At 37.0% G+C, this 144,179-nt stretch overlaps 2 protein-coding genes and 1 pseudogene across 8 annotated transcripts; 2 read left to right on the top strand and 1 right to left on the bottom strand.

Annotated features, from left to right (window-relative positions):
- Positions 1-32,987: 32,987 nt before the first annotated feature.
- On the bottom strand, positions 32,988-44,027 carry LOC121481899 (WAS/WASL-interacting protein family member 3-like). The gene is made up of 4 exons (XM_041739490.1): positions 43,922-44,027; positions 43,094-43,519; positions 39,815-39,875; positions 32,988-33,444 (listed from the first exon to the last, which is right to left on the bottom strand). Exons 1-4 carry the CDS (start codon positions 44,025-44,027, stop codon positions 33,360-33,362), a joined length of 678 nt encoding a protein of 225 aa, XP_041595424.1. The 3' UTR covers positions 32,988-33,359.
- On the top strand, positions 42,885-132,932 carry DSEL (dermatan sulfate epimerase like). Of its 7 annotated transcripts, none has more exons than XR_005985462.1 (3): positions 42,885-43,083; positions 43,841-53,299; positions 130,239-132,932. XR_005985462.1 is itself a non-coding variant. In XM_041739665.1 (3 exons), the coding sequence occupies exon 2, from the start codon at positions 44,739-44,741 to the stop codon at positions 48,375-48,377; it is 3,639 nt and encodes a 1,212-aa protein (XP_041595599.1). In that variant the 5' UTR covers positions 42,885-43,083; positions 43,841-44,738; the 3' UTR covers positions 48,378-48,386; positions 76,492-77,362. The 7 variants fall into 7 exon arrangements, 4 of the variants coding, with proteins under 4 accessions (XP_041595599.1, XP_041595598.1, XP_041595597.1 ...); XR_005985461.1 differs by lacking the exon at positions 130,239-132,932 and adding an exon at positions 76,492-77,361; XR_005985460.1 differs by lacking the exon at positions 130,239-132,932 and adding an exon at positions 54,076-55,305.
- LOC121481961 lies at positions 72,416-75,516 on the top strand (annotated as a pseudogene).
- Positions 132,933-144,179: the final 11,247 nt, after the last annotated feature.

Genomic DNA, 144,179 nt, shown 5'->3' with positions numbered 1-144,179 from the left:
GAAGTGTTTAAGAACACTTGTAATAAAGAAGGTTCTAAGAATAATTTTAAAAAGTAAATTGTCAATGATTTTTTTTGAGGCTGCCTGCTGTTAACTACAAAGAAATCACTGAAAGAAAAAGGAAAGAGAGCAGAGAGAGAGAGAGAGAGAGAGAGGGAGAGAGGAGGAAAGAGAGAGAGAAAGAAAAAAAAGAAAGAAAGAAAGAAAGAAAGAAGAAAGAAAAAAGAAAGAAAGAAAAAGAGAGAAAGAAAGAAAGAAAGACAGAGAGAAAGAAAGAAAGAAGCTACCAATATTCAAAACTGTAGCATAAATTATGAAGCACTAAAAGTATCAAAAGGAAAAATAAAATATAATACTAGGGTTTCTGTATTAAAATTTATAACCTTAGGACAAAAGCTGTAATTTTATAATTTGAACTCTAATCTCGAACTGTGATCACAGATTTTGTGATAATTATAATAATCACTATGTCCTTTCATAATTTTAAAAATATTATTTTTTTAATGAATTTAATTTTATTGGTGTCCAATTTGCCAACATACAGAATAACACCCAGTGCTCATCCCGTCAAGTGCCCCCCTCAGTGCCCATCACCCATTCACCCCTACCCCCCACCCTCCTCCCCTTCCACCACCCCTAGTTTGTTTCCCAGAGTTAGGAGTCTCTATGTTCTGACTCCCTTTCTGATATTTCCCAACATTTCTTCTCCCTTCCCTTATATTCCCTTTCACTATTATTTATATTCCCCAAATGAATGAGAACATATAATGTTTGTCCTTCTCCGATTGACTTACTTCACTCAGCATAATACCCTCCAGTTCCATCCACGTTGAAGCAAATGGTGGGTATTTGTCGTTTCTAATTGCTGAGTAATATTCCATTGTATACATAGACCACATCTTCTTTATCCATTCATCTTTCGATGGACACCGAGGCTCCTTCCACAGTTTGGCTATTGTGGCCATTGCTGCTAGAAACATCGGGGTGCAGGTGTCCCGACGTTTCATTGCATCCTGAATCTTTGGGGTAAATCCCCAACAGTGCAATTGCTGGGTCGTAGGGCAGGTCTATTTTTACCTCTTTGAGGAACCTCCACACAGTTTTCCAGAGTGGCTGCGCCAGTTCACATTCCCACCAACAGTGTAAGAGGGTTCCCCGATCTCCACATCCTCTCCAACATTTGTTTTTTCCTGTCTTGTTAATTTTCCCCATTCTCACTGGTGTGAGGTGGTCTCTCATTGTGGTTTTGATTTGTATTTCCCTGATGGCAAGTGATGCAGAGCATTTTCTCATGTGCATGTTGGCCATGTCCATGTCTTCCTCTGTGAGATTTCTCTTCATGTCTTTTGCCCATTTCATGATTGGATTGTTTGTTTCTTTGGTGTTGAGTTTAAGAAGTTCTTTATAGATTTTGGATACTAGCCCTTTATCTGATACGTCATTTGCAAATATCTTCTCCCATTCTGTAGGTTGTCTTTGAGTTTTGTTGACTGTATCCTTTGCTGTGCAAAAGCTTCTTATCTTGATGAAGTCCCAATAGTTCATTTTTGCTTTTGTTTCTTTTGCCTTCGTGGATGTATCTTGAAGAAGTTACTGTGGCCGAGTTGAAAAAGGGTGTTGCCTGTGTTCTCCTCTAGGATTTTGATGGAATCTTGTCTCACATTTAGATTTTTCATCCATTTTGAGTTTATCTTTGTGTATGGTGAAAGAGAGTGGTCCAGTTTCATTCTTCTGCATGTGGATGTCCAATTTTCCCAGCACCATTTATTGAAGAGACTGTTTTTCTTCCAATAGATAGTCTTTCCTCCTCAGTCTCCCTGGGACACTAACAGGCACCTGCGCCCCAGGAGAGCGCACCGAGCTCCCTAAGGGCTGCAGCGCGCACGGCTGGACCCGGAGCAGCTCGGAGGAGCTCAGGCGGCGGCTCCGCGGAGGGGGCTGCGCCACCGGGAGCGCGAATCCAACAGCGCAGGCCCAGGAGCACAAAAATATTAATTTTTATGGTGAAAAAATTATGGTACTTTAATGTTTATGTTTCTAAGATTATTAATGTATAAACCAGATGTAAAGAATAAAAATTAAAAATAGATGAGAAGTAAATATATTAAATTAGTAAAAATGAAAAAAAATCATTTTGTATACTTATGTTTGATTTTTAATGAAAGGCCCAAAGTTGGTTAGCTAGTGCATGGAGTTGCTATTTCTTGTATAAGCTCATCTACAGAGGATGCATATTATAAATGACATGTACACACAGAGTTGCAACTTAAGTTTTAAAGCCAGTACATTTTGACAAGAAAACTGTACACATCAAAGTTGATAACATATACTCCCTATTAGGTCGAAAAAGTTCTGTTAACCTGAAGAGGTTTATCCTTAGAGAAGAAAAATGCAATTTAATAATAATTAAAAAGAAGAAATCATTTTTATAAGATATTCATTCAACATAATGTATATAAAAAGACACCCTCCAATAAAGCTGTCAAATGAAGCAGGTTTGAAAGACCTGTGATCTCTAACTATATGTTTAACGTCCTCATAATAACTATATAGCAAGATCTGTACTAAATGTAATAAATGTAAGCGCTAAAAGTGGGTTTGATTTTAGAATTTTATCATAAACTTGGCTCGGTAGCACTTAATTTTATTCTTATGTAAGTCTGGCCTTGACAATCTCTTTTTCTCTGTATGTGTATATATATATATATATATATAGCAGCTGTGTATATATATGTAAATGTATATATACATATACAGAAAGAGGGAGAGGGTTTGCAGGGTTTCAAGTGTTATGAATTATAAAGTTTGGAAGTTTGTCTAGATTGTAAGATAAAAATCTGTATTGATAATTATTTGTTAAGAGACAAGAAGCTTTTTTTTTTTTTTGATGTGAATCTTCCCAGTCTTTATTATGATTTAAGAAAAAATTTTAAAGCAGGGTTTGGAGGGGGTGGAGAGGAAAACAAAGAAATGATGAACATATGGTTCAGGATGATGGTTTCTTTGGTGGGAGAGTTAGGAGCACAGAATGCAAGAGTGGAACCTACAGGTAGGGTACTACTAATGTTCTCTAGGATGCTTTTTCGTTATTAAAAATAACTTCAAAATAAAGAAAGTGAAGGTGGTCAAAAGGTACAAACTTCTAGTTACAAAATAAGTCATCAGATGTAATGTACAACATGGGGACTCTATAGTTAATAATATGTATTGTATATTTGAAAGTTGTTAAAAGAGTTGATTTTACAAGTTCTCATCACAAGAAAACAAATTTATAACCATGTATGGTGATGGATCTAAACTTATTGTGATCATTTCACAATACATACAAATATCAACCATTTTGTTGTGCATCTGAAACTAATATGATGTTAGATGTCAGTCTATCTCAATAAAAAAGTAAAAATATCTTCAGACAATGCAAGAGAATCAACGAACAATGGAAGTAATTTAAATAATAAAAGAATTCAGTAAAACATCAGCATATATAATTAGCATACAAAAATCAATAGCTTTCATAAACACAAATAATAATCAGCTAGAGGACATAATGGTAAAGAAAGCCTCAATAATAGCAACAAAGGTAATTAAATACTTAGGAAAAAAACTTAACAACATACAAATCTTGGAATTTCCTATAACATAGGTCATATATTTATTCCTGCTATAGTATGTAATATTTTTGTAATTTTTACTTCACCTCTCTCCTACTATTTTGTGGGTCCTTTATGAGGAGTAAATGTCTGTCTCCCAGAGCTAAGCACAAAGCCTGGCATATGTTAGGTGCATTAAAATGTGTATTATATCAAATCAAATCAAATCGAGTTGAATTAGAAGTACTGGAAACTTTAAAGTTTTATCCTAACAGAAAACTTTAAGGAGACCTAGGACTAGGATCCAACAATGGACATGAAAAGCAGTTGGGTATCAGAACTAGCATACAACCTGGGAAACTGTGTGTGGGAGTTCTGTTGGTTAGGAGAAGACTTGTTTCAGAAACATGAAAGAAACAAAAATGAAGTTGAAATTGAACTAGGACTTGACACAGAAGTGAGTTTCCTTAATTTTAAAGTAGACTACTTCAATCCCTAAACCCTAGACAGAATCAATACCAGACTCTGTAGATCCATTGAGCCTGAGTTAAAATTTGTACGGTTCCATTTTGATAAGGGACATAAAGTGGGATTAAAAAAAAATCAGATGGACATTTGAGGAAACATATATTTCTCATGAAGGATAGTTGGGAGGAAGGCAAGTAGGGACAAGAGTCTCTCCAACTGCCCTAAAAGGAAATCATCCTTTTTTTTTTTCTTTTAAAGATCTTATTTATTTATTCATGAGAGACACAGGGAGAGGCAGAGACATAGGCAGAGGGAGAAGCAGACTCCCTGTGGTGAGCCTGATGTGGAACTCGATCCCAGGACCCTAGAGCCACAACCTGAGCCAAAGGCAGTTGCTCAACCACTGAGCCACCCAGGTGCCCCCAAAAGAAAATCACCCTTAAGAAGATTTTACAAGGAGTCTTCCACCCTTTCTTACATGATTGGTAGATGACAAAATCTTGATTGAATGACAGGACAAGGAGGGTTAATCAAATTAAAACAGCCTGCCAACAAGCCCATAAAAACCCCTAGACTTAGAAACTCCAGTGGCAATCCCTAGCAGGTCCCCTCCCTCTTTGGGAGCTTTGTACTATCTCCAATAACTTTACTGTGGCTCAATAAACTTTGCTTTGCTGCCCACCACTCTTCATTGGGTGTACCTCTTCATTCCTTCAAGCAGTGTGACCAAGAGCCACGGCACTAAAGGAGAAGAAATCCTGTAACATTTCTTGCTTTGCCCTTTGATTTCACTTCTGGTAGGTCAGAGTGCTCGGGGAATAAACAAGAGAAGACAACTACTCTAAATTTTCAAGCAGAAGGATTTTAATACAAGGTATTGCTTAGATACATCGTGGAAGAGCTAAAACTCCAAATTAAGGACAAGGAAGTGACCTCAAGATTAACAAAAGCAAAAAGTTGTGGCTGTGTTTGGGCTGAAAAGCTATTACTGGAACTAAGGGAGTAGTTTCAGTGCTACCACAACCAAGAGGTTGGAATCAGAGCACTTCTGTTCATCAAGACCTGAAACATAAAAAAGATGGAACAGCTGCCAGAGATGCTTCCCAGGAGTGAGTAGGAGCTGGTTCTTTCCTGCCATCCTATGGTCTTCTGTTGTTGACCTTGACTATACCTAGCCATGGAAGTCTGGGAGGCACAGCTACTAAGCCTTAGTCCAGTTGCAGTACGAAATAAATAAATAAATAAATAAATAAATAAATAAATAAATAAATAAAGAATGAAAATAAAAAATAATAGGGAAGAGGAAAGGATTGGATCTTGGAAGAAAAAAAGCCAAGACTGCACAGCCATTTTACCTTTTCTACTTAGCTTCTATTCTCATTATCCTCTACATGTAAACTCTTGTAGAAGAGCCTTAAACTTCATCTATCATGAAGCAATTATCAATTCAATAAGGAATGTGAACAGCCTTTTAACAAAATGGTGCTGAGATAATGGGATAATCACAAGCAAAAGAGTCAAGATGGATCCCTATTGCATATGTATATGAAAATTAACTCAAAATGGATCACCGATTTAAAGATATGTACATGAAAATTAACTCAAAATGGATCACCGATTTAAAGATAAGGTCTGAAGTTGTACGATTCTCAGTAAAGAACAGAGGAGTGTATCTTTGTGGCTTTGAGTTAGACATTGATTTCACAGAAACAATACCAAAAGGCAGAGGCAACAAAAGAAAAAAGGTAATTTGGCTTCATCAGAAACAAAAACTTTGGTTTCAAAGAATACCAACAAGAAAGCACAGTGACAGCATACAGAATGAGAAAATTTTTGCAATCCTGTATCTGATAAGAGATTTATAGCTAGGATATATAAAGGACTCTTACAACTCAGTAACAGAAAGATAAAAAAAAAAACCTAAAAAAAGGGCAAAACATTTGAAGATATAGTCATCTGAAGAAGTTATACAAATAAGCACAATACACAAGAAGCACATGGAAAGATGCTCAATATCATTAGTCATTAGGGAAATCAAATTCAAATCAGGAGAAGTAACTACTTCATACCCACTAGGATGGCTAAAATCCAAGACAGTCAATGACTAGTGTTAGTGAGACTGTGGAGAAATTGAAACCCTCCTATATTGCTGGTGAAAATGTAGAACAGTGCAGAGGCTTTTGAAATGAAGTGGCATTTTCTCAAACTTTTAAACTAGAGTTACCTTAAGATCCAGCACTTCTACTCCTAGCTATATATTCAAGACAATTTGAAAGGTATATCTACACAAAAGCTTGTACACTAATATTCATAGAGTACTATTCATAATAGCCAAAACTGTCCATCTGCTAAGGAATAAATAAAATTTAGTGTATTCATACAAGGGAGTATTATTCCACCATAAAAATAAGTGAGGCATTGATACATGCCAGAACATGGATAAACCTTAAAAAATATGCCGAGTAAAAGAAATTAGTCAAAAAGAGCAATATTGTATGATTCCACTTATATGCAATATCTAAAATAGGCAAGTCTGTAGAACAGAAAGTATAGGGTTGCTTCTCTAAAACTGGGAGAGAAGTATTGAATGGGTAAGGGGGCATGAGAAGTAGCTACTAATGCATACAAGGTTTCTTATGGGGTGTTGGAATGACAGACAGTAATGATGGTGCATAATGCTGTGGATATAAAACCACTAAAAAAATACTGAATCGGACACTTTACAGAGTAGAATTTATGATATATGACTTATGTCTCAATAAAGCTTTCAAAAAGAGGGCATTTAAGGGGCACCTGGTGGCTCAGTCAGTTGAGCATCAGCCACTTGATTTCAGCTCAGGTCACAATCCCAGGGTTGGGAGATTGAGCCCCACCTTGTGCTCCATGCTTAGTCTTGTTTGCTTGAGATCCTTTCTCTTTCTTCCTCTGCCCCGCCCCCTGCTTGCATGCTCTCAAGTGCAAGTGCACTCTCACTCTCTCTCGCTCTCTCTTTCTTTAAAATAAGCAAATAACTCTTAAAAAGTGACAAAATAATAAGGGCATTTGACTTTTCCTCGTAAACAAAACAAATATCTTTTGAATCCCTTCCATCAGAAAGGTATTGTTAATGCTTTAGTAACCGAAAATAGCTAAGATCATAGTTTGAAAACTGTAAGCAGATTAAAACAAAAATCGGATTTTTGCAATATATGTTGCCCATGATGATGGACACAATCAAGAGAGGTTTGTTTAACTTGTTGCCTGTGATGTTGCTATGAAAATCAGCCAAGTGTATGGGGGCGGGGGGGGGGGATGAATGTTTATTTGTGTCTGACTCAACATATTGCTCTGCACCGTCCCTTAATCAGATGCCTATCTCCATTTATTTTTATAACCCTTCTCTTCATTTTCTTCATGGTTAAATTGTATGATATGTGTTGTTCTGCTTCAGGAGGAACCATCTGTTGTGTAATTATCACCAGGGGCTAACCATTATCTCAAGGTGCAGAAATTCAGCATTATAGTTAATATGAATGCATAATTTATTATGCCTATGTACCTAATTGAAAACTCGAATGTATCCAGTAAGAACGATATTTGATCAAGAACTCACTGCCTTGAGAAATGCCATGCTTCTCTCAAACTTGTGAACAAAATAACTTTTAAACCTCAAAATTTCCTGAGCAATTTTTTTAATGGGGGATTTTTTTGGCTTTGAAACAACTGCACTCCATTCAGAATAATTAACAACAGAAAAATAATGTCCATGAAAAGAGAGGAAATATTATTTTCATTGGCAAACAATCATATGTGACTTTGAAGCTTCATTACTATTTAGGAAGCAGGAAGGGCAATTATAATAATGTCTGACAATGCCAATCAAAACGTAGCCAGCAATCCTCACCATAATGGGTCATTTTCCTCTTTCTGAACTGCATAAACTAGAGGGGGAAAATAATAAAGATAATAGTTAACTACTATTCTGTTATATAATAATCCTCATTTTAGTCCCTAGACACAGATTTATGTGTCTATTAGGCAGATTATGTATCAATAGAAATGTTTCAATTTCATTAGAGAATCTCAGATAGATATATGAGCTTTTATCTACAAAATATAAAAATGAAAATAGAGCATATTCATTTCTATCTGGTGCATTGTGGGTTTTTTATATTATTTATTTTTAGAGAGACAGCTTGAGTGGAAGGGGCAGAGAGAGAGGAAGAGAGAATCTCAAGCAGACTTCAGACTTTATGCCGAGTGTGGAGCCAGATGTGGGGTTTGATCTCACAACCATGAGATCATGAGCCGAGCTGGAACCAAGAGTCGCATGCTTAACTGACTGTACCACCCAGGCACCCCTGGTGGTACAGTCACAATAACATGGTTTCCAAAATTCATAAGATCTGTAAAATTAACACTTGGGTCTGCTGGCTCCAATTTCTCTCCTGAGTTATGAAAACCTCCCCTTAAAAAAATAAAATAAATAAAATAAAATAAAATAAAATAAAATAAAATAAAATAATAAAATAAAAAATAAATAAGAAAACCTCCCTGAAATAACAAATTATTTTAAAGTTTCATATTATGAAATTTAATGTACCCAATAGAAATATGTACCTGGTCTACTTTTGTTATACTTTTTGAATTCTGAAAGCTGCTGGCAGATTAGACACATCTGGTGCAGATACATACCTTTAGCATTCCTTGAAAGACTTCTTTCAGCAGTTGAGCCACCTGGGCTGAGCCACCTGGGCTGCCCAGTAACAGGTTTAATTGAAAAGTCATATATGATCCACATCATGCCATCCAGGAAATGCAAATTAACACAGCTAGGAGATTTCTCTGTACACCTGGAATGGCCAAAATCTGGGACACCGACAACCCCAAATGCTGACAAGCATTTGACAAGGATGTGGCACTCTCATTCATGCTGGTGGGAATGCAAAATGTTATAGCCACTTTTGAGGACATTTTACTGCTTTCTTACAAAACTAAACATATTCTTATCATATGAGCCAACAATCATATTCCTTGGCATTTACTCAAAGGTGAAAACATGTCCACATGAAAACCTGCACATGGATATTTATTGCAGTTTTATTCATAATTGTCAAAACTAAAACGTCTTTCAGTAGGTGAATAGATAAATAAACTGTGATACATCCAGATAGTGGAATATTATTCAGCATCCCAAAAAATGAGCTGTTAAGCCATGAAAAGATATGGAGAAAGCTTAAATGCATGTTATTGAGCATAAATAAGTCAATCTGTAAAGGGTACATACTATATGATTCTTATATGACATTCTGGAAACGGTAAAAAGATCATTGTTGTGATAGGGATAGGAAAAGAATAAACAGGTGGATCACAGGGGATGTTTAGGGTGGTGAAACTACAATGTATGATACTATAATGATGGACTTGTCATAACCCTAGAATATGCAACACCAAGAATGAACCCTAAGGTAAAATAATGACTTTGGGTGATAGTGATGTATCAATGAAAGTTTATCCACCATAATAAATGTGCCACTCTGGCGACCGATGGTGCTAATGTGGGAGGCTGTGTGCGTGGAGACAATGGGAGCTAGGAATTCTCTACACTTTTCTCCCAACTTCGCTGTGAACCTAGAACTACTCTAAAAAAACTCTTGAAAAAATGCACACTCTAAAGTATCTTGATTTAAAAATATAAAATTACCAATAACTCATATTTTCTTTTACTACTGGCTTTTAATTCAACATTAAGACTGAATTTGCACAAATGTTAACCAGGTATTACTGAAGGAAATATTTATGATCTGGAAGTCCAGTGGTTCTCAGAATATAGCCTTAGGATTATCATTATCAAGGTATCTGGGAGTCTGTTACAACTGCAGAACATCCCATCCTATGCCAGGCCTCTGAAGCAGAAACTGGGCTGCGGCTGAGCAATCGGTACTTTAACAAGCCCTCCAGGTGATTTCCATGCATGTGAAAGTCTGAGGACCGCTATTTTAGTTTATGTTGACTTCTCTCATTGTTCACATCTAGGTTGACTTCTAGCCACTTGGTGCACCTTTCACAGGAATGATCGTTTCCTGTGTTAGGAGCAAGGTAGCCATAATTTATTCTTGACTGACCAGCATTTGTTGAACCTTCCCTTAAAACAATTGTTTCATACATTGTATGTCCCACCCTCTCAAAGTGAATATCTAAATACCGAATTTGCTCACTTCCTTGCAGTGAGAAGGCATGTTGCCAGTGTTACACGGATTAGATGCACTCAACTGTGAACTGGGTATGAGAGGTATAAAGGATGATCACAATAGGTCAGTTGGTATGTGAGCAAGCACAGTGGTGCAATGTCTGGTTCTTTGGGAGTGGTGTGTAGCCTTGTCAATGCCAAGTGATGGTGATGGTGTCTAATTTTCTTACAAAGCTAAACAGTCAATTTTGTTCTTCCCAAGAAAGTATACTAAATGAGGAAAATATTTGCTATTATTTATAGAAAATTCTATCTTTGGCTGTAATTGGCAGATACACTTGACAGTTGGCATCAGCTGTATCTTTCTCTTGAAGTGTAGTTGACACATTATATTAGTTTCAGGTCTACAACATAGGGATTCAACACCAGCTGTATTTTTAAGTTCTAAGTGCCTCTCTTCTGTAAAGCACAATATAAGTGGAATCCTTACTCTGGAGTGATTGCTGCCAGTTACTTCTGACCAAGGAGTAGCTTCTGTGTACTTGGAGTGTGCTTGGGATTTCTGCTCTATATCTTTCTCAGCAGTCTGTCATCTCCCTGAACACCTCGATTTGTTTCTTCGCATTGTTTATTGTCCTCGCTTCAGTTACCTCAAAATTGTCCTTGAGTGGTTCTTTGTTGGTGGGATGATTTTATGGCTCTTGGTTTTTTGTCAGGAACAGCTTCTAAAACGAGCCTGACCTTGACTCTGCACCAAGCAGAAGTCCACACATGCTGGATTATTTCCTACATATCCAAATGGCTCATTCCCCCTCCATCCTTGCCTGAAGCTACTGGGAATTTATTGTTTAATCGTTTTATATGCATTTCGTGCTAGTGTAATTCTTGGATTGATTCTATTTTACTGAAAAACTGGAAAGATGTGGCAGTTGGTAGGATGTATTATGAATTAAATTTTAGAAACGTTACATTGTATGTTAGAAAATAATTGGTTAGTCTTCTCTTTGACCCTGATTTTGAGAACAAGAGGGAGTAAATATGCCAACATCAAGAAATCAAAAAGTAATAGGAAGATAGGGCAAAATCAGCTAGAGATTATTTCACATTACCCAAGAAAGACAGAAGAATTTAAATGACTTAATTTAATACAACAGAACCATTTTACAAGACTGTTGGAAGATAAATTTATATTTCAAAGGCTTACTTGCATGGATGGGGAAAAATAGTCAGTGGATATAGAACACTAACTTTAAAAATTTGTGTGTGTGTGTTATATGTGTGAAGGAATAAGTAGCGATAAAATGATGATTCTAAGACATTTGAATAAAATGCAAGACCTGAAAATCCAAATATACATCTGACATTGAAATAGCTATTAATGTTATAAAAGATATACCTTCAAAATAAGTTAAAATTATTCTTTGCAACAGAACTACTAATAAGATCATAATTTATTTGTCTGTTAGTTAATCTTCTGATGAAAACCAGCCATTTTTTGTCTTCACTACTATATACTAAGAGTTACAAAAGCATATTTTGTTAACAGATAAATAGTCTGTTTATTAAATAGTAATTATTTATTTATTTAATCAAATGAAAAATAAAAATAATATAAATATTGCTAGTTCTAAGAGCAGATTGCATTAAAATGTTTGGAAGCAAAGTGTCTCCCTAATGAAGAGTACTATCATATCATCCATGTTTGCCTCCTGGTTTACCTAATAAACAATTAAGATGGGATGATTTCCAGTACTGGAATCTGCCATCATATTTCTTTTTTCAAAATTGCCAAATAATAGAAGGTCATCAAATCTTGTAATATAATGTGGTAACTTCTTAATTATAAATTAAATCTACATCATTGTACATGCATATGGCCATATCTTCATTTTCTTATGACTCTTTTTTACTTAATTATGTATTTCTTTAGAATAAAATTGCACTTCTATTTCAAAGCAGCCTCTTGGCCTAGACTAGGTGAGAGATAATAAAAGTATGAGTTAGAGGAGTGACATAGAGAGGAGAGGATTTGTTTTAGAAATGGGCGGTAAAATCAGTAGGACTCCACAGTAGACTGGGTGACGCCAGTAAATGTAAATTCTTTGTGGATGGGAATAAAAGGAACAACTTAAGGCAGTGTCCAAATGAAAAAGGAAAAGCAAAGTGATATTTTTATGATGGAAGAGACTACAAGCTTGCAAGTTCAGGTTACAAATCTGGTAGAGAAGGACAGGTCAGGGATAGAATGGTAGCCAATATTTACTGAGATCTCCTTCTAAGTACTTTAGAAGTTCCTCATTTAATGCTCACCAAAAGCTGTATCAGAGAAGTTATATTTTTATCATATTTTACAGCTGAGGAAACAGAATTCTAAATAATATGCCCAAGTTCGTGCAGCTAGTAGTAGAGACTGACTTTGAAGCTTGGTTCTTTTTTTTTTCTTTTTTTTTTCTTTTATTTATTTATTTATGAGAGAAACAGAGAGAAACAGAGACATAGGCAGAGGGTTTCCTGTGGGAGCCCCATGAGGGACTCGAACCCAGGACCCAGGGATCATGACCTCAGCCAAAGGCAAATGCTCAACCAGTGAGCTACCCAGGTGCACTGGATCTGGGTTCTTAACAAGCTCACCACTGGGTCCTACTAGAGAAAGAGGAAATAACAAATGAAATCCCAGAGATGTGATTGAGCTAGAGCACAGATAATGATTTGTCCTGACAGGAAGGTGCTCTGGGATCAGAGGAAGCAACACAAAGATAGGACAGATGCAGATAGGATTTTAAAAGCGGTTAGACAAGAAGTTAAAGTACTTTGCTGCTAGATTTCTTTTGCTTTATAAAGAGGAAAGCAAAGCTGTCCCCCCTCCCTAGTTCTGAAGCAGGGTAAATATTGAAGAGTTACTCTTAAAAAATGTGCTCAAAGAGTATGCTACTTGATTTCTGAGGACAGAACAGAAATTATCATATTTCTATTGATTTCATTATGTAAGAAACTTAAGGAGATCATTAACAAATAACCATATGATGGCCTTACTCTATATAAAGAGTAGGAAAAATGAAGACTCTTCTTTTTTTTAATTTAGGCTAGCTCTGAATAACACAGAATAGATGAAATACCATGTCTGGGTTACATTATATAAATTTTGTAAAACAAAAATCAGGTTTTAAAGAATACAAAACAAACATAAGAATTAAATTATACCTTCGTATTCTAAGAAGCAAATTCAAGTAACTATAGAGAAATGTATATTTATCATTAATAAATATAATTCTGTGAAGCTGAAGGAGACTTTGGAATCAGATGACCCAAATGGTTCACTTCTCAGAAGAGGAATCCAAGATCCTATGAAATATATGACTTATCAAAAATTGATACCGTTCACTAGGAAAATCAAGATTTCATATTCAGTATCCCTTTTGTATTCAGGATAGAATGCAGTCAGAAGAAATGTTATCTCATGTTCTCTTTTACCCATATATTCTTTACATTGTTCTGTCATTCATGCCAATTAATCTACTGCAGTAGATGTATAAACTATTAATTGACCCTTAGGGATATGAAAAGAGATGAACATTTACAGAATGCACACCATTTGCCATGATCGTTGGTAAGCATTTCTATTTGTACTTTACCATACATAATTACCTTAAGTATTTATTGATAGATCCATTTATTTTCACGGTTGAAAGAAGTGTGGCTAAGGGAAGTTAAATAACTCACTTGGGGTCACCTGTGGTCATTTCTTTCCCTCCCATTGCACCATGAAATACCATGATGTTTGCATCTGTTAAATATCTCAATGTTATTTTTCCCTGTGCAACCTCGGATTTTTTTTCACTTTTAAATAATATCGGCATGGTTCCAGAAAGTTTGATCTTCGATTTCAGTAGGATGGACTACACGGAAGAGTTAGAATGCAAGTGATAAAAAGAAATTAAGCTTAACTGCTCTTAAGCGTTGAGTGCTTCTGGAAGAGACCATGGAAGCACAGTTTAATGGGAATGAAGCACACAGTGGAATGCGGTGCTTGCACCTTCTCACAGGAGCTTGCTGCCCCTGAAACCACTCACACCAGAAGGATGCCACATGTTCTATTTCCTCATAAACATGCTAGTGAATCTAACTTTCCCAGGGAATGCTAGTATGGCACTTCCTAAGTCACATGTGTAAACCTCTAGTGGCAAGGGAAACTGAGAAATGGGTTATCAAGTTCTCTGCAGACATGTATGGGAACCTCAAAACACAAGGAAAGATTTCAACATAATTTAGGCAGCCCAAACTTAAAAATGTTTTCTATAATTCACCCATAAATTTCCCAATAAAAGCAGACACCTTATTTTAGAACTAATCAATAGAGGGGCATCTGGCTGGCTCAGTTGGTTGATCACCTAACTTTTGATTTTGGCGTAGGTCATGATCTCAGGGGCTGGGATTGAGTCCTAGGTCAGACTCCACACTGGGTGAGGAGCCTGCTTAAGATTCTTTCTCGCTCTCCCTCTGCCCCTCCCCCACTCAAGCGTGTGCACACACTATCTCAAAATAATAAATAATAATAATTATACTTAAACAATAGAAATAAGAGGTCTAGTCCCCCAACCTAGGAAAATATAATTTCACTTTCAAGAATGAAAACAAGTGCATTTTCTTAACAAAATGAAGAGTCTCACATCACATCAGCCATGGATCTGCACCCAGTTCAGATTTCTGATGATTATTTCTTCCTCATCTAGTTCAGTCATATTAGCATTTTGATATTCTGTAACATGAAGGAAATTTGAAAATTCAACCACTCCACAAATGCCCTACATATAATAATTAGGGGAAGAGAGTGGGTAGGATATTAGTCAACGTGCATATGTACAGATAACACATAACAAAGAAAAGAGAAAAAATGGGCAGGAATTGTCATGGTTTTTTCTTTAATGGGTTTATCAGAAAATCAGAGTTGTTATTGGTGATTTAATTCTTCCAACAGCCATTCCATGTTTTCGCTTCCTGGATTCTTTATCCCTAGCATATCTGAAAGTACATAGTTGTCCTGCCTTGCAATGGTTGCTGAACTCTTGCATTACCTATTACCATTCAATATGTTGCAAAAATAAGAGGCATTCCCATGATTCTCTGCTTTTAAGACATAATCTTTTCTAGCCCTAGTGTGTGTAGCAGCAAACCTATTACTTTATCACAGGTTCCACATAGCATGCTGAGCAGCTGCAGATACCTCGAGAAACATTGGGTCTGCTGGTGTAAAGGGACCCAGTATCCAAACTGCTTGCATTGCAGCCTGCACTGGCTAAAGAGCCTTCTATTTCTCTTACTTTCATTCATAGATGAGCCTTTCTAAATGCCTTGATAAATGGCTTGAAGTACTACATCCAAATGGTGATATAATGTTTCTCCAAGATTTAGTGTGATGTACCAATCTTCATGCATCATTATAAATGGTAAGAATTATAAGAATTTGCATCCAGTCTTTAACTTTGGAGGCTAGACACTGACAAGTTCCTGAAATTTCAGATTTTATGCACTCCAGGTCAAGATGATATACTATAGTGGATCAGTATAAGATTCTGTAGGGTGCTGGGAACACCAGAATCCCTGCAGACTCAATTATGACAGAGCCAGTGAGGCACATCCATTTTCCACAGGAACAAAATTGCTACCAAACTGACATAAGGAACATGTTATTTCCTTACTCATAACCTCAGAGTATCAACAAGCATATTGAAACTAATAATCAATCTTAGCTATTAGGTTTTCATATTTTCAAAATTCATTCTTTATTTTCCAGATTATGAATATGGCAGATCAAAAGAGTTGTAAAAAAAGTGTTTTCATCAAAAATATTTTAGATCATTGCCTTCAATATTCTTGGGGTATGCAGGATTAATTTTTTGCAAACTCTATCTTCCATTCAAATTCTATAAAGTATATATTGTGTTTAAGTAATCCATACTCTTCTTAATTTTGATATTCATAATTTAACAATTATGATTGAAATAGTAAAGTGTCATTTAAAGTACAGTTGATTAACGAAATAATTCCATATACAATAAAAGTATGTATTTTAAATATAAAACTGGCTAATCTGATTTACAAAGATAGATTTCAAATTAAATATGTTATCTAATTTGAAATTGGCCATCTTTTTTTTACTCAACTCATTTAATTCTTGTTTAAATATTGCTAAACCAATATAAAAGCCATTTGGCAACATTGAAACATCAGAAAATAATCAGTAATGCAACGTTCTGGTTGGGTAGTGTTATAATGGGCATTCCAATAATAAGTATAAGTAGTAACATATGATATAAAATATACATTTTACATATATAGTAAATATAACCTAATTTATATTGTTTGGTATACATGACTGAATGATTAGAACTAGTCCAAAGTCTGTTCCATTCAACAGTGAAAAATATTCAGTCAGATTGTTAGTTTAAATTAATGAGTCAATTTAGTCAAAGTTAGTGAGCCTTATCTGGAATAAAATTAGGATATTCAGTTTCCCATCAAATTTTATAGGTGTTTTTTATCAAGTGATTCTGCACTTCACGTCCTATAACTTTAAATATGGGTCATTTTATAATTCAGCCTGACAAGAAGCACATAGCATATATTCAAAATAGATACTGATAGAAATAATGGCTAATAAATTTACCTCTTACTTTAATTTCCAGAGACAAAAGAAATTTCTCAGAACATCCAATAGCCTTTGGTTGTATGTTTTATGGGTAGAGAAAATAAATATTTTGCAAAAGATTATCGAACTCTTAAACAGAGGGTGCCTGGGTGGCTCCGCAGTTGAGCATCTGCCCTTGGCTCAGGTCATGATCCCAGGTCCTGGGATCAAGTCCTGCATCAGGCTCCCTGGAGAGAGCCTGCTTCTGGTTATGTCTCTGCTTCCCTCTGTGTCTCATCAATAAGTAAATAAAAACAACAACAACAACAACAACAAACAAACTCCTAAACAGATATAAGAAGGATTCTCTAGGAAAACCTGCTTCTCTAATACATGCATTAGTCTCCTCTTAGACATCCTCAATGACAATGAACCTCAAAGACTTATGTACAAACACACTTAAGAGTTATTTTGAAGATGTAGATTAAGAAAAAATATTAAAAGTTTAATATTTCCTTCTATTTAAATTTCTGTGATCATTCTATGCAGAAAAACACTCTGCCAGGGAAATTAAAATTGTAAACGGTGTTGTAGTTAAAGAGAGACAAGGTAGAAATTTTATCTAGGGAGAGCAGCTGGCTGTGATCCCGAGTCTTGTTCTCGGCTTTGCAGATCCAGGGAACCAATGTACTGGAAGAGAGAATTCAGGAAAATTGAATCACACTCTTTCAGGAATCTTTTGGGTTAGACACATGCGCGCACATGCACACACACACACACACACACACACACACACACACACACACCTGGAATGTACTCCACCCCAACAATTTATGCAGCAATAGTTACACAAATTTAATTTTTAAAGGTCAGATATTTAAGATATACAGAAACTAATTGTTAACATTTTTATAATCAATGATGTTAAATATATATTTTTAAATACCTTAGAATCTATAACTTCTCTTCCTTTAGCATACAATAGGAGAGAGAGAGGTTGAGGCCCTGGAAAGAAAAAGGCGCAGAGAGACAGAGGAACAGATTCCTGAACAAAAATCTTTCTTTTTGCCAATGTCAACAGGGGAACGATGCCCTTCGTGTTTCCACAGCTTGATGCATTTTGTAGGGAACAAGTAACAGAGCGGCTGCCCAATAACTGAGTAAATAAAAGAACCGAAGCAACTTTTGGCAGTATTTGTCTCCCAGCCTTTACCATACTGCTTAGATCCACTTTGGGGGAGTTGCCAGGAAGCTAGCACTGATGGACATAAATCCACAGACCAACTGGATCAAATCAGTCTCCCTTATCATGTGCTTTTTGTCCCCCAGACTTCTACCTTGGGGTTCCACAGAGTTCCTGGGTTCAATAAAGTGCATCCTCTTCAAGGATGCATTTTATCTATTTTTATTATCTTACAAACATGCTCAAAATGTCAAAAAAATACTTTTTTCAAAGTAAAAAATAAGGAGTATTAGTGCTTTTTTCTTATAAATATAGACAGTAAATTTAGATAGTTTATTCATTCTTTGAAGTTACAGAAATATTAGAATGAGCACGGTATATATGTATATATATATATATAATCTTTTCACTGTTATCACTGAAGTTTTATTATTTCCCAGAAACCAACTCTTCCTCTATCATTAAATTTTTCACTTAGTATGCAAATGTTTTGCCTTCATATCTTTGTCAGAGTCCTCAGATTTTGATTTGTATCATCCCTTTCCCTGAGGGAGAATCTCACATCTTAATTTTTTTATTGAATATATGCTGTCCTCCTCACTCCTCACGACAAGATACTAGCTCTCCTTATGTATCTTGGACCTCCTAAAATTCCCTATTCAGTACATTCTTTTTCTCATTCATACTGATCTCCATCCTGAAGCCAGAAAGAAATATCTAAGTATTAACAGGATTAAAATCATTCAAAGTCCAGCATCCTGAATGTAGCAATAGTTCTCAAAGTGTGTTTCTGATATCAGCAGGATCAGGATCACCTGTGAACTCGTTAGCAATGCAAATTATCCAGCCCTGACCCAGATGGGACAGGAACCCTGGGAGTTGGGCCCAACAATATGTGTTTTAAGAAGCCCACAGGCCATTGTGATATGTGTCAAGTTTGAGAACACTGATCTATGGGACAAAGTCTCTGTAGTGTTGCCCATGGAAAGGGAGTTTTGGGTCTCCTGGGAGCTTGTAAGAAGTGACAATTCTTGGTCCCTTCTGGACCAACCCAGAGACAACCAGTAGTGTGCCTATCTGGAATGGCATGCATTCTGGGGAAGTTGGGCCTGTGTTCTAGCAAGCTCTTCAAGTGATAGCAATGCATACTTAAGTTTGAGAAGCACAGGTGGGAAGATCCTGCATGGCTCTGCCGATTTCCACCATTTTTGCCTTCTGACTTGCTCTTCTTGCATTTGGAAATCCAGCCTGAGCAAACAACCTGTGTTTCCTCAAAAGTACAAGTAGCTTCAGGGCTCAGTAGCATTGCCCATAGGAATGCTTCTGTCTGCATTGCCCTCACCAATTCCCCTGGCTAAACCCTGTGCATTTCTTCAGACTCAGTGGCCCTCTCACCTCCTCCAGGAGGCCGCCTCTGACTTCCCCATACTATCTCCAGGGCTCCACAGCAATCGCTATGTTGGGTGTGCATCTCCTCACCAAAATCTAAGCATAAGGAGCAAATTTTAAAGATTTCTCTAAAGATAGTATACTTTCCATATGTTGAGAGAAAATGCGACATTCAACACGCTAACGGTTATATAAAAAGGTAGTGCTAAGTCGTATAAAGATCGCCGGGTACTGGTGCTGTTCTGCACTGTGGGTGTGATTTTGTCACTCAGTCCTGGAGTCTCAGCTTCAACATCTGTGAAATGGGAAGAAAAATTCCTGCCCTTTTTACCTTCGGGGGCACTGGCATATGAATCCAACAAGATACTTGATGTCAAAGTGCTTGCTAGATACAAAATTTTACACAAATATGCAGAAGACATTTTCACATAGTGTTTTGATTAAACAAAACCAGCCTTTATCTTCCTCTTGAAGTAGCAAATTTCAAGTGAACCATACAATGAATTGATATTAGATAAATAAAATTTCAGAATCTTAGTGTCTTTATCTTCAAAATTAAAACACAATACAAGCACCCAGGTGTCCCATGAAAATAGAATGCCTACTGAATGCTCAAGTTACGTCTAATTTACTCCTACATTGTGTTTTGTGATAAAGTACTGGAATAGATATCACCTCTCTACATAAACTGCACAGATAGAATGTACAAATATGACTTCAGCTTTGTTTGGGTTCCTGACTGTCTACAGAGGGCGAAACCCTGATCTGGGATCCAAAAGCCTTCTCATTCATAAGCCAACCCGTCTCTGCATGCGTGCAAAGGAAATTTAGCCATGATCCAGTTATTAATATATGCAGAATTGTTGAAACTTTCACAAATTATAAAAGTGACTTATAATACTTTTAGAAAAGTGTGTGGGAGGGACTATTAAAGTTCAAAATATTTTTAATTTAAATGTCATTAGTTGTTTTGTCTTCACTGGAGCCAAAGATCAGTCCGATTCCCTGTAGAACTGAATTAAGTGGGCTTTGTGCTGTTTTGGAGAGGTGTCTTATTCCAAATGCAAATTCCTCCTTGGGTAAGGTAATTTGCTGAACGCAGTTTCAACTAACCTTTTCTTAAACATCTAACCAACACTTCAACAAGTACTCCTTCTGTTGACTCGCTTACTTACAACCTTCAGATACCTGTGCCTGGGATTTGTGATATTTTTAGGATCTGGTCATGGAAACACTACATGTTCTCAGCTCTTCCACTGACAATCAAGTGATTGTTTTCTCAGATATGCTAAGTCACCTACCTCTCTATTTTCTGCACTTCAAAACTGTATTTTTCTTATCTTCTCTTTAGTTCCTTTGATCTTGTGTTTTTAAAAATTCTCATTTCTAAACCTTAATAAAGCATCAAGAGGCAGTGAGTTGGACATTTGTACTTCATCTCATACCCTTACTGTGATATTTTTCAACACACAATCTGACACCATCGTAAACATGCACACGAACACTTCAGATTTTCACTTTTTCTAAAATTCCAATATAATGCCTTCTCTTTGTTTATTATCATTAATGGAGCAAGTAAAATCTTTGCATATGACCTTTTGTTAGATTTCCTTTTTCATATCATTTATATTATTTAACCTTCTAAATTATGTATCAGAGGATAAAAATTGCCTACCCACTGTGAAAGATTGCCTGTTGTCCTTGGCCAGCAGACTATTTGCAAAGGAACACGATTTTACAGAGTATGTGTTCCTATCATTTAGAACACTTAATGATTTGACCCCTGTAAGTATGTGAGTTCTGTAAAGTACTTTATCAACATTAAATGAATGATAAAAGAACAAATAAGTTAATGTCATGCTTCTTCAATTTCTTTCTGTTCCAAAATAATACTTTTTCATTATTTTTTTCTTTATCTATATATTTCTTTGGCTGATCCATAGTTTGTTCTTAAGAATGATTTTCAATTTAGGGTTGTGTTTTTTTTTTTTTTTTAATTCTCTGGCAGCAATTACAGATTTTATCTATGAACTTGTCATTTGGTAAACAGTATTATTGTGCTTATAAATGCTGCAAAGCTGCTCCTAATGTGTTTGGAATTACTGCCTTTGCCTCCTTCTTTTTCATGTATAATATTCAATCCCAAAGCATAATGGTTAGCTCAGTACTTTGGGTCTAGCTTAGTAACAGACACTATTTCCACATACTGTATTTATTTGATTATATTTATTTTTCTTGAGTAAGCTGTAACTTTTTCAAAAACCGTAACCATGACTTACACATTTTGGGAATGTCTAATTCTATTGATAACAAATTTACTACATTGTTTGCAACATCTTAGCCAAGCAATAAATATTTGTTAAATTAACTCAGCCACTGTTTTCTTACCACCACTTCAGACCTCTGCATGGACTGTAGTTTGTTTGAACTGATCTGACTAGAATACAAATTGCTATATAGACAATTTCTCTAGAATACAAAAACCAAACCAAACCAAAACAAAACAAAAAACCACACACACACATACTAAAACAAAAACATCTGGTCAGTTTGGTGGGGGAAAAAAGTGAAACAAAACAACCAAACTCACAAGTTAACACTGTTGATGCAAAATTGTCCATATGTTCTTCATTCTTTTTCTTCTTTCAAGTGGTTGTTCTGGCATTATTTTAAAAATAAAAGAAAGAAAGAAAGGAATAGCACATATGTAAATCAGTTGGCAACTCATCTCTTCCCTTCCATTCCTTCTTCAGTCTCACTCAGCAAATTGATATGCCTTGCTAAGAAATGGATCTGCTGTAAAAAATATTACCATCTGCATAATGAATCTAGAATCTCATAAATCGTAATAATTAGCATGACCTCCCCTTCTAATTCAATTAGCTCCAAAAGAACAATTTCCTATAATAGATTCACCTCTATTATCCCTAACAGCATTAATCGGGCAAAGCTATACATAGCATCATGAGGAGTCCAGTGCTTTGTCCAGAAGCACACTTGCCTTAAGCTGAATCTGCTGGTTTCCAAGGGTTTGAGTCCTTCCTTCCTTTGCGGCTACTCTTACTGAATGCCAACTGTGATGTAATGTTTACATGTGTATGTACTGATTCTTCGTAATCTCTTAAAACTGCTTAGTTAAAAGCCTACTGTTGCTGTTATTCCTAAAGTTTTTTATATTTCATGGTCTTTTTAAAAATTGTTTACATTTTTTGTAAGGGTTGTATTTGCAAGGGTTGTATTTCAAATAATAATAGTTCAGAATTGTGGAATTCTCTAAAATAGTACGACAAGCAAGGGGAACAATAATCATTTTGTCTAGTACAAAAAAAATAAGGGGTTAGTTTATATTATCATAAAGGCCACTTCCTGTTCAACAATTTTAGGATCGAGACTCGGGAAAAGTGCTAGAACTAGCGTAGGACACACAACTTGCAAGACCTTGTGTATCCAGGCCCTTTCCAAGAAGGCTTTCAAACAAGCCATGGTTTTCACCACACAACTCTGCCCACTTGGTCGCAGCAGACTGGCCAGCAACATCCCAATAGGACTTTGAGAGCACTGGCTATAGTGGTCCCCATACAGATTAAGTCAGTGAAATCCAATGATTGGGAAGTTCATTTAGTGTGCGCCACTGTAGAGGGACTGATTAAGTTTCTGGTGTCAAGAGCCATAGAAGCAGACTAACACTGTCAGAAAACCAGTAAATGGAGGTCAGAATTGTCAATATACTTAAGTTCTTGATCTTCAAGGTGCTGTGAACAAAAGTTCAATTTCCTGTGGAGCTTATAAAATACTTCTTTTTTTAAAAAAATAATAAAATACATTCTCTACTTTTGTAGTTTTGTATCTCCTACAACTAAGCCCTTAGCATTAGAGGAAACTTGAATATGTCAATCTTTTTTTATAAAGCAAAAGATTCTAAATGAGAGTGATACAAAACTATTTATTTTAAAAAATATCCTTATATTATATAACCATAGGTTAAATAAGAAATATTTATAGGTATTTAATTTTATTTTTGATCAGGTAAAATATAACATCTAAATGATTTCTATTTTGTAAATTTTATTTATTTATTTTTAAAAGATTTTATTTATTTATTCATGAGAGATACACATCGAGCGAGAGGCAGAGACAGGCAGAGAGAAAAGCAGGCTCCATCCTGGGAGCCCGATGTGGGATTTGATCCCGTGTCTCTAGGATCTCACCCTGGGCTGAAGGTGGCACTAAAACACTGAGCCACCCAGGGATACCCTGTAAATTTTATTTTAAACTATTTTCTTTTTAAGTTCATTATGCATACAAAGTGGAGGACAATAGTCATATAATACCAGCCAAGCGGTAGAGTTATATGGAAGCACTTTTTTAAAACTAAATCTGTTTACATGAAGTTCTTTCCTTTAGCTTCCAAATAATCTATATGGTTTCAGCATAAGCCGATAATCTTAAAAGTGAAGAGTTTAATTTTAGAAAGAAAATATGTATGGGTGAAGTTTTCTTCAATGGTCTCTGAAGAATTATTTGATTTGTTGCCAATATATTTGGCTTTTTTTCAATTTATTTAATTCCACTGATATTCAAAACTCTTGGGTCCTCACAAAAGCAGTTTGTAATTAATTCAACAATATATAGATCATGTGATTCAGTTAGATTACTAATTAACAATATTTTATATAGAAAAGCAAAAGCGCTTGCTTCAGCAGCACATATACTATATAGAAAACCAAGAATATATTTTAGAAAATGAGGAAATTACGGGTTTTTTTTTTGTTACTTCAGTCTTTTTTTTTTTTTTTCCAAACTTTTGATTATACAATACAATAGGCTTTAAAAATTTAAACAGTAATGGGCACCTCGGTGATTCAGTCAGTTAAGCAGCTGACTCCTGATTGGCTCAGGTCATGATCTCAGGGTCATGAGATCTTGTCCCTCTCTGGCTTGCATGGAGCCTGCTTAAGTTTCTCTCTCTCTTCCTCTATCCATCTCTGCCTTGTGCACATGTGCTGTCTCTCTCTCTCTCTGAGGGGAAAAAAATGAACAGTAACTTAAAAAACTCGGATGGAGTATTGGAAGCTATTGAAGTATACTGAGTTTAGGGATGCATGGGTGATATAGCATTTGAGTGTCTGCCTTTGGCTCAGGGTGTGATCTTAGGATCCAGGATCCAGTCCCATATCGGGGTCCTTGCAGGAAGCCTGCTTCTCCCTTTGCCTGTGTCTCTGCCTCTCTCTATATATCTCTCATGAATAAATAAATATTTTAAAAAATGAAGTGTACTGAGTTCCAAGTTTTAAAAAAATAATACATACTTAAGAAGCAAATTAAATGTACATTAAGTAATACTATTCATTGCACAAGTGTGAAATGCAAAGGTAATGGAATCTGGAAACAGTAATAGAAATTACATTAATTAAATCAATTAATAAAAGGTAACTGTTTGGATCTATTTTTGAAATTCTTGAAGACTTGCATATTTTTTTAAAAGTGGGTTCTACAGCCAGCATGGACCCAAGCCAGAGCTTGAACTCATGACTCTGAGATCAAGAGCCTATTGCCTAGCCAACTGAGCAACTCAGGTGCCCCAAGACTTGCATTTTAAATTATACATTTAAGAAACTTTTAAAACCTAATTTTAAATTACCTTATAAGACAGAAGAACAGTTCAAATATAGAAGGAGAAGACATATCTTCAGTTCAAGAAGTGCATTGCTTTTCATGAGAAATAGGAAGTCTGTAACTAACAGCATAGTTCAAAAGAAATGGTTCCCTGTTAGTGTAAAGTTCTTGCCATGGTAAATGTTATTTGTACTTCCACAAAAAATACAAACAAGAGATATGTGAAAAATAATTTCAAAATGTAGAGTTTACACATGACCTTTTGTTCCATCCTGTCGACCTCAGCACAGAGAAACTCTCATTAGCATGCTCTCTAAATCAGGATCTTGATGGGCTTTCAGAACATGAGTTACTAGGTTCTGGCAGTGACTGTAATAATTTACTGTGGAGCAAGGAGATTTCCTTTACACAAGTTAAGAAAACTTTGGTGGTAGTCAAATCTTTACATTAAATTGGTATTTCTATCCCTTTACATGGTATACTAATTAATGGTGGAAGAGTAAATAGTACATGCACAAAGAGTATAAATGCTGACTTTAAATAATGTTAAAGATGGTATTAAAATTGACTTTAAGGGAAATAATAAAAGCTAATCTACATGAAATTGAACTTCATCTTTTATAAGTAGCATTGTTTAGAGAACAAAAGTAATTACTAAACCTAAATGTTTATCTCATCTTTAGAGAAAACAGAGTTGAATTAATTCTTTGATGTTCTAAGTCTAATATTTTGCTAATATTTGCAACATCCTTCATCAAGGATTCTTCTATATGAGGATTAGTTTTTTTTTCCTTTATAAAGAAAAAAACCCTAACATTTAATCTAATTTAATTATACTACTTGATGTAAAAATTTAGCAAATTCACTTAATAAAGCAGTATCATAACTAGAATTATTTTTAACCTGTGACTCAGCTCTCAGCATCTAAATAAATGATCCCAACTATGTCTCTCCTTCCTCCCCAGGAAATCGATGTTCTAAGGAGGCAGTGCTCCTCATATTTCAACATTGCTCATCTTTAAATCTCTCCTCATTTTTTTTTTCAATTCGGAAATGCCATTGCTGAGTATGCCTCTGATCTCTTGGCACGACTTCACATAAAACCTATCATTGGCTCTATGATTATACCTCCTGTTCTTGAACAACACCTTTTCCTGGGAAATCGTGCTATTCAGTGCTATCACATTGTACTCAAGGACCTCAAGGTGACTCTTCATCATCTGCGGAATATTCAAACCCAGTTCTTGCACACAGTCATGTGGATGAAGCTTCCATGGCCTTTTTGCTCCTGGAATACCACATTCCAATGAACTTCTCTTCTGATCTTCCGTACTTATCATCATGCTTGGGACCTTTCCATCACGCAGAGTTATTGATTTCTACATGCTGCTCTGGTTTTCCTGGGGTCCAGTTTTGTTTCACCCTAGTTTATTCTCTGTCAGAGAAATTCTTTGGAAACCCGGTTCAGGACTTTCCAGTTCTTGATCAAAAAACCCTCATCGCTTCCCATCACACCGAGGATACAATCCTGTGACCTTCCCTGCAGCCACAGGCCGTGCTCTGTGTAATGCTTGGCTATGTCTTCAAGTCCCCGTGCCCTACATCTTCCATATGCATATGCACCATAGTCACACTGGCTTCCTTGCTGTTTCTCGGGCCACTCAGCATTTCTCCGACTCTGTGTCAGTGCAGCAGCTAGCTGATTCTTAGGCCTGAAATTCTTTTTTTTTTTTTTTATGATAAGCACACAGTGAGAGAGAGAGAGGCAGAGACACAGGCAGAGGGAGAAGCAGGCTCCATGCACCGGGAGCCCGACATGGGATTTGATCCCAGGTCTCCAGGATCGCGCCCTGGGCCAAAGGCAGGCGCTAAACCGCTGCGCCACCCAGGGATCCCAAGGCCTGAAATTCTTTTACTGTGTTTTATAACTTCTTTTCGTCTCTGCTCAAATATCACCCCTTGGAGAGGTCTCCAAATTAGCATTCCAGGGCTTCTGTTGCTCCTTCATTGGCTTTATTTTCCTAGCATTTCTTACTAGGTAACATTATATGCTTAGTTGTATGTGTGTTTATTGGACCATTCGAAGATACAGTAAACTCCCATGAGAATAGGGGCTTTCTTTGTTTGGTCCCCTTGCCCACCTTGAGCACTGGACCTCACTAGAATTGATATTAAAAAAAAAAAAGTCAATGCAAAAAGAAAAAAAAGGAGGAAGAAGAAGCAGGAAGAGAGAAAAGAAAAGAATCTTGTTTTCTGGAAACATTCCTCTTCTTCCAGCTCACGTATGCAGCTATTTCTCTAAGGCCATTTTTATCTACACAAGAACGTCAGTAGACAAGTGTGCCATATTCATAGTTCCTTCTGTGTGCAGCTCGGTTAGTGATGTATGTATCACTGCTGCAAATACTGCCGTCTCCTTGTACTGTGTTCAGGGCACGATCTAATCTTAGATTGACTTTATGATCTGCTCTGTCCATGATTGTACCCACGGAACTTATTACTTCTGTAGACAACAAGAAAATAAGACAAAAACCATTATGTTAAATATTCAGGGAATAGAACTGACAGAAATTGGTGCCAGATGAGCTACAGGAGATAGAGCCATGAAAGATAAGTGGCACTCTGACATATGTGGCTACATGTTGGGCCACTGTCTAACATATGAGTGATGGAAGATGACCAAGTGAGGGTGGGAAGCAATCACAGATTTGGACTTAGCTTTGTGAATTTTGATTTGCTTTCAAGACAATCAGTTGGTACTATTAAGAAATCATTTGGTTACCTTGACCTGGCTATGTAAATGTGGGAAATTAATAATCTATGGATGGTCATTAAAGACATAATCAAGGGCAGCCCGGGTGCCTCAGTGGTTTAGCATCGACTTTGGCCCAGGGTGTGATCCTGGAGACCTGGGATTGAGTCCCATGTCGGGCTCCCTGCATGGAGCCTGCTTCTCCCTCTGCCTGTGTCTCTGCTTCTCTCTCTCTTTCTGTTTCTCAGGATAAATAAATAAATTCTTAAAAAAAAGACATAATCATGTACAAGATTGGATAGATAGAGAGGATAGAGTAAAAGAACAGATGGTCCAGGATCTTGGAGGACCTCAGCATGTAATGGCTGCTAAAGAAGTAGAGGGGATAGGTGGAAAGTTGCCTGTGTTAGTGACTGTTCCAAGAAGAGAGAGTGCACAACAACATCAAATGCCACTGAGAGGTCAGGTAAAATGTGACCTGGAGAAGATCTATTGGGTTTAAAGACATAGTGTGATTGATGTCCTCAGAGGGAGCCTTTCAGGAAATGGCAAGAGAAGAAACCAGAAAGGATCGGAATAACAAGTGAGTGAGAGATGAGAAAAGCTGACATTAAGAGCTACGCCAGGAGAGAGGATGATTCTCAGGACCCCAATCAAAAGTGGATACCTCTCACACTGTAATCTGAGAAGATGGGCTTTGTGCAGCTGCAGGTGGATTGCAAATCTTATCACTAACCAATGAAGGAGTTCCAGTTTATTGGCTTTCACTTTCAAGGAAGAGGGAATAACTTTTGCCGAGGGTAAGGAGGAAGATGTCTAGAAGGGGGAGTGGGGTCCCAGTCTAGGAAAGAATGAAAAGGGCTTATTATTAGTCATAGGAGGGGATCCCTGGGTAGCTCAGTGGTTTGGCACCTGCCTTCAGCTCAGAGCGTGATCCTGGAGTCCCCGGATCGAGTCCCATGTCGAGCTCTTTGCATGGGGCCTGCCCTCTGCCTGTGTCTCTCTTTCTCTCTCTCTCTATGTGTCTCATGAATAAATGAATAAAATCTTTAAAAAAATTTATTAGTCATAGGAAAAGAAAAGGACAGTTGACCAGATATTCAAGAATGGCCTGCAAGGCAGAGGTGACAGCCTGGCTACCACTGGTCTAGCTCAAGCTACCATGTGTACTAAGAACTACAGCAACAGACTCACTCTCTCCCTGCAAACTCTACGACCCCGTGCTAATTTGTTCTACTAGGTATGGTCAGAGAAATATGTGCAAAACACAAATCTGATATTCATGTTACTCTATGTTTGAAAGTCTCAATGACTTCCTAACATTATTAAGATAAAGACAAAAATCTTTAACACAGATAGTGTGACCACAAAATGTTTCATCTGGGGCACCTGGGTGGCTCAGGTGGTTAAGTGTCAGCTTAGGGCATGATCCCGGGGTCCTAGGATCGAGTCCTGCATTGGGCTCTGTATTCAATGGGGAGTTTGTCTCTCTGTCCCTCTCCCCAGTTGTGCTCTCTCTCAAATAAATAATTAAAATCTTTAAATAAAATAAAATAAAATAAATTGTTCCATGAGGAGTCTTTCGAGGTTGATAAACAATTTTGTGTATATTTATACAGAAGTTCGTGTAAAGCAGGACAGCCCTGGGTATAATGGGACTGATTATTATTACCCTACACATTAGACCTTACTTGTTTTTTCTGCTTTATACATCTCCATACTTCCTTCCACATCACACTGTCCTAAGCTTTTCTCCTACACAGATAAACAATTCTTTCAGTTTTTCTTATATGCATGCTTCCTTCTACTGCAGGCATTAGCACTTGCTATTTCATCCACAAGAAATACATCCTTTTTCCCATTCACTGCTATGAAACAGATTCAGTGTTTTCAAAAAAAGCCCTTATCACGTACAGTAGTGCAGTGCAAGGAAGGAACAGGTGAGTTCACCTGTACAGGGACTGGGCTGCCAGTCCTAAGTACACTAGCCTATAGAAGTGACAGATTTTCATGAACATGTAAGTACCAAGATTCCTCATATCTTCCTTGTGGCCAACGGGGAAGGACACACTCCATAATATTCAGGAAGCAAAGGTGAGAAATTTTGATAGTATATTGAAAAAAGCCATGGTATTTGTCACCTAAAACCTTTAGATTTATAAAAAAGTTATAACTGGGATGAGGGAGGGATGCCTGGGTTGCTCAGTGGTTGGGTGTCTGCCTCTGGCTCAGGGCATGATCCTGGAGTCCCAGGATCGAGTCCCACATCAGGATCTCTGCATGGAGCCTGCTTCTCCCTCTGCCTGTGTCTCTGCCTCTCTGTGTCTCTCATGAATACATAGATAAAATCTTTAAAAACAAAAATTAAAAAAATAAATGGGATGAGGGAGTAAAATATTGAAGATCTTCTGAAGAATAATATTATTTGTCTGAGATAGTAAACCACTGAGGATCTCTTGGTTAGTTGAGATTACTTACTTTTTAAAATATATGATGTCAAGTTCAATCGATTATGGAGGGTCTGATTTCCTCACTGCCTTCACAGCCCATTGTTCAGATTCCAGCTCAAAGAGTAATTGCCATTTTCTCTAAAAAGACTTCTGTAACTATTGTTCTGTATTCTTTGTCCACTTTCACAGTACCATGCAAATGTCTCATTATAATTCAGTTTTAAGTTTTATACACATTTGTCCTATTATTTTATTACTTTTTCTCCTACACTAGAATTTAACTCAATGACAATTAGGACCACATCTCTCTTTTTCCTATTATGTACCAATGCTTACCACAGGGCTTGGCATATGACAAGAACCCTATTAGTACTTGTTGAATAAATAAATGACTAAACATGAAAATGTACTTGGGAAAATCATTTTACGTATATTTTTGAATGACTGTTTTGATATAATGTCAAGCCATAGTGTTCTTCTAGAGTTTACTTTTGACCACATAACAAAACTATGGGAAAAAATGACCTTTATTTCTGCAACCATGACTTTAATAATACTAAAGAAAAAAAAACCCTAAAAACAAACACAAAAAATCAATGGAATAGTAATACTGACCAAACACATAATTCCTTTCTCCTCTCACTCTTGACTCACTCTTGACTTGAGCTGCCATGTTGCTAAGTAAATCAAGTCACCTTGTGGAGAAGTCCATGTGATGAGGAACGAAGACTTCCTACCTTCCACCAGTGAGGGACTGAAACTTCACGCCAATGGCCATGTGGATGAGCCTTCTTGAAAGCATCCCCTTAAGCCTTATTCAAGTCTTCAAAAGACTGCCAACCCTGACCCACTGTAATATTTTAAAAAATGCTTTCCTGAGTCAGTTTTGAGGTCCTAGCTAGAGGCCAATCAGTCCCTTTCTTGAGTGGCTATGTCTACACCCCAACTGCCCCTCTTATTGGGATCTCAATACTCTGAAACATCATACACCCACCTGAATCACACCAAGGCCAAGTACCAGACAAACAGGGACAGCTCCAATGCCCAGAACCCAATGAAATGATTTAAACTGGCCAATCTTAAACTTGCTAACCCTGCATCACTCATTTTTTTTCTCTCCAAAAGCACAGGGAAGGCCCTTGCCCTCAGTTCTGTCTCTGTCTACCCTGTGACTCACCTGGTGCCTTCCCTGAGTGGCCCTGCATGGCATACTGTGTTCTCCCCCAGGAAGCCAGGACTGACAAAAGTCTACAACACTTTCTAGCTCTTCTCTCTTGATCTCAGTGAGGCCTCACCATACCTCACTCAGTGTAATGTGGTCAAAACACAGACATCTTGACCCCAGCCTCTTGAGAAACCCTGGCTAGAACCATCTTGTTAAACTGTTCCCAGTTGTTAATTCTCAAAAATTGTCTGAGGTAAGGAATGTTTGTTTGTTTTCAACTGCCAAGTTTTGGGATAATTTGTTATGCAGTAATGGATACCAATTTCCAAGCTAACGTTCTTCAAAATTGGCCTGATATTTGGGTTTCAACCCCTCTCTGTTAAACTAGGTTCCATTTGTCTCAAGGCTAATTTTCTCTTATCTCTCTCTCTCTCATATATATATTCTCCAGAAAGAGGAATATATCTGGCAAGAGAACTATGTTTCTAATTCAGATAAAATTTTATAAATGATATCTTTGGAAATGATTCATCCATACATGTGCTTCACAGATTTTTATATAATCAAAACATTTTGCCATAATTTGATTTCACCACAGTTCAATTCAATAAGAGTTAACTGAGTGAAAAGTGCCTGCCTAAAATTCTGGCTGGAACAGATGGGAATACAAAAAAAAAAAAAAAAAAGAGAGAGAGAGAGAGAGAGAGAGAGAGAGAGAAAAGAAAAAATGCACAATTTCTGATCTCAAGGACATAATAGTTTAATCAGCTAGTTCTCAAACGTTATTGGTAAACCTGATAAAAATGCAAATTCTTATGCCTCACTAAGATTCTGATTCCAAAAGGATCTCTAACAGACACAGAAATTTAGGTTTTTAAAAGGTTTCTGAAAGAATTTGGTACAAATGCAGACCAGATAATTCCTGAAATACCACTTTATCTTAAGAAGCATATAGAGATAGTTTTTAAGAGTTAATTTAATATCAGCAGAAACAAATCTAACATATGTATCATTGGATTTATTTAAAGATAAATCACACCTTCAACAATGCAATGGCAAGGCTACAGATTTGCATTAAAAAACCTGAGTCTTTGTGAGTCTGTCTTTCTCTCACATTGAACAAATTATTTTATTTCACTGGGCCTCAGATTCTTTACCTGTAAAATGAGGGAAATGGATTAGCTATGTCCTTAAAATACTCTTAATCTTTAAAATTAAATAAATTGGGAAAGCAAGTGGCTAGATATCAGTGTACTATTTTGGTCACATTATCCTAAAGGATGATATTTTATATCCTGAATTTTTCTTCCTCAGTTTTTTAATACAGGCAGACGACAGAGAAATTGAAGGTTTGGGTCCAGACCACCCCAATAAAATGAATCAAGTGGATTTTGTGATTTCCCAGTGGATATAAAAGGTTTTTTTTTTTTTTTACATTATACTGTAGTCTATTAAGTGTGCAATAGCATGATGTCTAAAAAATGCACATGCCTTAATTAAAAAATACTTTATTACTAAAAAATTGCTGAACATCATCTGAGCTTTCAGCATGTCATAATCTTTTCAGTGATGGACGGTCCTCCTTGATGCTCATGACTGCTGGCTGATTAGGGTGGTGGCTGCTGAAGTTTGGGATGGCGGTAGCAGTTTCTTAAAATAACACAGCAATGAAGTTTGGCACATCAATTAACTCTTCCTTTCACAAACAATTTCTCGGCAGCATGCAATGCTGCTTGATGGCATTTTATCCACAGGAGGTTTTCAAAATTGGGGTCAATCCTCTCAAACCCTGACTCTGCTTTATCAACTAAGTTTACAGAACATTCTAAATCCTTTGTTGTCATTTCAACAGTCTTAAGAGCATCTTCATCATGAGTAGATTCTACCTCAAGAAACCATTTTCTTTGCACATCCATAAGAAGCAACTCCTCATCTTTTCAAGTTTTGTCACATCATTGGGCTAGCTCCACTTCTGATTCCAGTTCTCTTGCTATTCCTGCCCCATCCATGGTGATTGCCTCCACTGAAGTCTTGAACCTCCAATTTGAAAAAAAAAAAAAAAGCATATTTGTGAAGCACAATAAAGCAAAGGGTAATAAAAACAGGAGTACCTGTATACAAAATTGAGTGAATCAGACATCATTCGCATGATTGTTAAAAGAATTAAATGAGACAAATTATGTAAAGTTGCTTCTTAACCCTAGAGAGCTTTCCTTAAGTAATCCCCTAAGCTCTGCACTGAGGACTGCCTGCCTCTTCTCACTTACCTGTCACAACTGTCCTTTGCCGTTAGTGATTTTCCAAACCCATTTTTACAGATGAGGACATCTGTATTCAGAAAAGTCATATAACTAGCCCAATTCCTCACAACAATTTACAATATAGCCTCAGAGCAGGACTCAAACCCAGGACTACCTCACTCAAAAGTCTAGGCTATTACAGGAAGATAATCATTTTTTATCCTACCTCTTTGGTGATTAACAATCACTTGATGTGCTAAGAACATCAAATTTCTGATTTCAGACACTTGGGTGGCTCAGTGGTTGAGTGTCTGGCTTGAGCTCAGGTCGTGATCCCGGGTTTCTGGGATCGAGTCCCACATCAGGCTCCCTGCTATGAGCCTGCTTCTCCCTCTGCCTATGTCTCTGCCTCTTTCTCTGTGTCTCTCATGAATAAATAAATACCATCTTTAAAAAAAATTCTGATTTCATCTCAGTTCCTGAATCTGCATTTCCAGCACAGGGAATTACCAAATGCCTTGGTGGCTCTTATCACCAAGGACATAGGAGAACAACACTTCTGTCCACCTCTTTTTTTATTTTTTATGTTTAAAATGATCACTAACAAGAAAGATGATTTTCATCTTGCTTTTGGGTTTGCCTGAATCCTCTGATAAAAAGCTCTGGCCCAGGGTGAGGCATGTGTCAGCAGGATGGCCCTGTTCTTTCCTCCTGAGCCTTCTCGATGGCCTGCGTGGCGGCCAGCTGCTGGGAAATGGCTCAGTCTCATCCCCAGCGGTCCCTAGATAAATAGCTGAACTACCACATTCGTTGTTTTTGAATTCCCTCATTGTCTATAGGAAATCTCTGGCTAGCTGTGCTGGAAAGTCTGGAAACAGGTCAGCAAGAGAGGATCCAGGATTCCTTTCTGCGGTAGTCAGCCAGCTTGCTTGGTGCCTGGCTGGCCTCCAGGTTTTATAACACAAGGGGTGCAGTTCTGAAAAAGTGCAAACATCCTAGAGATTTCTCACAACGTTTCGATTTTTATCCATTTTCCCAGTTCCTGAGTCATTACTAATCTCTCCATCCTCATCAATTTAAATCTGCTTTTGAAAATAATGGGCAGCGAGCGAGATATAGAGGATCCTTCAAAGACATTTAAACCCTATGAAGTAATGATTAAAATACAGAAAACAACTGAAGTAATAATTCCTAACTATTATGCCTCTTCATTATGACTTTTCTGTGCATAAGATTAGATAAGCTCCATTTGTCTGGTAATTTTTTTTCCCATAGAGGATCCCCCAAACAGTGCCTGGCACAGTGCATTATCATGTGCTTAGTGAATATTTACTCAACAAGTGAAGGAAATAAAGTTTAACACATTTCTGCAGATATAAATACTCTTTTAATATATCATCAATCGTTGATAGTTCCAGACTGAGAGGGGTCATAGTAGTAGGTCACTTAAGAGAAAGAACAGCACCTTTCTCTCCCACATTAAAATGAAAGTTGGTATCCTGGGACAGAATTGGTCTAACAAAGATAAAATTAGGAAATTAATTTTCACTGCATCCAGCTTCTAAACCAAAAGTCACAACTTTCCCTTGTATGATCTGAATCCATCTCGCATTCATATTTTATTTAGTCTTTTTTCACGATGTTTTCAAAAATAAATAAGCCATTAAAAAATCAGGTTATTTCACATATAAATTCAGATTTCTGGCTTTCTTTGCAAAAATCAGACTAGCTGCCTACTTGAGGCCTATATTCCACATGATGACAATTATCTTGCTGACTTGGCCCCCCTGCATTATCCGGTAAGACAGTGTGGAGCAATGGTTAGTGTTTGGCTTGTTTGAAGGATCACACAATCTCTGCTCAGTAAGTGTCTCTGTTACCACTGGCATTAGTGCATCAACATCACCTTCAATATTATGATCAATATGTACTAACTCTGGATAGGACTATGGCTGGGGACTTCTGCTATAAATATTATAACATCTTTCTCCCTCCTCACTCCTTTCTCTGTAGGGCTCTAATCAGTGCTACTCAACATCCTAGCTACTAATCACAAGTGGTATTGAATGTCCGAAATGTGGACAGTGTCCTTAAGGGACCAAATTTTTAACTTTATTTAATTTTAGCAGATTTTAATTTAAGTAACCACACGCAGTGACAGACTGCTGTGGACAACACAGCTCTCGAACTTCACTCACAGGGACCTTTTTTTCCCTCCATCAAACAGCTCTCTGGATCTGAAACAAATTTACGTTCTATTGTAAGTGGCTGGCAATATTTTTAAAAGGTTATCTCTCTAAGGGTAATTTGCCAGTTTTGCATGATCAAAATGGCATTTAAAAATATGAATCCCTTGCATCCCCTTCCCCACCCATCATTCTGAGGTAGGATTTCATACTGTGTATTTTTAATAAGCTCTTCTAGGTGATTTTTATAACAAGGCAGATTTAATAAATCCTACCAAAGAAATAATTTTCCAAGGGGGATAAGGAAGAGGAGTCAGCTTGCATTATTCAAGCTGTGGACATTTTTGAACAACATATGCCGACCTCCCACCCTACCTCCTGCCATCCCACCCACCTCAACCTCTATCGCCTCTACTACCCACCTTCAAATCCACTGCTTTCTCTATGCCTCTCAGGGGAAGCATGACCCTCTGATATGTCATTTTACAGTAGATACTTTTTAAGATATGAGCCTGCTCTGTTCTCTGATGATGATTGATACCCCAAACCCACAAATGTCAGCCCCTGTAGCAAAGTTTGGACTACTTAACCCTGAACTTCTTTCCATCACTGTGTGAGTCATGATGTAACTCTGACCATGCTGTGCAATCATTTTTTCTTTCCTGAGACTTTGATTGGGAGTTCAAAAAGGATAATTTATTCTTGTCTGATGGTAGAATTGAGGCGATATAAGCTTGTGCTGAGGGATAGCCATATTAAGTCCTATCCCCATGACAGATCTGGTAAAGCTGATCCTCCAAAATTGAAGGATGAAGCAAAGGCTCAAAAGCAGAGAGAGAAGTCTCCTGGCCTTGAATGTGTGGAGAGAGGAACCTGACTTCATAGTGGCTTTCCAGTGAGGACGTCTACTGTGGGGAATGGCAGCTGGATCTGACCAGGTGATAGCTAAGAGGGAAGGTTACTGGCTAATATTATACAAGAACAGCCTGTCCCTTCTGCTCACCACTAAACTGTTTTCTCAGGAATCTGAGAGAATTGCAAGTTGGCCACTCACAGATCCAGGACAAACTTCTCTGCTACCTTGCATTTCATCAGTTTGCCCCCAAAACATACAAAACAAGTTCTACCCTTCCCACATTGTCTTAATTTTTCTCTCTTCCCCATCTCATACATTCTATTTACCTCATCGTCTCACATGTGAATAAACAGCATGTAAAATAGTCAAGCCAGCCTCCGAAGAAGCTACTTACGTGTCTCTGGGCTATTACACAACACCAACTCTTACTCCAGGTGGGCACTGAGCTCCTGTTAGCCTGGGGATGTGGCAGTCCCATATTCAAATAAACCCTCAGAGACATTCGCCAGGTGTGTGGGCAAGAAAAAGATGAGAATGCATGCTTTAGAACAGTGACTCTTGGGATCCCTGGGTGGCGCAGCGGTTTGGCGCCTGCCTTTGGCCCAGGGCGCGATCCTGGAGACCCGGGATCGAATCCCACATCGGGCTCCCGGTGCATGGAGCCTGCTTCTCCCTCTGCCTGTGTCTCTGCCTCTCTCTCTCTCTCTGTGACTATCATAAATAAATAAAAAAAAAAAAAAAAAAAAAAAAGAACAGTGACTCTCAAAATTCGGTGTCCACCTCAGCAGCAATTGAAAAGTACAGATTACAGGGCCATACACACAGAGATTCTTAATCCATAGGGCTAGGACAGATTTGAAAAACTGGAATTTTAAACAGCACCCTGGGGGTGCCTGGGTAGCTCAGTGGTTGAGCGTCTGCCTTTGGCTCAGGTCATGATCCCAGGGTCCTGGGATTGAGTCCTGCATCAGGTTCCCCACAGGGAGTCTGCTTCTCCCTCTGCCTATGTCTCTGCTTCTCTCTCTCTCTGTCTCTCACGAATAAATAAATAAAATCTTTTAAAAAAGATAAACAGCACCCTGGTCTTTCTGATCTACAGGGGTTTAAGAATTTTAATTTAAAAAGCACTGTCCTAGAGGAAACATTTCAGATAATAATAAAGGTGCTTGGAGTGTGCATGTATGCGTGTGTATGTGTCTGTGTGATGTGAAGGGATATGGTTTTTTAACATCAGAGGGGGGTTTCTCACAACCCTAAAGCCATATTTCCCTCTTATTGTATTGTAGTAATTGACTTACTGCCACTTGTGTCTGGAAGTCCAGCCCAGGCTCTTATTTGAGGGGAGAAAGCTGGGCTTAGGGATGTCTTGGGTCAAGCAAAGAGAAACAGATCCAGTACCTGGTAAACAGAAAGCCACATGTGAACTAAGTGGGTAACGACTGGCTCCAGAACTAACTGCCAAGTGGTGACAGAAAGTCCAGGGGATACTTTAAGTCTCGGTTTGAACAACTACTAATAATATGCACATGCTTTTTGGAGTCCATGAACCAGGATGAGGTTTCTCACACTCAGTAGTATGAACATTCTGGGTTGGATAATGCTTTATTTGGGGTGAGGAACAGGTTATTCTGTGCACTGTAAGATGTCTAAAGCATCCCTGGCCAGTCTACGCACTGGATGCCAGCAGCCCTTCATCCTCCAGGGGATCAAAAATTTCTCTGGATGTCCATTGTCAAATTTGCCCCAGGTTGAGAACCACCAGTATGAGACAGGGGGCAGGGAGAGGGGAATAGCCCCATTCGGGGCTCCCCTTGAAACGTTCACCTTGCCTAAAATTTTCTTTCACAGTAAAAGCAAAGGCATATGTATGCAGATGTGGTAGCAAGGAAGCCTCCCGTTTATGAACACAGGGTTTTAGTGGGTTTATGGGGAAGCTTCTTTCCTCAGAATTTGTCTGCGGTATTTTTAAATTTGTATAAATCCAGTTACAGCCATACAGACTCTTGTACAGCCAGATAAACAAACTCAGGGCAGACACAGCCACATCTTCATTAGCAACTCTGCAGGCAAATTCCCTGTCATTTTGAGATGTTTTGTATTCAAAGCAATTGCAGAAAGAGTATTTCTAGATTCTACTGCCTGCCTTAAATCTGTGGTTTTGTCTTTATTATTGGTGTGGCCTATTACTGCTGGCCAATTGTGCAATAAAATTTGCAGCTTAAGTTTGGTGTCGGTTTCTGTACAATCACAGCTGCTATCTCTCCAAACTCTGGGGAAAACACTAGTTCTAACAGTACTCATGGATCAATATAATATACATCCGGCCTTGGTGTTCAAGAAATCTGCATCTGAGCTCTCAGAGCCAAAACCATCTCCAGGAAGGGCTATGCTAGAGAAGAATAACTAAGTCACCCCCAGATTCAAATGTCTGCTTTCTGAGCAAGCTTGTGGATTGGGGTTCTGTGTGTGGTCAGTTTCTGAAAGCACAGCAATTGCTTCTCACATATCTTTTCCCCAATTACTAAGAGTCCACCACAATAATAAATCATAGACAAACAAGATTTCAGTAGAGGGGCTTTAGGTAGCACCTTGGCTTGTTTTGCTGCCTGTGTTTTATCTTTCTGTAAGGCCAAGTAGTATTTACCTTATGTTCTAAGGCTCAGAACTTGGAATTTACCTATCTTTAAGCATAAAATTCTTGCAGAAATTCTCCTTAAAATGTTGGCCAACTTCCCAGTCTTAGTTTTCATTTGAATTAAGTCACCCCCAGAAAGTTCCAACTACTGATTGTGCGGTAACAAGCTTCTCAGCACAGTTGGAGAAAGTGTTTCTGATTCTGCTCAGAACTCAGCAACCCACTTTAGACATTTATGACTTTTTCCTCTTCTGCCATAAAATGAGGGTGATAATTCATGTTCAACATTCTACACACCCTCAAGACAAAGTGCTGGGCTCTGGGTTAGGTGATGAGAAAAAAAAAGAAAGAGAAAGAAAGAAAGAAAGAAAGAAAGAAAGAAAGAAAGAAAGAAAGAAAGAAAGAAGGAAGGAAGGAAGGAAGGAAGGAAGGAAGGAAGGAAGGAAGGAAGGAAAGAAAGAAAGAAGAAAGACAGGCAGGCAGCTCCTACCTTTGGGAATCTAGTCCAGAAAGCATCATCTCCTTTCTAAGTAGGGTGGCTGGGGATAGGGCTGGAAGATATTCAAATAAAGAAAACAAATTTTCATAAATTCTTTGAAATCACAAGCAAAAGCTCATGTAGATTTAAGAACATTTTATATAGTGGGAAATTCCCGGAGTGATAGACTGTACTATTCTCCACTTATATTAAAATAAGATACTGCTCCAGGATTCTGAATTTAGCAGCTGTTGGCATATGTGTCTCTTGCCACACTCATAAAGATTTTTAATGTGCAATAAAGTAACATATAGCTCATCCCTTCTATGGTTGGATGCATTATTTATAATTAACTAACTTTGTACCATCTTCATGTGTGGAAGAAGCAATAATAGGAGCTATCCATTTTTAGTTCACAGGAAACAAGACTCTATTTATTTTTCATAGTGCCATTTACCTACCACCCTTTCTGCCAATGATCTGAATTGTTTAGCTATAGTTCTTATTTATTTCAACACACTCACAACTGAGAGATGATGCCTGTTCAAAGTGAATTAGCCTGAAAGCTAACCTGAAAATACTGAGAAGTTAGATGTATCTTGCTTCAGTGCAGGTGCATGGGGTAAAACTGAAAGACCACCATGTCTGTACCTGATTCGTTCATAGGTAAAATGAAAATGATCATACTGATGAGAATAAATCTGAAATAAACATTGGATGGGAGTTAAGATATTGGCCTGGCAGACGTTAGAGGTCATAATAATTCTCCATGATTCACTTTGCCCTAGCATCATGAAGAACTCTGGATCTAGAGAATGAAAGAACTCCCATCCACATGTTTTGTTCTGAGAAATGGTCTGCATATTTACTCACTGTATTTACTAACACTAATTCCTAGACAGCTTCCAAAGCTCTCTTTCGGAAAAAAAAAAAAAATTACAGGAATCTCTGCATTTGGGCTCCTCTTTCCCTGAGCTCTACTCTCTCCCATTAAGGAGGCTGGAAGCCACTCTGGGTCACAGAAGGGACAGTCCAGACATTTGCAGGAAGTTCTGTCTTTGGGGTTCAGAGGAGAGCCCTTGTTTCAGAATGCACCTCTGTGACCCTGCTCTATGGGAGCCCAACTGTTAAAGGTACAACTCATTTCAAACACAGATGCAGAACTTACAGAGAGGATTGAGAGATTGCTAATGACCTGAAGGAACTTTGACTATAGTACAGGAGTAAGCACAAAACAAAGGACCTAAGGGCTGGATATAGATACAAATCATAAAGTGCTCGAGTAATTCATTCTAACTTGAAAACCTAAGAGGTATTTTTAGAGGAATTTAAGCATCTGAGCAGAGATGAGGATGATAAAAAAGAACTTCAGTAGTCAGAAAAATCGCAACTGGTCACTGGGGTTGCTACTGGGCAGAGGAGCCATAGGGAAAAAAGTGAGATATCTTATATCTAAGATAAATTATTTGAAATTTTTTCTGCTAGTAATGGTCTACCATGTAGTCATAAAAAGAAATGATCTAAGCAAGGCACTCAGTTTTTAATGGACGAACCTGTCCATTTTAGCAAAATGGAATGGAATTGGAGGGGTATGAAGGTATCACCAATCCCCAACTGGGGATAGGCTTGTTTGTTGCTGAGGCTTGATATTTTACTGGGTTGCTATGATTCCTAAGTTACTATAATAGTGGAGATCAGACCTTGGGTTGGCTCAGATATCTGTGAGAAATTCCATATGTCGAATACAACGGGATTCACAACTGCTCCAGCGTTTCTGAGCCGCGGAGTTGCATGCAGGTGTCATAGTAACTGAGACACACTGTCTCCTGCTTGTGGGTCTTTACCGAATTCCCGTTTTCATTTCTTTAATGAGGAAGAGATCCTTCCCCTTGTTTGTCCCACACCGCCTCATATTATACTGCCGGATAAATTATTTCAATCAATAAAACTGATTAGCCTTTTTGTTTTCCTCTGATCTTTAGCATCTGTGCTCCCGAAGTCATTCTCATATTAATCTGGAATATTGATTTTGCCTTTCTAAATGACAGCGCCCTCGGCCAAGCTGCCTCTCATCCCTTCTTCCCCATCCACTGCTCCTCCTAACCTGACGTCCTCAGCTTTATCCCGCCTGTCGCCGCTTCTGTCATTTGCAATCACGCCCGGGGACTCCTGTCTCTCTCCCACCCCCAGCCCGCCAGTCCTCTCCCCCGATAACCAAAGGGAAGGAGGATCATCGGTAGGACACGGTCACTAGGGCGAGGGCTTCAGACAACTGCACTTCTGCACTGCCCCGTCTCCAGGTCCGATTCCCCACCGCAGCCCGGAACTCGCCAGACACCCGCCAACTCAACTCGCTTTAGGATCCAGGGATGGGGCGTTCAGCCCCGCCCCGGCCCCGCCCTTGACCCCGCCCCCGCCCCGCCCCCTGCCCGGCTGCCCGCGTCGCCTTCTCTCTCTGTCTCCAGGACCCCCGGCCCTAAACCCCGCCCCCGTCTCGCTCCCGCCCCGCCTACGGCCCGCATCGCAGTCTCTCTCCCTGTCCCGTGTCCTGATGCCCCGCCCCTGGCCCCGCCCCTCCCCGCCCCGCCCATCGTTCGCGTTCCCCCGCCCACGTTCTTCCCGGGCCTGAGGCCCCGCCCCCGGCCCCGCCCCCGGCCCGCTCCCGCCCCGCCCCCCGCCCCCGGCCCGCGTCGGAGTCTCCCTCCCTCCCATGTCCCGAGGCCCCGCCCCCGGCCCCGCCCCCGGCCCGTTCCCGCCCCGCCCATCGCTCGCATTCCCCCTCCCACGTCCTTCCCGGGCCTGAGGCCCCGCCCCGGCCCCGCCCCGGCCCCGCCCCCGTCTCGCTCCCGCCCCGCCCCCGGCCCGCGTCGCCGTCTCTCGCCCTCCCCGGGCCGCGCGGCCGGAGCTGGCACCGAGGAGCGGCGGCCGCGGCGGCATCGCGGCCTGGGGACGCCCTCGCTCCGCCGGGCTCGGCGCGCGGGAGAGCGCGGGTGGCGCGCGGATCTGCGTCCCGCGGCGCGGGGCTGCCCGGAGCGTCCGGCGGTCCCCGAGGGCGGGCGTGTCCGCGCGGCGCGGGGCGCGGGGCGCGGGGCGCGGGGCGGGGGCGGGGGCGGCGCGGGGCCGCAGCCCGTGGGAGCGCGGGGGGCGCCGAGCGCGGGGCGCGGGGAGCCCTGCGGGGCCGGCGCGGCCCGGCTCCCGGCCGGAGCAGTTTTCTCGAACTCTCCGCCTCGTCCTCCGCGGGGCCCGGCGCTGCCGGGAGACCCCGTCCACAGCGGCGCAAGGTAAGCGGACCTGGCGGCTGAGGGCTCGCTCGTCCCGGACCGCGGCCGGAGGTCGGGGGCGGGGAGCGGAGCACGGGGCGGCACGACCGTAGGAAGCGAGCGGGGAGGAAGCAAAGCATGCAACAGGCGGGCGGCGCAGGGACGTCTGGCGTTACCGCTGCCTGCGGAGGAGACTTGTCCTGGGCTGAAACTTGGTCGGGCTCTTCGGCGCCGCGGACGGGCAGAGGCGGCCCGCGCCGTGGCCGGGGTCTCAGCTCCCCCTGGCGGCCGCTGGTCGGGCTGGACGGCGGGGCTAGGCTGCAGGTGAGGCTGCGGCGTCGGAGCTCGGCGCTCGCCGCAAGCCCACACGGCCCTTCCGGCTTCTGCCTTCTGCCCCCGAGCCCTCTGCGGCCAGAGCAGCCAGTGACAGCAGGACTCGTCTTTCGTGTTAACTGCGCTTGAATAAACAAACAAACAAACAAAAGGCACGCTGAGTGGGTAAAGCAAGCCCCAGCTAGCACAGGTGCTGCGGCAAAGTTGCCTCTAGCAGCGGCTGGTCATCCGCCACCTTCCCGGGTCGTCCCCGCTGTGCATCTGCAAGCCTGAGGGTCGAAGAGAGCCCCGCGAGCTAACTTAGATTGTATTCGGTGACGGGTGCTGTCGGGGCCCTGCAGCTCCTGTCAGCGCAGAGCATGTAAGTCCCCCGTTCGTGCCCACTCCCAGGGTATCTGTAGCCTCAGAGAATTTTTTCTTTTTGTTTTTCTTTTTTTTCCTCCAGAAAGGAGGTCATGCGAAAGGAACAGGAAAGAGCCGTCAGTCTTGGTGAAAGGGGAAGTTTTCTTTCCCAGGCGGTGGTTACTTCGTGATTGGAAAAGAAGTACGTAGGTGGCCGAAGAGATCAGAGTTTTGTAGTTGTACAGATGAAGCTGATAAGGGACGACGTGAAGAGACTTGCCCTGGGTCATCGTGGGGGATGATGATGAGTAAGTAAGCCTGAACAAGACAGATTGGCAAGGAGGGCAGAGATTTTGAGTTTTTGAAATCAAGTAGGACTTTGAAACACTTGTGGAGGATGCTCTTTTCCCAAAAATGGAAGAAGAAAAAATTTTCAAAGCAGAAGTGTAAAAAGTGGAGAGGGGATAAGGACCAAGTCAACTTCAAGAATTTCAGTACTTCATCAGCTCCTTTGGGCAGACGCAGGCACCAGCATCATCTGTGTGGGTGATTTTTTATCACCAGACATGGTTTCCTATCCTAGGAATGGTTTCTTAATTTGGATTTTTAGAGTACTTACTTTTTTTTTTTTTTTTTTTGACAATGTGTGTTTTGACTCTTCATGTTAGATTTATGTAAAGGAAGTAAATCCCGAATTCCTAGTATCTTTGACTCTACCACTGTTTGCTGTGCGATACAGAAACATTAGAGGTTTTAACATTCCTTGAAATTTTATTGGAAGCAAAACTGTGTCAGGGACACAGATAGATGCTGTAAGTTTCTCTTTTTGGCGACCCTGCTTGCTTTGAATGAACCGAATGTCAGCTGGATTTCACAGCATGTATGATTTACAGTCTGTTTTATCAAGGCCTTAAATGTATGTCTTATCCTAGGCAGATGGGAAATACGCGGAGCACTGTGTTTGACATGTATGCCTAAGGAAGGGAACTCCCCGATGGATCATGGCGTTAATGTTTACAGGACATTTCTTATTTTTAGCTTTAGTGGTGTTTGCTTTCTCTACTTTTGAGGAATCTGTGAGCAATTACTCTGACTGGGCAGTTTTCACAGATGATATAGATCAGTTTAAGACGCAGAAAGTGCAAGATTTCAAACCCAATCACAAGCTGAAGAAAAGTATGCTTCATCCAAGTTTATATTTCGATGCTGGAGAAATCCAGGCAATGAGACAGAAGTCTCGTACAAGCCATTTGCATCTCTTTCGAGCTATCAGAAGTGCAGTAACAGTTATGCTGTCCAACCCCACATACTACCTACCTCCACCCAAGCATGCTGATTTTGCTGCCAAGTGGAATGAAATTTATGGTAACAATCTGCCTCCTTTAGCACTGTACTGTTTGTTAAGCCCAGAAGACAAAGTCGCCTTTGAGTTTATCTTGGAATATATGGACAGGATGGTTGGCTACAAAGACTGGCTAGTTGAGAATGCACCAGGGGATGAGGTTCCAGTTGGCCATTCCTTAACAGGTTTTGCCACTGCCTTTGACTTTTTATATAACTTACTAGATGGTCATCGAAGACAAAAATACCTGGAAAAAATATGGGCTGTTACTGAGGAGATGTATGAGTATTCCAAGGTCCGTTCGTGGGGCAAACAACTTCTCCATAATCACCAGGCGACTAACATGGTAGCATTACTCACCGGGGCTTTGGTGACTGGGGCAGATAAAGGATCCAAAGCAAATATATGGAAACAAGTTGTAGTAGATGTGATGGAAAAGACCATGTTTCTGTTGAATCACATTGTTGATGGTTCTCTGGATGAAGGTGTGGCCTATGGAAGCTACACAGCTAAATCAGTCACACAGTATGTTTTTCTAGCCCAGCGCCATTTTAATATCAACAACTTGGATAATAACTGGTTAAAAATGCACTTTTGGTTCTATTATGCCACCCTTTTACCAGGCTTCCAAAGAACTGTGGGTATAGCAGATTCCAATTATAATTGGTTTTATGGTCCAGAGAGCCAGTTGGTGTTTTTGGATAAGTTTATCTTAAAGAATGGAGCTGGGAATTGGTTAGCTCAGCAAATTAGAAGGCACCGACCTAAGGATGGACCGATGGTCCCCTCCACTGCCCAGAGGTGGAGTACTCTTCACACTGAATTCATCTGGTATGATCCCCAGCTCACCCCACAGCCTCCTGCTGAATACGGTACTGCAAAAATGCACATATTCCCTAACTGGGGTGTTGTCACTTACGGAGCTGGGTTACCAAATACGCAGACCAATACATTTGTGTCTTTTAAATCTGGGAAGCTAGGGGGGCGAGCTGTGTATGACATAGTTCACTTTCAGCCATACTCCTGGATTGATGGGTGGAGAAGCTTTAACCCAGGACATGAACATCCAGATCAGAACTCATTTACTTTTGCCCCCAATGGGCAAGTATTTGTTTCTGAAGCTCTCTATGGACCCAAGCTGAGCCACCTAAACAATGTACTGGTGTTTGCTCCATCACCCACAAGCCAGTGTAATAAGCCCTGGGAAGGTCAACTGGGAGAATGTGCACAGTGGCTCAAGTGGACCGGTGAGGAGGCTGGTGATGCAGCAGGGGAAGTCATTACTGCCTCTCAACACGGAGAAATGATATTTGTGAGTGGGGAAGCAGTGTCTGCTTACTCTTCAGCAATGAAGCTGAAAAGTGTGTATCGTGCTTTGCTTCTCTTAAATTCTCAAACGTTGCTGGTTGTTGATCACGTTGAGCGGCAAGACAATTCCCCAATAAAATCTGTCAGTGCCTTCTTTCATAATCTGGACATCGATTTTAAGTACATCCCATATAGGTTTATGAACAGGTACAATGGCGCCATGATGGATGTGTGGGATGCACACTACAGAATGTTCTGGTTTGATCATCGTGGCAATAGTCCCATTGCTAGTATACAAGAGGCAGAGCAAGCTGCTGAATTTAAGAAACGGTGGACTCAATTCGTTAATGTTACATTTCAGATGGAATCCACGATCACAAGAATTGCATATGTCTTTTATGGGCCATATGTCAATGTTTCCAGCTGCAGATTTATCGATAATTCCAATTCTGGACTTCAGATTTCTCTCAGTGTCAATAATACTGAACATGTCGTTTCCATTGTAACTGACTACCATAACCTGAAGACAAGGTTCAATTACCTGGGTTTTGGTGGCTTTGCCAATGTGGCTGACCAGGGCCAGATAACCCGATTTGGTTTGGGCACTCAAGCAATAGCAAAGCCCATAAGACATGATAGGGTTATTTTCCCCTTTGGATTTAAATTTAATATAGCAGTCGGATTGATTTTGTGCATTAGCTTGGTGATTTTAACCTTTCAGTGGCGGTTTTACCTTTCTTTTAGAAAGCTAATGCGGTGGATCCTAATCCTTGTTATTGCCTTGTGGTTTATTGAGCTGCTGGATGTGTGGAGCACTTGCACTCAGCCCATCTGTGCAAAATGGGCAAGGACGGAGGCCGAGGCAAGCCTGAAGTCTTTGTCTTCCGAAGGGCACCACATCGATCTTCCCAACGTCGTCATTACCTCACTTCCTGGTTCGGGGGCTGAAATTCTCAAACAACTTTTTTTCAACAGTAGTGATTTTCTCTATATCAGAGTTCCTACAACCTACATCGATATTCCTGAAACTGAATTTGAAATTGACTCATTTGTAGACGCCTGTGAATGGAAGGCATCTGATATCCACAGTGTGCATTTCCGTTTGCTCCGAGGCTGGTTGCAGTCCTTAGTTCAAGACACGAAACTACATTTGCAAAACATCCATCTGCATGAACCCAGTAGGGGTAAACTGGCCCAATATTTTACAGCGAATAAGGACAAAAAAAGAAAATTGAAAAGGAGAGAGTCTTTGCCAGAACAAAGAAGTAGAATGAAAGGCACCTTTGATAGAGATGCTGAATATATTAGGGCTTTGAGGAGACACCTGGTCTATTACCCAACCGCACGTCCTGTGCTCAGCTTAAGCAGCGGGAGCTGGACCTTAAAGCTTCATTTTTTTCAGGAAGTTTTAGGAGCTTCTATGAGGGCATTGTACATAGTAAGGGACCCTCGGGCATGGATTTATTCAATGCTGTACAGTAGTAAACCAAGTCTCTACTCTTTGAAAAATGTACCAGAGCACTTAGCTAAATTGTTTAAAATAGAAGGAGGTAAAGGAAAATGTAACTTAAATTCAGGTTATGCTTTCGAATATGAATCGTTGAGGAAAGAATTATCAAAATCCAAGTCAAATGCAGTCTCCCTGTTGTCTCATTTGTGGCTGGCAAACACAGCAGCAGCCCTGAGAATAAATACAGATTTGCTGCCTACCAGCTACCAGCTGATCAAGTTTGAAGATATTGTACATTTTCCTCAGAAAACCACTGAAAGGATTTTTGCCTTTCTTGGAATACCTTTGTCTCCTGCTAGTTTAAACCAAATACTGTTTGCCACCTCCACAAACCTTTTCTATCTTCCCTACGAAGGGGAGATATCACCAACTAATACTAATGTTTGGAAACAAAACCTGCCTAGAGATGAAATTAAATTGATTGAGAACATCTGCTGGACACTGATGGAGCATCTAGGATATCCAAAGTTTATGGACTAAATGCTGCAGGTCAGCAGAGATTTGCACTAATACTTTGCAACCCGGTTTGTGGATGTGAATTAACGAGAGTTTGTTTATTCTTGTACTATGTGCGTGTGTGTGCGTGTGCGCGTGTGTTCAGTTTGTTACTTGCACAGAGATTATTTTAAAAATAGGCACCATATTTGGTCTAGCAGGATTTATTTTTACATCACTGCTATCCCTGCCTTTGTTTCTGAATTTTTTTTTTTTTTTCCTGCCGAAATGTTCCTACTACAGAGGCATAGATGAAGTTATGTGATGGTGGTCGGGGGAGGTAGGAAGATTTTACAGGTTTTCGTCTAGCCGTCTCCCTCGTCTGTAACTGTGCTGATCTATCTTGGAACCTCAAACACTGCTAAAGGCCTTTCAATTGCTGCTTTGCCCAAGCATCTCTTCCTTTCAAGATGGACTACAAAAGTTCCTTATCTTTTTTAAAGGATCTTCTAACACATTTATCTTGCACCAAAAAAAAAAAAAAAAAAAATGTTTTTTTTTTTTTGTATTTTTTTTTTTAACTGTATATAATGTTCAGTGTTATCACTGGGGAAATGGTGAAAGCTCCTATCGGAACTATAGGATTCCTTCTGGAAAAAATACAGATGGAAACACAGAATGAACATTTTTTTTGAGGTCAGCAACAGTGATCTCAAAAGCCTCCTTAAAGTTTTTTACTTAGAAGTAATAAAGAGTCAGTCTTTGAACAATCTGGGTGCCAAGGGCTGGTAGAGTATTTTAGACTTGCCTGTCTGTTTAAAACTCTCCTTTCTCTTTCTTGCCTCCTTGAAGCTACAGCTGTTCCCATCACACCACTTGCACCGCACCATGTCCTTTCTGTCACTGTCATGCAGAACAGTCCGTTGTTACTAATTGTTGAAGTCCCGACATTGGTGGGGATTTTTTTTTTCCCTGATGATTAATTTTGCATTAAAGCCTGACACTTAGAATCAAATTTCTTTTTGTGGAATTATCACTGCATGACTCAGAGAAAGCAATGCCACTGCTGCCAGTGTTTTTTTAGACTGGAAACAGAGTTGGAAAACTGCCTGACTTATCCTGCATCCCTTTGAATGAGTTTACAGACTGCCAGTGTCTGCAAAAGTTGAAGGCAAATGGGAGATGATGTCAGAGGCATCTGTTTCCTTTACCATCTGCATCTTATTATAAATGTAGTCGTCATAAAATGTGGTTCATTTTATTTTGGTAAGCTCTGAAATCAAAATGCCGTGCCATTATAAGCCAGTGCAGTAATTACAATGCATTGGATAGATACCATTACGCAGTGTCGAGACCTGATGAAAATCTCTGTACAGATTGCAGTCTTCCTGACGTTTCAGACTAGTTTCCTCAAGCTCTCGAACACTTGGGAGTCTGTCATTCTGACCTAGATAAAAGTGGTTCTTTCTCAGTAGTTTGTTATGTCAAAATGTGCCTCCAGAGTGATAAAGCTGTGGATATGTTACATTCCAGCTAAACCTAACGTGGCTGTCATTTCTCTTCCACTATAGCATGAATGCAGACCACTCCTGTTCCCCTACATCTCCTTCCTTCCCACTGCTCTCCCTTTCTCTTCACAATGTCAAAATTAATGCAATCATATTGTATTAATATAGGTTGAGAGGGCAGCTGAAGACCTGAATCTACAGTTATTCTCAAGGAAGGTTATTCTACCTATCTCAGGGTTATCAACAACCATGTAAAAATTGCTCCATGGATGAGAACACTGTTTCCATTATTGGGCATAGTGTCAGTGTTTGCTTTCAATTCCCAGGATGTGTGATCTCAAATCAGATCAAATAAGGCTTTGGGTTGGCAGTAATAGCAGATCTGCTCAAGGTAAGAATTACAAATGTGTGCAGAACCTGTACCACTGCCTTTTAACTTTGCAGAAACACCCCCACGGGGAAGGAGGGAACCAGCTTGAGTATGGGGAGGAATCCGAGGAGAGGTGGGGAAAACAATAAAGAATAGCTGTGTGAATGATACGGGGGCATGTTATTGATAGCTAAGGAAAGGGACAGATTTACCAAAATGTTCTTCACTGTGTGTCCTTTCACCCCCACACAGCAATGCTAAGGTGAGTCTCCCTGGCACTGTCCTCGCCCACTTGCACCCCAAGGGAAAGTTTGCTGGAAGAGACCTCTATTTACAGATTTCCCACGTGAGGAATGTGATGGGTGAGGGATGACCCAGCCATTGGATCTGCACGCAAATGTTCATGCTTGGGACCCCTTGCCTTATACTAATGCCTGAGGTGACCGGCACCCAGAACATCCAGGTCCTGCATCCTTAGGGTGTTAGATCCAGAAAAATTCAAAAAGTCTCCACACTTAATTTTATTCTTACCATCTTGAAAATAATTAAAGGGATCATTGTCACTATGTGACACTTCTAAAGGAAACACCTGTCCTCTGTGTAATTTACCCCTTTCTATATTAATGTTCTCAGACTTAGACCTAATTGGGATAAAAAACTGTTATTAAAATAATAGAATTTAAGTCTTGAAATTACAAAAAAAAGACTTTACTCACGAGTAACAAATGCAGTGGTAATAATATATATGGTTCTCAAAAGTTAGAAATAATGCAAATTACTCACTTCGGATGAAAGAATAAGACCATATCCAGAACTGAGTTTACTGTAATGAATTCTGGAGAGAATAGGACATAGGAGACTCTCTTCAGGAAAAGCAAGATGAATTGATGAATTGATGCGCATGCCTAAATTTAATTGATAGAAACCTAAAGTGGCACAAGTTTTAAGCAAATAACAAGAATATGTACATATTAGGCAAGTACCTGTTAATAAAGGTTTTAAATTTAAAAAAAAAAAGCCCACATACATATTAGATGTAGACCCCAAATATTAAACCTTTGGTTGGCTGTCTTTTTAAACCAACAGAGAATTAGTAAATACCTGGCAAGAATGGGGTGTTAAAACTCCCAGGCATGGCAGAGGACTTCCAAGAAACCTTCAGCAAATGTATTCAAAGAAGAAGCTGCCCTCCACCCACACCAGTGCATCTTAAACATTTTCCTTTTGTGGAAGTGTTGCATACTTTTGATTAACATTGTTTATCAGCACTTTCCGGTGCATCATCAAAGATCCTAGCCATTCTTGATATATATGTAAAGTATATCCAATTACGTGTGAGTAGTCATTAGCAATGGTTTTAAAATCACTACATTTGATTGGCTTGATTAACTGATGATAATTAGAAAAATATTCACTGATTAATTTAGGAAAAAAAATGTAAGTAGAAGGCAATATGTAATACCATTTCCAGAGGTAAGGATGCCTAATATAGAAGATATCAAGGAATTTAACATGTGGACTATTTACTGCTTATTTAAGTGTGGCTAAAGTGTGCCTAATATATATAAAATATCTGCTAAGGCAATTTTTTCCATTACTTGATCAGTGTCATTCCCTTCATGTTGGCAGAAAAATTCAAATAATATCCTAAGAACTAAATGAATTTTTGCACAAAGGATGATAGGAACGTCAAGCAATAGATTCTAACATTCTCTAACTTGTAGATGCTTGAGCTATAATTTACATGAGCTTTTGTTACATTTATTTCAAGTAACATGTACATATTTAATTAATTCTGTTTCCAAAGATAGGTTCAGCTAAGGCTTCCAAAGGATAGAGGGTTTCATTTTTTGTGTTTGTTTTGTTTTTCACACTTACCCAATTATTCAGTGAAGAAAAGATAGACTGAGATCATAAACTAGCGTATTGGAACTATGTGTATAACAAGACTCCACTACGAGTAAATGAAAAGCTAAAGGCAACTTGGCTATGGTCGGGATAATTTTCTAATAACTCTCTTTAGATCTTTGGGTGACTGCAAGGATTTTATGTGGAGCTGAGAAGGCAGGGACTTGAAACGGGGCACATTGAATACTGAAATTCAGCCTCAGAATTTCAGCTACAAAACTTGTACCTTTCAGTGATGGTGCTTAATCCCAGCTCTATCTCTGACTTTGACTCATTGCATTCTTTATACATCACCCCAGTTACTAAATGGCAAGAGCATCCCTGTACTATCCACCTGTGCTCTACATTTGTCCCTGCTGCTATTGGTAAGATCTTCATGCTGCATATGTTACTCATGAAAAAGATTACCTGAGACATTTTGAGTTTGGTGCACAGGACTGGCATGGAACTTTTTATTTTTTTATTTTATTTTTTTAAAGAAGGGTCTTTAGCGAATGAATCTCTGATGTGCTCCTCATTGAGCTGTAGGATTTTAGGTCTCCTAAAATCCTCACAACAACTTTACATGGTACTTCTTTTACAAATAAATTTGAAACCCTTATTATCTCTATAGGAAATATAGTTTTTTTGCAAGGGAATTTTTAGTGGATATACAGTTTATAAGTTCATTTATTCGCTATACCTTTTGGGTATCTATCTTTTGGATCCTTTTTTTTTTTTTTTTTAATCTTATGGATCCTGACCAGTGTGAGGGAAGAACAGAAAAATCAGTTGACTGTGTCCCTGCTGTGTGAGGAATTGGCAGTCTTTACAGACTTCAAAGCTAATAGGAATTCACCAAGAAGTCGACAAGGGGGAACATGCCAGGTAGTGATGACCACCAGAGGAAAGACACTAAATAGTTGTTTTTCAGTAGACCTGGTTTCTTTATTTCTGAAACGGTGGTTGTGAGGAAAGGAGTCATTTACTGAGAGGAAGTTATGACTGGTAAACTTGGATGAAGATCACCACTTTTTTTTTTTTTTTCTAAATTAGGTTTTGGCTCTGGCCGTCATAGGACATCCCATCAATGAGTAGCTTTTCCAAAAGACCAGTGTCAATAGAACAAAACCAGCACTCGCTCTTTCCCCATTCCCACTCACTCAACCAACACTATTCACAACAAAGAAATTTGGTTGTAGGTGAGTATCAAGACATACTCTGAAAAGAATGTGTGAATGAGGTCTGACTGATGTGTGTGTGTGCAGATCATTCTAGTAATGGCAGTAAGAAGGATAACACCATGTTCTTGATCCAGAGTCCAACTGGCCAATAGCATCTTTTCCTGTTCCTCCTCTCCCAGTGCTTCCAGACCCACATTGCTAGGTACAGCTATCAATACTGGGAATGCAAAAGTGAACAAAACCTGTGGCGCTGACAGTCTAGTGGGGATTAGAAAGAAACACATTCTTATTTTGCATTTCACAATGTTTCTAGTTCAAAGGAGTCTACAGCAAATGGGAGTCCATACTTGTGTCAAATCTGTGACTAACAATCTAATATACTCAAGTGGAATTCAAATTAAGGAAAAAAAAATCTGGTCTTTCCTACGTCATGTAAATAATACCAGCAGGAAGGGAGGAAAAGAGAAAGGAAGGAAGGAAGGAAAGGAGGGAGCGAGGAAGGAAGGAATGAATGAATTTAGAGCACAGAAAGTAAGGTACACAGGAGAATACTTCTATAACAATTGTGTTAATTCTATGAACTATTTAAAAATCTCTTTGAAATCTTATTGTAGGTAAACCTTAAGAAAAATGATAAAGTATAATTTGAGCAAATCTTTTTCATAATACACTACAATTACCCTTTCTGTTTTATTTCTTTAAACTATTTTTGTATTGTGCACTCTTAAGATCAAATGTAATTTTTTGAAGTATATTAGCTAACACTGATGTTGAATTTTACTTATATGTTTCAGGTTTTCAAATGTCAGAGATATGTGATGTTTTACCTTATGTCATCTTCCTCTCTCTTTGGGATATACACATTGTTCTTAATGGTTTAAGGAAGCAAACTTTCACACACATGCATCACCTGCGCTGCTCTTCATTCATATTATTTTTCTTTTCGGAAACGGATTGAGCTCCCAGTCACTGTCACCTGCCTCACTTAGGATGTGAGCACTAGAAACTCTTCAATCCCTGCATTAAAATCTGGCACCCCTCTGTACACAATGCATAACACACTTCTTACTTATTGCATGATGCAAATAATGCTCTAAACCCTTATTGTACTACAGTGAAAGAATATTGCCCATTTTTTCTGGTATTTATTTATTATTTTAATTATGTCTTCATTTATTCCTTCACTTTGTTCCAAAAGATTCATTTTATTGTAGATTGGTTTAAAGTACATGAGATTTTAAAATATGGCTATTTTAACTATATTACATCTTTTTAATCTGATGCTTAAGGTCATATTTCACAAAACTTTGAAGGGGAGATTTATTCATGTGTAAAAAAAACACAATATGACCAACAAGTGATGAAATTGCTTTCGTAAGATACCTATACAAAGATAAGTGAATATAAAGAATGCAGTTAATAAAAGTCAGGTGTTTTTACTTTTCATTATCAGACATTAACCTGAGCCCTGTGGCTATTTCAATGCTAACAGTGCACAGCATGCTTACAGTGGGTTTTTGAGCACCAACAAACTTGTGGTTACTTCTCCGGAGTTACTAAAATGAACTGAATTGCACACACATTCAATTTGTCTTCTACCCACCACTAATTATAAAACTATCAAAAAATGCCCTTGTGGAACACATGAGTAGAAAGGTACCTGCTTGTGCACACAAGTGCCCACTTGGCAGAGTTGCATTACCATAAGAGGCCTACGGCCTTCTCTGAATAACTAGCAGACAACTCCTGGGGGTCTTCCACAGGCTGTTTGTACCTTCCCCCATTTCCTTACTTAATTTGAAGGAGGCCATTTCTGTTAAAATGTTACATTTATATAACACTTTTATATATTATATGAGCTTTGAAATTAGAAAAAAAAAAAACCCTGAATACAAACCCTAGGTCAGTAAGTACTGACCAGCTGTAAGGTTTGGGGCAACTTTCCTAATTTTACGTCTCCATTACCCCTCTGTAAAACTTCCCTAGAGTCGATGCATGGATTAAATAAAACTACATGTAAAAAATCATGGAACAGTACTTGTTTCCTCTTTGTGATCACCTACAATTCTCTGGTCTTTTATACTTTAGTTTAGTATTTAAATTATCCTCTATTTTACCATAGTATTGGACATATCAATTGAGTCAAAGGAACATAAAATCACACTTATATAATTAATGCATTAATTGAAAGCAGTGCTTTATGTTCCCATTTCAAGAAAAAAAAAATATTGCAACTTTCACTTAGTTCAGCTTCCATGTCTTTGTCCTTTCCAGAGTCACAGGTCTTTCGCTATTTTTTTTTTCCAGAGTATATCATATACTGAGTTTCATTGAGATAGAGACCATTTTGAATTTAATTGTGATGCTATGGAAATCATATTTCATATCACAAGTGCCATTTGTGTAACACTAAGCATAATTTTATGCCCATACCTTTATTCAACAGATACTTAATTCTGATCTTCTGTATTGTAAGCATTGTATTTTTTCTATTTTATTTTTTCCACTTACTATGAAGTGAGCATGAAAGCTGAGGTATTTAAGACTATGTGGGAATATCACTCCAAACAAAGATTGCATCAACATATACAATTATTTGATCTGTGAAGAATATTTTTATGTTAAATCACATGTCATTTGCACATATTCTTTGGCTGGGGTAAAATTCTACGGTTCCTTATCCTATAGTTGATTCTTGGTAGGTTTGGATGCTTTCTGACTTCCATGGCTATATATGGGGACCCAAGAGTAAATTCCAGAGCCTCTAGCCAGTAACTCAGCCTTCCAACAACGAGTGCAAAAGAGAATGCCCGTCTGTATTGGGTCCAACTGCTGCAGACCTATGGTAGTAGGATTCATACCATTGATAGAAATTCCGTTCCCTGATGATTTTCCTTTGGTATTGCTCTCTACATTCTTACTAGGTGTGGTTCACTATATATATTAGAAATTACTACTGTGTTGATACATTTTTCCTTTGTTAGATATTTTTCTTTTAATTTGAGAAGTGGGGAGGGAGAGAGAGAGAGAGAGAGAGAGAGAGAGAGAGAATGCACACGAGTGGTAGAGAGGGGGAGAAGCAGACTCCTTGCTCAGCAAGGAGCCCCACGTGTGGCTCGATCCCAGGACCCAGGAATCATGACCTGAGTGGAAGGCAGACGTTTAACCAATTGAGCCACCCAGGTGCCCCTATTATGCTGATCCTTGCACATGCCAACTCTACTTCCCTCCCTTATCAACCTGTAGATATTATGGGTATTCAAAATAGGTTACAGTAATATGTTGACATTGAAAAGTTGTGTTGACCCTATCTGGGAAGTCAGAAGCCCTCCTCTATGATATTGATAAGTTTCTGTGGCCAGAGGTGGAACTTAAGAGTGAGAATCTATATACTCACATATTCTACATTCTGGTACAAAGCGTATTTGAGGGACGCCTGGGTGGCTTAGTAGTTGAGCGTCTGCCTTTGGCTGAGGGCCTGAACCCGGGGCCTGGGATCAAGTCCTCCATGGGGCTCCCTGTGGGGAGCCTGCATCTCCTCCTGCCTATGTCTCTGCCTCTTTCTCTCTCTGTGTGTCTCTCATGAACAAATAAATAAAATCTTTTTTAAAAAAGCATGTTTGATACAAAAGAAATTAATAGAACGAATAAAAGTATGACTGTCACCCACAATTTATGCTAGAGGCTAAGCCTTCCATCTGATCTTCCATTATCACATCCTGTTGCTCCGGACAGTGATCCCAGAGGGGACATCTATCCTGAGTTTCTGTTTACTATTTCCTTGCTTTGCTTTATAGCTCCACATATGTGTCTGTCCTTGTCAACATAATGTATACTTTTGCATGGTTTCAAACATTATGTACACAGGAACATACTACATATATTTTTATGCAACTTGCTTTTCTTTCCTCAAAATCTAGTGTGTCTACTGCATTTTGATGTTCGTAGGTGAAGACCACTTATTTCCAACATGGTGGTGTCCCATTATATGAATATGCCATTATCTAAACATGCCATACTTTATCTTCTATCTTGCTCGACTTGGGAAATATCCACACATTGCGTGTAAAAATTGTGTATGTTCTGTATGCACCTATGTAAGAATATTGTTACTGTGTTTTGTTTGTACCCCACTGCCACTCCAACCTTTTTCCTGGTTATGTGTGTGCTTCTGTGTGTGTGTGTGTGTGTGTGTGTGTGTGTGTGTTTAGGACTGAAAGAACATCCTCAACTATTTTAGATGATGCCAAGTTAGTATTTTTCTAGATGATCCTTACAAACTGACACTCTAGCCATTATAAGAAAGTTTCCATTGCTTTATATTTTCTCCTATATTTGACATTTTCACACCTTTTAAATATTTTCCTGTCTGATACAATGAAAAGGAGTCACATTTTTTCTTTTCTGGATGTGGAAAGATGAAGCTGGGATTGAAAGGTGTCACATTTTTGTTTTATTTGCAGTCCTTTGATTATTTTTTTTTAAATTTTTATTTATGATAGTCACAGAGAGAGAGAGAGAGAGGCAGAGACACAGGCAGAGGGAGAAGCAGGCTCCATGCACCGGGAGCCCGATGTGGGATTCGATCCCGGGTCTCCAGGATCGCGCCCTGGGCCAAAGGCAGGCGCCAAACCGCTGCGCCACCCAGGGATCCCCAGTCCTTTGATTATTAATGACATATAGCACATGCACCCTGGTGTGTGTGTGTGTGTGTGTGTGTACACACATATATAGTACTTTCTATTTCCATTTGTGTTTCTTCTTTTGTGAAATGAAATCCATGTTCATGTCTTCCATCCATTTTTCTATCGAGTTCATTCTTTTTTCTTACTGATTCATTGGAGTTTACCATATATTAATAATACTAATCCTTTTTTGGTTGTATGTATTGTGAATAGCTTTTCTGTTTATAGTCTCATGATCCTTGTACTATAACTTTTGGGATGTGTTTTGATACACAGATGTTCTTCATATGAATGTAAGTGAATATGTCAGTGTTTTTTCCTTTATTATTTATACCCTTTTGGCATCGTATTAAAGAATCTTCTCTAGGGTCTTAGCAAAGAAAATGTTCTCCCCAATTTTATTCTGAGCATTTTTAATGTTTAATCATTGTCTATTGATGCAAAACAATATTACCACAAATATAATGGCTTAAAACAATACATTTACTATCTCAGTTTCTGTGCTGTGGGTCAGGGATCCAGGCATGGCTTACCTGGCTCTTCCCTCAGGGCCCCTCACAGAACTGTAAGCCAGGTGCTGCCTAGGACGGGGCTCTCACTCGGAACTCACCCTGAGAAGCTGGCTTCTGAGCCCACACTGGTCTTGGCAGGAATCAGTTTCTTGTGGGTTGTTGGGCTAAAAGCCTCAGTGCTTTTCTGGCTGTTGGCTGGAGATCATCCTCAGTCATTTACCATATGGGGTTATCCATATGTCAGTTTCCTTCACAAAAGACAGGATGAGAGAGAATCAGTAGAAAATGTGCTAACCATGTAGCATATTCGTGGAAGCAACACCTAATCAAGTTTGGTTAGAAGCCAAATCACAGGTCCCACCCACAGCCAAGGGAAAGGACATGGATACCAGGAGCTGTAATAATTGGGGGACATTTTAGAATCCATTTGCCACAGATTTTGTCTTTTATATTTAAATATTTAATCTGATTCCATTAATCATTGTGTTTATTCAGAGGGTTCCCCCCCCCCCGTATGAGTAAACTGCTGTCCTAGACTGAAAAGATTGAAACACTTTTTTTTTTCCCCACACCATCTTTCCATATCATCCCTACCACATATCAGGTCCGTATGTTTTGTATGAGTCTATTTCTGAGTTCTCTACTTCATTCTGCTGGCAAATTTGATTATGCCAATGATAATACTACACTGTCTTAATTACTATTGTCTTTTTGTTAGTCTGAAATCTGGCAAGACAAGTCTTTTTATTTTCTCTTCCCTCCACATGCATTTTAGAATTAATTTGCACAGTTCCTCAAAACAAACAAGAACAATACATGTTGATTGTAAATGCATTACATCAGTTTTGGAGAATTCACCTCTTAATTAGTCCCTATCCAGGAGCAGATATTTCCCCTTTATATAATACTACATTTGTTAATCTTTTGATAGATTTCAGTCTGAGCACTTTATATATTGTTACTGCAGTGGATGATATTTGTTTTTAATTATCAATTATAACTGATAGAACGTAGAAAATGCAGTTGATTTTTGTGTATTTCTATTGTATCAGGGACATTATTAAATCTTATTACTAATTTGATAATTTATCTGTAAATTATTTCAAAATTCTTACATAGAGGGTTGCATAATGTGTAATTATAACATCTGATAACTTTTTAATGTCATTAGTGCATTTGTTGGGGTTCCTATAAAATACTAAAAGGATGTAGTCATAGTGAATATTCGTGTACTGTTCCTAATGTGAATGGAGTGGTTTTGCATTTCACCAGTGAGCAAACGGACGCTGTGTGTGTTCCGTGGATTCACCTTATCACTGAGTGGTATTCCCTTCTGTTCCTATTTCGAGAAATGACCTTTTATCATCAGTGCATGATTGAGATTTATTCAATGATTTTGGCATTTGTTTTGATAGCCATATGTTTTCTTTGCCTTTATCTATTAATGTAGTACAATACGTGAACATTTTTTTTCTTATGAGATTAAACCAAACTTGATTTGCAAGGATAAACCCAGCTTGGGAATTATTTGCTATATTTCTATATGTTGCTGGATTGAGCTTGTTAATATTTAATTTAGGATGTTGACATCAGCACTTGTAATTGTGATTTTCTCATACTATTCTTATCTAATTTTGAAGTCAACTTACTTGTCACATAAAATAAATTGAGGACGTTCTATTTTTGTATTCTCTGGAAGAGTTTGTGTAAGATTAAAATGATCTAATATGAAGAATATTAGGACTCATTTGTAAAAACCACCTGGTCATTGTGTTTTATTTGTAGAAACATTTTAACCATGTATACAATTGTATTGATGGTTGTAGGCTTTTTTATTGAGGTCATGTGTTTATTTTGAAGCCTATTTTGGACAAAAGAATTTGTCTTTTTAATGTTCACATATATTGACCTAAATTTGCTCAAAATGCATTCTTCTGTCTCTTTCTAATTATCCAACCACACAAATTTTTTCCATCCCTAGTAAGTGTGCCTTATTTCTTTTTGTTCCTTTATCAGGGTTTGCCCTTTATTTAAGCCTTTTCAAAGACTAACTTTTGGCTGTTTTTGTTCCTCTTACTATTTTATATTTATCTGCTATTGCATAATTTTGGCTCTTGATCTTACATATTCCCTTCAAACTATTTTAGTTATTTTCTCTAATTTGCTGTTTTTTGTGCTTTGTATGTTTAATTATATGCCCTCCCTTTTTTTTGTCAATGCCCAACACCCCAGAACCACTGGGAACAAAGGGGGTTTATTGTTTATTACAATAAAAGGGATCGATATAGTACACCTTTGCCCTAAGTTAGCTGTTGTTGGGAAGTGGGATAATTCAATGATTGGGTGTCTGAATAAATCTTATCTAGAAAGGGGGAAAATTAGAGGCTAAATCTGTAATTGGTTAAGAAGTAGCTGTCACTCCTATTATTAGAAGAGAAGGATATGTAGAGTATTCTGTGGCTTGGAAAATAGTCATGTTTTCTCTGTCTCCAAACACAGTTATGGAGTGGTCTTGTTTGTGTCTTGATCCATCTCAGTCACAGAGTTGTTCTGTTCTTTGAAATAATTTATGATCAGTGGAGGAGAGCAGACTGATGGCAACAGGCCAGCTTCTGGATGTTAAGAACTATTTTTTTATCCTCATTTAGACCTGAGCTGAAACCAAGTGTCAGATGCCTAACTGACTGAGCCACCCAGGCCCGCCAGAATTATACTTTTAAAATACATCTTGTAAACAGAATGTAATTGGATATTTATTCCTTTCTAAAATCATTATTTTTGTTATTTGAAGTGTTTGATTTCATTGTGATTATTCATATGCTTGGATTTATTTATAATAATTTGTATGTACTTTATACCTCTATTTACTATATTCCTTTTTAATTTTCTTCTTTCTTGAATTATTTTGAAATAATTGTTCCTCTCCTCCCTTTTACTGGTTTGGAAGCAATGCATCCCATTTCTATTATTTTGAGGGTTATAGAAAAATGAAAAGTAAATATTACTATTTTGTATACCCAGTATTTGTTTATACTTATCCATAATTTACTTGTTTTCTATTCCATCTTTCAAAGTTTTTCATCTGTATCTATTTTTTTTCTATTTTAAGTATATTTTAATATTTTCTCAATTTTTGTTGGCCTAAAATTTGTCTTCTTTTGTCACTCACTCTCATGGGTTTGTTGTGGGTACAGTTCTAGGTTAACAGCACTTTGAATCCATTATTTCACTTAGTTATTTGGCTACTTCTGTTTTCTTTGTGACATAGGTAGCAAGATTGATGGCTGAGAATGAAATGGGGGAAGAGGTATTGCAGGTTGGAGGCGAGTAGTCATCTAGGAGATGAGAGTGTCTGGAGGCAGGAGGGAAAGTGTTGCACCATTGCCTGAAGCTCTCAGGGCCTCCTTGATGCGAATGGCTCTGCATTTAGACTCAGTTTCTCCCAGCCTTCTTCAGCTCACCCATGCAAGTGGCAGAAAGCTTCATTGACCAGAAAGTGGCAACTTCACTGTGAGGTGACAGGATAAAAGAATGTGAGGTGAGGGGTGTGGGGGAGATGGATTGTAGGGGGACTTATGAGGAAATGAGATTTAGGACACAATTAAAAGGACCCTAGATTCTGGTGGCACCAGAGATTTTTGTCAGGGACACAGTCACTGGTAAGGTAGGAAGCAATGCTTTAAGAGTGAGATCCTTGGTACTGAGATTATTGAGACATTGAAATTACTGCTTATAATAAAATCTAGGGCACCTTCAAACCAGGCATGAGGAGAGCAAAAGAGAGCATAGCCAGCACTTTAATGAAGTTCAAAGAACAAATGCCTTCTGGAGTTAGTCAAGTTATAGTGGGGACAAGAGAGGAAAAGGCATTTGCAGAGGAGACATGGAGAATAAGGAGGATTTTATTACCGGTTGAGGTCCTGAGTGCACAGCACAAAGTTTTCAGGAGCTGGAGAAGGGTCGGAAATAGTTTTGAATAGTGTCCCTTGGTTTTACAGTGTAACCAAAGAGGAAAAGGTCGTAGTCCTGGGATTGTTGGAGTAAACAGCAGTAAATAGGTATTAAGGGCATAACGAATTTGATTATGATGGTCTCAAGGCAGATGATGATGAGGGACCTGTGAGGTTAGGGGTGGAAGCTGGGAAATAGTCTGGGTGCAGATAACAGAAAACAGGGGCTTACTATATACAGATTTCTTTTCCTCCTGTATAATAGACATCTGTAGAGAATGCAACAGCTGGTGAATGTAATCCTGAGGTAATCGGGGACACAGTTTCTTTCACCATAGCATGCCACGTCACCATCTTTAGCAGGTGCATTTTCAAGATGGCGTCATGAGCCAAGAAGGGTAGGCGAGCTCAGTTCAGAAAAGAAGAGAAGATAAACATCCCCCCTGATGTCTTCATCCGAAAAGGTCTTTACAGAAAGAGCCTTGCATCCAACAGCTTCCACTTTTCTGAGCTGTAATTTTGGTAGAAAATAACAATTTCTGGAATTACTTGGGAAAATTTGAAAACATGGCAGCGCAGAGGCTTTAACCTCCCCAGGTTCATTTTCCCTTGGCCTGGAATGATTTGAGGTATCTATATTTTACAAAATGCTCTCCCTCCAGGGGATTCCACTGTGTAGCCAAGGATTGAGATCTACTGAATTAAGCAGATAATTACAGTTATAATTACAGCTGTTTCTTCTTTATCACGGGAGTCATATCTTATAAGCTTAATACAAACGCTGACTTAGTGGATACCACCCCATTACTCCTAGGGAAAACACAGGATTATGTTCCTTTGGTCCTCTGGTCACTACATTTTTACCAACCAATCAACCCATAACCTTGTTTTATGTATATTTCTGTTTAAAGACACCTTATTTACCATGTATCAATAATTCATTATCACGTTGAACTCACAGCCAACAGCTCTGAAACTGATGCCTGGACAGAGCTGCTCTGAACTCATTTTCTCTGTGAGGTACATCACAGCCTTCCTGTGTGGAGAAGCAGCGCTTCTTTCATCCTGCTTCCAAATTCTAAATGGCAAAATCACCAACCCAAAGCCCCGCAAATGTGAAAACTCTGGCACCAAACCGACCCTGAAGAGCACACTCATTTACAGGAGGGGAGCTGAGACCAGGCATGGCTCTGCTCCGTTGAGCCTCAGCTGGGCACGGCGGAGGCAGGCTGGCTCAGATTTTTGGCCCCTCTGTGCTTATCCACCTAGGACACGTGTCATTGTTGTTGATTTGGGGGCTACCAAGGAAGTTTTGGGGATGAGGCAAGTTTGCCAAGACAATCTACAAATGCCAAGGATCGACTGTATGTCAAGTTCATTTCTCTCCTAATCTGACTCTCTGCTCTTTCAGGGATCTCTGCCTTGAAAAATAGCTTCGGCGGCCACCCCGCATTTGTGCCCCTGAGTGGTCCTGCCTCACTTGAACTTTACCAGAGATTCTGGCTGCCTCTGTGTTTCTAGAACTCAGGAACATGTTTGGCTCTATCTTACTTACCCTTTTCTTCATTTTCAGCGCTTTTTACGAGTAGTACTCTTTATTCTTAAGGAGGCACTGAGAGGGGAGTTCTGATTTTTTTTTTAATGTATTCTTTAAAGAAGATTTTGAAAATGTAGAAAAATTTGAAGAACACTGAAAAACACCCCTCTGAGAAATAGCTGTTATTCACATTTAACCATGGCCTTTTACTTTCAGGTTTATAAAGATGAAGTGTTCTGAACTGGTACCTAACTTGAATCCAGTTTTCAATTAACAAAGTAAATGTAGGCCCAGTAGTATTAGTTCTAAATATTGACCTACTTGCTAATTTCTTTAGGTATATTTCAAGTTTATCATTTCCCATGGCTTCTTTCTTTTTTAAGATTTTATTTCTTTATTCATGAAAGACACAGAGAGAGAGGCAGAGACACAGGCAGAGGGAGAAGCAGGCTCCATGCAGGGAGCCACTCTGGTGCCCCTCTCCCCGGCTTTCTAAAGTCATTGGTGTCAGGGCATCCAATTCAGTAATTAGAGGGTGAAGCATGTTGTGCATGATAGGAACCGATCTTATTTTTCACCCAAGTGCCCTAAAATATGTTTCAGATGCATTAATGATAGCAGTGAAAACACAGGCATTTCAAATGACAAAGAGGAAAGAATTGTTCCTATAATATGGGCGAAGAGGGCAGAACTAACTAATCATGATATCAAAGACAAAAAGCAGATAAAAGACCAAGAAATATGCATGAATATTTTTAAATCTCAAACATGATTTCACTAGAAGCAAGTAAAGATTTAAATTCTTTCATGTAGAAAAAGACTTGTTTATCTGTAGGCAAAAAATGAAGATTGCAACTTTAAAAGACAGAGAGGTTAAAAATGATAAAACATTGCATAAAGCACATAATATGTTTCACCAATTCCGAGTACAAATTCTTTTTCTTTTTTCTTTTCTTTTCTTTTCTTTTCTTTTCTTTTCTTTTCTTTTCTTTTCTTTTCTTTTCTTTTCTTTTCTTTCTTTTTTCTTTTTTTCTTTTCTTTTCTTTTCTTTTCTTTTCTTTTTCTTCTTCTTTCTTTCTTTCTTTCTTTCTTTCTTTCTTTCTTTCTTTCTTTCTTTCTTTCAATTCATATCTTAAACTTTGAATTATTTCCCCTTAGGGCCTCTCCTCCCACTACTAAATAAATGGGGGAAAAAAGAAATACAGGAAAAAAAAATCTTATAGTTCCTTGGGATTTAATCAAAAGGTTTCAGGACTACTTCCAAGCATAAAATGAAGAAAGAGGTATAATCCCATGTGGCCAAAACTTTCCCTGCTTCTCACCAGTATAAAGTGTCATTGTAGATGACTGGTCCTGCTCAACTCAACAAACGACACTTGTCTACAGGTATGTGCTTACTGTTTCTGTGCAGTTCATATTTGCTGACCCATGCCCAAAAAGCCAGTTCATGTTATCTTTCTTTCTTTTTTTTATTTCTTAATTATATTTTCAAAAGCACAACCTACTGGAAAAGCTGTTGGGTCTGAAAAGCTGCCTATATTAGGTACATATTATGCAGAAACCTCCTCAACCCCGGAAAAAAAAAATGCACTTCTGTTGAGCCTGAATTACCAGCCTAAAATCCCCTCTCTAGGTAATCTCATTTCTGGTATTTTCTTGTCCTTTTCTGCTCACACAGTAGTTTTGGGGGTCATGCTGAACCAAATATCAAGTTTTGAGAAAGAAGGATTGGTATAGGTCACTGAGTTTTCACAAATGTCCTGGATCCTTCAAGAGAGAAATCAGCAGTCATCATAGTGACTAGCTTGCTGTCCCAAACCACAAGTGAGAGACTTACTTCTCTCAACTCACAGAAGTTTCCTTGTTTCAGGCAAATAGGCACCAATTTGTGTTAACACTACGGTTGTGTTAAAACTGTGTTTCTTTTATTTCTTGATATATACAGTCTGGGAATAGAATGCATCTTCTGCCTGGATAAAGAGAAACTCAGAAAGTCAAAAAATACAGCTGACCAAGAAATATTGACACCATCAATGCCATTATTAATTATATAAATTCAAATTAAGAAGGAATCAATAGGGGATCCCTGGGTGGCGCAGCGGTTTGGCGCCTGCCTTTGGCCCAGGGCGCGATCCTGGAGACCCGGGATCGAATCCCACATCAGGCTCCTGGTGCATGGAGCCTGCTTCTCCCTCTGCCTGTGTCTCTGCCTCTCTCTCTCTCTCTCTCTGTGACTATCATAAAAAAAAAAAAAAAAAAAAAAAAAAAGAAGGAATCAATATTATATCATAGTTTATAGTGCGTCAAAAAGAATACTAAATTTTGGTGTATACAGCAAAAAGTAAATCATTGGCTACTGCTTTGGTAATATAAGTGTATATTCTTTATTAAAAACAACTTGGCTGTTTGCCAGATATTTTAAAGATCTCTTTCACCACCACATGTTTCCTTTTGGCCCAGAATTCCCATTTCAAGCATCTTATTCCATAGGAAAACAAAAAAGAAGCAAATATGAAAGATGTATATATAAGGATATTCATTACAAGTACCCTTTATTATATCATGACATTGAAACTTCCTAAAGGGGCAAGAAAAATCAATGAAGATATATATAAGATAAATCCTTGTGATACTTTTTTATTAATTGTGGAACAACTATAAAAGAATTGTTTTAATATTGGGTAAATTTATATCTATATATTAGACTGAACTATGTCAAACGATCATTTTAATAGGTCAACAATGATTAAATATAAGTAATTTTAAATTATTCAATCTAATGTTTATTTCCATTTATGTATGACTTATCTATATAGTCATTTTATACACACACACTTCTGAGTTATTATGGGTCAAATGTTACCACTGGTTACCTTTGGGTATTGATATTTCAGATGAGTTTTTTTTATTTTTTTATGCTTATCTGTGCTGTTATTAGAATAATTGCTTTATAATAATGGAAGAAATTAATTAAGAACTTAAAGAAAAAAAAACATCAAAATAATCCCCCCCAGAATGTATTCTTAGAGGATTAAATGTAAAATTTAGAAACTGAGTTAAAATAGCTATTAAGCAAATGAATAATTGTTCATTCTCAAAAGTTATGAAAACAACTTGAAATCGGACTTTTTGTCCCAAAACAATAAATTATTTTAAAAATAGATGATTTTGTTTTTTAAATAAAATAAGTGCTTTTACATACTGCTGCTGTTCACAGAATTTCCATTAATAATAAAAGGCAATAGATATTAAAAGCCTAAAAAATATGAATAGACTTTCATTCAACACTTCCAGCTCAAATTAAGTTCCAGATAAATCTACTTCATTAATTTAAAACATAATTCAGAGGACATAATTTAAAGCTTAATTAGACTTATTTTGTGAAGTCCTTTTTTTCTGTGTGAAGTTCCCTTTTTATAATTTATAGAAATAAGAACATATTTAATTTCTTCTTTCTTTCTTTTTTTTCTTTCCTTTTTCTTCCTCTTTTCCTTTAATGACCATTTATGAATAACAACTATGACTAGGTAAAGTGAAAGATTCATAAGGACATGATTCAGATTATTCCAGGAAACAGCTAAAAAAATAAAATGTCCAGAGAAAACCCACCCCAATTCCTAGCCTTTCTAATGGTCAGTAGTAAGCAGAGTAAGCAGTCAGCACCAAACTTTGAAAATGAACTGGTGACTGTTGTTTTAAGGTATTGTGAATGAAAAAATAGATAAAAAATATTGTTGTAAACCACATAACTCCTGATTTATTGTTTGGTATTCTGTTCTTAGGGTAGGATTCACAACCTAGTGTCCTAGCTTTCATCTTAGACCAGATGGTGATGACAATGAATGTGATGGTAGACACTTTTTAATTCTGAGTATTTGTCACTCCTGCTTTTGAGAGGAGTATACCACAGCCGACTCAGACACGGCTGGGAATAAATGGTTGACCCTTAGAATTTTTCATTCTTTCATTATTAATTATTATTTAATAGCATAGTTAGAAGTGTGTGTTTAGTTTTCAAATATTTAGAAGTTTCCTTTCTTTCATTATAATCTTTTATCATTATGGGTAAATGAGAATGCTTAGTATCATTTCAAGCCTAGAATATGGTCTATCTTGAAAACTATTTTATGAACTTGGAAGGAAGGAATATGCTGAAACTGTTAGGTGAAATATTTTATAATTGTCAATTAGGTCAAGTTTGCTCATACAATGCATATTCTTACTATTCCCTTCAACCTGAAGGACTTCTTGAAAACTTACCATATTCCAGAACTGCCGAGAAAGCATTCTATCTCTCTTTCTCTCTCTCGTTGGAAAATATTGTCATTTTCCATTAATTTTTACAAGATATTTTAAAAGAAATTTTGAAATGTATCATCTGGATTCTTTTGATTTTGATGAAAGGACATATCAATCCTTCATACAATTGCCCCCATGTACTTTTAAAGTGGTTTTTTTTTTTTTAATCTTTACTTTGAAATTTTTCTTTCAGCTTGTTTGTCAACAGTTTATTATGATTTGCCTGTGTGTTACTTTATTTGTATTTATTCTGCTCTGTATTTATTCTTTAAATCTATAAATGTATACCTTTCATCAAACAGAGAGAAATTTTATGTGCTGATTCTTCAGATATATTTTCCCTCCTATTCTAGGATTAAAATCACAATGGTGTTTAACTCTTTACTTTTAAAGTTTAGTTTGGCTAAACTGAGACTTCAAATTCTGCCTCCCTTTTGTCAACAGCAGTTGAAATATGCCTTGAGTTGTCGTGGCCTTATCTGGTGTGCCCAAGGCTGTTATGTGCCATCATAGTTTCTGGATCTGCCAGAAATTTGGCCAGAGTTTATATACAGATTTTGATCTTGCTCTCCCATAGTTTTCTTTTCTGTACTTCACTCTCTTTCTCATTTCAGTTGTAGGCATGACATTTGTCTTCTCATTCATCAAAAGAAGAAGCATGCAGTTTTCTGGCTAAGTCTTAGACACTGAATGTAAGGCTAACTTTCTTAGAGCTACATAGGGGTTTCCAAAGATAAAATAAAAATGTTTGTTTTCTTCAGTTGATTGATGAGTACATGTTTATTCACATTTTCATTTATATTATTTTGTGTATATTTATGAATTTGTGTATCTTAGGGCTTAACTTTATCAGGTTAGGAGTTTTTAATTTCTAGACAACAGTAAATAATATTGTTCAAGTGGAGAAATAATTTTAGAATTGGAAGAAATCTCTGTGATCACCTAGTCTGGCTATACAAAAAATAATACCTAGGTAACATAGGTGATCTTTCCAAGTGGCACATTGTCATGTGTAAAATTGGTATGTAAAAACTTCCTTAAAATTACCCAAATACTTTCTATTAAACAAAAATACACAAATGTCCAAAGTGGTCTTAAATGTATTTTAAAATGATAGGTATTCATTGTGAATTGGAAGGTTACAAATCTACAATTTATAGTTAAACTTGGATAAAAGAGTGGTTGTCTTTTGAAATATATTTTTATTCTCACTAACACCAAACTAGATTTGAAATGATTCCTTACCATCATTTTTCAAGTGTCTTAAAACAATGGGGTTATCTTGCTAGCAGTGCCCTCTGGACATTATTCATCAGTTTTCCATTTGACTGCACTCCTGTGATTCTTCAATAACCTTGAAATAAAACTCATATCACAGGATACACTCCTTACTAGCTTCTTCCAGAGAAAATTTGCAATAAAAGAAAATAATTTGGAAGATTTTTGGTATGTTAATAATGTGTAATCACGGTTTATAGAGACTATTCAGCATGGAGACCCAGACCAATTCAAACGGACTCCACTTACACAAACATCTTTGGTATTCTCTCACTTTCAGTAAAGAACTGGGACAATTAATGCAAAAAGAGGATAAATCCCAGGTTTCATCATTAACTTTGCCACTTTTGTTCCTAGTTCTTTATTATCTTTCATAGAAAAGATAGAGTAACTTCCAAATTAAATAATTTAGAGGATTCATGATGTATGCATCCTCTCCTGAGCACAGATCATTACTGAGTAAATATTATTTTACCCAAGTTTTTCAGTAAAGACAAACCTAGGTTACTTGCTATTATAATTATGATATCTCTCATAGTCATTGAAATATTATTTTATAAGGCATTGCTACTTTCAAATATTAACAGGAGATGGATTGAACTTCTGCAACTAGCAATAAAAATATTCATATCCTTTTTAAACGAATGAAATTGGTTTTATACTAAAAGTTCATGGAAGACTATCGTAACTTTTGGTAGCAGCTGCAATGCCAAAAACAGGTGTTCTGGCTCTGGCTCCAGCTTTGACTCTGCCAACAGGGCTGCCCCCAGCTTCTCTTTCAGGGAATTCAGCTCCTTCTTACACAGGGCAGTGTTAAGATGTCAGGCCACTTAGGACAAGACGACCAATACACAGATTTGTGTATTTGGTCCAGACAGATTTGTGTCCAGAACCTCTACAACAGTGCATTACACATCAGTCCTCAAGGCAGATGGTGACATAGGCCATTCCTGACTTCAGTCCCTCTCACAAGAAGAGCAACTAGCAACAATCCATAAACAAGATACCATTATGAAAATATCAGAACCTGGAGATGAAGCCGAAGCACCTCTCTGGACTTTCAGAGACTGAGAAGGAAAGTATTAGTAGTATGTAAGAGGAGAGGCTACATACATTCTGATCACATCACCATCCCCAAGGCTGGCACCTTGCCACACCAAGTGAGGCTCCCTAGGCCTGTAGGTTGTCCTCTAGGAAAAGAGAGCCCAAGGTACATATCCAGCTTCCTCACATTTGGGCTGCTTCCCCGGAGGCCCACTCGGGTCTTGCCACACCAAGTGAGGCTCCCTAGGCCTGTGGGTTGTCCTCTAGGAAAAGAGAGCCCAAGGTACATATCCAGCTTCCTCACATTTGGGCTGCTTCCCCGGAGGCCCACTCGGGTCTTGCCTCATAGAGATCACTGAGGAATCTGTGGGATTCAATAAATGGGAATCAGAGAGAGACACAGAAGAAGAGTGGGACTTAAGAGAAAGCAGTATTCAGATCATGGTGGACCACATTCCTGCTTGTAGTAGTACCAGCCAGTGACTCTGCTCACCTCTTGATTTCAGTAGAAATCAGTAACAGGAAAAAGCTGGAAAATTCACAAATACATGGAAATTAAACAACACAATACCAAAATACTAAATGATCAAAGAAGAAATTTTAGAAAGGATATAAAAATATATCTTGAGACAACAAAATGGAACACAACAAACACTTAGTAAAGGAATCAAAAACTATTGTAAGAGGAAGGATTGTAGCTATAAATGACTATATTAAGAAAAAAGAAAGATCCCAAGTAAACAACATCTCAAGGAACGAGAAAAAGAAGAACAAATTAAGCCCATATTTAGTAGATGGAAGCAAATAATAAATATTTGTATACATGAGAGAATAGGAAACAATAGAAAAGATTAACAATGCTAAGTTACTAGTATACTGATACTAATACTGTCTTTGAAAGATAAGCAAAATTGACAAACTTTTAGCTGAACCTACCAAGAAAAAAGACAGGACTCAAATAAATAAAGCAGATATAAAAGAAAAGAAATCACAATCTATGTCACAGAAATGCAAAGGATTATAAGAGACACTACTGTGAACAAAGATACAACAATGAATTGGTCAACCTAGAAGAAATAGATATATTTTTAAAAATATACAATCTACTTCATGAAGAAATGTAAAATCTGAATAGACTGATAATAGGTAAGAAGATTTAATTAATAATCAAAAAGCTCCCGATAAAGAAAAGCCTGAGAACAAATGGTTTCACTGGTGAATTCCATTAAACATTTAAAGAAGAATTAATACTGGTCCTTCTCAAACTCTTCCAAAAAACAGAAGAGGGAACATTCCCAAACTCATTTGACCAGACCAGCGTAACTCTGATACCACAGTCAGATAAGGACATTGTAAGAAAAGAAAATCTATATCCTGAATATAGATGCAAACAATTCTCAACAATTGCTGGTAAACCTAATTCAATAGCATATTAAAAGGATCACACACCATGATCAATTGGATTCATTCTTGGGACACAGGAATGGTTATATATGCAAAATATCAATAAGTTGACATACCACAATAATAGTATGAATAAAAATCACATGATTATCTCAATAGATACAGTAAAAGTCTTTGACAAAATTTAATTTCTTTCCTGATAAAAACTCTGAATAAATTGGGTATGGAAAGAATGTACATCAACATAAGAAAGTCTTTACAGGGCAGCCCGGGTGGCTCAGCAATTTAGTGCTTCCTTCAGCCTAGGGCCTGATCCTGGGGACCTGGGATCGAGTCCCATGTCAGGCTCCCTGCATGGAGCCTGCTTCTCCCTCTGCCTGTATCTCTGTCTCTGTCTCTGTCTCTGTCTCTCTCTCTCTCTCTCTCTCTCTCTATGTGTGTGTGTGTGTGTCTCTCTCATGAATAAATAAATATGATTTTTTTTAAAAAGAAAGTATAGACAAGGCAGCAACTAACATTGTACACAATGGTGAGATATTGAAAGCTTTACTTCAAAGAGTAAGAACAAGACCACTCCTACTCATCATAGTACTAGTCAAAAGCAATCACACAAAAATAAGAAGTAAAAGGAAGGAGCAAAGTTGTCTCTGTAGATGACATGATTTTACATATAGAAAACCTTAAAGAATCCAGTAAAAACTGTTGGAGATAATCAATAAATTTAGTAACATTGCAGGATATAAAATTAACATACAGAAATCTGTTGCATTTCTATACGCTAACAATTAAATTTCTGAAAAAAGAAATAAAATGATTCCCTCACAATAACAATGAAGATGATAAAATACTTAGGACTAATTAAACCAAAGAAAGATCTGTACACTGAAAACTATAAAACATTCAAAGAAATTGAAGGAGTCATACATAAATGCTAAGATTATCATGTTCATGGATTGGAAGAATTAATATTGCTGAAACGTCCATACTACCCATTCTCAGTCATACCTCGATAAACCTGGGCAAAAAATAAACATAGAATGTGTAAATTATTAAAAAGACAATGAAAGCTTCGAGGAAATAAATATGTTATCTCTCATGAGACTAGTTAGAATGATCTGATTACTTTGAAATCTTGTCTTTATCCTGGCTTGAGTTCCCTTTCTGTACAAACCAAGTAAGCTCTGGTTTTTTCAGCCTGTTTACAGATAGCAGCTATAAACTCCAGAGAACTAAAAATAAATGGTAAGTAAACAAGCACACAACCACTGGAAGACACTAGAGAACGATCCAAAGGTGGCAGAACTTTCAAGGAAATTCCTCATTGGTAGAAGGGAATGGTCCTGGTGAATTGGTTGTTCTCACCACTTCTAGCCAGATGGCAGGCCTCACCTGTACTGCACATGGCCACTACAAGGCCAAGAGAAAACTTCACTGGAAAATGACCAAAGAAACTGGGAAAGGGAATTGTAAGAGATTGGAGCACAATTTCTATGTATTAACTTCACCTACATATCTGGCCAACCCTAAAAACAGATGCCAAGAACAGTGTCTTAGTAGTATACATAAAGACACAACAGATGAACAAAGTTGACCTGCTACTCAAAAGTCTGACTTTCAATCTGAGAACAACCAAATTAATTACTTACTAAGCACAAACAAAACAGAACATTTCTTTGGGGTAAAATAATAGAATTCCAGATTCCCAAGAAATAATTTTCCCAAAGTACATGATACAAGATGGAGATGGAAGCTATATTCAGTACTAAAGATGATTATTTGAGACTATGAGAAGATCCAGGTTTTGGAATTATGAGACCAGTATTTTAAAGATTTTTTTTATTTGAGAAAGAGAGAGAGAGAGCACACGTGCATGCATGAGAGTAGGGGGGTACAGAGGAAGGAGACAAGCAGACTCCTCAATGAGCATGGAGCCCAATGGGAGGCTTGAACCCAGGACCCTGAGATCATGACCTGAGCCAAAATCAAGAATCTGCTGCTTAACTGACTAGCCACCCAGGCACCACCCCCAAGACCAGATTTTAAAGCAGCTTTTTTCCAATCATGTTTTGGGACATAAAGGAATATTATTCTGCAATATCTGAAAAATTGAAAATTTCAATCAATAAATAAAACTTAACAAAAAGTAGTATTTGAAATTTAAAAAAGACAAAATTGTCTAATGTTGTTATGGTAGAATGAAGATAGCAAGAGATGTGAACCTGAAGACAGATACATAGAAAGGATTGAAAAACTACACATTTTATTGGTAATATTTAGAGGCAATGACATACACATATTTGGAGTCCCAGAGGAAAAAGAAGGAAGAATGGGACTGAAAAGATATTAGAAAAATCATCACTGAAATTTTCTCAAATTTATTGTAAGTTAAATTTTTATTCAATGACTTTAGAAAACCTCAAGCAAGTTAATAAGGAAGAAAACTATGACTAGACCTACTATAGCCAAAATGCTGTAAATAAAAGATAAAGATAACATCTAAAATCAGTGAGAAGAAAATACCACTGCATATCATTGAGACAGTATTTCAAAGGATTCATGGCTTCAAAAATAATGGATTTTAGAGAATATTGGGCCAATATCTTTATAGTGATGAATGAAAAAAAAAAAAAAAGACACACAAAAACAAAAAACCCAAACTGTCAACCAAGAAGTCTATAAACCCTTTCTAGCCTGACGGTTGTCTCAGGAAAAAAGAATAGTTGTCTCACAGTTGTCTCAGGAAAAAAGAAATAAAGATACTGTGTCAGAAACAAAACCTGAGAAAATTCTCATCAACCCATTTGAGCTACAAGAAATGCTAAAGACTGTACTTTAGGTTGAAAATCAATGAAATGGATGGAAACATATACCCAAGAAAGTTTGAAAACCATCAAAAATATTGTTTCCTTTGCCACATCTACTGCAAGAATGAAGACAATTCTCAGCAATCAGACTGTCGACATTCCAGAAAATGTCAACATCACTCTGAAGGGGCACACTGTTATTGTGAAGGACTCCCGAGGGACTTTAATCACATAAGCAATGAACTCGTCAGACTCCTTGGAAAGAAAAAGAAGATGCTCCTGAGTAGACAAATGGTGGGAAATAGAAAAGAACTGGCTACTGTCCACACTGCCTGTAGTCCCGTGCAGAACATGGTCAAGGGAGGTACACTGGGTTTCCGTTACATGATGAGGTCTGTGTTTGCTCACTTCCCCATCAACATTGTTATTCAGAAGAATGGCTCTCTTACTGAAATCTGAAATTTCTTGGGTGAAAAATACATCCGCAGGGCTTGGATGAGGCCAGCTGTTGCTTGTCCAGTATCCCAAGCCCAGAAAGATAAGTTAATTCTTGAAGGAAATGACACTGAACTTGTAGCAAACCCAGCTGCTTTGATTCAAAAGTCACAACAGTAAAAAGCAAGAATATCAGAAAATTTTCAGATGGTAGCTGTTTCTGAAAAAGGAACAGTTCACTGGCTGATGAATAAGATCAAGTTGTCCAGCTACAGAAAAGAACAAGATGCCAGATGATTTTTTAGACTTATCTGTGATATTTCAAAGATGCAATAAAAGCTGTATTGATTTGGGACTTCTTCTTTTAAAAAAGTATAAATACATAAAAGAAACTGCTATTGCATTTGCCTTCTTAATCTACTGGAATTCATATATTATAAAATAAAAATTTGATATATTTAATTGCATACAACTAAAAAAAATGTAATTGCATAGCAAAAACCGCCTAAACAAAAGAAAAATGGAAGATGAAAATATAAATCACTATATCATTTATAAAAGATCAATACCACAGTAATAGGGAACTTCTAAAATTGTGAGGAAAATCTATTAAAAAACCCTACCCTCCATAATAATGGATAAAAACCTAGTTTATTGAAAACATTTAAAAGGGATTTGAAAATGTGGAAATACGTTCAAAATCACTCATAATCAAAAGATGCACACAAAAGCTAGCATACTTGTCCGAATGGCAAAAATTAAGAAGTATAATAACATGCCCTGCACATGCACAAAGCCACCATCTACCCCACTTTCCGAATTTGGGGCAACCCCTCAGAGGTGGAGGTCAATTTAGGGCGCTTGAACCACCACATCTGAATAAAGGACAAAATATGGATATAAAAACGCAGTGTGAAGCTATTATATCCACATTTAGGAAATGGGGAAATGAAGTCATGGGAGAGGATTACTTGGGGTTTCCTACTGTGGCCCCCAAATTTCTTCAAAGCCCTGTAAGACAAGTAAATGTCGTATATATGCATTTCATAATATAACAGATGTTTTAATAGTGAGATTTTGAATTATTAGGAGTACTAACATAGTCGAGACATTTCTCTGAAAAAGAAAAATTGGTTATATGGAAAAGCTAAGAAACATAGCAGGTGCGTGGCTTCACTCCCCTCCGGTTGCAACGCATACTCACGAGGCTGCACACCTGTGCCAAGTGTCCTCAATAGGATTCCTGTTTTGTTCCCTGACAGAGAGGGGAAAGGAAAAGGAAGAGAAGAGGTGGAGGGTTCAAGAGGCAAGAATGGAGAACCGAGCTCAGGTGTGTTGAAGGCTGACCCACCTTCAGTCACAGGAGGGGAGAGTGTGGAAGAGGATGGGGCACCAAGCTGTCACTCTCGCCGTCCTCCTGGAGAGCAGCCGACATCCAGAGTCAGCCTGTCATCTGTCGAGCATCATGTTCACCCAGACAGGCTCTCCTCTGTGCCCCAAACATGCTGCCCTGCTCTCCTCTTGCACCTGGAACCCCCATGGCCCTTCTTGATGGGAAGAAGGCCGCTGAAGGTCTGGGACACACCTGCAGCCCCAGGCCAGGAGGTTCAGGACTTGAACAAATTGAGAGCTGATTGGGTTGGGAAGGAATATCCTTTACATCCCACAAAGGCAGAAATAAAAATATAGTTTGAAGATTTTCTTTGAGCCAGGAGAGTAGTGATATAGAATACCCATTAACCTTCTATTTTGCAAATCTGGTCTTTCTCTTAGAAGTTTTCAAACCCTGTGCTGCTAATCACAATGTCCATGTAAGTCCAATTTAAATATATAGGGCTTTGTTGTTGGTTTTATTTTTTAAGGTTTCCCTTTTTTTCTGAAATGACACCACCAAGTTTTGAAAAGTACCAGACTTCCATTACATTACTATAAAACTTTGTCTGGGTTTCTACACAGTATACCAGATGGCCAAAACCATTTTTTTTTCTCTTAATTTTATTTCTAATGCTTTAGTTATCACTCCCGGCTTGCTGCCATCTACAAATCTTAGAGCCATGCCCTTATCTGTCTTCCTCCTGGTTATTAATTAAATTTTTAACAAGACAGGGCTCATTGCCAACTCACTGTGGGACTTCTCTAAAGACTACTCCACTTTGTAGTTTGATATTTATTAACATTCTTTGGGCTTCTAGCTACAAGTTCTTTTTTTTTTTTCCCCTGTGAAAAACTATTAATCTTTCTATGGCTATTTTCCCTTATCTTTAATATGGAATGGCTTTTACACTAGTATTTCTCAATCCATCTGTGGTATGGGACAGTTTGCTTTTCATTTTCCAACGGTCCATGATCTACATTTTTGTAAAATGCAATGAGATATGAAATTTTAAAAAATGAGGTTGCTAGAAAAATGAACTATAAAGAGAAATGAAACAATTTTATTATTAGACCTAACAGATATAAAAGCACATTCCAATAATAAGACGAAACACGCAATATAAAAAAAAGAGGATTGCAAAAGACAATGCCTATCAATTCACTGAAATCATGGATGAAGGCAATTAGTACTGGAAATATTACAGTTGTATATTTTTGTTGTTCTCCAACCTTGATCAAGACTCTGAGTGAAGTTGCACTCTCCATACTAAACTCCCATGAACACATTTTAAATCAGTTTCATGTATATCAATAATGTTTTTTAATGTGATAGAAGAACTTGCATTTTGCTTGGAGAAATGACAATGTCACTCATAGAAGTTAATGTCTATCTTAACCTCTGTCTTTTTATTTCATAGCACTCAAAGGAGAAAAGTCAGTTTTAGAAAGGTACCCAGAAAGGACTGAAAAAAAAAAAGATTTTAGGTAAATCAATAATCTCACATAATTTGTTTTTATCTAACATAAAGTGATTTTGTATTTTTTTGAAAGAGTGAGAGTGAGAGAGAGTACCCATGGGTATAGGGGGTAAAGGGGAGGGGCAGTGGGGTGGGAGAGAGAGAATCTCTAATGCTCATCGACTGAGCCACCTAGACACCCCAGTGATTTTGTATTGTTAAAATTTATCTTCAATCCTTCAGTAGTGAGTTCCAAATATTAGTCTTGTATATTTTAAATTAGAATTCAATAAAAGAAATGAATTTTATGTTTTTTCTAATGTGTGAAAATAACATTCAAAATATTCTATTAAATTTGGGTTTGGTGATCATTTTTCACAAATTTGCAGAATCAATATTTATTGAAGTTAGTGTGTGTGTGTGTCTGTGTGTGTGTGTGTGTGTGTGTGCGTTTCCTTCCAGGCATGGAAATATTAAGGTGATTTTAAAAATTCAAAAATTCTGGTACAGGGCAAAACTGCGTTTGGTGCCCTGATCAGTTGGCGATATTGAACAGGGGATTCAAAAGTAAAATAGCATCCTTATTATATTATCTTAACCAATTGACAATATGACTATCTGCAAGGAAAAATTATTCTTGTATTTCTATGCAGACATTTAGGTTGAATCTCTCACAAACATATCATTAATTTTCTCAGTCTGTTTCTGCACTTAAAAGAGATAATCTCCAGGGTGCTGGCTGTCACAGCGCTGAGTCACTAATGTATTTAGACTTCACGCTAGGAGGAACTACTTCACATCTGGTATTAAAAAGTGTTCATGTTTCTTGCTTCTTTTGACAGTGCTTGGTAGAAGTTGTTAAATCATAATGTTTATTTAAACATTTTTTTAAAGATGTGCTCAAATTGCTTTTATTTTCATGTAGTTTATTCATAAAATCATTTCATGCTGAAAACCAGAGGCTACATGAGTTATTCAAATTAGCCATGTATAAATTGTTGCCACTTGAATTTAAATCTTTTAATATGTGATAAGATAGGAAGATTATAATTGCATATTCATGCCTTAAATAATAGAAAATGTCTGCTTATGAATGGCTGTTGATTCTGGCCAATATTTATTAAGCATCTAAGCAGAACTAGGTACTTCCTTTTCTGTGCTTTCATAGAATTTTGATCATACATGTATGTAGAAGGTTATTATCGCTCCCGTAATGTGTGACCATAAATCTGGTGTCTTAAAACAACACCGACTTACTGTCTTTTTCAATTATTTAGAAGTATGAAATGAGTCTCACTGGGCTAAAATAAAGGCGGTAGCTCTATGTCATTCTGGAAGGTCTAGGGGAGAATCTGTTTTCTTGTATTTCCAGGCTTCTAGAGGCCTCCCATATTATTCTTTGGCTCATATCCCCACTTCTTCATCTTCAAAGCCATCAACATTGGGTTATGTCTTTTTCTCCCTACCATCTCTCTACTTCTCCGTCTGTCAGCCTTTTCCACTTTTAAGGATCCTTGTGAGGAGAGATCTCACCTCTCCTGCCTTCTCTTGGTAATAGTTACTAATCTTATCTGCACGTCCACAGCTTGACATTTTTTTTTCTGGTTGATTTGTCCTAAACTTGGACAGAATCTTCCCTCAATATTCTTGTGCACCGTTAATGAAGGATCATAATGTAATGTAATATTTTCTTGACTTTTTGGGTTTACTTCAGGAGAATTTTAGCATGGTACAGAGTAATTAGCAATAGGTTGAAAATGAATAAGAGATGCTTTTTTGGCCCCCAGCTGTTGTCTCCTGACAGAAAACTTCTTCTATCTTCCTTCTTCCTGGGTGCCAGAGAACTCAAAATTCCAGTCTCTTTTGCATGCCAAACAGAAGGCAACATCAGCTAACTTCAGAACTGACACTTCACATCAGGGTCAGCAGAGAAAATAATTTATAATGTCATTTTATATTAATTAATTCAGATATAGGGGCCATGAAAATAATCATGAAACACACAGTCTCTATCCTCTAAGAAGCAAACTTTGAAATTTATATTATATTTACTGTTTATGGATTTTTATAGTTATTGAGCACTCATCTACCTAGTTTGTGAATAATATGAGGCAGTCAAATATTCATAGTGTGATAGGACACAGATAAAAAGAAACTAATATATTTATCTAACATTATTTTTTTAGTAGTGTGGTTTTTCTTCTAAGAGAAAAATTTATGCATGGAAAACTACTAACCTCAATCATTTTAGTTATAGATTACCATTGTTTCATTAGAGTGACACATCATAAAAATGCTTCACTTTAGCTTTAAATTCAACTCAATATCTCATTCTATCCGTTACCTTTATAGTGTAATTATATTCCCTCAGATACTTTAAATTGTATTTTCAGCCATAATCTATATTATAATCGCATTGAATTGTTTTTGGATATAGTATTACTTAGGTGCAACCAGACAAGAATTCGTTTTTTTTTTACTTTTTTTTTTTTTTTTTTTTATGATAGTCACACACACACACAGAGAGAGAGAGAGAGAGAGAGGCAGAGAGAGAAGCAGGCTCCATGCACCGGGAGCCCGACGTGGGATTCGATCCGGGTCTCCAGGATCGCGCCCTGGGCCAAAGGCAGGCGCTAAACCGCTGCGCCACCCAGAGATCCCTCTTTTTTTTTAAAATTATTTACTCAAAAAAATTATTTACTCAACAGAGAGAGCACAAGCAGAGGGAGCAGTAGGCAGAGGGAGATGGAGAAGCAGGCTCTCCACTGAACAGAGAGCCCACTGTGGGGCTTGATCCCAGGACCCTGCAGATGCAGGGTCCCAGTAGTTGCTTAACCAACTGAGCCACCCAGACTCCCAAAAATTCTTAGATATTTTCATCTTTATCTAAGTAGTTTTGCACACTTGAGGTCTCTTTCTGGCTCTGCGGATCACAGCACTAAAGTTACGCTCATGGTACAATTATGTGCATGATGTTTTGCATACATTAGATGACTTAAGCTCCATATGTTCAGTCAAGTATATATTGTTATTCTGTTTTCAAAAACTAAGAAAGTGTCCCTGAAAATCTAACTAACTTATACCATGTCATAAAGCCAATGGATGCTAGGCAGGGATAGAAGGCCAAGTTGATCTGGTACAAAGATCCTCCCCAGTACAACATGGGGCTTTGTTTTTTTAATACACATCATTGAAATATTGATCGAGATGCTATGGCCTAGACCCATATTTTCAGGAAGACAAAAAATTCATCACCTAGTGGGAAGCTACGTGGATACAGGAGGAGCTATAATAGTGGTTAAGCAGAATGATGCAATTCGTGTCAGTGTAGATAATATTTGAGCCGCACTGTGTAGAGGAAAGATCTGGATCTTAGGATTTAGGCATTCCTCAAATGCAATATTTGGTTTATTTATTTGGAGTGTGACTTGGGGAAGTTACTTAACTACTCTGAGCTATACTTTCCTCATCTATAAAGTGAGAATACTGGGATCTACTACTTAGTTTTATTGTAAGCAAGACTCACACAAAGGACACATTAAATATGTGGGGTGTGAGTTTCCATGTGTTTGAAAATATTTACTTTTACAATTTTAATGAAGTCCACAAATTATCTTTTTCAATATGTACATTAATTTTTTTTTTGCTGTGCACTTCAATAAAACAATTGCTGTTATACTATTTTTTAAACATAATTTTGCCAGTTCTGGTTCTCTTAGGAAAAAATGGCAGGTTCCGTGTACACATATTTGGGGAAATTATGAAGGAGAGCCAGTCTAAGTCACTTAGAAAGTAAAAACATAAAATGTTAAGTTAAAGCCTAATATTTTTTTAAAAGATTTTATTTATTCATGAGAGACACACAGAAAGAGGCAGAGATATAGAGAGACAAGCAGGGTCCATGCAGGAAGCCCAGTGTGGGACTCGATCCTGGAACTCTGGGATCACACCGTGAGCCAAAAGCAGATGCTCAACCACTAAGCCACCCCAGAGTCACTATTAAAGCTTAATATTATTATTTTTTTTATTTTTTATTTATTTATGATAGTCACAGAGAGAGAGAGAGAGAGAGGCAGAGACACAGTCAGAGGGAGAAGCAGGCTCCATGCACCGGGAGCCCGACGTGGGATTCGATCTCGGATCTCCAGGATCGCGCCCTGGGCCAAAGGCAGGCGCCAAACCGCTGCGCCACCCAGGGATCCCAAAGCTTAATATTATTAATTTTAAGGACAGAATACTTTACATCTTTTCAAGACTTAGTCTTTATTCAAGGACCAAATCACTTTTGGACATCCAGCATACCCATTCTCTCTTTCTTTTCCATAAATATATATTTTTTTCTGATTGGTTCTATTTCTGAATATCTAAAAATTTAGTGTAGGTCGATGCACATTTAGGTAATACAATATATTTGTATTTTATTTTTTAATGTGTGCTTATTTCTTTTTCCCTCTCTTCAAGGCAAGTGCGTAAAAGCATGGCAATTTTCCTCTAGGATAATAATGATCATGGAGCAGGACAGTTTTGATGGACAGAGAAAATAATTTATTTCATGCCAGCTGTATTTATGTAAACATGCAACTTATGGTCCACTTTCCCCACCTAATCCGCTCATTGGTTGTGGTTTCTATTGCTCCTCCAAACTTTTTTTTCCAGAAAGGAGCACCATCTGGTAGCACCCAACAGTAAAATCAAACTTCGTAGAGCACATGCAGAAAGCATTCCCTTATACTCCCTCCTCCCAGTCAACATCTGCTTTCCTCTGCTCTTTGGGAGTGACATTTTGAAGGGAAAAGTGGAAACCATGGTAGTAATTTGAACTAGGTTAAGCAATTTTGATGCTTGATGAAGGCATCTGTAATGAGGATTTCAAATCACCAGTATAATCAGTGTTTGCTTATGTTAAAATACTATGTCTTAGGCACTGAATTTATATAGTTCTTGAAGGTTTTTTTTTGTTGTTTTTTTTTGTTTGTTTGTTTTGTTTTGTTTTTCATGAGCTCAGTAAGTGCCTCTGGTGTACTGGTAGTAGTGAATTAAATTTTGGCCAAGGTTTGTACTGCATTACATTTCTGAAGAAGTTGAGTCTTCTGAGCTATTGGAATTTGTTTGTTTATAAGTTTTGGAATACTCTTTAGCATGAGTAGTCACATACATCATCAGATATCTAGTATATAACCACAAGTCAAAGTGCTAGCCTTTTTACAATGAAATAAATACATTATAATTCACTTAACTCATATCTGGTAACTCCTAAAATGATAATTGTATTTCTCTTGAAATCTAACTATTACTTCTCTGGATTGATTCTTAATTTTTCTACATTTGTGGTTGAGCAAATCAAATAAAAATCACATATAGTAATTTATTAAGGATTAGACTTTTTTGTAAAGGTATTTTTTTTGAGACTTTAAGACAATTAAATTTCTAGAGTTGAAGAGATGCATATTTGTGCATCTGCCTCTGCTCTAGAGTTGTTTAACTTACTAGTAAGAGTTTGGGGTCAGTTTATATATATATTATATATATATATTTAAATGAAATTTATAAATTTATATATAATAATATAAATAATTTATATAATTTATATTTAAATACAAATTATATATATATATATATATATATATATATATATATATATATATAATACAGATCCCAGCATCCTCAATTTCCTTTAGAATAAAGTGTGAGCAATGTGACTTGTGACTGGGTGGGTTTTGGACTATTAAGTATAGAGAGAAATAATCACCTGACCCCTAAAATGGCCTGTTTTCTCTTTCTCTTTTCTTATCCTTGTAACTGTAAGTGAAGAACTTCAAAATGGCAGATCCACAAAATGGAAAAAATACCAAATCCCTGTCCCTTGGGGAGAGCTACAGACTTGCACCTGTCTGTGGCACAAGCTAGAAAAACGACTGATCTGGGGGAGTGTTTGTCACAACAGCTGGTGTTACTGACACTGTTTGGTACCACAGACACATTCTTGGGTTTAGTTTCTTCTGAATGTTGAGACCACTGGGTGATTGCTTGTGTTCGAGTGATTATTATCAGCAAAATTACAGAGAAGAAATATCTGCTGATGTGATGAGTGTTGAATCCACCTACTTCTGACATAATTAATGGCTTTCTAAGGACTCCTGAGGAGGTTACAACTCAACAAGTAGGCAGGCAACCTTCTCAAATAATGATGAGAGAGATTATTTTTAAAATTATAGAAAGAAGTAAAAAATCTCTCCTTAGAAATACTAGACACAATATACTGGTGTGTCAGGTAATTGTAGAGAGTTAACAACACTGTCAAAAAGTAAGTATTATTAAAATTCTGTTAGTCAAATGAGAAGTTAGTCTAGCATTGGAGGTAGTCCAAGCTTAAGAGAAGTTGAGCCTCTCCCTGGCAACTAATTCCTTAGGGTAGCTTTATTTATCCTAATCAAAGATGAATTTAAAAAAAAGATGAATTTTTTCCGTGATGCACGTTTTCTACCTTGAATTCATACCTGAGCTTTCCCAGGTGCTTGCTTGTTCATCTTTTCTTCTCGAAATATGTTACATATTTTTATGTCAAAACATGTATAACATAAACATTCATTATATATTTTAAGCCATAAAATAGCAAATATGTGTAGCCACCGCCTAGAATGAAATATAAGATGCTGCAGTATGTTTGATGCCTCATTACACCACCACTCTAAAACACACACATACTGACCATTAAAGATATAAACATCATCTTGATTTGTGCTAAATTTTTCCTCTTTTTTCTCTAATTATTTTATTTTACTTTATCTTATTTTATTTTCTCCATTTTTCCACATATGCATTCTTATTAATAATGAGTAATATATCACTTCCTATTTCATAAGATTACTTTGAGGACTGTGACTTTTATAATGCCCTTAAAATTAGCTTCTGTAAGCCTTATACAAGAATTACTTGCAATTTTGTCATTGTTGATCTTATTATTACTATTATTTAACATGTTTCCCTGTGGACTGTATGGAATTTCTCTAGGGCATATATATAGGCATGCAATATCTGGATTGTAGGGCATTAAACATATTCAACTATACCAGAAAATACAAGACTGTTTATCCAAAGTACATGCAGTAATTTGTATTCTCATCAGCAACAAAGTATGTCTTAAAGATCATGTCTTGTTCCATTTCCTCACAATACCTGATATTGCTAGACTTTTTTGTATTTGCCAAACTGAAGAATATTGAATTAATCTCATTATGTGTTTAATTTGGACTTTCCTGATGAGATATTTAACCATCTTTCCTTTCATGTGTTCATGGGTTGTCTGGGTTTAGTCTTTTGTGAAAAACCTCTTTAAGACTATGGACAATTTTGTTGTCTTATTCCTATTGAGGTATGAAAGTGCCTTATACATCTTGTATATGAACCTTGTATCAGTTTAAGGATTATAAATAACTTCTCTGAGTTTTTGTCTAGTGTTTTCATACTATTTATGGTGATATTTCATAAACACAAAATTTTGAATTTCAGTACAGTTGACTTTATCATTCCTTTTTATACTTTCCATGTTTTGTATTAAAAAAAGTACTTTACTAATCTATTGCATTTTTAATATTTTAGAAATAGATACAAACAGAAGGGGGAATCACATGAGGAAAATGAATTATATGATGTAATAAGTAATATATTTTCAATAGTCATAATAATACATAATTTAAACACATACACTTTTGTATTATTATTATTGGATTTTCTTATAGTAGACTACACTATTCTAATGGTTTACAGTAATTGCCACCCTTAGATACATTGTTCTAGCATATTTTCATCCTAATATTGCAAGCAAAGGTAAGAAATAGGAAATTGTGGTGGGTGGTGAGGGAAGTGTTGCGGATAATAAAAATGCACATTTTTACAAAAGAATTTTTGTTAAGGTTTCAATAGTTTTTCTAATGTATCTTACTTAGCGGACAATTTGGGTCAATAAAAACCTGGTCAGCTAATTAAAAATAAACTCAACTTAATTGACCATGTAAGTGTGGATTTAGTTCTGTGCTCTCTACTCTATTCCATTGATCTGTGTATGACCTGTATATCAAGACATAACTGTTGTGCTTGCTTCTCATGAGAGCTTTGGGAATTAACTTTTACCTCGAGTTTTATAAATTCCTCAATGTTAAGAGTTTTGACCTCTTGGATTTTCAGCCAAGACTAGATACCTAAAATGACAAAACACTACAAGGAAAGAGTCTTGTAATGTGCTGGCAGTTGTTCAGAATATAATACAAGAGATAAGACACAAAAGTACATTCTATGAGGAGCCACTGAAGTGATCACTTTTCAGATGTTGCTAAGTGGCCTGAGAGACATAATGGAGTTTCAAAAGAAAGGGAAAAAAGAAGAAATATTCACCTGCATCCAGGAAGTAACTTGCCAAGTGATGCACCAATTTGGGAATGCAGCAGAAAAAAAAAAATGATTCAATCTTTGGAACTCTAAGAAAAGTACAGATTATTTAGTACAGGCATTTCCTTTCAGCCTCCTGTTATTAAAGCTCAAAAGTATATTTTATTAACACAAATATATTCTTCTATATTACAGACATAATCCATATAGCATAAAATTAGTATTCAGACTTGTATAGTGCTTTACATGTTAATCTACATGACAGAGTCCATTTATTTCCTACAACTTCTGAATTTATGTCAAGGCTTACTTTACATTTTTGACAGTTTTGAATTCATAGATTTCTTTCAGCTTCATTTTTAACAGATTTCCAGTATAGATTTGATTATATTATGAAGTCTACTTATTGGGAATGGCTATTTATTTTTTAACATGTAATGATTTTTTCCTTGAACTTTATTTGCATTTACCTGATATGATTTGCCTATGATGTTCCTTCTGCATCTTAGCGTCACTTGGTTTAAGGAGTCTCATTAATGAGGATTTGGTTTGACCCCATCAGGGTCAGAGTTTCTTGTTTGTCCCTGTTGTTTGATTAGATGGTTTATTTTATTTACAACTATGGTTATAACTGGACTATTTGTCACAGGTTTGTAACCTACATTTTCTTTCTATATGTTTCCCAGGGTTTTGTCCTTTGATGTAGACACTTTCTTTCCATTATATTTTGTGTCCTCAGTGTTTCAGAGGGTATATATTCTGTTTCAAATTCTACTGTGGTTGTCTTTTACTTTTTCAAAGTGATTCTTTTTTATTATTTATCAATTATCTGCTTCAAAAGTGAGATTATTCCAGCCATCTGTGATAAACAGTGTAGTACTTAACTTCTAAAAAATCCTTCAAAAGCAACATTCCTCTCATTTCTCCATCCTGTCACCATAATTTCAAATATGAAATCTTAATTATTGTTTTTGAATTATTATTTGAACAGTATGTATTTTTACAGAAAAAAATGACACTTTATGATGTTTAGAAATCCTATTTTCCTGGAGTTGTTTTCAATCACACCTATTTTAATTGATTTCAAAGCCCACCATATGTCCATTTGATAAGAGCATACTTTTAAGTATTTTTTAAAGGATGAAAACATCAATGGTGTGTTTTGTGATCCCTCTTATGTCTAAATCCTTAAAAATCACAAAACCCATCATTCACTTTCACATCAGAATAATCTACTGGTTGCTTAAAATTTTTTTAGGTCATATTTTTCATGCAATTCAGGAGTTTTCTTAATTTTGTATCAACCAACTGATTTCTTATTTGCTAACTTCCTACTCAACATCCCTTGACTTCTTTTTCCCCAATTTTAGTGAGACAATTTTGTATTCAAAATTATTTGCTTTTTCTATACATTGGCCTGGGTTTCTGCAGGAAAACAAGTATAAGTCACAAAAGGATTAACTAAAGAAATAAAGGAACTACTTGCAAAGAGTTAAGGGAAATTGGTGAGAGAAACGGATGGGACCAGAAGGGGTAGTGATGGCCACAGATCTCAGTGGGAGCTGACACTGCAGGATAGACACTTGACATGAGCGGTGGCCTTGGCAGGAAGGACTCATCACTGACAGACTGGAGCCCACCCAGAAGAAATGAGTATCCCAGTCTCTCAGTTTCCTGCTGGTACTTGCCACTGACCATCTGACAGGTGCCAAGAGGCCAATACAGTCATTGTGGTCATGTGAGATAGCTCTTATGAATGAAGCAGAAATATCAGGAGAGGGACCCCTGGGTGGTTCAGTGGTTGAGCGTCTGCTTTGGCTCAGGGCGTGATCCCAGGGTCCTGGGATTGAGTCCCACATCGGGCCCCTTGTGGAGAGCCTGCTTCTCCCTCTACCTATGTCTCTGCTCCTCTCTCTGTGTGCCTCTAATTAATAAATAAAATTTTAAAAAAGAAATATCAAAAGAAAATATTTTCCTCTGTTGTTAGATGGTACCTATGATGCTCCTTGTGAACCAAGGTTCCTGGCAAGAATATTGTGCAACTAATTGTACCAGCCCTGGTGACCATATTTGAATTTTTTTTATCTGAGGAAAAACAAACTGGAACTTTATATTTCATAATGCTTGCTATTCTACATCACTAACATATGATGATTCTCCTAACCCTCTGTTTCTGATCTTTGAAAAAGTTATTAACCAAACTCTTTTTTTATACACTCTTTTAAACTACCCTTTAAACTCTCTCTGATTTTTTAAACTCTCTGTTTTACCATTTAACCGTGGATTAAGTTAATCTTCCCAAAACACCATTTCTACCATAGTATCCCCCTGACAAAAATCTCAGTAATGATTCTTGTCCTATAGAATTAATTACAATGACCTTTAGGGACTTATATTATTTGATTCTGACCTACCTTACCTGTTAGATCTTATCCCTTCACACTTCCTATGGGTATTTGATATTCTAACACAGCCATTTTAATGCCAAGCACATTTTGATATATTATAAGGAAGAGAAAATTTGGTTTTGCCAGGGAATGAATATGTATATTATAAAATATAATTTTATATTTTATAAAATTATAAAGAATTATAAAAATAAAAGAGGTTATAAATATAAAAATAAATTATTTTAAAAATTAAAATAAAGATTTTATTTATTTATTATTTATTTATTTATTTATTTATTTATTTATTTATTTATTCATGAGAGACACAGAGAGAGAAGCAGAGACACAGGCAGAGGAAGAAGCAGGTTCCCTGCAGGGAGCCTGATGTGAGACTTGATCCCAGGACCCCAGGATCACACCCTGAGCCAAAGGCAGATGCTCAACTGGTGAGCCACTCAGGTGTCCCTAAATAGCTGTATTTATATTCCTTTCTATCCTTTTTGAGTTGCCAGGAGAAAAGACACGTTGTCACTCTACTCAAATACACCCTGAGTATTACACACCAATTTACCTCCTTTCCTTTAGGGACACCACTGATGAACAGAGTGAGTACCCATTGACATGGCTCTTTCAACTGTTAAAATGCTGAAATAATTCCAAGCCTGTGCTTTAAAAGACAATAGCATTAACTTGTAGTAAGCTGGAAAATGAATGAAATAAACTCTTAAATGAACACATATTTTGTGGCAATAGATGTGGGTGTCACAGGGATCCCATAAAGGTCCTCTGTCATATCTGTATCAGGGTGTGTGTTCTGTTCTGCATTACAAGAGTTTGTGGGGTCACTCGATGAGAAGTATTGCTTTGGTGCTCATTTTTAGGGGCATTGCTTCAGGGGAACTGTCAGTGTATTTTCTATTCACAAGGCAGGTCACTGTTCCCACTTCCAAATTGTTGAAATTTAAATGTTTTTCTGATACAATGTGGCAATTCTTGTGTAAATACAATTTATACATTCTTATGAATATATAAATTCAAGATATCCAATAAGATATTAAAAAGTAGAACAAAATAAAGAAACTAAATAAAGTTTGGATAAGATTATGAGCATTTCTTTAAAGTATCATAAAAATAAATTTTTTGATAAATTTTTTGAATCTATGGAAGAACAGAAACTGTGTTTATTTTTATTTAACACCTGTGCTCAAAATAGACAATAACCAAAATAATATATGAAACCGTATTGTTAGTATTGAAGATAAATGTTCCAATATGAAATATTCATATGAAAACCTTATGACATTTTTATAGACCTATTTGACTTACATATTGAATATTACACACTAGGTATGAACTAGTAGAGGATTACCTATGGGATGCAGATGGTAGGCTGAGAAGTGTTACGGGATTTTGTAAGATCTGTCAGGTAATCAGATGTAATCATGACTTACCTGCTTCTCATTATCTAGAAAAGAAATCCTCATTCTCTGAGCATATGAATGTTTCAAGTAATCCATATTTTCTGATTTGCTGTTTTGTTGCAATCTTTATGCTAATGCTCTTTTAATTAATAATACATTTGGTGGATTAGTAATGGAATTTGGGTGAAAGAGGAATGAAAAACTTCATAACTGGGTCTTTTGTAATTATAAAATTAACATCTTCATAAAAGCAACAAGATTAAATGAATTTTGTGGGAAGCAAAAGTCTGCTGTAATGGGAGAAGTTAGTGTGAAATAAGGATCAAAATGTCTTTTTCACACACAATTATGCATTAAATCTCCGAATAATCTCCTTTTGGCAGAGTATTTTTGACCCAACTGTATCAAATAGTAACATAAACATGCCTGGGCACAAGTCTGGGTTCTCCCACATGCAGCATGTGGACCTAGTCTGTCAACAAATGGTCCCTTTGCCCTGGTCTTAACACCTCTCCTTTTGTTGCTCAATATATTCAGTTCATTTTGTACATTTTCCTTATTATCCTACTGTAACCATTTACTACATCAACCTCTAAGAAAATAGTACCATTTATAATCTGTATCATTACTATTTGCATTTAATCCCATAATACATTTTGTTTTTAAACTGATCTTTACATATGTATGTTAGAAGGTAAACTGAGGGATATAAAAATTTTTGAGTAGTTTTTTTAGCAAACACTGAAATAGGCAGTGTTTCCATTCACCAAATGGAAAATGAAGAGGGGCGCTCTAGGGACCAGAGCCAGAAGGGGAGGTTTTCACAGAAATGAACTGAAGCAAAGTAAGGACACTACCTAACTGGCATATCTTAGACCTTTGCCTTATTTGGGAAAGACTAGCTGGGTGTTTGGGATTGGTTATTCTTAATGTTTATTTTCTTTTCTGGAGGCTTTGACTCTGATGGCTTAGGTTTCCGTTTGCTTAGGTGGCCCAATCAGAGCCAGGCCAGTCTCCTGGCCATCTTGTTTAGTTACCTTAAGTTACATATTGTATTTTTCCAAATACATTCTAAAATTTTGAGGGTACAAATAAATAAATAAACAAACAAACAAAGAAATCCTTGAGGGTCTTTAACTGATTCGTAGCTCTCAACAATTCAGGTCATTGTAATTTTTAATTTAACATTTTTTTTAAAGATTTTATTTATTTGACAGAGAGAGACAGCACAGGCAGGGTGAGTGAGCAGAGGGAGAAGGCAGCTTTGTTGAGCAGGGAGCCCACTTATGGCCCATGGCCCTGGGTGAGGGTGGGGAGGGGGCTGGATCCCAAAACCCTGGGATGAGGACCTGAGCCCAAGGCAGAGGCTTAACCCACTGAGCCACCCAGGCACTCCTTTAATTTAGTATTCTTGGCCTCACTGAACTGTTTATTCATAGCACATGTTTTGACAAAACAATATGCATCCATAGAGATAGTAAGAAATTATTAACAATCATTTATATATATATGTGTGGTGTGTTTGTGTGCGTGTGTGTGTATACAAAGTGTAATAGATTATGTACTTGTAAATCATGCATACACGATGTGCTTACATTTGTACTTTTACATATTATAGAATGTTGATCCCACTTAAAATGAGTAATCGTATACTTTGCTGCAGATACATTGATGCACTTGATTGCAGGGAACTACCTTAAACCTTCCTGGGCTTATAACACAGTAAAAATATGTGCTTTGGATTACATTACTAAGGTGAAACATTTGCACTTCTGAAGTCAATCTGACTGCAAGGTATTTGGATGAGGATTATAAACTTGTATCCGTCATTTACTGCAAGGATACTACTGTTGATCTCATTTATATGGCTTTTTGTGTTGCTTATAAAAGAGGCCTGCTACTCCTCTTTTCTCTTCTTTCTCCCCTCTCTGTCTCCATTCCTCCTATCTGTCTCAAAGGATTCTGTTGTGCAGTAGAAAGTAATGCATGATTAGATATTGGATTGCAGAGCAAATTCAGTTATAAAAATGAACATCTATATATAGTTTTAAGATAATAAAAGTAGTACAAGGAATGTAGTGGTCAAAAACACTGGAACTTATGAATAATTAAACAATTACAGGCATCTGTATTTAATCATACAAATTGCTGCCTGATTTTTTACTCAAATGGGTGTTAATGAGTAATTGGTTAATGGAATGTTGGAAAACTACTATTTAAAACTTAATTGAGGACATTATTTCTTTTATGGGAAAAGTTCCAAAGAAATTGTGTATTAAAATATTAGATTATATAAAGGGTAAATATACATAGTTTCTATATGGAATTCATTTACTCATTCTACAAATTTGAAGGGAACACCTACTACATGGGAGAAGTTGTAAATACCTGGGATATATTAGTAATCAGACAAAATTTCTTCCTTTACTCTAGAAGATTGGGAAATTAGCAATAGACCATGTAAGTAAATTATGTCATGTGTTAATAGATGATGAAAACCAAGGTCAGAGTGTTTACAAGCAAAGGTATGGGATTTGCTTCAAGTTTAAATAAAGAATGCCATACCACCAATGTCATTCAGAGACAGAGGCCAATGAATTGTTTCCAACATACACCAATAATCATCAATGAGAAATGCAGAAAATGAGGTACACATTTTTTCTCTTGGTTTCATTCAATATTCATGAATAAAGAAAAACATTGTTTTTAAATTTAAATCTCTCTAAACTTGGCTGAGTACTACAGGCCATTACTTTGAGAGTAAATTCCATTCTAAAGAAAATTCAAGTTAGGAAAAGCCTTAAAGACATCATCATCATCATTTCTAGGTGAGCCAAGCAAATGCCAGACTGACTGACATTCGGGGAAGGTTTAACTCCTCTCTTTCACTAATATTTTCATATTAGCTAGTTACATAAGACCAAATAATCCCTCCCACAAGGTGTAGAAATTTAAAAGTAATGAGTAATATTATCTCAGCTGGAAGAGATCTTTAAAAGGAGCCATCCCAGACCAGAAAATTAAATCACTTGTCGGCTCTCACTTCTCAGGCTCACTCTCTGATCAGTACTTGCCCAGAGAGAAATGGATGTGAAGAAAAGAGATGCACCCTTCTCTGCCTTCTCCTGTCTCCTCTGTCCATTCCGTTCTTTGTTTTGACTGGACCTCCTCTTCATTTGTCCAGCTCACCCTCATCTTTCACCCCCTTAATATTCTCTCTTCTGATACTTTTTCAAATTTAGTATTTTATGTTTGCCACCTCTTCTCTTGAGTTAATCCTCAAATAGTAAAGGAGTAAAAGAATGAGAGAGAAGAGGAAACCAGACATAATTTAATGTTAATGTTCTAGTACTGGGCAAGGCCATGGGCTTCAGATATTCAACATATTAATTTTAAGAACAAAAAAGAGAAGAAAGGAGTGAGAGGAGGAGGAGAAAGACAGAAAAGGAAAGAAGGAAGGAAGGAAGGAAGGAAGGGCCATGTGAGGACTAATAATGACAGTTTGTCGTAAAACAAGAATTGTTATCGTCAATAATAATATGTATCCAAGGTAATTTATAAGAAGGAAGGAGAAAAGGATAAAAAAGAGGAAGAAACTAGTCTGCTGAAACACAAGACTATTTTTATCTTAAGAAATAGGCAGCAACAACATGGTTATTGATATTGAGTGATCAATAGCAATGTTGAAGTTCAGTAGGAAATATATCACGGTTAGAACTAAAAATGTTGGGTTGATTTAACTTGAAAGTTTTCACTGTTTTCTCATATTGGTATGCAAATCTAGTGGGCAATTACAGGAAGTAGCTATGGAGTTTTACAAAGCAGTAGAATAAATTTGAAAAGCTTTCAAAATCTCTTTGCCAACTGAATCAAAGAGCTTTAATCATTTTTCTTAACTGCAATACAGAACAAATCATTCTGTCAATTGAAATGACTCTCATACCATTTCTGCTTAATTATGGTATAAGCCCAGTAGACTGGACTTACTAAAGTCTTGCTTTTTCGTGTTTTTCTTAATAAAAAAATATTAGTATTTGCATTAACCATCAATGAATTTAATATATTAAATGTATTCCACATTATCCAAATATTTCGTGTCTTGCAATCACTTTCAGAATCTCCATCAAGCAATCATGTTCACCAGAGGATACAAGGTGAAGCAATACCTCTCTGTTTATTTTGCACCATTTATCATCATCAGTTTAATGCAGAACCTTATAAATGATAGATTATGTATCTCGTTTTTAATTGCCTAATTTCACAATACAAAGTTTTAATATCCCTTAGGCTTTGTAGTTTATACTAAGTTTCTTGCATAAAGCTTTTTAATCATCTCTAAATTCTCTCTGATTTTCTTTAATCATGTCGATGAAAGAATGAATACACATTAAATTTATCAGTTACCTATTGACCTCAAGAAAGTTAAAGTGGTTAAACTTAACAGTCTGACTAAAGACAGAATATTTAGAATTTGAAAAACTATTATAGCTTTTTAAATTTATATATTTGGTTTAAATATATTTTTTTTATTATTTTACTATTTTTAATTTCAGAAAGGAACATGTCAAGAAATCTATAAATGCATTATGTTTCCAAGAGTTCTGTTAATTAAAAAATATATATTGGGCAGCCCCGGTGGCGCAGCGGTTTAGCACTGCCTGCAGCCCGGGGTGTGGTCCTGGAGACCCCGGGTGGAGTCCCACGTCGGGCTCCCTGCATGGAGCCCGCTTCTCCCTCTGCCTGTGTCTCTGCCTCGCTCTCGCTCTCTCTGAATAAATAAATAAATTTAAAAAAATAAAAAATAAAAAAATAAAAAATATATATGATGATGAAACTTAGTGACCTGATCATTTGAGCCAAGATGAGTAAAGACAGGACACTGTGTCTTGAACTTTCCACAATAAAAAAAGGGAAGCATACTATATGATAGGCTTCTTTGAGTTCTGGAGACATCATGTTTCACATTTATTTAGATGTGTGCCCGACCTACATGATGGGTGATGTGAAAGGCTGCCGGCTTGCAGTGGAACAAGACCTGGATATACTCCACAGCAGGGCTACACAGTAGCTTGGACCAGATGGTATACCCCATGTTACTGACACTATCAATCATGGGGAAAGATGCCACACATAGTAAGACCCAATGGAATAAATCACAGCATGGATCATGAGAGTTTTGATTTAGAAGGTGCCATCCACAGTAGAGTTGAGTACCTTTTGAAAGAAAAAAAAAGTTCTTGCCATGTTGCTGGGCCTGGGAAGAATCAAAGATTTTTGGCCATGTGGCATACTTCAAATTTTAAAATATATTACTGAGTTTTATTAAAGGACAAAATAAATTGCAAACCATATCAAAGATATTTAAAGGCATTTTCCATAGAAGAAAAAGAGAAACAATCTCTTTTACATTTCTTTAACCTTTATTTTATAGGTAATCATGATGCAGTCAGTGATTTCTGAGCCTTTATATCTGAGTTGCTCATATTTCCATGAAGCCCTACAGTGAATGTCACAATTCAATTTTTAACATGCATTGATGGTCATGAATGTATAATTGATACCATTGAAATGGTGACCCTTCTGCTCCTTTAAAGCTCTTTCTTGTTATAAAACATGTAGAAGGATATTATAGTTTATTAGCAATCATTTTCTACTTTAAAAATTTAACACTATCTAGAGGAAATTTCATGTGAAACTAGTAGCAGTGAAATCCTTCCACAAGGATAACTAAACTTTCTTTCATTTTAATTGCCTTTTATTTCCCACGCTTAAAAATCATTATCAGCAAACTATACCAGGAGAAAACGTTAGCATACATTAAAATAGCATCTGCCATTTAAGTATTTAAACTATCAAATTTGATAGGAAGTAATTAAACAATTTTCTTTTCCCAGTGACATTTTGGTTCTCTGTAAAACTTGTACATTCTTCCTTGTGATGACTTCATTTTGTTCCCACAAAAACAACTTTTAAAACTCTAACACAAGGCCAGAGGCAAAGTTTTATTTGGTAACTTAGGAGCCCACCTAGATAAGGGTTATATAAAAAGGATAAGAAAAATCCATTTTAGGGCAAATAATGGACTTTAAAGAATCTCACATCGATCCGCAGGCTTCAGGACACAGCCAGGTGCTCTGATGAGTTAAAAGATCTGGTAGGTAATTAGAAGTCAAGGGATTCCCATTTACTAAAAATACAGTCTTTGATATGGATGGAAGATTTCTATATCCTAAGCCCCTAGAATCAGATCTGGTCTATGGAGCACTTGATCTATGAGTGTTAATATATTCTTAAAAATTTAGAAAAACAAGCTCTTGGGCACCTGGGTGGCTCAGTTGGTTAAGCATCTGCCTTCAGCTCAGGTCATGATCCTGGGTTCATGGCATCAAGCATCATGCTCTCCGCTCAGTGGGGAATTTGCTGCTCCCTCTACCTCTGCCTGCCAGTTCCCCTGTTGTGCTCTCTCACTCTGTTAAATAAATAAAATCTTAAAAAAAAAAAAAAAAAGAAAAACAAATTCATTCTTCCCATCCTCAGAGATGATTCTAGTAATTTCACTTTCCTGAGCTATTGCTAGGCACCAATATTAAAAAAATAGCATAGTTAAGTTTTTTTTTATTTTATTTTTTTTTAGTTAAGTTTTATTAACTTCACAAATAATACTTTTAAGTTAAGAAACAAAGAAACAGTTGGTTATCAGTTTTGTACTCATTCACATATCTCCTTTTCCTTTTAAATTTTTGATATACCATGGTCATTACTATGTATAAAATTGATATTCTTAGAAATCGTTTCTACCAAGTATTGTTTATTTCACTTAAAAAAGTTTTCATCCCTTTGAGTTCCTTGGAGTGCTGGAGGGGTCAAGCTACTAGCTCCACAAAACAACTTTTCTGAATCCTGAGTTGGCATTGAAGAATATAATTGTCCACATAGATAATCCAGAAGCTACCAAAGAGATGCAATTAACTTTAGGAGCTGTAATATATGGTTTCTTGATGTCATCATGACGGTCATTGCTACAGCCCAAGAATCAGTGTATTCCCTTTATGCAGAACAAGAATGGGTGTTAACGCAGAAATATTATTGGCAAAGTTAGTGAAACTTTATATTATTTTTAATACTGGCACTTCAAATAGCTCAGTAAAGTGAAATTACTATAGTGATTTTCTCTAGTAAGGCTTACAGCTAAGGAAGGAATTTTTAGTAATAATGTGAAAAAAAGGCAAAGTCAGAGGTATATAATCTTAAAACACAGTTAAGAGGAAATGTATGACTAAAGGTGTATATATATATTTTACTGTACAGCAAACGAGAGTGCAGCATAGAGAATACTTTTCCAGTGGTTTGGGGGAACCTCTATGTGGTACTCCTATGCATTTTCCAAATATCTTGTGTTAGTAGTTCATTTCTATGCACACCGATTGCTTCTGAAACTTCACCAAACAAGTTTAAGATGTGGAGTAGGTGCAACTTCCAATTCTTGTTGGATGTGTGGTTGAGAAATAGGTATCCAAGGAACAATTTCTCATTATTTAACTTCTGTATTGGAGACAGGAGTCATTGATAAGGCCTTTTCCAGAAGGTTTGAAGGTAATCTCTCTTTGGTGTTTTCTCCAGGATATTGGTTCATCTGGTCTTAGGTAATGTGAGGGGCTGGTTCGGTGATTTTTGAGGAAAAGCAACCTCTACCTGTTAATATTAGGACCAATTATATTTGATTATCCCTCTACAATGATTAATAAGATCAAAATTTAAGTTATTGGAATCCAATATGACTGGCAATATTTCTATTGCAGGGGCCTGCTTTTGACTGACTTATGAATAGATGATCAATCTATGAACACCCAAAAGGCAAGGCCACAGGGTCACATGAGCTAAGGGTAGCAATTTAGGCCATGAAAATTCAATAGTATCTGATCAGTTAGCTAATTTTAGTTTAAACATTTATTTTTTTTCCACTTTTTGGCAGTATCGGGAGTGATAGGACAATAAAGTTTTTGAGAGAGTGATAAATCTTTTCATAGTTCATAAACAACTGTCACAGTAAACTATGTACCTCTCTCACAGGGTAGATGCAGTTGAATGTCCCAGCTAGGAAACATAAAATCTTTTTTTGGGCAGTGGGGTGGGGGTGGGGGTTAGCCTTTGTGAGCATAGTAGTTTTACTTGGCCAGAGTAGCCTATTTAGCATGATAATATGCTCAAAATATTGTGTCTCAACTCCACATTCTCTTTTTTGTTATTGACCTTTACATTACTGACAAAAGACATCATCACATAATTATTACCGCAAATATGTTTACTTTTAGTGTTTATACTTATTCTTTTATTTATAGCAAATTGACATACTGTAGAAAGGGCCAACTTTTGACCATTCAAACCCATTTTGTTCCCGGTTAGGAATTGAATTCTACAAGAGTCTAAATATGTGTAGCGAGGTTGGTATCAACTCATTTTATTTTTAAGATAATTACTATGAAGAAACACCTATGCTGGCGTGCTGACAAACACATCTTTCTCTACAAAATCACGATCATGATATTTTTCTTTGTATAAGATTTATAGAGTTGCTTGATTAAAAGTATTACATAAGTGAATGGTAATATGAGAAAAAATATAATCATTTATAATTAATTAAAAAAAAGTTGTGCATTTTTCAATAGCCACAAAATTCATTAAATATACAAGATTTGGAATTAAAGATGATCCTAGTAGTAGACATGAAAATGCTTTGACTAATTTAGCGGAGGATTCTAATTGCTCTGAAGCAAGAAGTGGAAATTTTGGCTATTGGATCAAGGATCAGTTTTCATAGACATTGGGTCTTTGATGTGGGCCTTGAGTTAATGCCCTAAGAGAATAATATAAACCTCCTTATATTCATACAAAAATAAAGATTTACATTAATCTAAGAAGAATCAATCTGGATTCTTATGGCGTTCCGTTCCAATTATTCTATCTATGCCCATTAGCTTTTTCCCCCCGGGATTCTGGGATCCTGGGTAATTTTTTGCTCATTTTTTTGGTCTCATACATAATGTAAGCATTCTAATTCCTAGATCAGCTATAATCTGATTATGTGCAGATAAATTAAAGGAAGTTCTAATATATTTTATCTGGCAGTTCTATTTGCAGAGTAAATCCTGCTTATTAAATTTTTACAGGTTATATCAAAAAGAAGAAAGGAATACTCTTTTGGTAATAGTCCTCAAATTGAAGATCCATGTTAGAAATTGAAAATATTTTGGATTGTTAGGAAATTCTATTACTTGAGTGGCTCTGGTAAACTAGAGAAAATAAAGTTAGCGTCTACAGGTTTATTTCTCCCCACACTTTCTATACACAAAAATTTGTCACTTGCTCCTTTCCTATATTTTCTGGTACAGATAGATATTTTACTTTAAAACAAACTTAACTCTCTTTTCTCCTTTTATACTTATTATAATTTGTCTTCATTCTTAGTTGTTCTAAACAATCTTAGCATAGTCTTTAAATAATACACTAATCTATAAAATGCATATTAATTGTGGACAGCATGAACTCTAAACCCATGAATATATTGTCATATGTCTATATTTGTAGACAATGCCATTTGGAAGTTAAGAAAAATGACAAGAAGTTTCGAGTACTAATATTTTCCTCAAAGGGATGTAACTGAATAGTTTTTGATGGTCATCCAAGTGTTTCTTATCAATTTCAAAAACTGGATCTTCTAATAGCCCTTTTTTTTGCAATAAATTCACATATATCCTCATCTCTTGGCTCTTAATGTTTAGAAGAGGAAATTTGGTATTATATTTCATGTATAAGCTGATTGTGTTCTCCAGAGTTAAAAGCTGTTTACTTTTTAATAAGGATCTCTAAAGTTTTGGTTATTTTCCAAATTGTAAATTGCATTTCAATTTATATTTTTCTGACTAAATTTTTTTTTCACACTTGAGTTCATTCGTGAAAAGAGTGCACCTGTTTCCTTTTAATTAAGCTGCTGAATCTACCTGAGCTTTGAGTCTACCCGAAGTCTAGTTTTTAATATTTATTGAGTTTATTTTTGAGTCATTGTTTGGTCTTTGCAAAATGAACAAACAAAAAACGCTTCCTTCTTCTTAATACTACATTATGTAGTGATTTGCTGCCCTTTGTAGGCAACAAATAATTTTATACAATTAGATTATTTAAATCTTACTTCTACCATTCTGCTTTTAACATTCTTTTCTTGAGTCTCACTAACTAGACTAGTTGCTTTATATCTATAATGCAAAATAATACATCTCCAATAGAATCCTGAATTCTGCAGCAAAATTCTGTATTTTTTCTTGTGGCTTAGGAAAATTTGTAATTACAGTCCTTGGTTTGACTTGATGCTCTGAGTTCCAGCAGACATTTTATATCAGAGAATAACCTTTGGCTTATAAGCAAAATACTAATGATATTAGAGGAGAAAAATAGAAAAGTCTTTGGTTAATGACTTCACAGTGTTCCCTATAATACCAGCCTTTGATCAGTTACCTCTGGGCTCCCTTTACATGATAGAATAAACATGATTTCTGAAGTCACCAAAATTGGGCCAATTCTCTAGCAATTGAATCTGAATTCTAACAATACAAAATTTAAAAATAATTATAAGTAAATGTAAAGTGAATATAAGCAAGAATGGCAGGTTAATAGGTTTAAAACACAACAAAACAGCAACAGCAACAAAACAGACATCCTTTGGGCAGCATACATGAAAAAGAACAGAGAAATTGCTCAGGTTACTTCATATCTAGTGGGGGAATTGCATGAAGGAGTGAAGAAAAATCCATCCTAACAAAATACATAGAAAGAGTCTGCAACTGGAAATATTTCAGTGATGCTCATCTTTTCATGGGTGAGAACACTGTTGCAAAGTATGAACAGAAGTGAAGATATGAATCTTTGCTTTCCTTTTTTTTTTTTTGAATCTTTGCTTTCCCTAATGAAATGAGAAGCTCTTTTTTAAAGAAAGTGTCTTTCTTTATCATTTTTTTAAAGATTATGAATGGGATATGTCTGAATATTTTTGAAAATCTTCATTCAGTGTCCTGGAGTAGTTGAAAAATTAGGAGAACTTAACAAACTTCGCTCTGTGATGTACAGTATGCAATGAAATGAAAATCATAATTTCTTTCTTTTTCTTCTTGCTCCTTTTCCCCCATTCTTATTAATAAGATGCTTACCTTAGTTATGTGATTTCCTTTTAGGTTGATAACTGTTTCTTAATTGTAAATTACAGACTTGAACAAATTGATCTTCTTGAACTCTTCTAGTTCTGACATTTTATAATGTTACGCTCCATATCTACAATTGTGATAAAATATGAAAATATTATCGTAAGTAATAATTAGAAAAAAGACTTCTTTAAAATTTATAGGATATAATAGAAACTGTAGCCCCTCCTCTTATGCATTACTAAGTTATAATGAATGGTGATAAGGTACTTTTTTAGATGGGGCACTTTTTTATATGGATTTTGCCATAAATCTAATTTAAATAGATTTGATTTAAATAAAACCACTTGGTATCCTTTTTAAATACTATATATATATATATATATATATATATGCTATATATGTGTGTATATATACACATACACACTATTATATAGTTTTTAACCACTGCATGTGTTATATAGTATGTAATATGTTGTATATATGACATATATATGCTATATATTATATATAATTTAGTATATATCTGTATATTTAGTATATATTTAAAATTCATTTATTCATTAATAAATGCAAATTAAACACTTCCTGTGCCCTAGATACTATTCTTTGCATATTAGTCACTTCTGTAGAAAGGAACCCTTTAGGACCTCTAGATAATTTCATAGTAGTTTTTAAAAGCTTTCTGGACTTTTTTCTTATTGGAAAGGCATTGAAAACCTCCAGTACTTGTGTTCATTTCCTTCCACTTTCTGGACAGGTAACTGCCCTTCTCTTTGCCCAGACACATCCATCTCTGTGACCTCTTATACACCTTTTTCGATAATTCTTGCCTTCCTGTTCAAGTGAAGAATTCATCTTCTATTCTATAAACAAAGAATGACAGTCTCTTAAGAATAATCTTAAATAGTCCCACCTACACCTTTTGATTACCTGAGGAGAAGAGTATTAATACAGTTACTTTTATTTTAATCATCACAAGCACATCGTTAGTATACAGCTCTTTATTAAGTCAATCTTACATCACAAAAGAAAAAAAGCAAAGTGTTGATACATTCCTGGTTACATATTTAATATGTTTTAAGGATTTTATTTATTCATGAGAGGCAGAGAGAGAGAAGCAGGCTCCCTGCAGGGAGCCCTATGTAGAACTTTATCCAGGACCCTAGGATCATGACCTGAGCCAAAGGCAGATGCTCAACCACTGAGCCCCCCAAGCATCCTACATATTTAATATTTTTAAGGAAACTAATTTTATCAAAACTTAAAATCTTTTCCATATTTAAATTTGTTATTCAAAGTGTTCTTTTGTAGTCCTATTTCCTGATCAAAATGCACAGATAAAAAAAGAATGAGTGTCTGGGGTGAGTTGTGTGTATGTGTGTACATTTGTATGAAAGTTGTGCTTTTGTTTTGTTCACATTTTTTTCACACAGACTTTGCCAGTCTCCTTAGATATGCACACTTTTTCAGAGAGTTTCTATAATTCTTAACTTTTGAAGTCTTAGAAAAGAAGGAAAAATAATATACTTTAAAAGTAGCCTATTTCTTAGAGAACTTTTAGATGCCCATCTAAGTCCTATGACCATATTTTTTGCTACATTATAAAGTTCCATAATTTATTCATTTCAAAGTTCTAGGATTTAAGTAGTATTTTTGTCAAAATAAGAAGAATTATTAGATTGCATACCCATTAACAGTGAATCTTCAGGGATCCCTGGGTGGCGCAGCGGTTTGGCGCCTGCCTTTGGCCCGGGGCGCGATCCTGGAGACCCGGGATCGAATCCCACATCAGGCTCCCGGTGCATGGAGCCTGCTTCTTCCTCCGCCTGTGTCTCTGCCTCTCTCTCTCTCTCTGTGACTATCATAAAAAAAAAAAAAAAAAAAAAAAACAGTGAATCTTCAGTAATGGAACTCTTTGTAGTAGATCCATCTATCATTTGCATAGATTTCTACATAACTTCCTAACTTTGTCTTTGTTGTTTTTTTTTGGGGGGGGGGTTGTTTTGTTTTGTTGTTTTTTTAAGTAGGCTCCATGCCCGGGGTGGAGCCCAACAATGGGCTTGAACTCACAACTCGGAGATCAAGACCTGAACTAAGTAAGATCAATAGTTGGTTGCTTAACAGATTGAACCACCCAGGCACCCCATAACTTTTTAAAAAAATAATAGGCTACGAAACTACTAAAACTTACCAAAGTGACACACATAAAACTTTAATGAATTCTACATTTATGCTGCTATAATGCCTTTTTATTTCACAAAGTCGACTTTAAGATATTAATTTCTAAGGGAAACCATTAAGCTTTGGACTGAAGTTGTGGTTTTCTACACTATTACAGATAGGTCTTCATAAATACTCAGGCTTTACTAGTCTCTAGGAACTAATGAAGTCCAATTAAAATTAATGAGCAGATTGCATTGGATAACTGCAATTTTCAAACTTCTCCCTACTAGGACTTCCAGGAAACCAGTAGAGCTTTAGCATCAGAGTACATGGTTCCCTTCTGCCACCAGTCTGCCGTTAATTCCCGATCCCAGACTACTTTTTGATTCTGCATTTCTTAGCAAAAATATAGAATACAGGTTCAGATCCTTGGTAGTCATTATGCCTACCAAGACTTTCAATGCTGAGACTGACCAGAGCTATGGCAAATTGAGCAGGAGAATAATTGTCTTTCTTTTTTTAAATAATTGTCTTTCTTTTGTGTCTCCCTATTGAAAGGGTACATGGTGTCACTCAATTTAGAGACAATTCTTTTAGATTTGCTTCCACTTATTCTTCCCAAGACACATACACACTTCTGAGGTGGCAGCTGGATAGCGTTCAGAGAGCAGTAGCTGGGTTGTCAAAATATCAGCCTGTTCTGTGTTCCATAAATTTTATTGCTGAATCCTATTTAATTTTGGCCAATTTCTTGCCTTGTAGTAAAATCTTTTTTTGAGAGGCACCTGGGTGGCTCAGTTGTTGAGCGTTTGCCTTCAGCTCAGGGTGTGATCCTGGGGTCCTGGGATCAAGTCCCACGTCAAGCTCCCTGCAGGGAGCCTGTTTCTCCCTCTGCCTATGTCTCTCCCTCTCTCTGTGCGTCTCTCACAAATAAATAAATTCAAAAAAAAGTCTTATGAAACCGAGTTTCTGTCACTCTGCTCCTCCATTTTCCCAAGTGATTCCCAATTATAGCTCTACTTTTCCATTGCTAATTTTGTTCATACATCTGCTCCTCTGGTGAGTGTGTTTACATATTATATTTTTTGTAGGACCATATGAATTAAAGTCAATTGTTTCATAAATTATCTCTTTTATGTATGCATGTATGTACTCATATACTATTTTAAAAGTGTGCGTGTGAGAGAAAGACAATAAGATAATTTTAGGTGCCAGTTCACAGACAAGTGTGTGTATGTGCATGTGTTTGTATGTCTGTGTATTTTCTATTATTCTATTCTAGGAAAACACAGGTTCTCTAAATGAAATCAACAATAACTAAATATAGTAGTTTCACAAATTAGCTGGCTGTAGTATCTTTTTATTGAAACATCTATTGTCTTTGGTTATTTATGTTTAGATTGCATTTCAAGAGAAATTCAGAGTTCTATGTAACATATAGTATTTGAGGTCCCAGTTTCCAATTAATAACCCCTCAAAATATAAGTATGTTTCTCACTTTGGAAAAACTCATTATTATTCTTGTGAAAATTAGGCACAAATTTTAATGTTTTTAAGTAAACTCTATCCACAACATGGGGCTCAAGCTCACAACTGAGATTAATAGGTGCATGCTCTATCAACTGAGTCAGCCAGGCACCACAAGTTTTTTTTTTTAATTTTATTTACTTATTCATGAGAGACACAGAGAGGCAGAGACACAGGCAGATGGAGAAGCAGGCTCCCTGTGAGGAGCCCCATGTGGGACTCGATCCCCGGACCCTGGGATCACAACCTGAGCCAAAGGCAGATGCTTAACCACTGAGCTACCCAGGCATCCCCAGGCACCACAGTTTTTTTTTTTTTTTTGTTTTTTTCCTTTTTGAGAGAGAGAGAGAGAGAATGGCTTGAGAGGCACAGAAAAGGAGAGGGAATCTAGCAGGCTCCAAACTCAGCGTGGAGCATGATGCAGAGCTCCATCTAACCACCCTGAGATCATGATCTGAGCCCAAATCAAGAGATGAATGCTTAATCAACTGAGCCCTCCAGGTGCCCCTCACGGCTTTTGATTTTTCAAAAATATCTTCCAACAGCTAATTCTCAAAAAAAAAAAATGTTAGGGATATTGTGTGTATTCTAGTTTAAAGCCGCAGGAACCAAGAAAAATGAAACAAAATAAAATATTTTTATTACTTCTTCATTAGAAACAGTATTTCCATTAAAAACATTTATTTCTACCAACAAATCCTTCATTAGATTTTGCGTCTCTGTCTTAATATTAGCCAGTAACCTATTTGAATGCAAAAATAATAAAACTTTTTGGCCAACTTTGATTCCTCAAGGTGAATCACATGGGTAGAGACCCCCAGTTTATACACTAAAATTTTCATTCTGTAACAGCTAAGAATCCTCACACACACACACACACACACACACACACACACACAAAACCACACCTCCCCATATCAATTTGGAAGATCTGCAATCTGGTAATCAGAAATTATTCACAGCTTTGAGAGTACATCAAGTTTAGCTCCTGACACATATTCATAGTCAGGTAAAGTATCCTTGAATAGAATCCTGCTTCCAGCACAGATTCCAGCACTCTGTAAAAGCAAAAGAAACTTTCCCCGTAGACCTTTTTATTTCAATGCCTTTCAATATTGAAATTTCCCTTCATCCCTGGAAAACACACAAACAATATTTAGATTTAAAAAAATAATATCATATTCCTGAATGATTAAAAAAATGTATGAGGAGTAGGGAAATAACAAAAAATATACAACTTCTTTGCTATCCTGTACTCAAAAAATTCTAATGCCCTGGTATTAATTATTTTTTAGATTATCTAAACTTAGACATTCATGTAAAACAAATGAGATAAAGCATATCATTTTTCCAGCTTCATTGAGATATGACATACAACAAAGTGTCAATTTAGTATGTACAACATGTTGATTTGATACACTTACAGGTTACAATATAATTACCATTTTAGAATCAGCTAACATTTTCCTCACCTCACATCACTACCGTTTCTTTCATGTAGTAAAAATATTTAGGATTTTCACTCTTTGAAATCTTCAAGTAGGAGCACCTGGGTGGCTCAGTCGATTAAGTTCTTCCTTCAGCTCAGGTCATGGTCCCAGGGATCAAGGGTCCTGGGATCAAGCCCCACATGAGGCTCCTTGGTTGGTGAGGGGCCTCCTCTTCCCTCCCATTTGTGGTCTCTCTTGCTCTTGCTCTTTCTCTCAAATAAATAAATAAAATCTTTTTAAAAAAGGAACTTCAAGTACTGTTGTTATCTATAATCACAATGTTGCACGTTAGATTACCCCAGAAGTTTTTCATCATCTAACTGGAAGTTTGTACTCATTGAGCAACACCTCCCCATTTCTACCTCCCAGCAGCCCCTGGGAACCACTTTTCCACTCTCTGTTTTAATGAGCTAGAATTTTTTTTCAAGTTTTCATCTGCAAGTGATATTATGCAATATTTGTCTCTCTCCGACTTAATCTGCTTAGCAAAATGCCCTAAGCTCCGTCTATGTTGTTGCAAATGATAGAATTTTGTTCTTTCCCGTGACTTAATACCATTCCACTGTCTGTGTGTATATGTGTGTGTACTAAAATAGTACAAGTTCAGTTCTAAGAATTGGAAATAACATTTAATATATTATTGGTTATTGCTGCTTGAAATGATTAAAAGGTACCTTTAGATCTCTCACTCTAGAGATATTTTTCTGTTTAATATATGAGATTTCACTGAAGAGAGCCGGGGTTGAGTAGTATTCTCTGGTTAAAAAAATTGTTCCGTTTTGTGATTATATTTTTAATTTAGTAAGACATAATCTCAGAAAAAATTAAACAATTCTGACAGAGTAGAAGAAACTTCCAAATTAATGGAAATATTTCAAAATCACTTGAGCTGTAAATTGGAAAGAAGTAGATAGCCATTTGCATAATAAACTTTGGGTATATTTACTTTTTTAAAAAAATCAAAAATATATAAAATAATGTTTGATGTTCAAAAGTAATCAGCCATAAGTTTGGGAAAGATAAAGCCAGTGATAGCTGATTTTATCATCATCTTTTTCTCCACTGGGTTCAATATAGGAATAAGTAAGTCTATGGGGACAGAGGCTTCTCATGCAGTTATATTCTTTTGACTTCTTCGGAAATTTACCACAAATTGACTTCAACTTGGTTAAGAGCCCTTTGGACAATATGATTGTTCCTTTAATGTAGCTCAAATATTATTTCCCTTAGCTCTTCCTAATAGTGATAAAATCAGACCCAGAATACACAAAAGGAACTATATGTATGTACAGATATATACGTAGATTATTAGGTGTGGGGAGTTTTGAATTGTGTTCTTTATCGAAGGACAAATTAAAAGTGAAACCTCTTCCCTAGCTCTCTCCAATCAGAAAGGTACATGTGTCCTCCATGTCTCTGTGCTGACGATGAGCATGTCATGAGCAAGTCAGCTAGGTCTTCTCTAACCACTTTCACACGTTGGCATAGGCATGTTTGGAAATGAGCCTGCCTTCATTTTCTGTACCATATATTAGAGGATGCAGTTTTATGAAGGTCATTGTATGAGTTTTGTGCCAAATTTTTATAGATTCCAGCAGCAATTGACACTTAAAAATAACTCCCCACTAGCCTAAATCCATTGATCTATCTTTGGTCATAAAGAAGGTGGCATTCAGACAAGTGCCTTTGATAAGGAAATGAAGTAATACAGGGGATGAAAACGTTTAATTGTAGAATAATTAAATGAATCAATATTCAAAATTGGACTAATATGCTAATGGAAATTTTCACTTCTAAACAAGTGGCATAACTTGCTTTTATGCTATAGGGCTTTTGCTGAAAACTCTTGGATTTGGCAGTACCTTGGCTACTACTAACAAGGAAATTGTCTTGGGTTCATTGCCTTGTTATTTCTGCTGAGAAATTTAAAAAATACATAAATAAAGAAAAAATAAGTGATGTTCTTGACCTTCATCAAATCATTCAATGTTTTGCATTTAATGAAAATTTCTGAGAATGTCCTATTTTATACTTTACTAGTTTTGCATTATGGTACCCCTCTGGGGCATTTCAAAGAACATATTCTCTTCTAAGGTTCTGTCCTTTTTATTCACTAACTTTAAAAGACTGATTTCATATTATGAAACTCATCCAAGACTTGAAAACCCTTAAAGAAGACTCTCTATGTATGCATTGTATGCTTCTTTGAAGCTAAATTTTGCCTTTGAAGATGTTTGCATCTTTGAACATAGACCTTGCTAATATATTTGTAATCAAAAGAGATTCAAAGTGTTGGGTGTCTTTCATCATGGGAGACTTTCCACTAAGAATTACTTTATTGAGACTATATACTAAATTTATGGTTTAAACTTTTCATTAGTCGCCTGGATTCCTTTTTAAAAAAGTATTCCCCCCGACATGCCATGGAGAATGCAAATTTATATATTGCCTTTTTTTCCCTCTGCCAAATATCAATCCATCACTCATTTTTAAATTAACTTGTTAGAAGATATTAACTAGGGCCTCTCAGTGTCAGGGTTTTAGCTGAAAATAAAGAAGACAGGTATAAGGAGTAGTTGCAGATGACAAAGGCGAAGAAACAGAAAATTGCAAAACAGTGCATAAGGTTTACTCCACTCGGGTATGCACAGGATGCTACACAATAGAAAAGAGTTGAACATTCTCTGTGGACCTCTTAAGTTTCTTCACATCTTGCAAAGACTGCCTCTGTTTTCTTCTTTTTTTTTATTTATTTTTTTTTTTATTTATGATAGTCACAGAGAGAGAGAGAGGCAGAGACACAGGCAGAGGGAGAAGCAGGCTCCATGCACCGGGAGCCCGGCGTGGGATTTGATCCCGGGTCTCCAGGATCGCGCCCTGGGCCAAAGGCAGGCGCCAAACCGCTGCGCCACCCAGGGATCCCTGCCTCTGTTTTCGATCACCTTTTCAAGGCTACTTGCAAAGCAAACATCCTTGTAAATTAGAAACTGTCTCCTTCTGGTGTAAAGGGCAGGCTATTTGATATCTAAATATAAAAATACTAGGTTAAAAGTCAGGCATGCTTACTACTGAGTACGTAAGATCTGGGTTCTCTAAACTCAGGGATCTTGTCCCGTAACCCAGCTCACTGTGTGTCCAGGTGTCTTCCAGGCCTACTTGTTTCATTTTATTAGAAGTGATCTTCTATGGCTGTGGCTATCATATTGCCTTTCATCTCTGACCCTGGGATCTCATGTCTTCTGCCAGCATCGGGGGACCTCAGGCAGACTAACATGTTATCCTGCAAGTAGGGCAACACATATCTGACCCTTCACAGCTTTTGACAACAGAGCATAGATCCTTAAATTCTGCTCTTCTTGAATCTGGAAGTCAATAATGCCTGCTGAATCCCATCTGCTGTTATTAAATTTGTATTATATACTTTTGAAATAGAAATAAATTGAGTATGCACAAATTTCTTTCTTTTTTGTCACCTGAAATTCATAGCTTAAACATTTACAAAGGGAGTATGGTTAAACATTGAGTTTTAATCCTTAATTTGTGTTTAAAACACAACTAGTTTAAAATCTTTTTTAAAGCATTTTTTTTAAATCAGATTAGGATGCATGTATTAAAATGTTAAGGCATTGAAAATGGCAGTAGACAGTTACATTGATATTTCATTCTCATTTTGGCTAATACCTGAGTTATTCTTCAATAATACTTTTTTCACATTGCTTTTAATTTTGGTAGAAATATTAATCAGACTATCTTTCTGGAATTTATAGCATCAGCATAATTATTCAAGACCCTAAGCTAATTCATTTGCATATTGCCATCCTGAAGGAATTAATTACCTATTGTTCCTTAGAAATTGTTTCTTATGCCAAATATAGAATAATTTCTTAATTCCTGGCCTTTCTGTTACTTGCCTGGTCAGCTTTCTCTTTTCAGTAAAGTAAATCTATTATTATTCCAATAAATACCAGCTGTTCCCTTCCCCCTGCTTTTTTTTTTTTTTTTTAAGTTGACCACATTGATTTTAAATGGTTTTTAACCAAAGATTCTTAAGTGACACATTGGGAATTTCTCAAAGTTCTGTTTGTGTTATCTTACTCTGATAAATTATAAAAAGAATAAATTAGAAACTGAACATGAATTTCAATTATGATAGGAAAGATATAGTTAAAGCCCAGGACTAATTATTTAGAAGCTAATAACAAATTGTTTTGCTCTCAGTGTTTTTAAACTTCATCCCCCTAGGGTAGACAACACTTTTGAGCCCAATTAGTGTCATGTTTCTAAAATGAGGAATTTAGGAGTAAATAAGTCAATGAGAATTTACATACCTGTTTCTATTGTAAAACTACTTGGAGACGTAACAGCAAGATTCAGCAGGTGCTTCTGAAAATAGAATTGGAGTCGAGGAGGGGGGATGATAACATATGTGAATGGAACTAAAGTGACAGTCACTGCTATAACACCCTGCTTGTTTGTATGAGACTGATACCCAACTACATTATGTATCTTTTCCACTTTAAATAGTCACCAAAACCTTGATCCTGAAGATGCTGTTAGTATTTTATCAAGTACTTAAAGGATAAGACCTAAAACTAGAATGGAGGGGAAAAAATGTTTGGGCATTTGGTACCACTGTTTTCTTCTTTGTTCTTTTATATATATATATATATATATATATATATATATATATATATATATATAATAAGACACTTTTTCTTTATAAAATCTTGGGATTAAAAATGTTCAATTTGGAATGCCTGGGTGGCTTAGTGGTGAGCATTATCCTTTGGCTTGGGGTATGATCCCAGGGTCCTGGGATCAAGTCCCAAATTGGACTCCCTGCAGGGAGCCTGCTTCTCCCTCTGCCTGTGTCTCTGCCTCTCTCTCTCTGGGTCTCTCATGAATAAATAAATAAAATCTTAATACAATACAATACAATACAAATGTTTAATTCAAATCAATATATAGATTGGTTTGGAAAAAAATATATACCCACCTGCATATATTTCTCCCCCAATGATAATGTCTTCAGCCAAAGCAGAGATAAATGGCAAACCTAAGACATACACCCTATATCTTCACATGTCCTGTGGGAGAGCTCTTAAACCTAATTTATTATACCTAGAACTCTCCAAAGGCTCTGGGGACTGTGTGGTGGCACGTGGTTGTATTTGTATAGATACATAACTGTTCCAGAAACTGTATGAAATTCCTAAAGTCCAATATATTCTAGTATAATGTTATCATCCTAATTCCAGTTATTTTCTAATGTGAACTGTCACGTAAATAACCAAAGTTCTTCTCAAGTCCATTATAATGAACCCTAATTAAATACTGAATGATAGATTTTTAAAAGAGTCTTTTTGTTATTTACAGGCAGTGGTATTTTACTCAGATGTTTTTGCAAAAATACTCCCGCAAAGGTGTTTCTTCAAGGAAATTTATGGAAAGGATACTGGTAAATCCAGAGCCCGTTTAGATCATATAAGTAAACTGGATAAGAATCTCTAGAACTAATGGGCAAAACTTGTTTCAAACAGAATGAAAATTAATAATATGGGGCTGAATGAGCTGAAGCGTAGGATAGAATATTTGCAGCTTCTTGTTTGAAATATTGCTGAAGGTGTTGTTTTTCCAAATTTAAGAATTCTTCTCTTAAGCTATGTCTGACTCACAACAATTTAGTAAGTATACCCATGTAAACAAAGAGGAAACATTTACTTTTTCTCCCTACCTGATCTCTCCACAATTCAGCAAATCTTGAGTATTCTTTTTTTTTTCTTTTGAAAAATAGTTATTTACATAGATTCAATGAGAATCTATTCTCCATATAACAGGACACAATTGGAAACTAGTTATACTTCTAAGGCTTTGACTGGAATATTATATTTGAGAGGCATGCCTAAACTCAGATATAACCAGGCAGTTTTAAAGAACTAAGTTTGACTTTATGGAGTCAATAAAGTCTGTTGGAAAAAATAGACCTGGTACATTGCTTACAAAGTTCCAGCAAAATAGTCTTTTAAAAAAAAGTTATCTGGTCAATCACTGCTCTTGGGGCACTTGCATAAACAGGCCAAAATTAATGCAAACCAAATTAGTTTTACTGTGATTATCTTTTTTTAAAAGATTTTATTTATTCATGAGAGACACACAGAGAGAGGCAGAGACATAGGCAGAGGGAGAAGCAGGCTCCATGCAGGAAGCCTTATGTAGGACTTTATCCCTGGAGTCCAGGATCACACCCTGAGCCAAAGGGAGATGCTCAGCCGCTAAGCCACTCAGGCATCCCGACCGTGATTATCTTTGGGAAAAAAATGGGGCTAACCGTAGAAAGAAATACAGAGACTAGATTCAAATCCTGTTAATTGTCTTTGAGGTTTTGTAATATACCTGTAAACTGAACTTGATCTTGAATTCTTCCAGTTTCCTCAAGTATTCAGCTACAATCTCCAAACTGTTTCCAATTTTCTCCCACTCTTCTGATCTGAAATCTAAAAACAAAGACGACCCTTAAACCTTAAAAGGGAGGATACCAGCTTTCCTCTCTACCCACATAGCATCCAAATTTCATGGACTAGAACCTCAGACGTGGAATTTACAGTGAAAGAAGGTTTTGCCTGACGTCTGGTCCCATGCAGACCCAGGAGACCTTCACTTCAAATTGACAAGGAAGAGAAATAGCTGACATCCATGTAGACCACTTCCTCCAAGACATGGAATCAAGACTCCATAATTTAAACCTCAAAACATTTGTTATTTTATGTCTTGTCTTTCTTTACACAGGCATTTCCCTGAAAGATAACACCATCGTCTGTATGTCAAGGCCATTGTGTTAAGGTGTGGGTGTGGGGTGTGTGTGGGGGGCAAACTTTTATACTGCAGGGTTTTTTGTAAAAAATGCTAATCTGTCCATGATGCTAGAGACCCCCTGTTCCATTTCCCTGTCTCTGTTAACACCTCCAAACCTGGGGAGATTTGTACCCAGGCTCTGTACAAAGAAAAGAACATAGGCAAGGGTAACTAGAGCAAAGCTAGAGAACCTTGACTTTTACTGACCTCCATGGTTGTCACCTTCCAGTCCCTAGTCAAAGACTCAAAACAGGAATTACCAGGAGGCATTTATGATTCAAAATTAGTTTCCTTTGGTAGATCACTGCTCCTCTGGCTGGGAATAAATGTGAAGGAGGCTATGATAAGAAACCTCTCCTTAACTTTTGAAAGCATTGTGGAATTTGCTAATAAAACAACAGCTGTTCAACAAAAATCCTTAGGCTCTCTGGCCAAAATTGTTCTTGATAATAAAACAGCCTTTAATTATCTTGTAGCTGAGCAAGAAGCTGTCTGTGGCATAGCCAGCACAACCTGCTGCACCTGGATTAACACTTGTGAGGAAGTTGAAACTCAGTTCCATAAGATCACTGAGCAAGCCATTTGGACGAAAAGGGTGACTCCTTTGATGTTTTTTTTTTATATTATTATTTATTTATTTTTCCTAAAGTTTTTATTTATTTATTTTTGAGAGACACAGAAAGAGAGGCAGAGACACAGGCAGAAGGAGAACCAGGTTCCCTGCTGGGAGCCTGATGTGGGACCCGATCCCAGGACCCCAGGATCACAACCTGATCCAAAGGCAGATGCTCAACCACTGAGTCACCCAGGTGCCCCTTAACTTATTTAATTTTGACTAGTTTAGGCCTTGGGACCAGTGTTCCAAAGTATACTCCAAACACTAAGAATTATTCTGCTTATAATCATATTAGTCTCTCTGGCATGCCTCATTCTCTTAAAAGCTTTCAATGCACATTTGCAGCCTCTAAATACCAAGCAAATGATCTCCCTAAGATTGAAATGTCATAAAAGGAGGGAAGAGAATGACCAATTTAGAATTGTGAACCTAAAGCTGTGGCCCATGAATATCACAGAGGTTAAGAAAAAATCATTACAACGGTGAATACCATGCAGAGGATCAACAAAAACTGTGAGATCTCCAGAGAGGTAGCTGCTAATGTCTTACATTTGGATCATATCTCTCAGTTAAGCCAAGAGTCTGATCGAAGGGCAGAAACCCTTTAAAAAAAGGAAGAAAAAAAAAAAAAAAAAAAAAGAACAGGCCTAAAATGGAGTCAGTTGTGCTAAGCCCCACATCAGCAAACCAAGACTTGCAAACCAAGACCTAACCTAATTGTAGTTTCAACCTCTCCCAGGAATGTAATCTTAAAATATAAATCTGGAAATTCCTGGTCAGCACCAATAAGGTAATCCACCCAACAGACCTCTGCCAAGCCCCAAAGAAAGAGGAGGGAATCTGATCTTTCCTTTCCCTGCCCCATTATGCCTATAAAGCTCTTTCATTTTGTTCAACTCTTCAGAGCTCCTTTCTACTTGCCCATGGGATGCTGCCCAACTCATGAATCATTGAAGAAAGCCAATTTGATCTTTAAATTTACTCAGTTGACTTTTGTTTTAAAGCAATATCCTCTATTATTTATTTTGAAGCTGCTTTTTGTTGCCTTTGTAAAGGAACCGTCTAAAGGCTAAGGTTTGGTAGGGTAGTCTCAAAACAGAAAATGAGATCAGATTCTTTCCAGGCAGGCAGCTCTCTTAATAAATATTAAATTGCTTTTGGGTACAAGCCCTGTTGCTTTTTGTTCATGAAAAAGAGTGTCCTCTGGTGGGATCCCGTTTTTCTGGCTGTGTCTTTCTCTTCTTCTAGGTCTTTGTTTCAATACACCCTGTGAATTAGACCCCCTCACTGTTATGCTCTATCAGAGCATTGTACTTACAATTATTAATTCTTTTAATAATCATAAATTGATGCTCCCACTTCCACACCCCCGCCAACACACACGCTTTGAAATGTAAGCCCTAGGGACACCTGAGTGGCTCAGCGGTTGAGGGTCTGCCTCTGGCTCAGGGCATGACCCTGGAGTCCTGGGATCGAGTCCCACTCCTCCTGCATGGAGCCTGCTTCTCCCTCTGCCTGTGTCTCTGCCTCTTGTGTCTCTCATGAATAAATAAATAAATAATATCTTTAAAAAAAAAGAAATGTAAGCCCTAGGAGAAGAGAAACCACCTCTCTTCTGTCCTTCATTCTCCCTAGGCCTCAGGGAGGTGCCTGGAAACCTGTTAGGTGTTCAATACATACTTACTCAACACTTAAATGAATGAAATACTTTCAGAATATTTTTCTATTTTAACACCAATTACTTTATAAAGCAATTTAGTCATGTGATTCCCACATTTTGTTAATCTGGCTGCTCCTATAATTAACTACTATTTTCAATATGAGAGTTTTCTTTATATAAATGATACTATATTACTTATTTTCTTGGCATTTTTGTTGAGAGCTCTCCTTCAAGAGTCTTCTGTTATCTGGTGGTTGTACAATGAATTATAAGCAAAAGTTGAGGTGGGGGGCTTGGGCCATAATATAATCTCTTTCTAGAGAACTTTCCATCTTTGTTTCAATGAATCAACAAGGCATTACATCATATCCAGATTTAATTATGCATTTTAGTTAATTGGATATAACGTGCGAACATTTATAGAGATTTACTAAATCATTGCTATTGGTATTAGTAAAGATTTAATTGAACATATAATTAAGCTAATGCTTGCAAATTAAATGCATGAAAAAAGACATTCTGTATTTTTTCCTATAGAAATAAGTTTACCATAGTAAAAACATGTTTGGGGAAGGAAATTCTTATTATTTTACCATGAACAATAATATGGCTAATATTTTCCCAAATTTGGGGGTCTGTTGAAACTCTTCAGAACAGACATTTATACCTTCCATTTTTTATAACCAGTTTACAATTCATACAATACATTTTACCTAGTAGGCACCTAAAAAAACCAAAACAAAACAAAACAAAAAACCCGAAGAATCACTGAATAAATGTCAATCAAGAGAGTAGCTTTCCTTCTTAGGTTATACATATTGTATTAGGCAGGCGATTGCTGTATCTGCCTAATTCAATAAGGAATTTAAAACGTTACGATTAAACAGAGGCAAAATAAAGTCAGCTGTCAAACAAGTTAAGTTTTTTTTTTCTTTTTTCTTTTAATCATCAGGTAGGAAAGATTTAGGACAATAAAAGCAGCAGAGGTTGGTGTTTGAATCCACAGCATGGTAATTCAGTAAACAACAAAATTGAAATCTGACATTGTTGACTTAAGATTACTGGTCCTCAGCTAGAGGGGAAAAAACAGTATGTAACATGTTTCCCTACCTGACTTATGGTTCTAGCTCCTGTAAAATGTCAAATTGAAAGTGATGAGGAGCAAGCTTCCTACTCCAAAATGTAACAAGAAAAGGCTCAGCCATGTGGCCTACAAAGATTTGCAGAACATCATTTTTACTGACAGCATAACAGACTTTTGTTTTGTTTTCATAAAGCCAAATCCAAATAAACCTATTGAATTTTTATTACATTTATTTTCAAAAAGTCAAGTTTACTGTTAATATCTTTTTGGGATATAGCTGTTACTCTGTATTAACATATATATGAGATATTTGCCTCAATAGAGGAACCCATCTAATACTGATTTAATAGACTGTAAGGGAGCAATAGTTCAGCTATTTTGACAAATAATTTTTTTCAAGGTGGTTTAGAACACATTCTTCCTAAACATATTTGTTTTGTTTTGTTTTGTTTCACTTATTCCTCCAAAAAAAGAAAAAAAAAAAAAAGAGAGAGAGAGAGAGAGAGAAGAATCACTTGGTATGTGTTAAGCTTTGCACAGATCTGCAGCAAAAAAAATAATGTAGTAAGAAGTCCCTGTCATTAAGACACTGTTTGCTTAAGGAAAAATGTTATCACAAGACAGAGTAATAAATACTTAAACAGGGACATATGCGAGCACTGAGGAAGGACATTAACTTCCATGGTGTGTGAGGGAAAGCTTCCCACAGTAATGCCAGATTTACAGAGTAATCATGAGCTTTGCCAGCAGAGCAGCTACCTAAATAAATTATCCCCTGTAAGCCTAGACCTTTTTTTTTTCATTATTTTATAATTATTGAATGTTTATTGATCAGCTATATTTTGACAATTTAATGGTCTATATTATGAACTAGCATATTAAGAACTTTGTCCTACAATGATCTGAGGGATTGTTGTTGTTGTTGTTGTTGTTGTTTTAATATATTTAGAAAATAAGGTCGGCCATCTAGTTAACAAGACACTTTAAGTTAATCTTTTATTTATTTAATTTCCATATTAAAACAGAAATTTTATTGGGTTGGAGAGCATATATACAATTTTTTTTCCTTTTTCAAATAAACTAGACCTTTTTATTTTAGTTTTATTGGAGAAGATATTGTCTGTGTGTATATATATGCGCACACACACACATATATATGCATATATATTCCTCTTTCAAATAAACTAAATCACAATACATAGTCTTACATTTAACTTATGGGATGAGAAAGTATAAGCACAGAATGTATCAATTCCTGCTCTACTTTTATACGTAGAAGCAATACTGTCATGTTGGCTTCCCTTCCCCATTGTGCTAACTGCCAAACCCTAGTAAACTAAGTGTGACTCATCTCACTTCAAACAGGATCAGGGAGGATGATGAATCATATACCTGTTTCCAATAAATACACACAAGATTCAGCTCTTCCCCACATCTAATTACCCTAGTTTAGGGGATGGATGTGTATAGCCTTCAATCCCTCATGAACACGGGGGACCTTAGACTCACCTTCAATTATCTTTCCCCCTGAAAGCAGCTGAGGTAGTGCTGAGGGAGGACAGTATACTGGACAGAAGGAGAGAGCAGGTCTGCTCAGTGAGCAGCCCTGACTCACTTCTAATCCTTAGCAGCATGGTGGTTGCTTGCAGTTTAGCCAGTAACTTTCTAATGCTTTTGTTTCTTCCAAAGCCATATATTGAGTAGTTGGTTGGTAACATGGCCATTCCAGACATCCTGTGTTTTTTACCTTTAGGAGCCCCTTGACTCAACAAGACAAAGACACAGCACTTTCCCCTCTAGGACCTTGGAGTTTTTTCCCTCTAGATATTCAGAGTGACTCTCAGCTTGTTCTTTGGAGAGCTCCCATTAGCACACAATCTGAAGCATCTGCTGTCTCATCAGCATGATAACACCTCTTAAATTTATGCCTGGATTCAATTTAAGAGTTGAGGGAATTACCCAGAGGCATCAAATCAACAGCAAGAATTTATCTAGATTTTTGGAATCTAGTTTCTTAATTGCCAGTGGCTCACCTTTGTCAGCCTTGTAAACACAGTCCACAGCATTGAAGCTCAAATGCCAGTCAATGGCTAGTCACAGATGGTTGTACATAGAAATCTGTGTGTTTCTGGGAAATCTTCTGAGAGACTCATTTCAAAAAAAAAAAAAAAAGTCTGAGATATTTTACTGTAACTGGCGAGTACATCTAAGGTTGGCATGGTAGGATTGCAGGAGACACTGAGCTCCAAGATGACATCACTGTTGCCATTCCTACACAGGAAGCATCAATCCCCTGCACTGTCTCATTTCTCTATGGAACCACCCAAAATTCTGATAACAAACCTGGTTACTGCCCGGAGTGGCTATGAGTTTCCCTCCATTCTCAGTGCTCATCTATTTAACATTTCATTTGTTTGTTCCTGAATTGGAAGCTTTCTGTCCCTACCCACTATGATGAATCTTACTACTGTTATTAAAATAGATAGACCCAATGCCTCCAGGAAGTTTGGTGAGGAAGTTTTCATTCACCCGAAAGGGAACCAACAACAAGTAGGACAACTGGCAGGTAACTGTCTCAGAAACTACTTTCTCACAGGTAGGAAGATACCTTATTACCTGATTGACCAGACATTTGGGTTAACATGTTTATTACCAATTCTCTTGGACTTTCCTCACTCCAGGTCAATTAGGCCGTGAACTCCTCATCCATTCACTTCTAGAAATTTGTGTTCCTTTCCACATTCCATTCTCACCACCAAAATTGCTAAGAACTGTGGAGGACCAGGATTCTGCTTGATTTATAAGCTGACATGTCAGGCTGCTATAGTTTCATGAATGATGGCAGAAAACTGGAGAGTCCTGTCAAAGACCAAGGACTTTATTACTCATACGAACAGCCATATCCAAAGTACTAGCACTTCATTGTGCCAGTTCTTGGTGCGCTCAGTCCCAGAGGGTGTTCTAAAGAAGGCCAGGTGAGCCCTACACACACCGTAGATGTATTACAGAGAAGAAACCCTGAATCTTTGGTAACAGCCATTCAGCCTGACTGTCTTCTCTTCCAGAAGGAGATGTTATATTTATTACACTGGTCAGTAAGCACGCCTACACTTAGCTTCAGAAGGACACTTTTACTTTTCAAGATTGACTCCTTCCTATCAGTTCAGCATGGCATTGAGTTTCTCCTCAACAATGGTATCCTGTATCCCTGTTTTCCTCATCTAAGGTAAACTGTCACCCCTTAAACTCTCTTTAGAGGTTAGAGTTTTAGTTGGCCACATTTTTTACCACTGGCCCTCATCTCTTGAGACAACAAATTGTAAGTTGATCTGGTTTCAAAATATCCATCCAATATGATGGTAACTTTTAGCAAATACTATTAGATCTCCATCCTCTAAAAAAAGAAGAAAGAAAGAAGAAAGAAAGAAAGAAAGAAAGAAAGAAAGAAAGAAGAAAGAAAGAAAAATGAGGAACGTGGAGTAAGTTTGAATCAATAGTAGAAAAAGAAGGAAGAAAATGCAAAACAATATGCATGTGAAACCATTTAAAAGCATAAAATTGAACAGAAATCAAAATGGCTGCACTAATGCATCATCGAAGCTTGGTTTTAAAGTAACTGTAATCATCTCTTCTGCAAACCCCACCTCTTCTTTTCTTAGCCTTTTTTTTCCAGGAACCCAGTACCACCCTGGAGACCTAATAAATGAGTCTGGTGGCACAGGCTCAATTACTGTCAAAACCAGTTAGATCCTGTATTTTCTGTGAGAGCCCCCCCCCCCCCACTCCCATCCCTCTGAGGGCTTGCAGTTTTTGGAGGCCTTAGCCTGCTGCAGCTTTGTATGCCTGACAAAGCAATAAAGTCATTGTTCCTCTTTTTCCCAAACTCTGTCTTAGTGTTACATGATTACATTCTGGATCCAGAAGCACTGGAGGTGGGTTTTTGACAACACATACAATAAAATTTGTGTGTGTTGTGTGTGTGTAAAAGGAGTAAACTCTATGTACTGAGTAGAATAAAAAAAAAAATCCCCTCACCGGTTCTATACCTTTATAACAAGATAAAAATGAATAAAACTGAATAGAGGAACTTGGGAAATACATTGATGTTGAGACTATTTGACAAAGATGTATTTGAACTGTAAGAGGAAACTAGAATCTGGTGGGATTTCTCCCCTGAGGGAAATGTGTGTTACCATGTTACAGAATACTTTGTAGGAAAAAATGATTACAAAAGAAAATTATTTATTTAAATATTATCTAAGCTAGTTATGTATTTCAATGGACTTAAGAAATGAATACCGGACATGAAAAAGATAGGAAAAAAGTCCCTTTGATTTGGGTGAATGGATGGAAAGGAAGAGAAAGGAACATTACTCTTTAACCCTAATCTCCTTCCTTACAATCTACTATAGAAAAATCTTAACCATCCATGCAGGCATATTCTCTTGGACAGAGACTAGTATCTGGGGTAATTTTTTATTACTTGCCTAGTTCTAGTGAGGAATACAGTTTGTTAAAAAAACAAATAAACAAAACCAAAACACTGCAATTTACTTAAAATAGCCGCCAACTTTTGGGGCTCCTGGATGGCTCAGTCAATTAAGTGTCTGCCTTCAGCTCAGGTCATGATTTCTATGTCCTGAGATCCAGCCCACACTGGGCTCTCTGCTCAGTGGGGAGCCTGCTTCTCCCTCTGCCCCTCCACTTGGTCCTGTGCTCGCTCTCTCTCCCTCTTAAATAAATAAAACCTTAAAAAAATAGCTGCCAACTTTTTGATTCAAGGGTAACCTCTATTACTGTTGGTCCTCTGAGAAGTGGACCTTAAGGTAGGAATAAATATATAAGAGATTTATTAGAGAAACTCCCATGAAAGGTAAAGTGTGGGGGCCAGAAAGTCAAGGGAAGCCTTTAACCACATGTTCTTGGATAGAGAGAAAGAAGGAAGAATTGGTTAGAAAGCTTCAGACCACAGCACATTTCCTAGAAAGTTTTTGGCAGGTGTCTGGGGAGTATCAGAGTGAAGGCTGCCTGTTGGAAGAGTCTCCTGTTGGGATGGGGTGGCCAGTAATAACACTCTTGCTGTGATCCATCAATGGCTAAAAAATCCCAGGCTTAGCTGGAGGCCATCAGTCAGTTTACTCTCAGAAGTAGGTTCCCTTGAAAGAGATCAGAGTGAAGCATTTCCATAGCTCTCACAACCCACATCAAGAGCTTTCCCTACCATGTCCTGTTTATTCTATTAGAACTAAGTCTCTCTTATGTGATGTTCTGGCTTCCTTTGCTTCTCGATTTCTAAGATGTTCTGTTTTTTTGGTCAATATCTACAGCGATACAACATAAATCTTAGTCCTTAATCAACTTTAGTATGAACTACAAATGTCATTCACACCAAGCATTTTGGGATTTTTGTAGACTTTACAAAAAGTACTTTTTAATGGTCTTGAAGAAGATTCACTTTTCATGACAATGTCCCTGGGACCATCCCCCTGCCCGCCATATCTATTCCCTACCTCCCCACTTTTAATGGCTTCCCTCCAGGTTGGTGTCCTACATTCTCCTACTTCAATTATCTAGAAAACTGTCTCCTCTCATTGGCACAAACCACAAAAGACTGAGTGATGTTGAAATTCAACCCAAAGCCATTATTAATTTGTGCATCCCAGCAAACTTTTTTTTCCTAAGAGGACCTCTGTCACAATTGCTAATACTATCATGCTCAACCAGAGACTTGTAACTTTAGAATTCTAATCATACTCATAATTTTCACCTCTGTAAGTTTTGTTCCATTTCATGGCTAATTTAAATTCTTATTCAGAGTTTAGACAGTTTTGGGTCCTAGATGCACAGGAAAGCAGAGATAAGCGCACTTTTTGTTGCTCATTTCAGCCTTGAAATAATTATTTTACTAATTAAATTTTTATTTCCAACTGTAAGACCTGTTATCCCATTCCAAATAGCATACATTCTACTCCCTGATGTGGAATATCTGCTGCTCCTGTTGCTTCCTAAAACATATAATCCACAAGAAATAATAAAAATGAAATTAAACATTTCTGTAGGTTCATCATAGAGGAAAGCAGAGGTTCACTTCAGTCATTGGAGATTTTTAAAAACGAAGTATCATCATTAGTTGCTTGGCAACCCATCTTGATATTGAAGTACTGCATGTGTAGCATATTCACGTTTCAGCTCTTGTTTGCTACAGAAAAATCTCTCCTATGGATGGAGGTTTAAAATCCATACTTTTTAATATAAGTGGATTATGAAAGTCATGGAGAAAAATAAGCTTCTCACCATTTCCTGTTCTTCAGAGACTGAGGACAGTTAAGTTCCTTTACCCTGAGGAGTCAAAACAAGCAGAGTTATGGTGACATTGGGAAATCATCGACATGGCACCACTGACTCCTCATTCTGGCATACTTTGGTGATTGTTAGGGTGGGACTACCAGACAGAGAAAGAGACAGTCCCATGTTCCTTAGTTGCTCACTGTTTCCTAGAACCAAAGGTTCTTTTTTTTTTGAAGATGGAAAAGGGAGAGAAACATTTGATGAGGGGAGAGAAACATTTGATGAGGGAAGAGACTTTTTCAGTACAAAAAGAAACAAAATCCCTCTACACTGTCCTCTTACTCTCTCAAAGTTAATAAAATCAAGAAAAGAAAATATTTTTGGATGTTTTATTTAATTAAAGTTAACCAGCTAAAGGTCAGAGTTAGAAAAAATTTTAAAATATGATGTATTCTAAAATAGTACTACACAACTGTCAATTTCTATATTAATGTTGATAACTTAGAATTCTCTGTTATTGTAACAACAACTTTTCCTCCTTTGGTGTCATTATTCATTTCTCGTGGGAGCAAAATTACCATTTACCTAAAAGAAAATTCAAACAATGAATAATTCCCTCAAAATTGAAGCCTACGTCAGAAACACAGTCTTGCTCATACAGTTAATATACATCGATGCCATCATTATTTACTATAGATTCATGGTTTTAATATGGAAAATTATTTTTAAAAACTTACTAAAATAATTGTTACAAGTAAACTTCAGATATCATATTATTTTCTACTTATGATAATAAAAGATCTGTTGCATCCATGGTTGAACAATATTTGGACATGTGACAGATATTTGAATGCCTCCATGATGCTCAGAGGAAATACTTCCTCACTGGTCATGGGGCAAGTGCCAGAAAAATCATAGCCTGAATATTACTTATCTCCTGGAGATGTTGTCTTATTATCATGCATGTTACTTGAGAATGGAATTGATAAATGTCTCCTTCACAGACTATTCTTTAATTTAGAAAATAAAACAGAAAATCTTAATAAATTCTCCACTTTAAGAAAATTACATAATTCTAAAATCTGAACTCACATCTACCAAATACATTTTAAGCACCATAAGTCAGAGTGGAAATATCCATTTTGGGCACTGGAGTAGTAGGTCTGAGTGAGAATGTATTTCAGGCAGCAATGGAAGTGTGAACTGGAGTGGAAAAGGTGATGTTCAGGACCCAATGTTTGGGTGAAAATAAGTGTGTCTTGACCATAATTTCAGACAAGAAATAGCCTTATAACTGTCATATCATTCAATCACCCAATTTAGAGGTGAAGAAATTGAAAGAGTCTAGAATTAAGGTATGAGCCCAAGATCATTATAATTAGTTATTGCCAGAAAGGAATCCAATCAGACTCCTTGACTCCCACTGTAGGGCACAATTCTGAAAACTAATGTCTTTGTGCATGTGGAAAAATCATCTCCAACCTATCTCTCAGTATAGTTATATTAAAAAATGGTTTCTTATCAAGACTACAGTACTTATTGAATGATAAAATGTATTATTTAGATTTCAAGAAGGGTGTACATTTTCAGCATTTAGGAACTTGAAACTGGTTTTAGAGTCACCAGGCTAGAAATTACGTGGCAGATTAGGGGCAGAGGAGAAGGTGGAGTTCGCTATAAAGGAAATAAATGAGACAGTAGGAGAGGGAACAACACATATTCCCGAAATACTGGAATAGCTATACCATAGCACTTATGATAGAGACCAAGAGAGGGAAGGCATCCACAGGGAGTGGAGTTGATGGGATAAATAGGGAAAGACATAAACTGAGTTCTTTTGCTAGACTATGTTACAGAATATTTTATAAAAATAATGGAAGCAATTATATACTGCTTTCAGGAAAACTACTTTATAATACTTAACAGAAATATGATAGTAGCATTATTTCCACCATGAGTCAATATCATTCTGTAAATGTAGACAGTGCAATAAACCAGGATAATGTTGAAATATAGAAGATACAGCATTATTTTTATCAGATGATAAAACTGTTTACCAGACGATAATGAAAGTGATGTAAAACTGTTAGAACTAGAGAGGGTTTAGTAGTCAGTTAATAAATAAATCAATAAATAACCAAAAATGTCCTACAAGTTCTTTAAAGCTCAATAGGAAAATAATTAAAACAAAAATTTTATTCATACTAGAAAGAGATATAGAAATCCCTAAAATAAACCTAACATGAGGCTTTAGTAAATTGAGAAAATATTTTATTGGTTAATAAAATTTAATATAATAGTATATAGGTTAATCTCAAAGTGGTAAGTAAAAGAAGAGCAAAATATAAGAAAATTTCAAAAAATGTTAAATAAAAATGATACCACTATACACCTATTAGAATGGCCAAAAACCAACGTCAAATGCATGTGGAAATAGAGTAATAGGAATTCTCATTTATTGCTAATATGAATGCAAGATGGTACAGCCACTTTGAAAGAGAGTTTGGTGGTTTCTTACAAAACTAAATATACTCATCATACAATCTGACAGTCACTCCTTGGTATTTATCCAAAGGAGTTGAAAACTTATTTCCACACAAAAACCTGTACACAGATGTTTATAGCAGCTTTATTTATAGTTGCTCAAACTTGGAAGCAACCAAAGTGTCCTACAGTCAGTGAATGAATAGTGTTATGTCCAGACAATGAAATAGCATTCAGTTCTAAAAAGAAGGAGCTATCAAGCCATGAAAAGATGTAGAGGAAACTTTAATACTTATTAATAGGTGGAAGATGCCAAAAATTACAATACAATGTTAAGGGAAGCATTACTAATTGTGATTTTTATTATAACATAACTTTATGAGATGTGAGCAAAAGAATCAGTTTGCCAGCATTATGTAAATTACTATATATTTTTTTTGTAAAGTGAGATATACTAAAATAATAAACATTGTTATCTTTGGGTAGAAATTATAAGTGTGGAGTTTTCTATCATTCTGTTTCTTGATCTGCAATTCTTTCCCCTTAAATCAAACACGTACTGCTTTTATATCAGAATTATGCATTTTTAATTAAAAGTAGTTTTATTTGACTTATCTATTGAGAAACTAAGTGAGGTCACTTGAAGAAAAGCTTTAGGTATTCATAAGGGATCTAATATTAACTAAAGAGAAATATTCATGATACAGAGATGCTGGTGGGTGTTCTAGGTGAGAAAACTTTTAAAAAAAGTTGAATTATGGAAGCTTGGCAGAAGCAATAATATCAACAGGAAAAAATCCTCCATTACACTCAATCTTAATGAGCATATATCACCCATAACACCTGAGGTATAGTAGTTAGAATTATAAGTAATATAATATGCAAGATGAAAATTATTTTTTTAAGATTTTATTTATTTATTCATGAGAGACACACAGAGAGAGAGAGAAAGAGAGAGAGAGAGAGAGGCAGAGACAAAGGCAGAGGGAGAAGCAGGCTCCTTGCAGGGAGCCTGACATGGGACTGGATCCTGGGTCTCCAGCACCAGGCCCTGGGCTGAAGGTGGTGGTAAACCCCTGAGCCACCCGGGCTGCCCCTGAAAATCATTTTAGATAAATAAGATAATAGTTGAAGATAGCTAGTAATTTGTATCCAAGCAATATCACAGATTTAGACAAATACCATACTAGAGTCTGACCAACAAACCAATACATCAGTGGAAATTGAATCTATTATAAAGCATTGTTCAAGGGTGTTTGGATTAGAAACAAACAAACAAACAGCAGTGGAGTTCATAAATATCCAGTTCTACACACTCAAAGATAGACTTGATACCTCATTTTATCACTGATGTTAATTAAGTGCCAATTACTCTGCTCATTCCCATTTAAACATAGGTTTCTTCAAATACTGATTTCCACCACCTGCAGCCTAAATCAAGCACTCTTCTGGCAGTTTGTTTTCTCTTTTAAATGGGAATAAATCGTTTCTGTACTGGAAATGGTTATTTACTACAGGGCTGGAAATAGGGTGAGACAAGTAAGGCAGTCACGTTGGGAACAAAATTTTAAGGGCTACCAAAAAACTCAGTAATCAAGGGAGCTGATTTTTTTTTTTTTAGGGGGTGAGGACCAGAAGAAGGAGAGAGAGAATCTGTTTTAACTTTCATGTATTTATTTGAGAAAAAGAGAGAGAGCACAAGAGCTGAGGGTCAGAGAGAGAGAGGGGGAGAAGCAGGCTCTCCACAGGGAGACCAACCTATGTGGGACTCGATCCCAGGACCCAGAGACCATGGCCTGAGCCAAAGGCAGACACCCAATCATTTGACCCACCCAGTCACCCAGAAAGAATCTTAAAGCAGTTTCCACACTGAGTCCCATGGGCTCAATCTCACAACTCTGAGATCAAGACCTGAGCTGAATTCAAGAGTCCGATGCTTAACAGATTGAGCCATCCAAGCGCTCCCAAGTAAATGATATTTTAATTTATTTTTTAAAAATCTAAATTGAGGTAAATCTCTATAATGAACAAAATATCAACATTTCAAATAAACTATTAGCGAGTGCAGATAGTTCTGATGCCTTTCCAGTTTTCTTTTTTTTTTTTTTTTTTTTTTTAAGATTTTTTTTTTAATTTTTATTTATTTATGATAGTCACAGAGAGATAGAGAGAGAGGCAGAGACACAGGCAGAGGGAGAAGCAGGCTCCATGCACCGGGAGCCCGACGTGGGATTCGATCCCGGGTCTCCAGGATCGCGCCCTGGGCCAAAGGCAGGCGCCAAACCGCTGCGCCACCCAGGGATCCCCCTTTCCAGTTTTCTTAACGGAAACTGCTTTCATTTCAGTGGCTAAAGAAACACTGCAAAGAGAGGCTCCCACTTATTTAGATGAGTCTGTAGCCGAGCATGTGCTGGAACTTTAAAGTACCAGGGGAGAGAGCAAGCGCATCTCCCCTAATACGCGTACAGTTGCACATATCTGTGTTCTGTTATTTACCACATGATCAGGCCTAGGGCAGGCTGTGCTCTGTTCCCACCTACATGTTCTCTAGCAAATTGATAAGTATATCAAGAAAGAGAGATCTGTGGACAAATTTTGCATATATACATACTCATGGATTAAAATTACATCTAAGTTACAAGAGCTTAGAAAAAATTAGCAACCATCTCACCAAAACTTCAAATCCATCACTGGAAATAACAGTATTCACAAGAAGCAAATTAACATAACAAAGGTTGAACATAACCAACCTCTGTAGTAACTCACTGAGAAAGTAACCTTAGCTTTATTATTAAAATTGACATTAATTTTCAATCTAATTTTTACCTCATATGTAATTAATTGAAAATAGTATGTAGACATGGATACATTTTTTTTTTAAGATTTCATTTATTTATTCATGGGAGACACTCAGAGAGAGAGAGAGAGAGAGAGAGAGAGAGAGAAGAGGCAGAGACACAGGCAGAGGGAGAAGCAGGCTCCATGCAGGGAGCCTGATGTGGGACTCGATCCTGGGTCTCCAAGATCAGGTCCTGGACCTAAGGCGGTGCTAAACCATTGAGCCACCCGGGCTGCCCAACATGGATACATTTTTAATAGATGCATCAAAATGACGCAATTAAAGGTCATTCTTAAATTACTCTGATGCTCTATTGTTTGAAATTAGCGATAATTCACTTTTTATCTTCTCTTTACACACAACTTATCTAGGATAAAGTTAAAATATTTAGCATAACACATTCCAATTATTGAGTTATTAAAGTATCAGAAGCTTATTCTGAAGAATAAATTAGTTGTCTTTACAATATTTATATTTTTAATATATTTTATTTATTATTTTTTAACGATTTTATTCCTTTATTTGCCAGAAAGAGGGAGAGCACAAGTAGGCAGAGCCACAAGCAGAGGAAGAGGGAGAAGCAGGCTCTCCACTGAGCAGAGAGCCCAATGAAGGGCTTGAGTCCAGGACCCTGGGATCATGACCTGAACCCAAGGCAGATGCTTAAACGACTGAGCTACCAAGCACCCCTCATCTGTATTTTTAAAAATTCTCAGTTTCATTGATGCTTCCACCATTTTGAGAAATATTTACATATTTAAAAAAGCATTTGTTTAATAAAACAGATTTCCTTTTTGTCTCAATGTTTTCAGTAGTCTCCAGAATCTCACTTTAAGTTTTCTTTCACTAATTAGTTATAAAATAACACTTAATTCCTCCAAAAATTACACAAGGAGTATCTGTAGATGAGTTAAATGACCTAATGAACACGGAAGAATGATATGTCGTTAAATTATTATATGATATTCAGTGGCTTTTTTGCAGAACCCCAAAGGCATTCTAAGACTTTTGAGAGTAAAACCTGTCATGAATGAAACAGGATGGTAACTTCTATAACTTCATAATTCATTTGGAAACCTGATTTTGTTAAACAAAAGTGTTATGACAAATGGTTCAGTTCAACCTGTGAGGAAATGCCAGGGACCGCCTGTCTTGATCTATATCTCTGAATCGGGTTTTTATCTTACAAAGGTAATAGAACTGGACTTTGATTATTTATATCTCCTACTTGTTCCTGCTTTTAAATAAATCTCTATCTTGGTTCTGTCTCTTGTTTGTGATTCTTCCCATAAACTAAAGGTAATGCATTTGAAATGTTTCTTTCATGTCCTGGGAACTCCAGTATGGGCTTTCCCTTCCAGGATTCCCCAGATTGGGCACTTTCCAGTGTGTGTGAAAACCTCAGTTCGCACTTTGGCACAACAGAACAAAGTCATGGAAGTAGTTATATTTGAAACTATCTCACTCAATTTGAGGTAGAGATTTTTGGGTTTGGGGGCCATCTTTGGCTGTACCTATGGAACTGTGTGGTTAGATGATATATATGTGTGTTGTAGATGGCAGTGAAAGTGTTGAAAATATTAATATTCATTTTTAAAAGCTTTACCCTTTGAATCTAGGAGGGCTGCTCCTCAAGAAATGACCCTTTATCGTTTCCTCATTGGTTTAGAAGCTGTGGAACTTTGGTTATTTTGTTATTGTTAAGAGCTTCAAAAACTCATGACCCTGGTCTAGGACCAGTCATATAATGCCATTGTCATCTTGCTCACTAAAGTGGTTCTCCACAGGGTTCAAAGCAGTCTGGCCAAAATGATGATCTTCATGAAGTTGTAAACATCAAGTCTATCCATCCTGCTGAATTCTATCAGAAGACAAGTCTTCCTTCTCAGAAAACTTCTCTGCCACATGATATTCAGGATGATAACAATTCTGGTGTCTTGGAAGGTGAGAAGATTGTCTAGTGGTTCCAGTATGCCAGAGTAGACCAGTTGGATCAACTGAGCCACAAGCCAGGGCCCCACAGCTGCATAGCTTAGGACTCAGACTTGTCTGCTCTGGATGGATGACTTGGGGCACAAGCCAGAGTGGAGCAGCACTCTCAGCATGCCTGCACCGATGGCCACCTGCGTCTGGTGATCCATCCCAGTGACTATGTTTCCTGTAGTGTGGACAAAGGGGGTCAAGACATCAAGTTCTAAGAGCTGTTTATTAGTTGGCCAGCCCAGGCAGGACCCTGTGCCAAATACTTGACCAAGCACTCATTGAAGCCATTGGTGAAGTGGTACAGGGGCCAGCAGGTGTCCAAGAGAATGTTGCTGTTGTGGTTGTGCAGATGATGGAAGAGGATTGGGAAAATTTGCTTCAGTGCTTTTTTGAAAGAGTTTGTGTTCTTACTGCTACACAGGACTGATATAGAGTCTATGAAATTTTCCACAGAAACATGATTGGTGTGGTTGCTGACCACAGGGTCAGAAAATTAAGGACAGGATTGCTTGAAACCACATTTCTGTACTCTGAGCTATCTCCTGCCATGTTACCAACAACCCACGTTGCCTGTGAATATACAGAGTCCCCTGGAGGGAAGACAGCAGCTCCATGAAGGACCAGACAGCTCTCTTCCACAATGGCTAACCTCTGCTATGAAGTCCCTGAAGCAATGCTGGTCAGAGTTCAAACTATAAGCGAGGGTGAAGTGATGACTTCAGGAACTTCACCAGGCCTAGGAATGAGTCCTCCTTCAACAGTCCATTTTAGAAGAGGGTTCCTTTCCCAGGACAGAATTTTACTAGCTGCCTGGGTGGCCTAGAAACGTAATTCTAGATGTGAGGCATTCACACTGTTGATTACTTCACGCATGATAAGGCTGACTGGTTTGGCTGGCTCTTCAGAAGCTGCCTCAGGGGAGAGATTGCTAATTCTCCTTCTCTTTAAAAACTCTTCACCCTTCTTGGCCTTCTACAGCTTCAGGCTGACAGCTGTCTGCTGTTGCCACCTCACTCATGTATCTCTGCCTTTGTACTTCTGTTTTCTTAGCCTCTCTTCTGGAGCTTCTGAAGTCAGCAATACTGAGAGGACAAAGTAAACCACCTGTCAGGAGGCTGCTGAGATTTATTATATAAAAAGAAAGCAAAATATTCAAAGCCCAAAATCCAAGTTCCAGTTTATAACTGAAAATCTAAATCTAGATTATAGATTTTAATATCATCTACAATGTTATTTAACTTTCTTAGGTGTCAGTTCTTTTGTCTGTGGATTAGTGGTCATACTTGACTCTTCTTAAGCTCAAGGCTACTTTGAAAGAAGAAAATTATTAATGCATTAAAAAACCTTAAAAATGTATAATTCCTATTAATAGTCCTTAATTCCTTTTAATTCCTATTTTTTGTTTTTTTAAAAATTGTCCTTACTTTTATTATTTATAAAGTAATAAAACCCATGAAACTATAAAGTAAAATTATAGAGTAAAAAGTTATTGTCCTCTTACTGTAGTCCTCATCATACACAAACATCCAAATTTAATAAAAAAATACACACACACACACACACACACACACACACACAGGATTCATATTCATAATGCTTGTCACATGCATTTTTCTCATCTATCATAAACATCTTTTCATTATAAAATGCCTTTTAGTAGCATCATACTTTTCATTAGTATTTATTTTGTATATTTTTTTATTGGAGTTCGATTTGCCAGCGTATAGTATAATACCCAGTGCTCATCTCATCAAGTGCCCCGCTCAGTGCCCATCATCCATTAATAGTCCATTAGTAGGCAGGGCAACGCATTTTTATGATTATGTCAGCAAAAATTCTTTGAACTAGATATCCTAAGAGTGAATGACCCCAGAAAAGAAAGGTATCCTCTTACAGTGATATTTTTGAGTTTTTCAGAAGTCTGTCAGGGGCAGTACTTGGGGACTTAGTATTTACACTTGCACTTATGTATACATACTCTCTCATGTCCCATCAAACATTGATTAAGCATTTATATTTATTGAGTAAAGTAATACATAATTCTAACAGTAGTATCGATTTTTCAAAAAGATCATAATTTACATGTGAGATTGTACTGCCAGTCATTATACAGCCAATGACATTTTTCTAAATTTAGTGCAGCAAATATATTAATGATTGCTCAGCTATGCCAGTTAGCAATCTCTCTTCTCTGTTTTCTCTGAGACCATCCATGCCTCATAATTCTAGAATAGCTATGATTTTATGCTCTACTTGTTATTTGGACATGTGATCAATACTCAGGATATTTCAGAGCACATGGGAGGAGAAAAATGGTAAAAGCATATATGGAAAAGTCTGTCCAGCAGAAAATTGAACATTGAAGATAAATAAAGAGCCAGAAGAATATAGATAATGGAAGAGAGTTTTCATTCAGTTAGTTTGTTTGTTTATTTTGTTTTATTTGAATTCAATTAGCCAACATATCATTAGTTTCAGATGTAGTTGTAAATAATTCATCAGTTGCATATAACACCCGGACTCCTTAGTGTCCATCACCCAGTTACCCCATCCCCCCACTCTCCTCCCCTTCAACAACCCAGAGTTAAAAGCCTCTCATGGTTTGTCTTCCTTTCTGTTTTTTCCCATTCTGGTTTCCCCTCCCTCCTTTGCTTGCAATTTAATTTTATATTGGGTTTAAGTATGTTTAAAAGTGAATGGACTATAAGTAGATGATCAACTAAGATGAATCATCATAAACATGAAAAAGAGAAGGATGGATTCCTTTGTGTCAGGAAGGGAAAGGAAATAAGTAGGGAAAAATGATTCTCCATTTAGAAAATTGTTGACAGGAAAGAGAGGTCACAGTTGATGTGCCCTGCAGAGAGGTGGAGAAGATCTGAAAAGAACACACAGGTTTTACATCTACCCAAATGGAGAATGGAAGATAGGTTGGCTGGAAAACATGGTGGGCCTGGCCAAGCACAAAAGGCTAAACTGAAATTGCCACCTCTCCATGTACAGAGGAACTGAGCTGTCTGGTTTGTTGTTTTTCTTCAATAAAACTCAATACATATGGAAATATTGAATAGTGGTATTTATTCAAGGGTGATACATGTGGACATTAGGTCAGGAGATGTGAAGTAGGCCATTAATTTGACCTTGGGCAGAAAGAACGTGAAGATCTGAAGGCTCCTACTAGAAGTGTTGAAGGCAGCTGTGGGAGCTCTCCACCAGGACCACCCTTTATGGAAGAGGAGTCGGACAAGTCCTTGCAGACAGCAGTACCAGAGGCAGAGGAACCTGAAGAGCATAGAAGGAAAGCTGCTAAGCATTGCAGAGTTCAGTAATGTGCTCTCATGGGAATGAACCATTTTTTCTATTGTGTGTTGGGGACCTTTTTAATTCTGTTTATATGTTCAAAGAATAAATAATTATATTGAAAAAAAAAACATATGACACAAGCCCTAATCCTGCTATTTAACTTCTTTGCAAACACTGCTATGAAAGAGTTAATTAAAAAAAAAAAAACCTCTTCAAGTTTAAAAAGCAAGCAGTCAATATATTAAGCCAGAAATTCACCTATTATCATTCTTTGTAAACTATAGGCTTTTTCACTGAAAATAATTTAAAGCAGTTTTAAAAATTATTTTTAAAGCGATCTGATCACTTAAAGTCTTTTGTTTTACTGACATTTAATTTATCCTCTTAAACTGTAGAAATATTTACAAACCCAAAGTTAAAGGCATATTATTACTCAGTCAGATTGTCCTTTTCCAATATCACTCAGTTTTTACAATGAGCTATGGAAGAACAGATCTTGCTTTGTCTCAAAGGGATTTTTCTGACATTAAAAAAAAGCTGGCATATTTTATCAGTTTCAGTGTCATTTTTCCATAACAGCTGTTTCAAGAAATATCAACTGAGTTCACTTGAAATATTTTGCCTTCCAGGTTCAGAAAGCACCAGGAGGATCTTTCTCTGTCAGGGTGCTTGACTGAAAATATGAACTGGTGCCAATACTCCAAGGAAAAGAATGGTGTCCTAAGAATCGGAGCCAATATTCTCATCCTGGCTCCACTATTGAGAGGAAAGACTACATTCAAGCCAAATAATAGCATGACATTCCATAGGCTAATGATATTTTACCATACACCTGTAGCTCATATAGCCTTATATGGCAGGAGAGACAACTATGGCTAGGTTCTTGGATTCTGACGGGGTCTGCCTTTGGGCATATGTTACTCCCTCCACCGGTCTTGAATCCCAATCCTTGATAGTGTTCTATTGCCAAGAAGTCTGCTTTTGAATTCCCAAGCCAACTCAATGAACAGGTTTCCAAAGCCCATAAAGGACAAAGGAAGCATGTATTTACACGAGGAATGAGATCAAAAGTTCTAGTACAAAAATTAGAGAAAATTGCCCATTTCACTGAAGCACCCTCTGAATCATCAGCACAGTACAACATACCCAATTATAATTAGATTCATATAATCTGAGCCAGGCCTTCACACATACAAAATATTTTATCTGGTCAGAAATCAAAGTGCAAAACAAGTTAAGAAGCTTGGTTCCAAGAATTCCAGAGAAAACATGTTTTCCAATTACAGAAAGGTGTTTATTTTTTCCTTTTTGTTTACAAATATGGTCAATGTATATTATATTAGCTTCAGGTGTACAACATAGTGATTTGACAATTATATATATTACAAAATGTTCACCACAGTTAAGTGTAGTTACCATCTGTTGCCAGGTGAGGCTATTGCAATATTATTGACTATATTCCCTATGCTGTACTTTTCATCTCTATGACTTATTTATTCTATGGAAAAATAACTTCTTAAGCTCTCTTGTTTATTCTTTACATATGCAATAAACCTAACAAATGTTTAAACCAACTCAGAGGGCAGCCCAGTGGCTCAGTGGTTTAGCGCCGCCTTCAGCCCAGGGCCTGATCCTGGAGACCTGGGATAGAGTCCCAAAGTCGGGCTCCCTGCGTAGAGCCTGCTTCTCCCTCCGTCTGTGTCTCTGCCCTCTCTCTCTCTCTCTCTCTCTCTCTCTGTGTGTCTCTCATGAAAAAATAAATAAAATCTTTTAAAAAATTAAAAAATAAACCAACTCAGAAAATACAGTCACTCTTTTGATATCAGCAAAAATGCAAAAAAAGAATGTATATTTTTATACAAAGGAGATAGTGATCCCAAGGTTCTCATATTTGTTGGATTTTTGTGATGCTGTTAGTTAAATGTATTAAGATGTCAGAGGTAATTACAGGCAGCCCTAGGTGAGTCAATTCATTGCAATTTTATTTAGCCTTTATATTTTAAAATCCTTGAATTAGAATGCAAAATATGTATTTTATATATGTCACCTTACCACAGAAATAAACATGTAATGGACTAATCGACCGCTAATAATTTGCCTTTTTTGATTGCCTGATGCTCAAGATTCTGAATGTTTGTTCTTTCAGAACTCTATCTCCTGCTGGGACAGTAATTTAACACATTATACCCTAATTTATATAATGTCAAAAAGATTAACTGTTACCAAGTCTGTAATGATAACCACAGCACTGTTTTTTTTTTTTTATTTTAAGTTTTTTTTTTTATTTGTTCATGAGAGACACAGAGACAGAGAGAGAGAGGCAGAGACACAGGCAGAGGGAGAAGCAGGCTCCATGCAGGGAGCCTGACGTGGGACTCCATCCCGGGTCTCCAGGATCACACCCAGGGCTGAAGGTGGCGCTAAACTGCTGAGCCACCCGGGCTGCCGGACAACCTGTTTTTGAAGCATCTTGTGGCAATTACCATTTTGTCAGAAATTTCCTATCAATTTTGAAAGGAGAAGGCATTTGACTTTCATCATGTTATTCCTGGTTTTAAGAGGAATATTTGCATTATTGATAAGGACACACAGAAACACATGCACACATTAAGTAAAACCAGATGTTGGAGCATCATTGCTTCATTAAAAAAGATGAAGCCATTTATTTTGGTCACACTGTTATTACCATTAATATGTGAGGCAATCTGAGTAAAGCAAAACTTGAGACAGTATGAAGAGCCCACTTTACAGATATTAGTGACATTCACTTAAAAATGGAATAGGCACCTTAAACCGAGGGCTTATTTGATATTATTTGCAGAGGTGGGAAGTGGTATGTTTAAAGAGTTTAATTCCCTCAAAGTGACCTTTATGGAACTATCCTCTAGAGAAGTGGGCAACGGGTTGCCTTTTATGTCTAAGTAGTGTAAATTGCACCAACGTTGACTCCAGCTGCCTCACAAGAATTGCTGAAATCTATTCCTCTTGGGTGGCCCTTCTCATTTAATCCCTGCTTAAAACAGGGTGCTGCTGGCCAGTCTGATAGGAAGTGGTAGTTTCTTCAGGTTTTGACGTAAATATTGTACATTCTCATATGTAGGTTTGTATGTATATAAATACACATAAAAATCTGTACTATATTTTAATGAAGATTTTGACTACCATTCTGCCATATAGAAACCATAGACTGACATATTCTCCAGTTTTCATGCCCTGAGAGAGTCTGAGGTCTAAGCACTTCAGAGTCCAAAGGCACTGCACTAAGTGCATTCAGTTCTAATGATTAAGATCTTTCTACACACGAAGAGATGAGGGTTCGTTTGCTACTATATTTATGGCACTAACTATTATAAAACCACTGAGATCTATGTAACATTGCAAAATGAAAGTGATAGTGGCATACAAATTATTTTGGTTTAATCTCTTGTATTTGCGGTCCCAAATCTCTAAATAACTACTCATTCTCTGCCAGTTTTCTTGCTAATACTGTTTGCCTCTGGATCGCTCCACAAAGTTCTACTCATATTATCGATGTGAATTTATTGCACATGTATGCAGGATTTCCGAAGTGTCAAAAGCTGGTCAAGGAAATGTGAAATAAAGTGTTGAGCAAAATAGTCACAGTGTTTTGAAGAAAGACTCATAGAATGGACATCTTCCATCCAGTGTCCCAATTGCTTATCCCTTCTTTGACCATGTAGGTAGGCAAATTACTTTCTTCTTCCCTGATTCTCCCAGAAGGATTCTTGGGAATAGAAATATTAGAGAGATACTAACCTTATGAGATATACGATTTGCAAAGATTTTTTTTTTCCCATTCTGTGAATTACCTTTCATTTTGGGGCTCATTTTCTTTGCTTGCAGAAGCCTTTTAGCTGGATGCCATCCCACTGACCTATTTCTGTTTTGTTGCCTGTGCTTTTCAGTTACCCCTTGCCAGTCCAATGTCAATAAGCTTTTTCCTTGTTTTCTTCTAGTAGATCTATGATTTCAGCCTTACATTTAAATCTTTAATTAATTTCAAGCTACATTTTGTGTTTGGTGTAAGATTAAATTCATAAGTGTTTCTCCCATGGTGATAAACTCATCTTTTTTTTTTTTTCTACTTTCTTCTTTCCCCTTGCTAGAAGTCATCCATATGAGAATAAGTAACTTACTCTTTTGCTCAAGTTTTCAGAAAAATCTTAATTATCAGAGTTATGATCATTTGGATACTTTATCACTCATATCCAGGGCTATCCAAGACCTTTATATCTTAGGGACTACAGTAAAGCTCTGGTCAAACTTGGAAATGACCTCAGGTTGTGACTCCTTTTTTTTCTTTTAAGTTAAGGATTGTTTTCTCGGCAACCATGTGCAATGTCAGGGTTTCCTTCACTGTCTAGGATAATTGGTATAACAATCTAGATTATAATTATGACAAATTGCTATTTCTATAGCTTTTAAAAGCTATATATCTTTTCTTCAAAAGGCTCTAAGACAGTTTTACCATAACGACCACACCATAAGTGGCATGAGATATGTACACATTTATTGGAAATATTTGAGTCATTCAATAAGATGAATATAGCCTATAATATATCATAAATATTCTTGTATCTTTCATATTTTCCAATAGTAGAAATGCAAGGTTTCCTGCTCTGAATGAGATGATGAGAATTAAGATGAGAACTTCAGAAAAATAATAAGGTTTGGAATAATGTTAATAATAATAATATTTCTAGCACAAAATAAAAATACCTGTCCAATGTCAAAATTCAGGATCCATGAGGTATTGCACAATTGTAAAATCTTCAAAATCTTCAAAATGAGCTGCACATTACTCATAAATGGTATTTTCGAGATGATTCAAACATAAAAGAGAGCCTGACCTCATAAACTTCCTAGTGTCTTGGAACACTTTGATTCTTTAATTATCGGAATAAAACACTCTCTCTTCATGGCCCCTTGGCTTTGCATCAATGTGTAAGTGTTAAAATCACTAATTCCAATATATGCCAGATGGTACTCATGGGATCATTTCCTAATTAACCTGGTTCTTACATAGCGTTCATTCATTTTTGGTTTTACTGACATTTTATCAGCTAAAACACATTTTATATTTAAATAGCTTATGAGCTGCATTTTAGGTAAACCAGTACAACAAAGATCATATTTCTAACTCATAATGAAGTACTAATACATTTTTGTACTTCCATTTCAACCTACATAATTGCTGCAACGGTAAAGATGAACAGTCTATATGTTCAAAGGTTTTATCGTTGCCAATCTAGATGGCTTAGTTCACAAGTTCTGAACATTTTATATATAAAACAAATTAAAATCACTGAGTGTTGAAATTACAACTTTTATAATCACATGTATAATTTAATTCAGGAGAAATAGAACAGGGAATAAGGAATCTAAATCAGTCAAGAAGAAATCAGCTCTCTTCTAGCCAGGCAGTATGGTGTAGTGATCACAGCCTCCACATAGTGTGTGTTAGAGTCTCCTTCAGTCTTAGGATTTTTTTCTTTCTACTAATGAGAAGAATGATAGAGCTTTCCTCATTCAACTCTTGAGGGTATTATTTGAATGATGCAGTTCAAATACTTAGAATCGTGTCAGATACAACAGCAATCACTCAATAAACATTATCTGGGAAATGTCCTAGAAAAGCAATATGAAATCTTGCCTTTCTTTGATTTAGTTCTAAAGTGAGCACTGTCCTCAGGGAGTAGTACAAAGCTAGATCAGCCCTAAGCTGGGTTACTTGGAAGTAGAAGCCAGGGAATCTGTACTTCAGCAATACTCTGTGCCATCCTCTGTCAGAGATAACCTTGAAAGATTGTGTGAAGGCAGAAGTTAGTGTTTCTCCATCACTAGGACAAAGATTTGTCACCAGGCACCTACCAAGTTTGATGCTAGCTCCCACCTCCCCAGACGTTCTCGTAGGACTACACAAGGCTTCTCTGACTATTCAAAGGAATTTTTAGTGTGCTCTGTAATACCTTATGTCTGGAAGTATCACTCTCCTTAAGGAACTTTATGAATAATTATGTGCAGAAATTGCTGCAGGTGTTTACTAAGTGGGAATATAAAGGATTTTGAAGTCAACATCACTGAAGTTCCCATTAATGACTTAGATGCCTATACAGGGATTGCGGACTCTATGGGACTACTGACAGAATTTCAGAAAAAAAATTAATTATAAATTTAAATCCATGTAGAATGTCTTTTACAAACAAATCTTACACTGTATTTTCTTAAAATGTCATGTTTCCAGAGTGTAATTTATAATGAAGAAATGTATACTCTACTGTGAGTTTGAAATCAGTTATTAAGGGTTATAATTAACAATCCACAAAGAACTAACTCTCCTTTCTGCATTGTTAGAACAGACAGATGATATATTAGAAATTCCCAGGCTTATAGATAGAAAGTAATTATTCACCTGAATTCATTTATTTCAGAGTAGTGCCATTTCTCTAAATATAGTTCACTTTCACATCTGTATGCCGACATTGTAATTTAGCAGCCATCAAAGTATTATAAATGCAAGGGTTTTTAATTTGATTTAAAAATGATTTTGGATTATTTTTGTGGAAAGCAGACTAAGTAAAAGTGAATCATGTATGAACTGTGGAGCATTTGTGAGGGTGTTATAGATGCCCTGCTGAGCTTTGGCTGAAACGTTAGCTCAGTCATTCGCTGCCAAATGTTGATCAATCAATTAAATTAGTCATTATTCAATGAGAAATAAGAAAATAGGTATTTTTGTAAAAAGAAATCTTCACATTCAAGTGGTATACAAGTTTATAAATTAAATTCAACATGTTCATATAAGCATTAGATATTATGCTAGCACTGTCAATATGAATATGAATAAGACATGGGACAATCTCTGGTACAGTATAGAGGGAAGAGACTTCAAAGTCAGAAAAAAATTGATTTGGGGTTGATTACTTTATTCTGTGGTCTATATGTTTAATCTATCTATGTTGAATGCCTTAGTCTAGAAAACACAGAAAATTATTATAATACCACTGTGATAATGGTATAGATGCCCAAGAAATTATGAGCCTGCTTAGTATTATGAGAGAGAGAAGAATCTGAGCCTGAGGCATAGGCCCTGACATATTGAGAATCCAGTTGGCACAATACATATGATCCTAGAAGACAATGTATCTGCAAATCTGATACCTTTCATTTACATGACGCCCTTCATCCATAAACCTCCCATCGTCCTCCTACCTGTTTTGTGCTCCTTGGGTACACATATGTTTCCATCGCTGCACCATTCCTTCTGATGTTTCAGAACAGAGTGCCCTCAAACATCACTCATGTCTGCATGAATGTCTGCATATACATCTCTTCTAAGTCTTGTCACCATGATTCTGTCTCCTTTTGCATTAAGCTTTCCCATGCCAGCAGACTATAAAGACATAAATTCTGGCTAAAGCCTTGACACTTGCTAGTCTCTTGATCTCAGGTGGAAAGTGTGTAGTTGAAAAGCAGCAGACTGAACCCGATATGTTTGAGAGTTCAGATTTCAGGACTTGCTGACAGATTGGCTTTAAGAGGTAAAGGAAAGAGAAAGATAGGAAGACTCTGTGGATGGTGGAGCCATTTACTGAACAGAGAAGAGTGGAAGATCACAAGACTGTATGACGGGGAGATTTATGAATGGCAGTTTATACAGACGATGTTTGACATGGCTCATATATGCTGAGCTGAGAGAAGGTGCGTGGCAACACAATTTACAGAATAAGCAAACATTCTTTAGGAGTTAGCCTGAAGAAAATTAATTCCTAATGCAATATTAGTCTTAGAACAGAAAGATATCCTGCCATTTGCAGGTGGATGAACCTGGACGGTATTATGCGAAGTGAAATAACCGAGAGGAAGACAGATACTGCATGCTATCACTTATATGTGAAATGTAAGGGGAAAAAAAAGTCAGACTTACAGAAACAGAGAGTAAACGGAGGCTGCCAAGGGCTGGCAAGGGGGGGAAATGGGGAGAAGTTGGTAAACTTTCAGCTATAAGATGAATAAAATCTGAGGATGTATGGTGTGGTGACTGACTACAGTTAATACTGTATAATCACTATAGTTAATACTATATTCCATAATTGAAATTTTCTAAAACAATAGATTGTAAACCTTCTTACCCCCTCCAAACGGTAAATGTGTGAGGTGATGGATGTGTTAATTAGCTTGACTGTGGATCACCGTGTATACTTTAAACATATTACAATTTCGCTTGTCACTTATACCTCAATAAAGCTGAAAACAATTTTAATGCAAGTAATAGGTGCGCCTCACATATTTTATTTAGGTTTGCACCTCTATAAAACATTCTTAACCTCAGTTATTATGAAAGTAATACTTGTGATCTTAGACAAATTTTTCCTTTATTCACTATTTTCTTGGAAATATCTTCTGCTCAGCAAAGTCAATAGCTGTTGTTTATTCAAAAACAAGCTAATTGAGAAATTCATTAACAGTTTGTACTAAAGGTATCATGGTTTTTAAACTATGATAAATACCAGAAAAATACCATTATTAGAAACTCAGTCCTAAAACTTAATGCAATTGAACTTAACTATCGAGTTCATTGTGAACAATCTTGTTTGGGACATGAACATTCCATTCAGATTTAACAAGGACCATTTCTCTAGTTTGTACGCACTGATGAAGGTCATTGTTTCTTTCATTATAAATGGTGTGATTGTTGTTCTTAAGTACCATTCTTCCTGATGCTAGTTCTAATTTAATAGTATATCACTTATTAATTTAAATAAATTATCATGTAAAGGATATACAGATTTCCTTCAGTAGGATCACTTGCCTTAGTTAGTGATGATAAGAAGAAGTACTGTAGGGGCTCCTGGGTGGCTCAGTGGTTGAGCATCTGCCTTTGGCTCAGGTCATGAGATCAAGTCCCACATCAGGCTTCCCACAGGGAGCGTGCTTCTCCTCTGCCTGTGTCTCTGCCTCTATCTCTGTGTCTCTCACGAATAAATAAATATAATCCTAAAAAAATAAGAAGTAATAGGGTGGGATAATTAGGAGACATTATGTGATAAAGGGTGCAAGGACAAGAGTCTTAAAATCTGTGCCTACAGGAGATCGTTTTCCAACATTTTCTTAATTGGTTGAGCATTAGACCAACACACTTTTAAGTATATACACTAGCACACAAGCAATACTTTGGGGGAATTTTTCATGTGGCATTATGATAAATCATAAAACTTAATGTCGTCAGGAAAATCATAAGTGTGGAATGATTAAGTACTAGACCCAAGAGCTGATGGGAATGTGTTAAAACAAATGCATCAAGGCCAAGAGGAAGCTTAGTGGTTAAATCTTCAGGTTTTAAAGTCAGACTGCCTGGTTTTGGATCTTTGTTAGTAAGCTGATCTTGGACAATTTAATTAATAGCTCCATGTCTCAGTTTACTAATCTCTAAAACAGGGATAATAATTGGACTAATTTTGTAAAGTTGTGGAGAGGGTTAAAATATGTTAATATACATTTGAAAAAATAAGAACTATGTCTAGTAAGTGCTTTACATGTTTCACGCAGTCCTATTATTAACCAGAAAGCCCTTTCATTCCATCCACTTAAAAAGCTTTCTGTATTTCTTTAATCTGAATATTCTCAGACAGTGTCTGTGTGATGAATTCTACTTATTTTGTTGCCTGGATGGGTTTTGTTAATGAGAAGGATGATTTATTCCGGTATACTACTACTGTGTTGAGTAATTATAGTGATGGTGGGTATCATAATTATTCTTGATTTTAATGGAATTTCTTCCAACCTTTCATCATTAAGTATTTTGTTTACAGCAATTTCTGGTAGATAATTTTCAGCAAGTCAAGAAAATATCTTTCCATTTATAGAAAATTAAGAGTTCTTTCCGTGTTTAATCAGAAATGAATACTCAATTTTAACAATATCCTATTCATTGGTCCATCTTTGAGTTTCTTAAATAAGGGTGGCATTCTATTTTTAGATGGTTGTTTTACATATTCCAGACACAGTTTTTTCTCTAACATAGATACACTTAATAATTTTCACCCCTTCTACAACGTAAATTTGGACCTATTAAACCACACTCCTCTGAATTGCAGCCCCAATTTCCCACCTTGGCAGAATGGTTCTGACATTTTTTGTTTGCTTGTGTGGCAGGACCAACAACAGCCAGGGAGATTAAAGGCAATCTCTCTGTAAACACAGTGATATAATACCATGTATAAATATGCATTCATAGTTTTTATCTAATTTAAGCTTTTGAAATTATGAATTGTATAATATATCTCCCGTCCCACTTTGTCTTCTCCACTCTTCACATCAAGGCTTGACCTCCTTCTTGCCCTATCTCCTCTGACAACACCTCTTGAGGGGTTGCATAACTTTTTAAGAAAGCACGGAGAAATAACAAAAAAATAATTTGG

This window comes from Vulpes lagopus, chromosome 24 (genome assembly GCF_018345385.1).
Source record: "Vulpes lagopus strain Blue_001 chromosome 24, ASM1834538v1, whole genome shotgun sequence".
Classification (NCBI taxonomy): domain Eukaryota; kingdom Metazoa; phylum Chordata; class Mammalia; order Carnivora; family Canidae; genus Vulpes; species Vulpes lagopus.
Note: the sequence above shows the minus strand (reverse complement) of the source record. Positions and strands in the feature narration are given on the sequence as shown.

Coding starts and splice junctions, on each gene's coding strand:
- DSEL (XM_041739665.1), top strand. CDS start 44,739: ATGGCGTTAATGTTTACAGGACATTTCTTATTTTTAGCTTTAGTGGTG.
- LOC121481899 (XM_041739490.1), bottom strand. CDS start 44,027: ATGACCCAGGGCAAGTCTCTTCACGTCGTCCCTTATCAGCTTCATCTG. Junction 43,520..43,921: donor ACTTCTTTTCCAATCACGAA/GTAACCACCGCC, acceptor TGTTTATTCAAG/CGCAGTTAACACGAAAGACG. Junction 33,445..39,814: donor TCTGGACTAGATTCCCAAAG/GTAGGAGCTGCC, acceptor TTCAAATTGGAG/GTTCAAGACTTCAGTGGAGG.